Source organism: Delphinus delphis, chromosome 10, assembly GCF_949987515.2.
Source record: "Delphinus delphis chromosome 10, mDelDel1.2, whole genome shotgun sequence".
NCBI lineage: Eukaryota > Metazoa > Chordata > Mammalia > Artiodactyla > Delphinidae > Delphinus > Delphinus delphis.
In genome coordinates, this window is record NC_082692.2 from 39,798,612 (window position 1) to 39,933,632 (window position 135,021).

At 49.3% G+C, this 135,021-nt stretch overlaps 3 protein-coding genes and 1 non-coding gene across 7 annotated transcripts; 3 read left to right on the forward strand and 1 right to left on the reverse strand.

The window, feature by feature from the left end:
- Positions 1–4,261: 4,261 nt before the first annotated feature.
- Positions 4,262–11,254, forward strand: SPDEF (SAM pointed domain containing ETS transcription factor). 2 transcript variants are annotated; one of them, XM_060021318.1, is made up of 5 exons: positions 4,262–4,718; positions 6,834–7,031; positions 8,429–8,476; positions 8,589–8,735; positions 10,668–11,254. In XM_060021318.1, exons 1-5 carry the CDS (start codon positions 4,277–4,279, stop codon positions 10,844–10,846), a joined length of 1,014 nt encoding a protein of 337 aa, XP_059877301.1. In that variant the 5' UTR covers positions 4,262–4,276; the 3' UTR covers positions 10,847–11,254. The 2 variants fall into 2 exon arrangements, with proteins under 2 accessions (XP_059877301.1, XP_059877302.1); XM_060021319.1 differs by lacking the exon at positions 8,429–8,476 and having other exon boundaries at positions 4,277–4,718.
- A 4,915-nt stretch (positions 11,255–16,169) lies between these two features.
- PACSIN1 (protein kinase C and casein kinase substrate in neurons 1) lies at positions 16,170–79,043 on the reverse strand. Of its 3 annotated transcripts, none has more exons than XM_060021987.1 (10): positions 78,562–79,043; positions 22,167–22,291; positions 21,092–21,248; positions 19,878–20,113; positions 19,323–19,478; positions 19,043–19,218; positions 18,549–18,669; positions 18,323–18,450; positions 17,156–17,343; positions 16,170–16,663 (listed from the first exon to the last, which is right to left on the reverse strand). In XM_060021987.1, the coding sequence occupies exons 2-10, from the start codon at positions 22,227–22,229 to the stop codon at positions 16,554–16,556; spliced, it is 1,335 nt and encodes a 444-aa protein (XP_059877970.1). In that variant the 5' UTR covers positions 22,230–22,291; positions 78,562–79,043; the 3' UTR covers positions 16,170–16,553. The 3 variants fall into 3 exon arrangements, with proteins under 3 accessions (XP_059877970.1, XP_059877972.1, XP_059877971.1); XM_060021989.1 differs by lacking the exon at positions 78,562–79,043 and adding an exon at positions 40,315–40,381; XM_060021988.1 differs by lacking the exon at positions 78,562–79,043 and adding an exon at positions 40,035–40,223.
- A 25,699-nt stretch (positions 79,044–104,742) lies between these two features.
- TRNAG-GCC (transfer RNA glycine (anticodon GCC)) lies at positions 104,743–104,815 on the forward strand. Its single transcript has one exon. It is a non-coding gene; the product is annotated as a tRNA-Gly (tRNA).
- A 9,938-nt stretch (positions 104,816–114,753) lies between these two features.
- RPS10 (ribosomal protein S10) lies at positions 114,754–120,592 on the forward strand. The gene is made up of 6 exons (XM_060021991.1): positions 114,754–114,882; positions 115,718–115,867; positions 116,099–116,270; positions 117,760–117,837; positions 119,820–119,875; positions 120,502–120,592. Exons 2-6 carry the CDS (start codon positions 115,718–115,720, stop codon positions 120,541–120,543), a joined length of 498 nt encoding a protein of 165 aa, XP_059877974.1. The 5' UTR covers positions 114,754–114,882; the 3' UTR covers positions 120,544–120,592.
- Positions 120,593–135,021: the final 14,429 nt, after the last annotated feature.

Sequence of the window (135,021 nt, forward strand, 5' to 3'; positions counted from 1 at the left end):
ACACGTGGCTTAATCCAGAAAAGACCAGCTCGAGGTTTGGAAGCTGGAGCCATCGCTCAGGAGACGGGCAGCCCCTCGGGGCCAGAGGCTGTCAGGAGGGACCTGGACCTGGCAAAGCCTGGGCTTGTCCCAGGACCCTAGGCCTATGGTGCAGTGGTCCTGGCTCTGCTGTGTGACTGTGGACACATCCCTGCCACTCTCTGAGCCTTATTTTCCCAGGGCACACGTGTCCCCATGGGTAGACAATCACCCATGAATGTAATCACAGCTGAGTTGCATGGCACAGGTGGGGAGAGCTGGAGAGTCAGAGGAGAAAGCTGCTGGGGACGGCTCCCTGGGGGAGGAGGGTTTTGGGCTAAACTGTGATGAGAAGGAAGGGGCATCTTGGGCAGGGGGACGACAAAACAAGAGAAAATAGCCATGTCATGCCCACAGCACAGGGACCAAGGGAGAAGCACCGTTCTCATCAGAGCCTGGATATGTGGTCACCATGTTGGTCTCTGGTTCTGGTCCAGACCCTGCCCTTAACCACTGAATACATCTGTTTCCCGCTCTGGCCTTCATTGTTCCCATCTATAGGGATCATGTAGTCCACGGTCCCTTCCAGCTCTGATTATCTGGCTCAGAGGTAGGCGCCAGCCACTGGGCCAGGCAGGGCAGGCAGTGGGGAACCATGGGAGGTTCCAGAGCCCAGGGGTGCCTGATGAAAGGGTTTTGGAGGGAAATGAACTTGACAGTGCAGTGGAGTGAGCAGCTAGGAGGCGGGCATGAACTTTGGAGGACCAAGCTGCCTGATCAGGAGGTGGGCAGGACCCTGGGAAGATGGGACCGTCCGGAGCCTCAGAGGGAACGTGGTACAATGAGCAGAGCCCGCACATGGCCGGCTGTGGACCTCGGGCAATAGCTGCACAACCTCTCTGAGCCTCACAGTCCACGTCTATAAAACAGGGCTCTCGAGTCCCCTGTGGGTAGTAAAAGGGTAACATGTACCAACGCTCTGGGCCCAGAAGTTGCTCCCCGTGTGTTCTCTTCCCTCCCAAGTCCAGTCCTAGAGCCTGGAGGAGGTGCCAGGGATGCAGGCTGGGCACACCAGCCCCTGGCTCCCTGATCAGTAAACCCAGGTCCCCCACGCTTGGCTGCCGGGGTCCGAGCCTTCTGCACCACCTCCCCACCTGCGGACAATCGGCTCTTGCCTCCTGCCGCATGGTTAATCATTAACTTTTTTTTCACCAGGTAGGTGTTGGAGCTGGGACCAAGCCTTGGTTGAGAGCAGGTTCCTTGGTGTTTAGGAGCAAGGTGACGGGGAGCTGGAATGTGGGGTGTGGAGGAGGAGGTGGGAGTTCTCTGCTGGTGAAGGAGCCCCGGGCCAGGAGCCGGAAGTCGTTTAGTTCTCTGCACCATAACTTCCCCACCACAGCGTAGGAATGAGCCTAAGGCCTGAACTGCCGCTCTCCCGGGAGGGAACGGAGGCGAGGGCTTCAAAGCTCACTTGACAAATGTGTCAGGGATGTGTCATCACGTCCCCACCTGGCAAATGCTGCCACCTGTCCTGCCCTTTCATCCTCACTGACCCCTCACACCACTGTGCCCCGAAACACAGCAGCTGCCTCCCATCCTACCTGTGGCTGAGGCCAAGCAAACAGGAGGGCCACGAGGGAAGCAAGTTCCCCTGCTTCTTAGGAAAGGTTCTGTCTCCCTGGCACCCGGCCCAAGGTGTTGGCAGGGACTGTCCTAACGTGGCAGGCCGGGGAGTTCTGGGGACGTGGATGGGGCGGGAAGCAGGAAGGGGGTGATGAGGGAAGGGTGGGGTTGAGAGGGGCTCTCGGGGGGGGGGCCACCCAGGGGGTAGGGTGTGGACACAGGCTGGGGCGGGGACCCAGGGATAGAGCGGGCTGTTGGCTCTGCTTGGGTAAATAATGTGGACCCACAGCACACACGTGTGTTTGCACAGAAGGGCTTGAAATGATTCCAGGCCTGCCCTCTGTCCCCCGCAAGCCCGGCTCCCTGATCCCTGCCCACCCCACCCCACCCTGACCTCTCCTTCCTTGTCACTTAAAGGAGTCCTTGAAAGGGAGATGCAAAATGAAAGTGAACAAACACTCTTCTCTCTTTCTTGCGTTCTCTCCGCCACAGAAAAGCAGGGCCGCCGTGTACAGTTGGGAAGGTTGGGCACTGCACAAGATGGGGGACAAGGGTGAGCTGAAGTTCCACTTGGGCTCCATTCACCAAGCCACGCCACCCAGAGAGAAAAGGGCATCATTTTCTGAGTTGTACGCAGTTGCACTAGCTGCAGCCCTAGAGAAGCTAGAGCCTTCCAGACGGGGTTCTCTCTCTGCCTCACTTGCACGTTGAGGCTGAGCAAGTCAGTCTCATGAGGTGACTGGAGAAGGGCCAGGGAGCCCCCGCTCCATGGTCCTGGTACAGCGCAGCAAATCCCACCGTTAGAGAGTCTACCACTCCTTCCAGTAAAGCCTACCCCTCTTACTGGCCAGATGCCTTCAAAGCAGCAATTTGCAAACTTGAACACTCATCAGAATCACCCAACGGACCTGTAGAAACGCATTGCTAGGAATTCCCTGGCGTTACAGTGGTTAGGACTCTGCTCCCATGGCAGGGGGCCCAGGTTCAATGATCAGGGAACGAAGTTCCCACAAGCAGTGCGGCGCGGCCAAAAAAAAAAGAAAGCAATGCATTGCTGGAAAAAAAAAAAAGAAACGCATTGCTCGGCCTCCCCCGCCCTACTTTCCCCACCCCCACCCCCCCACCCCCGAGCTTCTGATTCAGTTGCTCTGATGAGGGCCTAAGAATTCAAGTTCCTCAAAAGTTCCTAGGTGGTGCTGATGCGGCTGGTCCCGGCACCACATTTTGAGAACACTGTTTAAAATGTAAATACCCCCAAGAAAGGACACACATTAACTTGCCCTTAGCAGGTTTACCTGCTCCTTTCCTCCTTTCGGAATGATCCCCTGTGTTATGGGGAACATACCTTGTTGGTAATCTTCCACCTCTGTCCTGATTTATTCTTGAGTTTTGAGTCCACAAATCATGGAAATATCCCAGGGACCCCAGTTCTTTGGTGTATGTACATCTCGCAAGTTCCCTGCCTCACCCAAACCACGGACTCCAATATGGGGCTCAGAGAAAAGGGTCCAGGGGAAGCAGAGCCTGGGGACCCGGGGGGAGGGACACTGTAGTTCCTCGCGTTGAGGCCAAATGGTGCCCCTCGGGAGGCATTGGGGCGGCAGGTAGGAGAGGAGTGGGGTCTGACTTGCTGAGGGACTCATTTGTCCCCCAGGGCCTGGGCCTTCTGACCAGCCCCTGCAGCTGTGGGGAAAGTGGGCCTGTAGGTCTGCACCTGGCACCTCCCACCTTGGGAACTGTGAGTTCTTCTGGGCGTGAGGGGAGAGAAGAGGGCCTGGGAGCTGGGAGGGGCTGGGGAAGCACCTTTCAGGAAAGGACAAGGAGGGTGGGTACCAGGAACCCAGCCCTGAGTAGGGGCGGGGCCAAGCACACCTGTACGTTGTTGTTCAGTGACCACCTCAGCAGCGTTAGGCCGGGAATTTATTCGCACCCGCCAAGTGGCCCTGTGGGGGAGGAAGGGGACCCGCCTCCCCAACCTGGGAGGAGATTCTACCCTGCCACACCCCTCACTTGCTCCTTTCATTCTTCACCCGGTTGGTGGAGATGATGGTGACCTTCTCCCTTCCCTACCCCCTCCAAGGGCAGAGTAAAAGAAAACAAGCTTTGCCACAGCAGAAAAGATTAGGTTAGCCCTTAGAAGGAGCTTCCTCAACAGGACAGGGGACTGGGATCTGGGTGGGGGCCGGCCCAGGGACAGAGGGCTGGATATTAAAGACTTCTTGTCCAGGCCTCAGTTTGCTCATCTGCCAAATGGGACTAATTGTGCCTTCCATCGTGAGGACTGAAAGAGGTCAAGAACCTCAGAAGATTGTTTTAAACAGGCTACACGTGTAAAGATTTGCTGCTCGTAGCCAACCTGGCTTCCCTGGGGAGTAAGGGAGCTGTCTGTTTACCGTCCTGCCCCCACTCCCATCCCACTGGCTTTCCAGCCACAAGACCTGTCTGCCCAGCCCTGTCCTAGCTGCCCAGTGACCCAGAAGCCCCAACTCTCTCCCAGGCCCAGCCACTGCCCGCTGGGCTCCTCATCTCTGTAACCAGCTTAGCAGCCCCCATGGGGATGGGGAAGCAGCTAGGACCTGACTCTCCTTCCTTTTTTATTTCTGTAGACGCAGCCGCCAGCCCGAGCAGCAGCGGCATGGGCAGCGCCAGCCCGGGCCTGAGTGGCGTCCCCCCAAGCCGCCTCCTGCTGCCCCCCGACACTGTGCTACGGACTGGCCTGGAGAAGGTGGCAGTGGGAGCAGGGGCAATGGGGCCCGAGAGACAGGACTGGAGCCCCAGCCCACCTGCCACACCTGAGCAGGGCCTGTCCACCTTCTACCTCTCCTACTTCGACATGCTGTTCTCCGAGGACAGCAGCTGGGTGGCCAAGGGCCCCGGGGCCAGCACTCGGGAGGAGCCGCCCGACGAGCCCGAGCAGTGCCCCGTCATCGACAGCCAAGCCCCGGGGGGCAGCCTGGACCTGGCGCCGGGTGGGCTGACCCTGGAGGAGCATTCACTGGAGCAGGTGCAGTCCATGGTGGTGGGCGAGGTGCTCAAGGACATCGAGACGGCCTGCAAGCTGCTCAACATCACGGCAGGTGAGCCCCTCCTCACGCCCCCCTCCGCCAGGGGGACACAGGCCAGCGGAGGTCACAGGGAGGTGTGGGGGCACCGCCTGGTGCACTGTGGTCACCCCCAGAGATGCTGGTGCTTCTACACATACACTCAGCCCCTAACACACAGCAGCTGCGAGCCTGGGATCCAAGGTTCCCACTCTCTCTGTGCCCCAGCTGCACCAGCCCAGTGTCCCCACTTGGTAGGTACCGGGTGAAGCAAATACGAGCTCTACACCATCTGGCCCACCTCCTCCTCTCACACTTAAATCCACTCTCCCCTTATTCACTCTGCTCCAGCCACTCCTGCCTCTTTGCTCTTACCGCAACACACACACCTCAGGACCTTTGCACTTGCTGGTCCCTCAACCCAGAGCACTCTTCCCCTACATACCTACCTGGCTCACCCCTCACCTCCTTCAGGTCTTGATTCAAATGGCACCATCTCGATGAGGCCTTTCCTGACCCCTCTATTGAAATTGCTGCCCATACCCCCACGTCTTATTCCTCCAACCTGCTTTATTTCTCTCATGTTTCCTACCGTCTGATATGCTGCATATTTATCTTGTTTACTGTTTCCCCTACTGGAATGTACATGCCCCAAGGGCAGGGATTTTCATTTGTTTTGTTCACTGCTACATCCCCAGTTCCTAGGATGTTACCTTGTACATAATAGATGCTCAATAAACAATAACTTAATATACCAGGCCCTGTTCTAGCACTGGGGAATTCAGTGTGAACATAGCACAAAGGCTCCTTCGTTCACTAAGCTAATGTTACAGTGACAAAACAGGTCATAAATAAATAGGATAATGTATCACTGGTCCAGTGGGGATGAGGGCTCTGATGAGGGGGGCACATCAGGAGGCCAGGCACGTGTCTGCGAGGGCCTGGAAGGTGTGGTTACGGAGCTTATGCTACTGATTGAGGGGCTGCTGGGTCTCCAGTCCCCTGTCCCTCCATCATCTCTCCAGCTTTGGGCAAGCCTGACCCATCTCCTTGGCCTTTGGGCCCTGGCATCTGAGGCTCGCACACAGGAAGGGTCTTCAGGCATCGCTTAGGCCTGGCTCCTCCTCCTCAGTCACCCAGGCCCAGCCCCTGCCACCTAGTAGTCCCAGCTGAGGTCCCGCCTTGAGGCAGCTCCTGCCCAGGCCCCATCCTCCAGTGGCCCAATGCCAGCCCTCAACCCGGGAGCTTTTCCCACGGTGCCTCCGCTCCCACACCAAGTTGGGGAGGGCCCTGCCCGCTAAACAATAGGGACAGAAACAAATTGCTTTGACCCTGAGGAAGAAAATAGGTTTATTAAGTGAGGGCAGGCCAGTCTGCAGGTCACTGAGCTTAGACCACAGCGTTCACTTGGAGGCCCCATTGTGTCTGTGCCTGCAGCTTGGCCACCACCCACGTGCCCTGCTGGGCTCACCCCAGGGCAGCTCCCCAGGGAGACTTATAGGACCAAGCCAGCCACTCGCCTCCGGGCCTTGGCCCCATGGCCACCCTGTACCCTGCCACCGCTCCCCCACATTTGGTGCACGTGCACTGAGCAGCTCTCCAGCACCCAGCCCTTTGTTAGGTGTTGGACGAGGGAATGGAACTCTCTCTGTGCCTCAGTTTCCTCATCTGTAAAATACAGTGCGGGTAGAGAGGGGTTTGTAGAGCTAATTCTTGGTTGGGTTTTTCTCTGGTTCTTTGAAGGGTTTGGGGAAGGCAAGAGGCATCTGGGAAAGAAAGAAGCTTGGGTGTTTCTGGTTTAATGTCACTGTCCCCTCCAGGGCTGTGGCTCCCCAAAAGGCCCTTTGGAGGGGCTGGAGGGGTCTGGGAGGACCTGAGGTCCAGGTGAGATGGGGGTGCAGAGGCCCCAGGCTGCCCTGCCCTGAGCCATGTTTGCTTCAAGGGCCCCGGTTCCTTCCTGTCACTGCCCCCTTCTTCGGTACCCCCTCCACGGAGCCCCTCAAGGCCCCATGTGGCCTGGCCTGGCCCCATCTCAGGAGTGCATGGTCCCAGGCCACCAGTTCCCATGGAGGCCCCATCAGAGCAGAGGGGCCACCTTGGTGGTGGTGCCCTCAAGCAGCCTCCAGGGCTGAAGGAGTGTCTCTTGCCCAGACCCCGTGGACTGGAGCCCTGGCAACGTGCAGAAGTGGCTCCTGTGGACAGAGCACCAGTACCGGCTGCCCTCCGTGGGCAAGGCCTTCCAGGAGCTGGGGGGTAAGGAGCTGTGTGCCATGTCGGAGGAGCAGTTCCGCCAGCGCTCGCCCCTGGGCGGGGACGTGCTGCACGCCCACCTGGACATCTGGAAATCAGGTGGGACAGGCGTGGGTAGAATGCCCCACCCCCCGCCCCCCACTGCGGGCTCCAAGCCAGGGACACCAAGGGGAACAGTTAGGTCAGCATGCCTGTCCGGAGGCTACACTCCACTGGGTAGGCAGCCCCTTGTCCCAATCTGGGCTCTGTTCTGAATCCCAACCCCAATGACAGCTGCCTCCCCGGGTCCTGGGTGAACTCTCCAGCCCCGACCCACTGCCTACCCTGGTCAAGGCCACAGAACTTAGGACAGAGCACATGGGAAGTTAAAAATAGAAGTTAGACTGTGAGGACACAGGACATCAGATACTCTAAGTCCTTCTTCTTTGTCCTTTTTAAAATTTTGTGTTTGTTTTGTGTTGTTTTCATTAAAGAAGAAACGAGGTAATAAATGTGCAGGAATTTTTAAAAGACCATCGTGAGCGACAGCACACCATGAAGAACAATCCTCCCTCCCACCCACCCCGGCCCTCCAATCCCCCTCCCTAGAGGCAACCACTGTTGCCAGTTTTGTGAGTACCTTGCCAAGGAAAGTCTATGCATATACAAGCAAGAGTAAGTGTGACGTCTACCCCTTTCTAACATGAACAGTACGAGTATCAGGCTGTTCTGTACTGAGCAGCGTATCCTGGATCTTGTTTCCCATCACTGTCTATACAGCTGCCCCGGTTTTGATGGCTGCATGCCAACCCCTAAATGTGTACTTGGTCTCAATCTTATCGGGCGCCCAGTGTGCCCTGCACAGAGCCGTGCACTTCAGAGGGGTCAGTCCTCGCTCCACGAGTCAAGGCCCCTGCCCCTCAGGGCCCAGGGTGAATAAGAGGACAGGTCCCACTCTCATGGCTCAGAAACCAGTGTCCTGCCCTAGCCCAGGCCCCTTGCCGGGGTCTGGCAAGAGCAGTGGACAGTGCCAGGCTATAAGCCGGGTGGTGGTGTGGACAGAAGCTGGCGGCCTCCGTGTCCCACTGCTTGTCTGGGGAGGGGGTCAGGTGGAGAGCAGGAGGGGATGGTGGTGCTCGGGGAACTTGGCAGCTGGAGGGCAGGGAGTGTTTTTATTATGCTGGGCACCGTGCAGGCTTCGCCACCCTGCATCCTTGCAAGACCTGTGAGGGGGTGTCCCAGCCCCATTTCACAGGTGACAGAAGGGAGGCAAAGCAAGGCTTGACTTCCAGTCCTCTCTGAACAAGGGGCTGCCTGCAGGGCCTCTAAGGCCCCTCCCAGCTCCGAAATCCTGCATTTTCTTCCCAGAGGAGGCTTTGTAAACAGCTGGTCTTCACAGGCTGGCAGGAGGGCGGGAGCCACGGGGGGGCTTCTCTGGCCCCACAGTTCCACCCAAATGCCCTCCTCCTCCCTTGGGGGGTCTCTCTGGTCCCCAACTTCCTCTCCTTGTCCCGCAGCGGCCTGGATGAAAGAGAGGACGTCCCTGGGGGCGATTCACTACTGTGGTGAGTCAGGCAGGGCAGGGAGGCGGCTGGGGCTCTGGGGTCTGGGGGTAGGCTGGGGCAGCCATTGAAGAAGGGGGCTCCCCACTCACCGCCACCCTCCCTGGCTGCCCAGCGTCGACCAGCGAAGAGAGCTGGACGGACAGCGAGGTGGACTCATCCTGTTCCGGGCAGCCCATCCACCTGTGGCAGTTTCTCAAGGAACTGCTGCTGAAGCCACACAGCTATGGCCGCTTCATCCGGTGGCTCAACAAGGAGAAGGGTGAGCAGTGCCAGGGGCAGGAGGGTAGGGGGCTGCTGGGAGCCTGTGGTCCTGCCAGGCGCTGGGCAGGGAGGGCTGGGGGCAGGGCAGAGGGCTGGAGCTGCCCCCACCTTTGCTCTGAATGCCACACACGCACTCTTACTGGACCGGCCCAGGGTCTGTGTGCCGTCTGTGTCCACGCGTGTTCCCCGGCTGGGCTCTGCCTGTTGAGGGTCCCCAGGGACACACAGTGCCTGGGACATAGCAGGGCCTTAAAACTCTGCTGAGAACCGGACACGGTCTTTACCCTCAAAACATCAGAGCTTGACGGAGGAGACTGATGGTATCCAATGAAAAATACAGTGCGGGCAACAGAGGTAATATTAGATTTTCAAGTAGCCACAATTAAACATTGTTTTAAACAGGTGAATTTAATTTTAATAATACATCTGTTTAATCCAATGGTATAAATTCATATAATTTCAACATATAATCGATATAGAAATTATTAATAAGATACTTCCTAAGTCTTTGAAATCTGGTATACATTTTATGCTTACGGCATACTTACGGCATACTTACGGCTTACTTCAGACCAGCCACATTTCAAGGGCTAAGAGCCACATGTGGCTAGTGGGGACCACATTGGACAGCAACAAGGCTGGATGGCGTGCGGGTGTGTGTTTTAGAAAAGGCTCGGAGCCAAGAAACCTGGGTTCTAGGCCCCCTCCTGCCATTAGTAGCCGTGGGCGCCTGGACCCCAGTCTTCATGTTTGTGAAATGGACTAGATTCGTTCATCCAGCAAACCTTCCCTGAGCACCTCCTCTGGTTCCATACTTGCTCAGCTGACATTTATGGAGGGTTACAGTGTCCTGAGGGTGTGGGGAGAATTCAGCGGTACCCCATCCTCCAGGGACCTACAGTCTTGTAGGAGAACCAGCAGTGAAATGAGCTGGTGTGCAGAATGTGTTGGGCTGTGATGGGGTCAGCTGTGCCTGGGTCCAGGAGGGCTTCACAGAGGAGTGACTTTGGGGCTGAGTGTGGAGCACGGGAAGGGGTTAGGAGGGGTGGAAAAGTTCCTGCACAAGGTGTGGTGATCCCGTGTGTATATTTGAGACTGAGAGTGAGCCGGTACTCCAGGGAGACTGTCCCATGAGGGCAGGGAGATCAGGGAGGGTGGGGTGGTCTGGGGAGCCTGCCTGGAGAGGCTGTGCTGACCTGTGCTTTGCCAGGTGGTTTAGAATGAGAACTGGGGGTATTAATGAGTAATAGTTCATCCTAAGGGGTACTTCCTTCAGGCTCTGCTCTAAGCGCTTTCCGTACCCACTCAACAACATGACGATCACTACAACCCCCTCTTACTGACAGGAAAACGGAGTCTCAGACAACTTCTAAAGGTAGAAAATGGCAGAGCCAGGATTCCAACCCAGGTCAGCCTGGCTCCAGATCCACTCTTTCCACCATCTCCTACCAATTAATCCTGCCAGAAAGGGCTGTGTGGGCTTGAAGTGTCTGAGAATCGCAAAGCGGTCTTTCAGGCTCGGGAACTGCACGGGCAACCTTGCCAAATGAGCCGTGTCTGCAGCCCGGAGCCCCGCAGGGCTTCTGCGTAGGGTGTGCACACCCCACGCTTAGGAGCAGAGGCTGGCAAGGATCAGGCCCTCAGGGCCCCAAGTCGCCAACCAACGTACGCAGGTTCACCCTGCACCAGGAGGTCTGTGAGTCCGTGGTAGGATTTACCACTTCCTGGGCCCTGTGGAACACCCTTCCCACATGTTCCTCTAACCCTCACCACAACCATGGGAGAAGGTATCGTGGCCCAGCGCCTGGCCCTACCCCGGGCGACTCTAGCCCTCCTGGCTGTGAGAGACTGACCTGCTGGTCTTGGTCTTTCTCCTTCCTGCCACCCCGCCTGCACTGCTGGCTCTCTCTGGGCCCTCCTGCTGCCCCAGGCATCTTCAAAATCGAGGACTCCGCGCAGGTGGCCCGGCTGTGGGGCATCCGCAAGAACCGCCCCGCCATGAACTACGACAAGCTGAGCCGCTCCATCCGCCAGTATTACAAGAAGGGCATCATCCGCAAGCCAGACATCTCCCAGCGCCTGGTCTACCAGTTCGTGCACCCCATCTGAGTGCTGCAGCCAGGCCCTGGGCCCGAACCTTGCCCTCGCCAGACCTCCCTCCTGCCTGCCCTGCCTCAGCCAGACCCTGAGCTGGGGGACAGGGCAGTCTGCTGGCATCCCGAGTTCAAGGTCAGGGAGGGGATGGCCCCTCGCTCCACGGCTGTCAGTGAGCTCTCTGGGGCCCAAGGGACCCCGGCATGGGCGTGCTTTCTCTTTGGGCCTGACTGCTCCTGCGCCCAGTCCACTGGAGGACGGCGGAAGCCAGGGCTGTTCTCAGTGTTCATGGCACCCCAGGGAAGGCCCTCCCTCCACCCAGCCTCTGACCCCAGAAGTGCCAGAGCAGAGCCGACAGAACGGCAGTGACTTGGCCAAGGCCACTCGCAGTCCAGTGCCCTCTGCCACCCATTCTGTACCGTGCCTGGCATGGTGCGGGGACATCTACACCCCCAAGTTGGGAAGCCAGGGGTGCCCTGGGGATGGATAATAAAGATACTAGAGAATTGACGTGGCCCCAGTGTCCTACATACGTTGAGGGAGTGGCACAGCCTGGAGGCCATCAATGCTCAAAAGGCTGTGGTCACAGGGGCCTGGGGTGGTCAAGGGAGGCTTCCTGGGGGAGGTGGCATTGAGCTGAGCCTAAAAGGAAAGGGGCAGTTGATTGGTAGAAGCAGTGGGAGAGAGGCAGTGAGTCCTCAAGGCCAACGAGGGGCTGGACTGGCCCACATCTCCCCTGACCTGGTATCAGCTGGAAGGAGGGCGTGGGCCGGGGCTGAAAAGGGTCTACTGCAGGACTGGAGAGATGGTGGTGTCCTTCCCATCCTCCTGCTCTGCTGTCGATCAGGACTTTCCCCTGGGGTGGGCCGAGGGCTGCCCCTCTTGTGAGGGGGTCCATAGCCCTTGCCTCTGCTTGGCCAACTGCAGGGCCTCTGGGCTGGGCAGCAGGGCTGTGGGAGAGGATGGAGCCTTCAGTCTTCCTCATGGGACACTGGCTCTGCAGCAAACGAGAGTGGAAGAGAGCCTGGCTTGCTGGCAATTCCTCTCTTGAGAGAAGCCACAGACCTCCTCAGGGGCCCGGAAGCTGTGAGCCCTGCAAGCTAGGTGTGAGGGGCCAGGGCCCCTGACGGGAAAAAGCGGTGGGTCTGAGTGTTCATCTGTGTGCTGAGGGAGATGGAACCCACCGCCTTCTTTCCTGGGCAAAGCAACTCGGCTTCCTCATGCTCCCCTCACGTTTGTTCATCCAGCTAAGTTGACCCGAGGGCCGACTAGGCAGCCAGGTGCTTCCACTGCTTTTTGTCATTAACCTTCCCAACAAAACTGTGAGGTAAGGGTCACCCCCCCAAAACACGCTACTTTGCAGCTGATGAAACTGAGGCTCAGAGCAGTCAAGTGCTCGCTCACAGTCACACAGCCAATCAGCGGCAGAACCAAGAACTGAACCCACAAGGACAGGGCTCCCCCTGTCCCTCCATGCCTCCTGCTCTGTCAGCGCCCTTAGCCTCTGTAACGCTTAGCTTCTGATGACAGGCTTCCAGGAGACAGCCCAGCGCCACCCAGACCACTGAGGGTTAAATGCTGCCCTGTACTGCACCTTCTGCCCTCAGCAATTTTATTGTCTCCAGAAGAAAGTTTACTCCTGGCAGTGAGCAAACAGCACCTTGGCATCTGTCAGCTGGGATTGCACTGGGAGGAGGAGGAGGCCCTGCCCCAGGCCAGTGCCTCGCTGGGCCCCTGCTGTCTGCCCACCCCCGGGGAGGGGGCAGACTGGGCCCTGGCCAGAACCCAGCTCGGCTCTGCTGAACTGCTGAACTGGTTTTGTCTCCGGCCTGCCCACCCTGCCCCCAAGTCCCTGGAGCCACCTGCTTGCACGTCCCCAGCTGGGCCTGGGCCTGGAGAGGCCTCGGATCTTGGGCTGGGGCTGGGAGGGAGGGAGGAGGATTAGGGGCGAGGAGTGGGGAGCTGGAGGCGCTCCAGAACGCGGAGCTGCGGGGGGCTTGGGTGGGGCAGCTCCCTGCTGTGTGGGTCTGCACGAGGCACAGAGGCACACACGCACCCAGTGACACCTCGCGTGCTGGCAGCAAACTCCAGAATCCTTTTTCTCCTTCACACACCTGCCTGTCAGAACTCCATCTAGCCTAGGTACTCCCTGACCTTCTGCAGGGGAGCCTGCCTCCAGGGCTCCCCATAACTGCATGGAACAGCCTGTCCAAATAAGGCAAACGTTTATCTTTACTTGAAGAGTCCTCTGGCTAAAACCAGGGGTTTGGCCCTGGAGGTGGATCTGGGGGATGAAGAATACGGGGGACAGAACAGATCCAATCCCCAAATGGACCTTTTCTCCTTGCCCTGAGCATGCCCCGAGGCTGGGGGAAAACAGTAGGGGTGAGGGGACTATAGTATATTTACCTTGAACGAGGGTTTGTGTCAGGACCCTGTCAGGCTGTCAAGGCCAGAAGGGCCTCAGAGAGACATCTAACCAGACGGGGGAGGCTGAGACCCGGGGTGGGGACACACTGACCTGATGGCAGGACTGGGACAGGGACTCCTGCCCTGCCCCAGAGGGGATCTGGCTGGAGTGGGGAAGCTGGAGCAGGGGCTGGGACTGGAGCTGAAGCTGGGCTGGGGGCTGAGCCCCGGGCATAACAGAGTTAGGAGCCCAGAGCCCCTGTCCTGCCCCACAAGGGGCCCCACACAGAAGTGCTGTCAGAGGTCAGGCAGGACACAGGAAAGTGTGGCATGGCCTGATGTCACACCACAGGGAGCCGGGACTGTGAACACCAGAAGCCACAGGCCTCAGCGGCCACTTTTAGAATTTTGCTTTAAAAATGGAAACCTATTTAGGGGTCAAATTCATCCTTGAACCATGAGTTTGGGAGCCCGGATGCCCCAGGTCTCCTGGTCAGTGCCCATCACCAGGCACCCGGGCTTCTAAAGGCCACAGCCTTGGAGCCTTGGAGAGCATCAGGTGTGACCTTCCCTGTACAGACAGGACCCGGGGCCCTGGAAGGTGAAGGGACCAGCCCTCAGGCCCCCAGCCCGTGGTGGTCACCAGGACAGGACCCAGCGTGCTCCCCAACAGACGTCCAACCGCAGGCAACTCTCAGAGCGCTCCCAAGACACACAAGACTCAGGATGACAACGTCCAGCCAGGTTGACACAGTTCTGGATTTTATCGACAGTCATACAGTCACAACTTATATATATATATATTTGTATTTATATACCTTTAAATTACACAATCATGTACAAAACGGGTGCATTGCTGAGACCACAGCACTTCTCGGAGTTTCACAGGTGTTGGACTAATGGAGTCAGGAAGCCTAGGGTGGCAGGCGGCGGGGCAGCCCCGGCTCCTCGCAGAGCCAGGCCGCAGAAAGGGCGCTTAACTGGGGACAAAACACGGTACACGCCGAGCCCCGCAGAGCACCCTGCGCAGCATCCAGGGGGCGGACGGGGGCTGCAGGAGGCGGTGGGCGTTGAGTGACTGACACCAGCACTGACAGGTGGGGCTCAGGGGGACTTCCGGGTGGGAGACCCTCCTGCCCTGGGGTCCCGAGGAGCCTGGGGACTGAGAGGGAGTGGTCCCCAACAGGGCCGTGGAGGTGATTGCTCAGAAGGGATGGGTTTTGAGTCCCTGCCCCGGCGTGGGCTGCTGGAGTGCTGAGGGGGACAGGCCTGGGGTCCAGCCAGGGCCACAGCCCCTCCCCAGGTACCAGGAAGCCACGGGCACAGAGAGGGGGAGCCCAGACCCAAGGTGCAGATGTGCTCGCTTCCCGCCTTCCAAGGCGCAGAGGCCTCCAACCCCAACTCCTGCCCTTGGGGAGAGGCCGAAGAGGCTTTTGTTCTGGAGTCCGGAGGCCTGAGGCTTCCGAAATCTTAGTTCAGGCTCTGAGGGGCCTAGGGCACATCTCAGGCTGCAGCAGAGGCCCAGAAGGCAGACAGTAACAAGAACAGGGGTGCTGAGAGGGGAGTCTGCCCGACCCTGGGGGTGCCATGGTCCCCAAACCCCCAACTCCCCTGGCCCCAAAGGAGGCCTGCACCAGCTCAGGCCCCTGTGACTCTGCCCAGGTCCTCACATGACCAGGCTCAGGGCCCTGAGGCTGGGGTCTGTGACCTCCTGAGTGGGCTGCTGGGAGAAGAAGCACGGAGCAAAAGAGGACGGAGGCTGATGGAGGGGCTGGGGTATCACACTGTCTTTACCTGGAGGCCCGGGGTCCAGGAGCTGCTGGAGCTGAGCGGGTAGGGTGTCTGCAGGCCCGAAGCTCAGAAGTGGCGTCAGCTGTGAGCAGTAACCTCACCTGGTGCTGCCGGAAGCCTCAAGGCCTCACCCCGGAGGTTCCCGAGACTCCTCTTCCCATCATTCCCCTACCTCGTTGGGTCTTGTCCTGCCCTGGTCGGCTTCTCAAGCACCCTCGCCCCACTCCTATGGGCAAGGCTGGTTGGTACCTGGTACGAATACCTGGTAATCCAGCACCACTTCCTTTCACCAACCACAGGAAACACTCCTGCTCTTGCAGGAGGCCCTTTGCCTCCTCCCACCCACAAAAGTCCTTTAACTGAGACCCAGGCTTGGAGAGATGGAGGGGCTGCCAGCAGGAGGGGCTGCCAGGGGCTGGGGTTGGGCGAGAGGGGACAAGGAAGAAAGACCTGGCGGCTGTCCTGCTCCTGAGGCCGGGGCTCCTCCCTCCTGCAAACCCATGCCTCTCCCATTGGCCACAGGCACCGGGTCCCCAGTGCCTCCCCAGGCAGGCCAGAGCAGGGGAGAGAGGCATGGGAGGCCAGCTTAGCCCAGTGGTTCTACAGTTTTAGATGGACATGGAGGGAGGGAGGGAGGCAGGGAGGGCAAGAGGCCCTCCTCCCCAGGAGGCTGCTACTGTTGTTGGCTTTGCGCTGGGCTTTGGGGCCCCTCCCCACGGCCTGAGGCCTTACAAGAGCGGGGCGGGGTCTGAGGAAGAGCCTGTGCCGGAAGTACTGACAGCTGCAAAGAAGGGCCCCAGCAGGGTCCTGGTCCTTCTGCTGAGCCTGCTCCCCGTTCACTCACCCTCCTACACCCCAGTCACACTGTCACCAACCCCAACTCACCCCTCTTCATGTCCTGGGGAGTCTAGGGACCCCTGGAAAGCTCTATGGGAGAAGAGGGTGACCATCCCTCCTCCAGCCCCACCAGTCCTGAGGCGCAAGGCTAGGAGAAGGGTACTCCCCAGGCAGAGTGGAAGACTAAAGAGGAGGCCCCCTTCTTGGGGGGCTGCAGGGGAGGTCTTTCACAATAGGGAGGGGGTGGGAGGGGAGCAGGGTGGGGCTGGAGGCAGAGGTCATAAAACCAGGCCCAGAAGATGGGGGCAGGTGCTGGCAGCCTGGGGTGGGGAGGGGAAGGCTGGGGGGACTGAGGCAGGATGAAAGGGTCCAGGAGACACCCCTCTGGGCTCAGGAGACTCTCTGGTGGGATCTGAAGAGCAGGTGTTGTGATGTCGCTGTTGGGCTAAATCCTAAGACCCTCACCTACCCTGGGGCCATCACCCCAAGTCCCACCACCCTGGCCTCCAGGCAAATGCTCTGTCTCTTAGTATTTTTTTGTTTTGTTCTGTTTTGACTTTTAAAAAAATAAAAGCTTGATTGGAAAATATGTCTGGAACTCTATGGCGAGGGGAGGAGGACAAGAGTGGGCAGGGAGGGGAGGCGGTGGGTGAGGAGTGGGGGTGATGTGGAGGGAGCAGGGTAGCTAGATGGCCTCCACGTAGTTGGCGGGATAGAGGCCCAGCTGCCCGCTGTCCAGCCGCCCGCGGCACCAGCCCTGCTCGTCCTCCTCGCCAAGCTTGGTGAGCTCATCTCCTAGGGAGGGGACACAGAGGAGCTGCTTGACAGGAACTCAGGGAGGACTGACCCCCACCCCCACCTGCCGGGTAAGCCCTCTGATTACACTGGGCTGACCCCAGTGCCCCTCCCATTACTGCCCGGATGCCAGCCCCCGCTCCACCACGAGACCAGCCCCACCCACACCTCAACACCCACGGGCGGCCCAGCCAACCACCTAATCTCGGCTCCACCCCAGAAACCCAGGCCCCGCCTTCAGCTTCACGGCCGTAGTCCTGTCCGTCCTCCTGGCAGCCCTGCCCTCAGGCTCCGCCCCCAATCCTTGTTCTGGCCCTACCCCCACCCTATTCTCAGGTCCAGATTCTGCCCCTGGCACCCAGTTGCCAGTCTCAGGCCCTGCCCTTGCTCTCCAGTTGAAGTCTTGCCCCCGAAGCACAGGTCGCCCTCCAGGTCTTGGCCACGCCCATGCGCCAGGCCCCGCCCCAGATTCGACCGGTCCCGCCCCCTTACCAGCCTTGAAGCTGAGCTCGTCCTGCTCCTGGCCGTCGTAGTCGTAGAGCGCCCGCACACGCACTCCCTTGGCGTCTTCATCGAAGGGGTTGGAGCCCCCGTTGGCTTCATTTCCCCCAAATGGATTCCCGCTCTCGTCGTCCGACCACTCAGTGGCGTAAGTCTGGCCCCTGTCGTAGCTGCTAACACTGAGAGGTAGAGAGAGGACCCAGCATGAGTGGCCTCTCACCCTGTCCTTAGGGCTGCCCCCTCCTCCCAGCCAGAGCCCTGACCCTAAAGTCCACCAAGGCTGGAGCAAGGACGGGCCTTGTAAGACGGGGTCCGGAGCCAGTGACCTTCACTGACAGCTCTTTAACCAGATGGGAGGCAGGACTATTAGCATTACTCAGCCCTTGAGTGAGGAGGTGCTGAAGGAGACCCCAGAGAACATCTGACCCCTCATCTGAAAGGGGTATTACAACCCAGTGGCTAAGAGTGAGGATTACTAGTACTAGGGATGTAATGTACAACATGATAAAGATAATTAACACTGCTGTATGTTATCTATGAAAGTTACAACAGTAAATCCTAAAAGTTCTCACCACTAGGAAAACAATTCTTTTCTAATTCTTTAACTTTGTATCTATATGAGATGACGGATGCTCACTAAACTTATTGTGATAATCATTTCATGACGTATGTGAGTCAGACCATTATGCTGTACACCTTAACCTTATACAGTGCTGTGTATCAATTATATCTCAATAAAACTGGAAGAAAAAAAACAAAACAAGAAAAGAAAGAAAGAAGGCCAAGGCAAATATATGAGTGAGGATTCTGGAGCCAGACCTCTTGGGCATCATATCTTGGGTCTGAGGCTTACTAACCAGCTGTGTGACCTTGGGCAAGTCACTTAACCTCTCTGGGTGTTGATTTCTCCATCTGTAAAATGGGAATATTTACACACTCCTCAGAGTGTTGAGAGACATTAAGGAGCTAATTTATGGAAAACGCTTAGAACAGTACCTGGCACACAGTAGGTGCTCTCATGGGGTTATCTATCACTACCTTTGAGAGGAGCCCAAGCTTGCCATGATTGAGACCATTTCTTGTCTCCTGAGGTAAAACTCAGCTGTCCCAGTATGTGGACCCCCCTGGCCCCCAGGAAGCTCCGTAGGAGGCACTTACCTGCCACGGTCCCCAGCCTGGGATGTGGACTCCACCATCCCAGCAGCATTGGTCAGCACTACCCCCTCTGCCTTCTTGGGCTGTTTCTCCTTCTTGGTGGTGGTGTGCGGGAGGTCTGGGTTCCACTCCTGGGGGGTGTCAGGGGAGCAGTCAGGCTGGGGGACTGCCCCCCAAGGCTCCTTCCAGCTGTTTCAGATTCCCCTTCCCCATCCCCGCACATCCTCACCTCAAACTGGGGCCAATTCATGGGCATGCCAGGGCCGCTGGTGCTGCGGAACCATCTGAGGTCGTCCTGGGCGTCGGCCCCCCGGATGGCCTGCTCCAGCTCCCGGTACACTTGAACATAGCTGTGCACGGGGGAGATGGAGAGGTGCAGGGCAAGATGCACCATGGCCCCATCTCAGCCTCAGTGAGGGCCAGAGCCTGTTCAGGAGACCAGGGTGCTGGCGTGCCCCCCAGCTGGGAATCAGGCTGCTTCCCAAGGAGCAATCTCTGAGTGGGCAGCTCCAGGTATGCCCAGTGGGCACCTTTCTCCATCCCCACCTTAGCCACTCACCCAGCCATCCAAGCATGTTTCTTGAGTATCTGGTGTGCGTCAGCTTACACCCAGGCAGCTACTGGCCCCTGCAGCTCCGCCCTCCCCTTCCTGTCACTATAACATAGGGCCCAGGATGCCCTGCTGCCTCTGCCTGTGCCCACCGTGCCGCCACGCCCAGCTACCTGCTATTCTCAGCTAGGTTGAGGTGACGTTTGATGTCTAGCAGCACCTCCTTGAGGAAGACCAGCCTCCTTTCCTCAAATTGCTGGCACTGTTCAAACACCTGCTCCATGCCCTCCATGTACTGGGGTGTGGTCTTGCCCACGTCATCCAGCACCTTCTCATACTTCTCCTGTGTCTATAGGAACCAGAGCAAAGTGGGGGGTGGTGGTGAGACCCAGGCCTGCAGCTCCCAGCTGCCACCCACTCCAGGGGGCCCTGAGACCCCAGCCCGACCAGCACCTTCTGCACATCCTGCTTGCACTTGTCCACTTTGTCCTGCAGCTTCTTCTGCTGCTCAGGTGTCACCGACTGCTCCGTCTTGCTATTCATCTCCCGGGTCATGGCCAGCTTCTCCTCTTTGCAGGCCAGATGGTAGGCCTTCTTGGCTGCCTCTAGCTGTGGGGAGGGGGGAGAGGGGGCAGGGTGTAAGCAGAAGCAAACGTGTTCACTTTCAACCCCTCCCACCTGCCCACTCCACCGGGAGCTGTGAGCACACATTCTTAAAAGGCGGAAGGGATGCAGGCCCCAGCTTCAGGTATTCAGGAGCAGTGCCCACCCATCTGTGCATTTCCCTGCACCGCCTGCCCCTATGGACACCCTCCCCTCGGGCACTGCAGTGCCTGCCCCATCTGTGGGTGTTTCTCTCTGGCAGGCAGTGCTGCTCTCCTGTGGGCCCAATACCAGCGGGCAGTGTACTGCCTGCCACATCTGTAGAGACCCTCCCTCTGATCAGTCTGCCCCTCTGAGCCCAGCTGCCCAGCCTCGCCCCTTCCGTGGCAGCCGCCCACCAGGCACCTCCTTCATCTTCTTGGCCCAGGGCTTCTGGGCCTTGCGGAAGCCGTCTTCAGCCTCCTTGGTCTCCTTGAAGCCGCCCATGATCTGCTTGTGATAGGCATCCTTCTGCCAGTTCTTGACCTTCTCCAGGTCCTCGTTCAGCAGGCTGTTCTTCACCTCCTGGTGCAGTTCGCTCACCTTGTCCGCCTCCGTCATCATGGCACCCCAGGCCCGTTCCAGGCTGCCATACTGTGGGCCTGAGGAAATGGCCATGTGGTCACCGGGTCCTCATTACCCCTGGCCCAGAGGCTCGCCTCACACCTCCTTTCTCTAAGGCTTTCCCCATACTTCCCATGGCAGCAGAAATGCCCTCCTCTGCTCTCCCTACAGTTTTATCCATCTTCCAGGGCCCAAGAACAGCCACCTGCTTCAGGAAGCCTTTTCTGAGTACTCTATCCTCACACACCTCGGCCTCCAGCCCTCATGAATTCTTCTTAACAGCGTCCATCTCTGGGCCTACTCCCTGTCTCCCCCATCAGCTTGTGAGCCCCACGGGCGGCAGCCTGGACCCCCATGAGCTCTCACAAGCCAGCACACAGCACCAGACACACAGTCGGTGCTCCAGGAATGTTGACTGAAGGTAAAACTGAAGAACCAACTGGTGACAGATAACGGGAAGCCACCGGGACCACACATCCCACAGGATCTGGACCAGCAAGAACAATTGCTATAATAAAATTTGCATATGGGCCACATTAAACGCCCTGAATTTGATAGCTGAACTATGGTTATGTAAACAAATGTTCTTATTCTTCGGTGATCCATGAAGAATTTAGGGTGAAGGGGCATGTCTCTAACTTGAATGGTTCAGAAAAGCTACGCCTATAAATAGAGAGAGAGTGAGAAAACAAACGTGCTAAAATGTGAGCTGGTGAGTCTAGGTGAAAGGTATGTAATTCTCTGTACTATTCTAGCAACTGTTCTCTAAGCTTAAATTATTTCAAAATAAAAAGTTGTTTGTTTTTAATCCAACCTAAAATTGCAGAAAGTAGAGTTGACCGGGGACAGGGAGGCCTGCGTGGTTTGGGAGGGGAAGTGTGCAGGGCAGGGCCCGGCGACTGGGGGGTGCAAGTGCATCCAGAGGCAGGGCGCTCCCGGAACCCAGACAGTGGGGGCCCGGTTAGCGCCTGGGGTGTGCGCAAGGGCTGGGCATGGGGCAGGAGGGGGAGGGGCACCTTTCTCGATGAGCTGGCGCCAGCGCTTGGCCCAGTCGGTGAGCTGCTGCGCATACGCCTTCTCGATCTTGGCGCGCTCCTGCACGCAGTTCATCAGGTCGTTGCACAGCCGGTGCCCGTCATCGATGCGCTTCACCGTCCGCTTGTAGTTCCCCACCTGGCGGCCGAGCAGCGAGCACGACTCCCGCGGGCTCCCCGCCTCGCCCGCCCGGCCGCCCTGGCCACCCTGTCCTGCAGGGGGCGCCCGGCGGGCCACCCCGCGCTCACACCCTGGGGGCTCTGGACCCTCGCACTGATGGAGACTTGGACACCCCCCTCACACCCCACCGTCTATACACTCCCTCATCCCACTTTAAACAGAATTTCCTCACTGCCACCAAGTGCAGAAGGATATTTATAATTTGGACTTAGACTCAAATGAATTATTCATTTTGTACTTGCTGTGCTAGATCTATTATATTTATATAGAGTCATATAAGCGTTGAGCTGAGCTGCAGCTTCTTGACATAATATTATGTTTTGTAGACATCTCATTAAACACTTATTAATTTAGGTTTGGCAGTTTTTACTTTGGGTTTTGGAAGCCGATGGAAAATTTCTTTCTGGGTCTCCAATATTTTGGAAGGCTCCTGCAATGCTGACTCCACGTCTTTGTCGCTGCGGGGCTCCCTGAACTTGTAACACTTCTCTGTGACCAGTGCTCCGCCCCCTGCCCACTGCATAGGGTAGGAGGCGGGGCACAGCTGTGAAAGGCCACGTAAGCTGTAAAGTGCTGCACCTGCCTGCGTGAAGCACAAGGAGTCTGAGCCGGGGCCCCCAGAGCAGAGGGTCAGCCCTGTTCCACATCATAAATTCCACAGGATCTCTCCAGGGGCAGCTGGGAGGCAGAGGGGCTCTGGGCTCAATGGTCTGTAGGAACCACTTGGTGGCAACAACTGCCCGCTGGACATGGAGGGCTTTGGAGGGGTCCGTGGGGCTGGGGAGCAAGATCTGAGGTCACGGGTGGGTGGGAGCCTGGGCCTCCACGCAGCCAGGCTGCCTGGTCCCCAGGACCTGGGGAGCATCTAAGCCTCACCTCCCAGAAGCTGTCGGTGGTCTCCTCTGGAGCGAGCGAGGCCTCATCGTAGGAGCCAGACATGGTGTGGCCGTTGCGGGGTGGACAGGTGTGGAGTGGCGGTCAGCAGGCTGGCTGCTCATGTGCTGGGAGGGCAGGAGAGAGATCCTGGAGATGAGGGCAGCTCCCCGCATGCCCCATTCCAGGCCTGGGGCCCCAACTTGCTGTGGGGGCTCTACAGGCATGAGCTCGCATTGGATGGGGGCTTCCTGCCCAGAGACTGGCTCCCCATCCCTAGGGTAACCCCAAGAGCCACCCTGTAGCACCCCTCGTGCCCACCACCCGGTCTCTCCACCATAAGCCCTTCACTCCACATCCTGTCCTTCCCCTCTCCCCTAAGTCCGTCATCCAGCTCAAGTGTGGGCACCTCTTCTCAGAAGCCTGCTGCAACCACCAGAACCATGGTGCCTGCAACTGTTTTTGTGCTCCTGGACTCTTAGAGCTAAAACCTAGGGCCACGTAATTACATATTTGCTTTATATAAATCCGCAGTTTGCTTCACAGACACACACAACTCCTCAAAGCCAGCAATCAGACTTATCTCTGTGCGTGTCCTGCACTCCCTCCCCAGGACCTGGCACCCTGGGGCTCAATGATGAACCCTAGAAGGCTTCTCAATCGGCCCACCTCAGTACTGCCCACCCTGACATAGCTGAATCCTTGCACCTGGTGCAAAAGACCCACCTCAGCTCCCCCCCAATCCCCAATTGATGCAGAACCCCTGGTCTCAGCCCCTAGAACCTTCCTGAACCCCCCACCACCACCTGAAGCCTGGACCCAAGCCCCTTGGAAAGCTGGCAGCAGGGCCCCTCCTACCTCCCACCCAGGCTCAGTGCCGCCTCAGTTCTCTGAGCTACTGGGCTCCTGTAAATGCCCTTCCGGCTGCCCTGGTGCCCAGCCTCAAAGCCTCCATTAGCCGCTTATGTATCTCCCGAGTCCCAGACATGTGGCTTCCCGGCCCACAGGTCAGAGCACCGCCATCTGCGTGAACGTCAGGGTGGCTGTGTGTGCCACGGATCTGTCAGCAGGCATCACGGCTGTTCAATCTAGGCCATGTGCTGCCCCCGGGCCGGGGCAGGCACTGCCCTACTCCCATCCCCCAGTCCTCACTGCCACCCTGGACGAGAACGGCTCAGTAGTTAGGAGACAGGACTCAGAGAGCTAGTGGCCTGGTCTTCAAAGGGGCAGCGTGTACAGGCTGGGCCTGACCCTGAAATGGAGCAGGACCCCGTGATCCTTGCTGCCCATGTCCTCAGCCTGCCTTTTGTCTGTGGAAAAACTTTAGCCAAACAGTAAAGTTTAATCAGATAAGTGAGAAAATGCAGAAACAAGACTAAAAATCTGAGTCTAAACAAGTCCAACAAGAGAAAATAGTAATAGTTTCGTCATTAAGCATAGTCAAGGACCTTTAGTTCTTCTTCAAGGGCTCTAGATAATATTCTGAGCCGTATCCTGTGAGCTGTCTTACAGATACTAAAACCCCCACCAGGTGGAAGAAGTTAACTACATGATGACCAGGCTGTAGCCATGACGTAAGCTGCCACAATTCCAAGAGCTGGCCTCAAAGAAACAGGAACAAACCGACCCTGGAACTGAAGACTAACTGTACACAAACAATCAAGATGACGCTGGTCAGACCACCGCATGACCCATTTCAAGATGACTGTCACAGCTGACTGCTGTTTCTGCAAGTAGCCCCTTCCCTTCACCTATAGAAGCTCTTGCCCACTGATTGTCAGTGGGGGAGAATTGGCCTTTGGACGGGAATCCGCCCTCCCCCCAGGTTGCTGGCCTCCAAAATAAAGCAAACTTTCCTTTCCACCAAACTTGCCTCTTAATTGGCTTTACAGCAGCGAGCAGCCGGATCCCCAATTTCGGTAACAGTTTTTGGCACCCGACGTAGGGCTGCTGCACTCTCACAGCACCTGGCTCCCTGGGGTTTTCCCCCCCGAGCAGACCCGCCCACCATGACCGTGTGCTGGGATGGCTGCGAGGAGCCCGCTGCTCGTGGCTAGCTGGTCCTGAGAGAGGGATTTGGGGGGGCGTTCCTAGCAGCAGCCGAAACCATTTGTTTCAGGAACCCTCCCTGTTTCTCCCCTGCTCAGCTCTGGCTGCCAATGTACGTTTTTCCTTGGTAGCACGGAAACATGCATCTAGACGAGCTGACAAGCTCCGAGACAGAGTAAGTCCACTGGTGCGTACCCAGGCAAACTTCTATTTTGAGCACAAACTGCTATCTGGGCATTTTGCCAATTGGTTCTGACATGTGTCTGACACTGAGGACCATTTGTGTTGGGGAAATATTTGTTTGGGGATCTGTACCAGTCATCCTCTTGGAGGATTTGTGACAGTTCTGTCTTCTGGTGTGTGAGTGTATATATATTCCATTTGTGTGATTGGAAAAATTTTAGCTATGAGATTATGGCTAAAGAAAAAAGACAATTTTTTTTGGGCCACACTGCTTGACATACAGGATCCTAGTTCCCTGAACAGGGATCGAACCTGTGTCCGCTGCAGTGGAAGCACAGAGTCTCAAGAACTGGACCACCAGGGAAGTCCCAAAGATACTTTTTTTTACCAATATAAGGCAAAAGTATTCTTTAGACTCTGGAGAAAATTGGTTAAGATGAAACGCTTTTGAAATTCCAAGAGTTTTGAAATTCTTCTGGTTCTTTCTGCATCTGCAGTTTGAGAAAGCTAGCTTGATAAAATACTCTTTTCAGAATTCTGACCCTCAGAGAACAAAAATATGCCTAGGAGAAAACTTGAAGTTAACTCTTATCATGTCCTTGAAATACAAACACAGCCCACTTTGCCTGAGACTTCAGCCTTGGGTTAATTAGTAGAACTTCAAAAGATGTTTGGGTTTATTAAACATGCATCTTGTACCACAATAAAGAGAAACTATGCTATGCGAAAAAATGTGAGTTTTTAGAGGTTATGGAATATGTTCTTTTTAAAATTAATTATTTTATTTTTGGCTGCGTTGGGTCTTCATTGCTGCGTGCGGGCTTTCTGTAGTTGCGGCGAGTGAGGGCTACTCTTCGTTGCAGTGGACGGGCTTCTCATTGTGGTGGCTTCTTTTGTTGCGGACCGTGGGATCTAGTTGCACAGGCTTCAGTAGTTGTGGCAGGCGGGCTCAGTAGTTGTGGCTCGCATGCTCTAGAGCACAGGCTCAGTAGTTATGGCACATGGGCTTAGCTGCTCCACGGCATGTGGGAGCTTCCTGGACCAGGGATTGAACCCGTGTCCCCTGCATTGGCAGGTGGATTCTCAACCACTGTGCCACCAGGGAAGTCCCAGAATATGTTGTTAAGTTTGCCAATCAGTAAATGCTGGTATAACAGTTCAATTACTTATTTCTTGGTTTTGTTAAGGCTTTTAAGTGTTAAAAACTGAAATATGTAATTAAAGCTACTAAAAATGATAAGGGAAGCATTTCAGTGTGTAAAGCAAGTAGGATATGCATGGTCGGCAGAGAAGGTATAAAGAATGGAGATATTTTTGTTGAGGAAAAATGATGGTAATAATCTTGTCCTAGAGTTGGTTATTTCTGGATGGGGAAATCATATGGATACAAAAGTGATAAAAGGTTTGCAAAAAAAGGGAACCTTGAGAAAAGAATTTTGTACACTGTCAGGAGTGATTAAGATTAGATTGGATTTAATTAGGTAAACATCTATAGTAAGCTGGTAAAGACTGGAATTTGGCTTCTTTCTCCCTGTTAAGAGAACAAATTTTCCTGGAATACTGAGCTGCTTTTAATAACAGATTGTAAGTTTCTTTCTTTTTTTTTTAAATAACACCAATATTTTTTAAATTAATTAATTAATTAATTTATTTATTTTTTGGCTGCATTGGGTCTTCATTGCAGTGCATGGGCTTTCTCTAGTAGCAGGGGCTACTCTTCTTTGCAGTTTGCAGGCTGCTCATTGCGGTGGCTTCTCTTGTTGTAGAGCACGGGATCTAGGCACGCCGGCTTCAGTAGTTGTGGCACACAGGCTCTAGAGCACAGGCTCAGTAGTTGTGGTGCACGGGCTCAGTTGCTCCACAGCATGTGGGATCTTCCCGGACCAGGGCTCGAACCTGTGTCCCCTGCATTGGCAGGCGGATTCTTAACCACTGTGCCACCAGGGAAGCCCATAAGTTTCTTTCTCTAGCCAACTTTGAGTATTCCAAAAGGCCCCTAGGCATCTCAGAAGAAATACTAAAGCAACTAGGATTTCGTAAGTTAAATTATATGGACAACATTTGATAACTTTCAGATCATACTGCTGAACTGGGTAAGAAATTTAAAGAATTCTAATGAAAAGCTATTGTTTTGCTTCAAACCATATGTATATATGTATTTGGCTGTGCCGTGCAGCATGCAGGATCTTAGTTCCCTGACCAGGGATTGAACCTGTGTCCCCTGCATTAGGAGCGCAGAGTCTTAACCACTGGACTGCCAAGGAAGTCCCTAAAACCATATTTTTGACCCCAATGCTCAGGATGGAAAAAATTGGCTAGTTATCACAGAGTATAATTACTTATGATGTGTATCACTGCTGGCTTTAAGTTTACTACTAAAAGCACATGTACAGGGACTTCCCTGGTGACACAGAGGTTAAGACTCTATGCTCATAATGCAGGGGGCCCAGGTTTGACCCCTGGTCTGGGAACTAGATCCTACATGCATGCCTCAACTAAGAGTTTGCATGCCACAACTAAGGAGCCCACAAACCGCAACTAAGGAGCTGGCGAGCCACAACCAAGGGGCCCTCGAGCCGCAACTAAGGAGCCCACCTACCGCAACTAAGACACAATGCAACCAAATAAATATTTTTTAAAAATAAAAGAATATGGGGCTTCCCTGGTGGCACAGTGGTTGAGAATCTGCCTGCTAATGCAGGGGACACGGGTTCGAGCCCTGGTCTGGGAAGATCCCACATGCCGCGGAGCAATTAGGCCCGTGAGCCACAACTGCTGAGCCTGCACGTCTGGAGCCTATGCTCCGCAACAAGAGAGGCCACGACAGTGAGAGGCCCGCACACCGCGATGAAGAGTGGCCCCACTTGCCACAACTAGAGAAAGCCCTTGCACAGAAACGAAGACCCAACACAGCCAAAAATAAAAATAAATAAATTAAATGAAGGCTCAACATTAAAAAAATATATATATATATTTGAAAAAAATAAAAAAAATAAAAATAAAAAATAAAAGCACATGTACAGTGCTTGTGTGACAATTGGGTATTAGTGCTAACATGTGTAGCCTATAAAATGTTTCCCCATCAGCATATACCCCTGTATTAGTTTGTCATGTCTGATTAGTTTTCCCCCATCATGGATAACTAGGCCAATATATAACCAAAAAGTAGGTCTAGCACTGAGGGACACAAATGAACCCAGAGCAGCAGTGCTGGAAAAATATATTGATTATCAATGCTTTCTATGCAAACATTTGCAGTTAAAGTGGGGGGGAAATGATGGAAGAAATTTTCACATATTGAGGTATGGGGAAGTCATTCTGGCTTACACATGATTTAATATGAACTTTAGACTAACCAAAACAGCCTGTTTGTGGCCTAGTCAACATACATTGTATATCTGCTTTAACCATTAAGGGAAAAAAAAAACCACATTCAGAGAATAATACAAAGATGCATTTTTACTGTTATCCTCATTGTAATAGGTCTACTAATTTTCAAATGTTTGTCCAGGTACTATGACAAGTAATCAAAGAGAGAGTTAATGTTTTCATAGTATAAAACGTTGGGGACTTCCCCAGTGGCGCAGTGGTTAAGAATCTACCTGCTTGGGCTTCCCTGGTGGCGCAGTGGTTGGGAGTCTGCCTGCTGATGCAGGGGACACGGGTTCGTGCCCCGGTCTGAGAAGATCCCACATGCCGCGGAGCGGCTGGGCCCGTGAGCCATGGCCGCTGGGCCTGTGCGTCCGGAGCCTGTGCTCCGCAACGGGAGAGGCTACGACAGTGAGATGCCCGCGTACCGCAAAAAAAAAAAGAATCTACCTGCCAATGCAGGGGACATGGATTCGATCCCTGGTCCGGGAAGATCCCACATGCTGCAGAGCAACTAAGCCCGTGCGAGACAACTACTGAGCCTGTGCTCTAGAGCCCGCGAGCCACAACTACTGAGCCCGCGTGCCACAACTACTGAAGCCTGCGCACCTAGGGTCCATGCTCTGCAACGAGAAACCACCACAATGAGAAGACCACACACTGCAACAAAGAGTAGCCCCCACTCGTCACAACTAGAGAAAGCCCGTGCGCAGCAACAAACACCCAACGCAGCCAATAAATAAATTAAAAAAAAATGTTGATGCTAAGCATGCAACTTGAGATTATTTCCAACTCTGTGTCCATTCCCAAAATGAGGCAGGACTATGCCCCACTTCAGCAGGAAGTAGCGAGAGCAGTTGTTGCCCCATTCACTCAAAGATTTGGGGGAAACTGGAACAGAAATGGAACTAAAACAGAATTCCTCTACCAAGTCTACAATTAACCTCTCTATCCAAAACTTTATTCCCTTTCTTGTTTTGTACCTGTCCCTCCTCAAGACTAAGGAGTATCAAAGAAAACAGGGTATTGAAATGGAGCAGGACCCTATGGTCCTTGCCCCACATGTCCTCAGCCTGCCTTTTGAGTGTGGAAAAACTTTAGCCAAAGAGTAAGTTTAATCAGAGAAGTGAGAAAATGAAGAAACAAAGGAAAACAGTCCAATAAGACTAAATAATAATAGATTAGTCATTAAGCATAGTCAAGGACCATTAGTTCCTCCTCAAGGGCTATAGATAATACTCTGAGCCATATCCTATGAGCTGTCTTATAGATACTAAAACCCCACCAGGTGGAAGAAGTTAACTACATGATGACCAGGCTCTAGCCATGACATAAGCTGAGAACTGGCCTCAATTCTGAGAGATGGCCTCAAAGAAATGGGAATAAACCAACCCTGGAACTGAAGATTAACTGTACTTAAAATAATCAAGATGCTCTATGTCAAAAAAAACAAACAAGCCAATCAGAAAATGGGCAGAAGATCTAAATAGACATTTCTCCAAAGAAGACACAGAGATGGCCAAAAAGCACATGAAAAGATGCTCAATATCACTAATTATCAGAGAAATGCAAATCAAAACTACTATGAGGTATCACCTCACACTGGTCAGAATGGCCATATCAAAAAGTCTACAAACAATAAATGCTGGAGAGGGTGTGGAGAAAAGGGGACCCTCCTACACTATTGGTGGGAATGTAAATTGGTATAGTCACTATGGAAAATTGTATGGAGGTTCCTTAAAAAAACAAAAATAGAGCTACCATATGGTCCAGCAATCGCACTCCTGGGCATATACCCGAAGAAAACCATACTTCAAAAAGACATGTGGGCTTCCCTGGTGACGCAGTGGTTAAGAGTCTGCCTGCCAATGCTGGGGACACGGGTTCAAGCCCTGGTCCGGGAAGATCCCACATGCTGCGGAGCAACTAGGCCATGCACCACAGCTGCTAAGCCTGCACTCTGGAGCCGGCGAGCCACAATTGCTGAGCCCATGTGCCACGACTACTGAAGCCTGTGCACCTGGAGCCCGTGCTCCACAACAAGAGAGGCCACTGCAATGAGAAGCCTGCGCACCGCAACGAGGAGTGGCCCCTGCTCACCACAATTAGAGAAAGCCCATGCACAGCAACAAAGACCCAATGCTGCCAAAAATAAATAAAGTAAATATATATATAAAAAGACACATGCACCCCAATATTCATTGCAGCACTATCTACAATAGCCAAGACATGGAAGCAACCTAAATGTCCATCCACAGAGGAAAGGATAAAGAAAATGTAGTACATATATAGAGTAGAATATTACTCAGCCACGAAAAAGAATGAAATAATGCCATTTGCAGCAATATGGATGGACCTAGAGATTATCATACTAAGTGAAGTTAAGTCAGACAGAGAAAGACAAACATCATATGATATCACTCATATGTGGAATCTAATTTTTTTAAATGATACAAATGAACTTATTTATAAAACTGAAACAGACTCACAGATTTCTAAAACAAACTTATGGTTACCAAAGGGGAAACATGGTGGTGGGTGGGGGGAGGATAAATTAGGAGTTTACGATTAACATACACACACTACTATATATAAAATAGATAACCAACAAGGACCTACAGCACAGGGAACTCTACTCAATATTCTGTAATAACCTATATGGGTAAAAAATTGGAAAAAGAACAAATATACTATATGTATAACTGAATGACTTTGCTGTACACCTGAAACTAGCACAACACTGTAAATCAACTATACATCAATAGAAAATTAAAAAAAAAAAAACAAGATGATGCTGATTAAACCACTGCATGACCAATTTCAAGATGACTGTCAGAAGTGAATGCTGTTTCTGCATGTAGCCCCTTCCGTCTGTCTATAAAAGTTCTTGCCTACTGATTGTCATTGGGGGCGGGGGGTTGGCATTTGGACAGGAATCCACCCTCCCCCCACAGGTTGCCGGCCTCTGAAATAAAGCAAACTTTCCTTTCCACCAACCTTGCCTTTTAATTGGCTTTAGAGTGGCGAGTAGCTGGACTCCACTTTCAGTAACAACACTACTAGGAGCTGTGAGCCTTGAGCAGGGGACAGCTCACTACTTCTGCACCGCAGCCTTGGACACTGTGAACCCTGACCAGTGAGGATGCTGGGCGAGGGCTAGTCTCTGCAAGATTCAGCCCAACCAGGGGATCCAGGCTGGCCCTCAGGCTCTGGGCAGACATGTGGCACCAACACCTAAGGATACTTGGTCAAGGGTGTCCCTCCCCTTCTCGGGCCTCAGCTTCCCCATCTGTTCAGAGGCTGGTGCTCTTTTGCTCCTTGCTCCTCTCAGGCACTAAATATATTTTGTTCCTTTTGCCTTAGCAAAGCCTCAGACACACCTTCCCACACTCACGCACAGTGGTGGTAGGTGGGCAGGAAGGCAGCTGAATTCATCAAGGGACAAAGAAATGAGCCTCAATTTTTTTTCTTCTTCATTTGGCACTTTTCACTTAAAAAGCAGTACTTGCTTCATAAAGAACATTTTGAATTTAGGTTTGAAGAAGTAAAGGGCAGGGATATTTAATGAAAGACTTAAGTATCCCTGGGGCCAGAGACCATCTAGAACCCTAGGAGTCACAGAGCTCTGCTCTTTGGGATCTCCAGCACATACAGCTGTTAGCAGCTGGCGATGGGGGTGGGGGGGGGGTGTAGGGACATTTGGTTATGGGAGCAACGACGACACGGTTGAACCCACCCCTGGTAGTGGGGAAGTGACTCCACACACCTTGACAGAGGGCAACTTGGTGCTCTCTCCCACCCTTAGAGGCACACACCCTTCACCCAGCAGCACCACCCCTAGGAATTTACCTGGAAGGTAATGCCACCCAATTTTATCTACTGCAGCACTGCTTGTAAAAACCAAAGGCTGGAAACAACCCAAATGCGCGGCCGCAGGGGACCAGTTAAGTAATTTACCATGCAGGCCTGCAACACAATGCTCCGGTCTCGAATGGAAGGAACCCTCCAAGCCCTGTCACTAAAGCAGGACGAGCCAGGTTCAGCACAGTGTGGCTGGATCTTCCATTTTTATGGGGGGAAACATACGAGCAGAGAATATTTTTGGAAAGCTGAGTAATGGTAGTTGCCTTCAGGGAACTAGGTGGCTGGGGAACGGGAACAGGGAGGGATTTTTCACCATGGGTCCTTTTGTGTCCTTTAGATTTTGCCTTGCATACATTATATATTTTTTAAAAAGCCTCCAGCCAGTGCTGGAGAAGAGCTGAGGGAGCTGGGAGCCATGGAGGGAGGGGACAGAGCAGTGCAGATCTGGCAAGTCAGGCTAGAAGGGAATGCAAGAAGGCAGAGGCCACTCTCCACCTTGTCCAGATCCAGGGAGGGTGGGACTGGCTGCGGCCCCACCCTGGGTGTAGGCAGGGTTTCCCAGCCTCCCGGCGAGGTAGCACATCTAGTAGAAATAGCTCTACCCTTGGGGTCCCTGCTCTGCCACCCAACTGCTGTGTGACGCTGGGTGACTCACATGGCCTTGCTGTGAAATGTGGGTGATGCAACCAGACTTAAGGATTAGATGAGCCGGCGGTGAGGGTCCAGCCCACACCCTGGGAAAGACCCACACAGAGGTGGCCCAGGAAGCCAGGCAGGCAGCGTCAGGGAAGGGACGTGGGAGGGGGCATGGGAGCACCCCATCACCCCGTGGCCAGACATGCCACCCCGCCCCGCCCCTGCCTCCTCCAAATCGGCCGCACACCGGCACCCGGGGGCTTAACTCAGGCAAATGCCGGGTCCTTCCTGAATGGCGGTCAAGGGCTGCCATCACTGAGAGTGCGGCATCTCTCAGGTCAGGAAGCTGGCGTGGCCGCAATCTGCTGCTCCCGGTGGACAAGCCCCATCCGCACTCAGCTGTCCTCAGCCCATCAGACAGGCACAACGTCTATCACTTTTCTCATCGTGGTTGTAAAGCTGCTGTGGCCCTGGAAGCCCTGCATCGTTAATAATAACAGCTGGCATTATGGAGCACGGACTTGGTGCCAGGGCCTGTCGGCACGTCTCAGTGCCTCTAATCCCCACTGCAGCCCTGTAAGGCGGGAGCCGTTCTCACTCCCACATTGTGGATGAGCGCCCAGAGGCTGAGACCCGACTGAAAGAGCCTGTCAGCCCTCACTTCTGATTTGTCACCTCTGTTGCTGGAATAGGGGTGAGAGTCCCATTTCAGGATGGGCCCTCTCTGTCTGTGGAGCCAGGGAAGGTGCCGGGCCTTTCTCACCCCCAAGGATGCTGTAGCCCTTGGCACACATGTGGCACGGGTGGTATTGGGCTCTGGCCCCAGCTTGACCTCTTTTACCAGTGAGATCTCGGCCGGGTTGCGTCACGGGAGTCTCAGTTTTCTAACTCGTATGATGAGAAAACAATACTTGAGTCTTCAAAGAGCAAATGATAAAAGGGTGGTAAGTTCTTTTTGAAAAACACAGACCACTATGGAAATGTGAAGTTTTAATGCAGGCCTTGAACTTGCCTTTAAGGAGAAAAGAACCTGAAGGTGAAAGGTGTTCCCCCTCAGGCCCCAGGCCCACTGCCAGCTGCCTCTAAAAGACCTTGGGGGGCAGAGGCCTTGGTCATGTTCCCTTGACCCCTGGCTTGGAGAGGGGATAGAGGAATTAAAAGCATGAGCCCAGGGAGGGCAGGAGGGTGTGGACGCCACCGTGTAGATTCCTAGGCACTAGCCACTAACAACCCCAGGCCTCGGAGTCACCCAGCTCCTCTCTCTTCTCGCACCCCACACCCAACCCATCAGCAGATCCTGAGCAGTGCCTGGCACGCAGTAAGTACATGATCCTTATTTGCAGAATGATGAATAAATGCTAAGGACCTTCTGGAACATTCCTTCATTAAATAGCAGAAACACTGAACTCTGTACCCTAGAGCCAAACATAGTCACCTGCACACAGTCGGTGTTCAATCCATGTTGATAACGATGGTGACACAACCAAGAGCCGAATCCCAGAGGAGCGGGTCCCAGATCCCTCCTGTCCTCTGCTTCCGAGCCCCTCCTCTCCTCTTGGTCAACCCTCAGGGTCCAGTTCCAGGGTCTCTTCCTCCTTGATCCCCCGTGATGATTCTGCCCTCAGGATGCTGCCCTCCATCCCTAGGGATCCCGCAGCACAGACAGAGTAGGTAGCAATCGGGCTGTCACGTCACCCTCTCTTCACTCTCTCTTCATATTAACCACAACCATTTTTGAATACCTACTATGTGCCAACCTCTTGATGCCCTTTATTTCTAATTCTCTTAACAACCCATTGAGATGAGTGATGACTCCCCTGCCTTCTCTGAGACTCAGAGAGGTTAAATAACATGTCCAAGGTCACACAGCAGGGAGGAGGCAGAGTCAGACCCAGACCCAAGGGTGAGTCCTTCCCCTGCCCCTCCGTCCCAGAGCCCATACTCCATGGGTGTCACCCCAGCCCTCCTGGCCTAAGGGACTGGCTCAGCTCAAACCTCGGCAGGGCCATGAGAAGCCAGAGCTGCCTCCCCCTCACCCAGGGTGGGTCTCAGATCTCACAAACATTCCCAGCAGCTCCCCCGCCCCTCACCTCACCCAGAGATGGACGGGCTCACTGTGCCTGACGTGGGGCCACCCAAGGACCCTTACCAGCCTCTGCTGGGGCTTCAGATGCAGCGAGAAGGATCCAGGTCAGCTGGAATACGCTGTCCTTCCACCCCTCCCTGTGACACACACCCCAAGCTCATTCCGGGCTCTGCTCCTTTGCTCACGCCTTCTCTCCTGCCTGGGGCGCATGCTATCCTCCCTCCCATGGATCACCTCTCCCCAGAACAACCCTGCTTCCCTTCAAGGGACAGTTCAGTCCCCCGCCAGAAGCCTACCTCAGCCCCACACCCGGGTGCGGTTCCTCATCACACCCCGCTGTCAACCACGTCCTGCTGGCTTCAGGATGCAGCCTGCTCTCCCAACATGCACAGCACCTCCCACCAGATCAGCACTACGAGCAAATTAGTTAAGGGCCCTGCCTTGGGGCCAGACAGAGCGACTGGGTTCAAATCCCGGCTCTGCCACTTTACTGGCTGTGTGACTTTGGCAAATTGCTTAAACTCTCTGTGCCTCAGTTTCCTCATCTGCAAAATGGAGGTGACGATACCACCAACCCCATGGGGTTGGCGTGAGGGTGAAATGAGTAGCCACGGGAAGCACCACGTTAACTGTTATTATTACTGTGGGTATTATTACCCGCTCTTGCCACAGCTGCAGAGCTTTCAAAACAGGAGACTGTCTGGATGATCTCTCTGGATGACCTCACGTCTCCTTCTCCCCTCTTTGGACTAACACCCCCATAGACCTTTGCTAAGGACTGACTTGTGTTCCCCTCCAATTTATATTTTGATACTCTACCTCCGCAAAGTGACTGTATTTGGAGATAGGGCTTTTAGGAGGTAATTACGGTTAAATGAGTTCATAAGGGTGAGGTCCTAATCCAATAGGATTGGCGTCCTTATAAGAAGAGGAAGAGCTCGCCCCCTCTCCCCGGGCTCAAGCAGAGGGAAGGCCGTGTGGGGACACAGCGGGAAGGCTGCATCTACAAGCCCGGAAGAGAGGTCTCACCAGGGCCCTGATAGGCTGGCATCTTGATATTGGACTTCCAGCCTCCAGACTGTGAGAAATAAGCGTCTGCTGTTTAAGCTGCCGAGACTGGTGTTTTGTTACAGCAGCCTGAGCTAAGACCACCTTCCATGACGGCTGGGTCTCGTCTGGAACCCCAGGTCTCCAGGTCCCCTGTGAAGAGAAGATCCCAGGCCTGGCTTTCTCTTGCCTTCTCTTCAGGTCTAAAAATCAGGCTCCACAACCTCCATCTCCTGTGAGGTAGGTCCCCAGGGCAGCCCCCAAAGCGCCCTGCCTTCAGAAATGATAAACCCCAAGGCGGGGAGGCGGGAAGAGGATGGAGGCAAAGGGGGAGACTGAGGGAGGCAGAGCCTGGGTCTCACTTGAGGCTGGAGGGCCCCAGAGGGACGCAGAGCTGAGGGAACGGGTGGGCCGTGGGGTTCGTCCCTGCAGGAAAGGGTTGAAGGCACTGCACCCCAGCCGCCCCTAGCTGGCCTCCCCTCCCCTCCCCTCCCCTCCTCCCGGCCACTCCCCCGACTCCAACCTTCACCCCTCACCACCCCTATCCTAACCCCTCTCCCTCCAGCCCCATCAGGCCCCAGGCCCTCTCACTCCTCCAGAAAATCACCCCCAAAGGCAGCCCCCGCGCTCCCCTGCTCCCAGGCCGCAGATGAGGCCACGTCTCATTAGGCCCACCCGTCTCTAGGGAGCCTCTAGGACCATTCTAGGTGCTGCAGGCTCAGCAGGGAAGGAGAACAGGCCTTCCCCCCATGGAGCCTACACCCCAGTGCAGACAGGAAGCCAAGCAGTGGATAAACATCACCACATTAGGTGATTAACATTAACAACAGTTGAAAAAACCAGGCAGGGAAGAGGGTGGTCAGGGGCAGTCTCAAGTAATGACCGGTGGAACAGGTGTACACACACCCCAGCTCCCCACCTTCCTGGCTACACTGACTCTCAGAGGTGCCCAGTGGGATCGAGCCCCAGCTGCCCACAGTGGGAACTGGCTCACTCAAGCTCCCTTCATGCCTCATCTCCACACTCTCTGTGTTTCCAGGGACCATCTCCCAATGAACCACTCTAATCGTAGCCTTGTCTCAGCCTCCACAGATGGGGAGGCAGGAGTGGGAGCTGGTGGGAAGACAGGCCCCCATCCTCCCTGCTCTGGACGTGTCTCCTCGAGACCAGTCATCCCACACATGGGCCCTCTGTCCTCACAGGGTGTGTCCTGTCCTGAGCCCTCTGCACCTGTGGTCTCCTGGAGGGCAGGAACCAGGTCTGCCCGCCCTGTGGATGATGCTCCTGGTGGGTGCACAGCAGGCTTTCCCGAGGCACAGAACTCTGACCAGGAAGAAGGGGCCCTCCGTCTTGAGCAGCACTGGGGGTGGGATGCATGCAGCCCACTCTTCTCCCCTTCCTGGCCGGGTAGAGCTGTCCTGGCCATGGTTGGGTCAGAAAAAGGCAAGAAGTGTGCACCCAGTCCATGCAGGACATCCTGTCCAACTCGATGCCCTGGGGCAACTGCCCAGCCAGGGGGGCATTGCATCCCTTCCCCTGTGAGGGCTGAAACCATTACAGCACGGATGCAGGGGGCCAGCCATTGAGGCAGAGACTCCTGGCTTTAATTGCAGCCCTGATCCTCATAGTGCAGCTCTGGGCTACAGCATGAGCAAACCAGAAACCTGCCTGCCTCATGGAGCTGACATTCTAGAGGGCTAGACAGACAAGAAACCAGATGAAAAAGTAAATGATCAAGTGTGGTAGAAGGTGACAAAAGCTCTGGAGAAGAATAAGGCAGTGAAGGGGTCTGGGAGGGATGGTGGGGACTTAGGAGCGATGCTGTTTTACACAGGCTGGTCAGAGAAGGCCGTTCTCAGAAAGTGGCATTTGAGCAAAGACCTGAAGGAGGTGAGGGAGGGCACCATGCAGATATCTGGGGGAAGAGCATCCAGGCTGAGGGAACAGCCAGTGCAAAGGCCCTGAGGCACAAGCATGGCTGCCACGGTTGAGGAACAAGGGGGCCATGTGGCTGAAACAGAGGGAGTGAGGAGAGGGGAAGGTTGAGGTCAGAGAGGTTGGTGGGGAAGGCGGGGAGAGAATGCAGACACGTGATGCCTTGTAGGTCAGAGCGAGGCCTGTGACTTTTCCCCCATCGAGTGAGATGGGAGCTAGTGCAGGGCGTGAGAAGAGGTGGGATGCGATCTGGCTTAGAGTTTTTGTTGTTGTTTTTAATATTTATTCGTTTATTTATTTGGCTGCACCAGGTCTTAGTTGCCGTGTGTGGGATCTTTCAGTTGCGGCACGTGGGATCAGGGATCGAACCCAGGCCCTCTGCCTTGGCAGCGTGGCGTCTTAGCCACTGGACCACCAGTAAAGTCCCTGGCTTACGTCTTAAAGGATCCCTGGCTGCTGGGGGCATAGGAATAGGGGACTACAGGGGGCAAGAAGTACAGGGCACCTGCTGGCAGGTGGCTGTAGCCCTCCCATCAGGGAAGATGGGGGCTCAGACCAAGGTAGTAATGCCAGAAGCAGTGAGGGGCGGGTGGGGTGGGAAGTACTCTGACGTGGGGCCAACAGAATTTGCTGATGGTTTGGCTGTGAGTGCGAGAGGGAGGAGGAGTCAAGCGTGGCATCAGGGTTTGGGCCTGAGCAGCCGGCAGGTGGGGTGCTGTTTCCTGAGCTGGAGAGCACCGCGGGAGGAACAATTTAAGGGAGATGGGAGCTCAGTTTTGGCGCCCTGAGAGCCAAGTGGAGATGTTCCTTCTTCTCCCCAGAGCTCCTGCACTGGGGGCACGTGGGGAGGGGCCCCCCCTGGGCCAAATTCTTCCTCTAGTCCTGGGGTCCCGGCCTCTGAGTGATCCTGGGGCTTCCCTTCAGCTCCCTCTGATGCTGGGAAGGCTGCTGGAGGTGGGGGGCATGTGCTCTGGGCTGTGAGCCCGCTGGGGGTGATGGGTGGGGCTGGGAAATGGGCCCCAGGAGGCCATTCTGCTGGCTAACTGCCCCAGAGCCTGGGGGCAAAAAGGGTAGGAGAGAGACAGAGCAAGCAAAGACAGACCCCAGGGGGACATGGGACAGAAAAAAATTGAAGAGAAGGGGAATGTGGCCTAGAGAAGGCCAAACAGGAGTGGGGGGGCGGTGGTTAGGGCCAGGCCTGAAGGGCCTGGGGAAGGGACAGATCCTTCCAGCTCTTGATCTCCAGGCCTCACGGGCCCTTGTTGTGGCCGGGATGGAGGCTGGCCCAGCTGTAGGAGGTGAAGCAGGATAGACGCCAGTGCCAGCCCCAGGCCCTGACCTGTGCCGGGGCTCAGAGAAGCAGGGGGCAGATGGTAACGGTGCACACGGGTTACTGGACTGACAGCTTCTGGGCAGATCTGCAGCCCTCACCCAAGCTCCTGCCATCTGAGACCCTCCCTCTCACCTGCTGGGCCCTTAACCCTGAAGTGGGAGGCCCTTGTGCCTATACTCAGCAGGTGCAACTAAGGTTTGCAGAAATGAATGGAGCCACGTCAGCCTCTCAGCACGTATTCCCCGGCCCCATCACACTGGGCCCTGTGCCCAAGTGCCCGGGAAGGGGAAGCGCCACAGAGTGGTACCAGGACCCAGCCAAGCTCTCAGGGGGTGCTGGGGATGGAAGGCAGGCAGGAGAAGGGGGCAGACCCTCCAAGGCCCAGGCACCCTAGGCACGCCTGAGATTGCACACACCAACCCCTGCCCCCTCAGGCTGGGATTTCCTCCCCACGCTGGCCGAGGCCCTTTAGCTGTGGCCCAGGGCCCGCCAGGACCAGGTGCACTCCACCCACTGCGCTGCTGCAGGCCCTCCTGCCCCCTCCGTGCCCAGAGCCAGGCAGTGCGGCCCAGCTCCTCCCCAGGCCCGGCCCCACCCCTTCCTGGGCAGCAGGCAGCAGCTCCTCTGCAGTGCCCCGAGCTCCCCCAGCAGCAGTGGAGTCATCCCCAGAAGCAATGCAGCAGAGGCACAGAGAGAGGGGGAGGGAGGGCCACAGGCACCCCCCACCCAATCAGGGCCCGCTCTCCTATACCCCAGCATGGAGCCCCTGGGCTTGCTGGGGCGGTGGGACAGGGGTCCTGGGGGAACTGGGTCTGCAGGGGAACAAGGAGGGGTAAGGGCCTCAGCTTGGGGGAGAAGAGAGATGCCTCTCTCCTGACTGGGGCTCTAAGCCCAGGGCCTGAGAGCAACGGGGCCAGCAGGGAGGCTGCTGATAGTGGAGGCGGGGGTCTGCTGGTTCCAAATGACCAGGGCCCAGCAGTGCCCTGAGCAGGGGCGGGGGGTATCCTCACCCACACACCCCCCAGCCTCAGACTGGGGAGCAAGCACTTTGGGTTCCTGGGAGTTCCAGCCCCCTTGGCCTGCTCTGCCTGGGAAGAGGCATTTCTCCAGTCGGGACCTGTGGCAGCGGTGGAGAGAGGGACAGAAGTGCAGAGGAGGAGAGGTAGCAGGGGCACAGTCCTCCTGATGGAGAGGACCCAGGTTCTGAAGAGGGCCTCTCAGGATGCAGGCTGCTCCCCACCAGTTCTACTGGCCCTGGCCCCTTCGACCCCTGTGCTTGCCACCAGGTACTGCCGGTAGGAGGGCACGGCAGCCCTGGGGCCCCACTCTCCGTGCAGCCTCTTCTGGCTGTCCCCACCGGAATGCCTACCTGGGCCCGTCTGGGCACCTAGCCAGGGGCACGTAGGAGTGCACTGTCCCCACTGGGCCAGGCCAGGGCCGGAGGGGCCGGCTGTCCTCCTCCTTCTCCGTGGTGGCGGGCAGGGAGGGGGCCTGGCGCCCGGGCTGGGAGCTCTGTCCTCTTGGGTTCCCTCCACCGCTCGCTGCTCGGGAAGGCAGCAGCGCCCGAACTGCAGAAGCCAGCTCCCCGCCCCCACGGCCGCCTCCTCCCCCTCCCGCCTCCCGACCCGCCTCCTTCTCCCGCCACCCACCTCCTTCTCGTTTCTATGGCAACCGGGCAATGCTCGCTCAGCCAGCCTCCTTCCCGCGTACACCCGGGGACGCCCGCCTACGTTGCGGCTCCTGCATCCCCGGGCTGTTGGGCACGCGCACACTTCACCTTCCCAGGCTCTTGCAACCACGCCCCACGGGATGGGGGGGGGGTCCCTGCTCCAGCCCCGTCTTCTCTTTCTGCCTGAGACCCTGCTCCCCCAGCATCCCTTCAAGGCACTGTAAGCTGCACCTTTCCACAGGCTTCCCTCAGGTCCTTAAAATCTTACCGCATGCCTCTCTGTAAAACATTTCTACTTGCTTAATCATTTATTCTCATTCAGTCATTCCTCAATTCCAAACTTTTATTCTGAGATTTTTCTGTGTCAGGCCGAGTGTGAGATGCTTGTCTACAATCTCATTCCATGAGATTCCATACCCATTTTACAGATTGGAAACTGAGGCCCGCAGTAGTGAAACAATTCCTCTGGGCATCCAAGGCTCCTGGGCTTGCTATTGGCAGCAAGGCTTTGTGATCTGAATTCTGGTGCTGCTCCCACAGGCCACAGCTGTCATACACCCCTTAGAGCAAACATCTAGGCTTGTACCACACACGTATGACTCATTAGCACCAACACGTGTACATGCACATGTGCACCCCAACGACACATATATACAAACACACATTATGTGTATTTGCACACGTGCATTTCCACAAATCTGTGGATCTACCTATACACGCACAGGTAACACACACACATACTTACACATAACTCTAACACTAATATCAGTGTACACACATCTACACGGATCCAGAACATGTATCACACAAACCCGTCCTACATAAAATCACAGCTATACACGCAAGCCCCCAACCCTAGCCTTATGGGACGGATCGGTGACACCAGTAAGTGTCCCAACCAGGAGAGGATCTGTCTGCTCTTCTAGATACTAATCTGCCCACCGCGTCTTAGCTTGGCTGCTGGAGGGACTGGGGTTGGGAGGAGACGGGGTTCACCCTCCCCCACTCCCTCTCCCTCATTCTGAAAGTCCTCTGCCTGGTCCAGACTAGATCCTACCTAGAGCCCCCTCAGCCTAGGAGGCTCACAGATATTCCCCCCACCCTCCTAGCTGCTGTCCAGTCCTGGTACTTGGAATTATGACAGGATTGAGTAAAATGGGACCCTCCTCCCCAGAGGGAGTTCCAGGCTCAGACAGCCCTGCCACCCGCTCCTCCCCAGGAGGGATAGCATGCAGTGGGCGCCAGAGCAGGGTCTGTAGATCGAGTGGAGAAAGGGGCCCGGGGCACACAGTGTTCCCCACAGGATGTGCTGACCCCAGCCCAGCACTGCCTCAGGAAGACCTCAGGCAGGATCACTGCAGCCCCTGTGCCCTAGGGTGATTCTCAGGGACCCCACACAGCCTAGAGAGGGCACACACAATCAGAAAGAACCAGAAGCCCACCAAAAATTAAGCCAAAAAGTGCCTGTTAATAATGACAGCCTCTTCCATAGTTCATCCCATCTAAGACCCGTCTCAATCATAAGACTGCTGCCAGTTAAACCAAGACATGCTCTAAATTGTATGAAGCATCCTAATATCAGTGATGTCAAATGTGAGGGGGAAATCGTCTTAGAATAGATGAAAATAGGGCATTTCATTCATTCAACCGATATTTACTAGGCACGCACCATGTGCCACGAACTGTTCTAGGTGCTGGGACACAGGCCGTGGGCAAAACAAAGTCCCTGCCCTTAGGAGTGATGAGCTAGTGGATTTACTGATTCCAGTTCTCCTGTAGCGTCTCCGTCTCCGGCTGTCACGGCAGCCCTGCAGATGAGGTCACAGGACTGATTAGGAAACAAAGGCTCTGAGAGATTGAGCAATTTTCCCAAGGGGACAAAGCCAGAAAATGCCTGGGCTGGGATTTGAACCCTATGCCTGCCAAGCTTTTCCCGATGCTCTATGTTGGTTCCATTAGGAAAGATCCGATTAGGAAACACAGTGACAGCCACCCATTTTCTAGGAGTTTCACAGCCAGGGTGCTTCTCATCCTTAGGTCAAAGGCAGGACAGGGTCATAAGTGCTTGAAGTGCTAGGGACATAGTGGGTGTGAGTGAGGGCCCCTCCCCCAAACAACCGCAGAGGTGACTTCCAGCCTGGCCTACTTGGGCCAGAAGCCTGACGCTGGGTGTCCCCAGGACTGGAGGTGCTCAGTAGTCAGTGAGGTCGACACCCAGGCCAAGAGGGTGGGGATGCCTGGTGCCTGAGAGCAGATTCCCGGGAGAGCTAGGGGGTGGGGAGGGATTGAGTTCCCAGGCCCTGTAAACAGAGCCCCCTGCCCACCTGCCAGCCCCCGGCCCCGGATCATCTTTCTCCTAAAGAGCCGGTTCCATCCAGGGATACCAAAGATAGCTGCCCCCGACCCACCTCCATCAGCCTGATCCAGCCCCATCTGCTGCCTGGCAGACCCCTGAGTTCTGCCCTCCCACACTCAGGCAGGTTCTGTGCTTCTGAGAAGCTGACCCCTTCTGTCGCCCCCCACCTTCCCCAGGCCAGAGAGCATCCACCCCACCCCACCCTACTATCAGCCTGCTCAGCCCCATGTGCTATTGGGAGGGCCCCCAAGACAGGTATCATGGGGGTAGAAGACAACAAGATTGGGATATCCTTAGTTTTTGTCAAAGTTGACATCGATAAGAGGCCCCCCCAAAACCAGCAAAAATACGGGTAATAGGTTACGCCATGTCAGCCTGTGCCCTTTGAAACTACTCCGTCTTTAACTACCTCCTACCTCCCTCGTCTCCTTCCTCCCAAGTGAACCCCATTCAGGGGAAAATTGTCCTCTGCCACAGTTTTGTTGAAACTTTCCTCTGCATGTTAATTGGGCTAGAAAAATATCAAGGAGTCGCCATCTGCAGCCTCCACTCCCCTACTTTTAGGCCCTGGACAGGCCCAGGGACACCCCCCATGACCCCCCCCCCCAACATACACACCATGCCCGACCTCAGCCCCTTACTCCTGGACCTTAATCGTGTTCCAGTCCCACAGGTGGGATCAGTCTACAAATGAGGAGGGGGCCTCACCCAGGCCACAGGGCAGCTGCTCTCGTGCCCCCCAGGAGCAGCCAACCTGTTCTGTCACCACCTCCTTGTTCAACCCAAAGAGTATAATTGCCCCCCTCCCCAGCCCAGCAGTTATCCTCCGTGTTCCCCAGTGCTGGGCAAATGCAATCAGGGTTCATTAACTGCTGCTTTGTATCTCATTTGCATAATGCCCGCATGACTGTCAAAATGCCAGAATCCTCCCAAAACCTCTGCCCACGACAGGAGAATGGAGCAGATTGCTGGCCAGCAATGGAGAAATAAACTGGACAAGGCTCTGCTGAGGGTCTGTGTAGAGGACTAAACACATGGGGATGGAAAGAATCAGAGGGAGAAAACCAACAACTACTTTGAGTTTCAGACCCTGAAAGGTCCCCAGAGGAGGGGCAGTTGAAACTTACTGAGTGTGTGCTAAGGCCAGACACCATGCGCAGTGCTTTACACACTTCACCCACTTGTTTTCAACAATGAGCCATTTTACAGGTGTGGAAACCGAGGCTCAGAGCAGTTACGGCCTCACTATTCAAAGCCTGGGTCCCAGGTCCCACAGCTTGGGCATCACCTGGGAGTTGGTAGGAAAGGCGGAATCTCGGGTCCCACCCCAGACCTCCTGATCAGAATCTGCATTGTCACAAGATCACAGGAGATTACAATCTAAGGGACTTGGCCCGTGATCTAGCTTGAAGATGATGCTGGTGTCAGAACTGAGGCATCTGACCAAATCCCATGTCAGTGTCTTTAATACATTTAACAAACGTTTCCTGAGCACCTACTACATGCAGCGCTGCTCTAGGCAGCGAGACACAGCACATAACCATGAGATAACCCCATGGATGTTTCATGCCAAAGTGGGAGACACTCAACAGATAAAGAGTAAAAAGTTCAAGTGATGATGGGAACCATCAAGAAAAATAATGTGGGTAAAGGGATAGAGAGGGTAAGTGGGGGCCATTTTAGAATCCCTCTTTGAAGAGATAACATTTGAACAAAGACTTATATAAAGGGGAAAAGGAAGTATGTGATAATCCGGGGGGAGACTGTTTCTGGCAGAGGGGACAGCAAGGGCACATGTCCTGAAGTGGGAGTGAGCTCGGCACACTGAAGGCACCCAAAACTGAATGGGTGGGTGGACAGGTGGGTGGGTAGGTGAAGGGACAGCAGAGAGGGGAGTAAACAAGGTAGGAACAAAGAACAGGCAGGGGCTAGATCCTGTAGGGCCCTGTGGACCATGGTGAGGATCTGGTTTTATTCTAAGCAAGAAAGGAAGGCACTGGTATTTTTGAGCAAGGGTGGAGAAGAGGTCCAGTTAATGTTTTTGAAAGATCACTGTGGCTTTGATATGGAAAAGTTACTAGAAGGAGGCAACAGGCTATAACAAAGAGACCAGTTAAGAGGCTTTTGCAATATTTATTCCCAACAGAAACGAGTGTTTGTGGTCACTGAAACCCATGACCAAGAGCACTTCTAGCAGCTTTACTCATAGCAGCTCCAAACTGGAAGCAACCCAAATGCCCATCCACAGAAGGACTGATCAAAAAATCGTGTGGGGGCTTCCCTGGTGGCACAGTGGTTGAGAGTCCGCCTGCCGATGCAGGGGACACGGGTTCGTGCCCCGGTCCAGGAGGATCCCACACACCGTGGAGTGGCTGGGCCCATGAGCCATGGCTGCTGGGCCTGCGCGTCGGAGCCTGTGCTCCTCAACGGGAGAGGCCGTGGTGGTGAGAGGCCCGCGTACCGCAAAAAAAAAAAAAAAAAAAAAAAAAAAAAAAAAAAAAAGTCGTGTAGTTATTGCATGCAGTTGAGGTAGTTTGCTTTTTCACTGCTGTCTAGGGCTCCACTGTGCAAATGCTACCGTGTGGTTTGCTTACATAGTTGAATACTATACAGCAATGAAAAGCATCCAACTACACACAACCACATGGAAAAAAGCCTCAAAACATCATGATGAGCAAGAGAAGCACAAACTGAGAAGAACATACATAGTGGATTCTATTTTTTTTTTTTTTTTTCGGTACGTGGGCCTCTCACTGTTGTGGCCCCTCCCACTGCGAAGCACAGGCTCAGCGGCCATGGCTCACGGGCCCAGCCGCTCCGCGGCATGTGGGATCCTCCGGGACCGGGGCACGAACCCGTGTCCCCTGCATCGGCAGGCGGACTCTCAACCACTGCACCACCAGGGAAGCCTGTGGATTCTATTTTTTTGTTGTTGTTGACAGATTTTTTTATTTGTTGACTTCAGGGTCGAGTTTGGCCTTTCTTGTGGATTCTATTTACATGATGCTCAAGAACAGGCAAATCTGGATTTCTGGTTCCTGGGCAAAAGATGGAGTAAATGTACTTGTCCCTTTTCCTTCTGCAAAGTCCAGCTAAAAACCCTGGGCATTACATATAAAACAAACGTAAGAAGACTCTAAAGGGGGAGAGAAGAAGGCAGACGGACTAGGGACCTCAGGACCCAAGGAACGACAGTGCAGTGAGTTCTCTGGGTTTTCTTTTTCCCTGCTATATCCCAGATGTGTCGCTGGAGAAGTCAGCAACCCAGAAAGACCAATAAACGTGGACAAAAACAGCCCCAAGACAAGCCTCCTCTCTTTAGCCAGAGGACTAGGAAAGGTGCAGTTTTGCAAGACAAAAACTTTTAAAACAATAAATGCCCTACTCTAGCCAAACACCATGGAAAAAACTGCAGCCAGTCCCACCCCATCCCCCTGAGCAGGGGTCAAGTGGGGAGCCTTGCCTGGCAGTAACCAGTGCCCCATCCCCTACCACCAGGGTGTGGGGTGGTGGGTTCGCTGGGTGGTGCTTTCCCACATGGCCTCAGCTGGGGCTAAAACGTCCAAGACAGCTTCTGCATTCACACAACTGACCCTGTCCCTCCCCCTCCCCCCTTCCCTCTCTGCCTTCCCTCCCACGTGCTCTCTCCAACGGGGTACCTGGCCCTACTTAACATGATAGCTCAGGGCTCCAAGAGCACACATTCCAAAAGGACAAGTTCTAATGTGTGGCCACTTACTTACCTATCAAGCAAGCCTCTGCTTCTATCACGCTGGCCACTATCTCACTGGCCAAAGCAAGTCAACATGGCCAAGCCCAGCGTCCATGTGGCAGGTGGACAGGGGTGGGGAAGTGGGGGGAATTGGGGGGTGAGGCTTACCTAGGGTGTGAATAGCAGGAGCTGGGGTTCACAGGTGGGGTTAGGGAGCACCAGTGTACCCAACCACCACAGTAGGTCTATAATAGGGCCCAAGAATTGGCATTTTTTATGACCTTCTTTCCACGTAGCTCCCCACTGTGATACAGGCAGCCCAGTGAGCACACCTGCAGCACTGCTCCTATCCTGTAACACCTACTCCACGACACCGTCATGGAAGAGGCTTTACACCTCCCCACCTGTCTGGGCACCGATCAAAAGGAATGCCACAATCACTGTCCTGGGGGGCAGACAGCCCAGGACAGACACACACACACTGTGACACAAGAAGCCTTTTCAGACACTGGCCTCTCCCACAAGCCTAGGGCTCTGGCTTTTAGTCCTGACTCAGCCCCATCCCAGCCCAAAGCCCTGGCATGGGTCTCCCCTCTCTGCCGGTATCAGATCCCTCCCTCAAGGTGAGGGGGTTGGACTAGATTATCAATTTCCAACTTCTGCACCACTCAGGGACACTTTGCATATTTTTTGACCCAAGGAACCCCACGTTTTGAAAGATTTTTGTCTACCAAACAAACCGCACATGCTAAGTAATTTTTTCAGCTGGAAAACAAATTGACTTTTTTTTTTTTTTGCCGCACCACGCACCACGCACCACGCAGGATCTTAGTTCCCCCAACCAGGGATCGAACCCACACCCCCTGCAGTGGAACACACAGAGTCTTTTTTTTTATTATTATTAAATTTATTTATTTTATTTATTTATTTTTGGCTGCGTTGGGTCTTCTTTGCTGCACGCTGGCTTTCTCTAGTTGCGGCGAGAGGGGGCTACTCTTCATTGCAGTGCCAGGGCTTCTCATTGAGGTGGCTTCTCTTGTGGCAGAGCACAGGCTGTAGGCATGCAGGCTTCAGTAGTTGTGGCACAAGGGCTCAGCAGTTGTGGCATGCAGGCTCAGTATTTGTGGCTTGCGGTCTCTAGAGCACAGGATCAGTAGTTGTGGCGCACGGGCTTAGTTGCTCCGCGTCATGTGGGATCTTCCCGGACCAGGGATCGAACCTGTGTCCCCTGCATTGAAAGGCGGATTCTTAACCACTGGACTGCCAGGGAAGTGCCTTGACTTTTTACTCAATTAATTACCAGGTAGAGTTCTTGACCGGTATGGTATAATCAACATTTCTACACTGAACTGAGAAAAATTCTCACCAAAAGCAAAGAGCTCTGAAATATTGGGTGGACTGAGCTGCCTCAGCTGGGAAATGCTCAATGTTGGGGCAGCTTTTCACAACATTCAAAACAACCAAGCCTCAGGAATTCCCTAGCAGTCCAGTGGTTAGGACTCGGCGCTTTCACTGCCAAGGGCTCAGGTTCAATCCCTGGTCGGGGAACTAAGATCCCACAGGGCACATGGCGTGGCCAAAAAAATATATATATATATACAAAATACAAAATAACCGAGCCTCTCTCTGGAATCTGGGGCCGGTGGGCAGGGGATGCCAGCTGAGATCGGCTGAACATGGAATCCTCTGAGTATGAACCCATCCAGCTCTAAGTAGCCTGTATGCTGAGTGCTTCTCGGGGCCCACCACGAGCCAGCACACTGTGGAGAACCATGGGGACAACTCAGGGCATCTAAGGTGACACGGTCCATTACAGTTGCCAGTTGCCACTGTCCATTCAGTTAAATAGATTTAAATAAATTTGAAAATTCAATTCCAAAAAAAAAAATCAATTCCTCAGCTGCACTAGCCATATTTCATGTGTTCAACAGCCACATGTGGCTAGTGGCTACCATCTTAGTGCAGAAATAGAACATTTCTGGGCTTCCCTGGTGGCGCAGTGGTTATGAATCTGCCTGCCAATGCAGGGGACACGGGTTCAAGCCCTGGTCCGGGAAGATCCCACATGCCACAGAGCAACTAAGCCTATGCTCCACAACGACTGAGCCTGCACTCTGGAGCCCGCAAGCCACAACTACTGAGCCCACGTGCCACAACACTGAGGCCCATGCGCCCTGGAGCCCATGCTCCGCAACAAAGAGTAGCCCCTGTTCACCGCAACTAAAGAAAGCCCGAGTGCAGCAACAAAGACCCAACGCAGCCAAAAAAACAAAAAGAGTCCATGCGCCACAACTACTGAGCCTATGCTCTAGAGCCCGCGAGCCACAACTACTGAAGCATGCGCACCTAGAGCCCATGCTCCGCAATAAGAGAAGCCACCGCAATGAGAAGCCCACGCACTGCAACAAAGAGTAGCCCCCACTCACCGCAACTAGAGAAAGCCCACGCGCAGCAACGAAGACCCAATGCAGCCAAAATTCAATTAATTAATTAATTATTTTTAAAAAAGAAATAGAACATTTCCATCACTGCAGAAAATTCAAAGAGACAGTGCTAGAAGGTGGTCCATACAAATGCAGGCATGTCCAGTGTCACACACTTGATGGGGCCCAAAAGACGAGTTCCCTGCATATTACATTCTAGTTGTTCCCCTGCTCATATGACACGATGGGGCTGCATTTCTTAGACCAAAAAAAAAAAAAAAAGAAAATGGTTCCAAAACACTGCAAAAGTCACATTTAGGGATATAGCCAACCTTTAAAATCATGTGTTATGTTTAGAGAGAGATGATTAATCTCCTGACAAAACTGCATGACCAATAATATTTGGAGCAAGCCACCAAGTATGACCCCTGTCAACACCCCCCTTCCCCTGGCCAGGATCCCCACCACCACCACCAAAAAAAAGGAGAGAGCCAGGGGCTGTGTGTTTGCTCCTCCTGACAAACAGAAACCTCTTTGACCCTGCCAACCCCATTCTTTGTATTTCTCTATTTCTCATTCTATAGTATTTCTCTATTTCTAAAGAAAGGGCTTCGCCACAAGGGGGCAGGGTGGGAAAGATGGTGGGGATGTCTGTTTTATTGTGAAAGTAATTTCCAGGAGCAGACACGGTTGGTTCTGTAACCAACAGTCATTCCTCTTTGACTCTTGCTGACCAGAGTCCTGACTACATAACAAGTGACTCAGAAGAAATGCTGACTGGCCTAAGACAGGGTCTCTCAACTTCAGCACTACGGACACTTGGTGCTGGATAATTCTTTGTTGGGGGGTTGTCCTATGCATTGTAGGATGTTGGGCCTCTACCCACTAGATTTCAGTAGCACCTACCCCCCAGTTATAACAGACAAAAACTTCTGCAGATGCTGAATGTCCCCTGGGGGGGCGAAATCAACCCAGATTGAGAACCACTGGTCCAAGATACAAACTCTAAGCCAGTGGTTCTCAAACTTGAACATTCATCAGAATCACCCGAAAGACTTGTTAAAACAGATTGCTGGGCCTCACCCCCAAAGTTTCTGATTCAATAGGTCTGTGGTGGGGCTCAAGAATTTGCCTTCCTATTGAGTGCTCAGGTGATCTGATGATCCTGATCCTGATGCGGGGACCCACTTTAAGAACCACTGCTCTCTAAGTGATTTGTGGCACACCTGTTCCCCTGGCCTGTGAGACCAGAGAGAAAGACTTTCCAGGAAAGGATTCCTTGTTGATGATAAGAGACATTTAGGAAGAAATAGTCTCATCTTCTTAGACATTGTGGAGTCTGCATGTGATGTCTGGAGCTGTGGCAGCCTACGAGGAGCTAGGAGGAGGGCCAGAAAGAAGTGGCTTCTGGAGGTGATTGAATCACAGAACTAACCAATGCTGGAGCTGTCCTCGGGAGATCCTGGTAACCAAGACAATGAGTCTCCCTTTTTGTTTAAGTAAGTAGTTCCCAAACTTTGCTGCCCATTAGAATAACTGGGAAGCTTTAAAAACTCACCTCATACGAATTAAGTCAGAATCTCTGAGTGAAGGACCCAACAATCAGCATTTTTAAAACCTCCCCCAGGTATTTCAGCCAAGTTTAAGAACCCTTGCTACTGAAAGTGTGGTTGGTAGACCATCAGCATTAGTATTACCCGACAGCTTATTAGAAATGGAGACTCTCAGGCCCCACCCGACACTCTGAGACCTACTGACTCAGAGTTTGCATTTTAACAGGTAATATGTGATCTATTTACACAATAAAATTTGAGTCACAATGATTTAAACCATTTTGAGTTGTTTTTTCTGTTACTGGCATCCCAACTGTTACCATCTGCAAGGCTCACACGTCTGAACACAGGGTTCACATATTTTAAAATGTCATGTTGAAATAATCCTTTCAAGAGACCCCAGTAGTTTCCCCAACACTGGAGAGCACTGTGATGGTGGGCACACATCACAATGGTGGGTCATAAAGTTGACCATGCCCATCCCAGCAACTTAGGATTCTACTTCTTGGCATACATTCTTGAGAAAATCTTATGTCCTCAAGAAAACAAACACAAAAATGTCCTGTGCAATTTTGTTAAATCAGAAAAGGAAGAAAACCTAAATGTCCATAGTTGGCGAAATTGATAAATTATGGTATATTCATTACCATAATATTACCCAACATTTACTGAGCAGGCACTGTCCTAAACGCTTTACATGGATGGCCTTGTTTAACTTCATAGCTTCCCTATAAGGCCAGCATTATTATTATTCCCATTTTATAGATGAGGAAACTAAGGTACAGAGCAGTAACTTGCCTAAGTTACTGCACAGAACTCACTGAGCTAGGCAGGATTTGAGACCAAGAAGTCTGGCTCTAGAACTGACTGAATCATTACAGTAGCCTGCCTCATGAGGAAAAAAGTCTTCCCTGACCCTCTGACCTTTCTACACAGATATGCCCATCCTTTCCACATACACACTCATGTCTATCCCAGCACCTGTAGTACTTAACTGCAACTATTATTTTCATACTGGTCTGCTGGCCCTTCTTAGAGTGCTCTCAACCCAGAGGCACATGAGAATCACCTGGAACACTTTTTTTTTTTAAACTGTGGTGCGGAAATTCCCTGGTGGTCCAATGGTTAGGACTCCGCGCTCTCACTGGCAGGGGCTAGGGTTCCTCCCTGGTCGGGGAACTAAGATTCCGCAAGCCACGTGGCGTGGCCAAAAAAAAAAACCTGTGGCGAAATATATATAACATAAAATTTACCACTTTAACCATTTTTTTTTTTTTTTGGTACGCGGGCCTCTCACTGTCGTGGCCTCTCCTGTTGCGGAGCACAGGCTCCGGACGCGCAGGCTCAGCGGCCATGGCTCACGGGCCCAGCCGCTCCGCGGCATGTGAGATCTTCCCGGACCGGGGCACGAACCCGTGTCCCCTGCGTTGGCAGGCAGACTCTCAACCACTGCGCCACCAGGGAAGCCCTTTAACCATTTTTAATCGTACAATTAGGTGTATTCACATTGTTATACAACCATTACCACAATCTATCTCTAGAGCTTTGCATCACCCCAAACTGAAAGTCTGTACCTATTAGAAACTCCCCATTCCCTGCCTTCCCTCCAGCCCCTGGCAACCACCATTCTACCTTCTGTGTCTATGAATTTGCCTAGTCTAGGAACCTCATATTAGTGGAATCACACAATACTCGTCCTTTTGTGTCTGGCTTCTTTCACTTAGCATAATGTTTTCGGTGTTCATCCTCGTTGCAGCATGTATCAGAATTTCATTCCTGTTTCAGGGTGAATCATCTTTCATTGTATGGATTTACCAGATTTTGTTTATCATTCATCCACCAATGGACATTTGGGCTGTTTTCACCTTTTGGCTATTGTTAATAACGCTACTATGAACAATGGTGTTTCAGTATCTGTTTGAGTCCCTGCTTTCGATTCTTTTGGGTAGATACCTAGAAGTGGGATTTTGGATCATATTCTATGTCTAACTTTTTGATGAACCATCAAACTGTTTTCCACAGCAGCTGTACCCGTTTACATTCCCATCAGCAATGCAGAAGAGTTCCAATTTCTCCACATCCTCACTAACACTTGTTATTTTCTGCTTTTTTTGATAATGGCCATCCTAATGGGCGTGAAGTGGTATCTCATTGTAGTTTTGATTTGCATTTCCCTAATGATTAGTGATATTGAACATCTTTTCATGTGCTTATTAGCCATCTGTATATCTTCTTTGTAGAAATGTCTATTCAAGTCCTTTGCTTATTTTTTAAACCGGTTGTTTGGTTCTTTGCTGTTGAGTTGTAGGAGTTGTTTATACATTCTGAATATTAATCCCTAACCAGATATATCATTTGCAAATATTTTCTCTCATTCTGTATGTTGTCTTTTCACTCTCTTGGTAGAGTTTTAAATTTTGATGAAGTCCAATTTATTTATTTATTTTTTCTTTTGCTGCCTGTGCTTTTCGTGTCATAGCCAAGAGATCATTGCCAAATCCCCCTTCATTTTCTTCTAAGAGTTTTATCACTTTAGTTCTTACGTTTAGGTCTTTGATCCATTTTTGTATATGGTGTCAGGTAAGGGTCCAACTTTATTCTTTTGCATGTGGATGTCCAATTTTCTTACCCACGACTCTTCATTTTTTTTTTTAATATCCTCAAGGGTTTTTTTTTTTTTTTCTTATTTTTGGCTACGTTGGGTCTTCGTTGCTGTGCGTGGGCTTTTCTCTAGTTGCAGCGAGTGGGGGCTACTCTTCCTTGCGGTGCGCGGGCTTCTCATTGCGGTGGCTTCTCTTGTTCCGGAGCACAGGCTCTAGGCACGTGGGCTTCAGTAGTTGTGGCTTGCAGGCTCAGTAGTTGTGGCTTGCAGGCTCTAGAGTGCAGGCTCAGTACTTGTGGCGCACGGGTTTTGTTGCTCCGCGGCATGTGGGATCTTCCCAGACCAGGGCTCGAACCCATTTCCCCTGCATTGGCAGGCGGATTCTTAACCACTACACCACCATGGAAGTCCCTTACCCATGACTCTTTTAAAACTCCTCAAGTCCATGCTGCACCCCAGACTCTCTGTGGTGGGGTCCAGGCATCAGCAATTCCAAGGTCCTCAGGTGCTTCCCAAGAGCATCCCAGGCTGAGAGCCACTGTCCTACTGCACTGAAGCCTTCTTAGTCCCAGGCCATCTCGTGTTGGTCTCTGTATTCCCACTTTCTAGCACAAGCCACGGTCCATGAGACATTTAATGGGGTTTATGCTGGGCTTGGGGTGATCATGGGAGACTCTAGCCCTGGAACTTCTCAAACACATGTCCAGGCACAGGGCTGTGACAGGTGCATCCAAGGAGATGAAGCAGGATCAGCCAGAGGCTCAGCCCCAGGGGAGCACGGGCGGCCTCGGGAGAAATCACAGAGTCCAATGGAAACAGACTACTGGACGGTGGGGGACAGGCTGGAATCAGATAGGTCTGGCTGCTGGGGAGGGCTGCCAGGGGCAGGGCTGGGGTTCAGGCTTGGAGGGGCAGGGAGGAAGGGGAGCTCAGGGCAGGAGGAGCTTGAGCGGAGGTGTAGAGGTGAGCTCATATGGAGCAAACAGGGGAGCCTCCCGAGGAGCACAGAAGGAGTAATCTTAGCAGCAGCCGACATCTACTGGAAACCTGTCTGCTTTCCACCATTATGTTTCCTCATCTTAAAATGGGGGTAATGGCAGCACTGACCTCACAGGGCAGTTGGGGGGGACAGGAAAAGCCCCAGAACCGTGCCTGACGCAGAGGAAGCACTCAATTATGCCGGCTACAGACTCCATTGTTATTATCCCCTTTAATCTCAAAAACAACACTAAGAGATGTCTACCATTATCTTTATTTTTTTTTTTTTGCGGTACGCGGGCCTCTCACTGTTGTGGCCTCTGCTGCTGCGGAGCACAGGCTCCGGACGCGCAGGCTCAGCGGCCATGGCTCACGGGCCCAGCTGCTCCGCGGCATGTGGGATCTTCCCAGACCGGGGCACGAACCCGTGTCCTCTGCATCGGCAGGCGGACTCTCAACCACTGCGCCACCAGGGAAACCCCTATCTTTATTTTTTTAAAGAGGAAACTGGGGGTCAGGGAGGTGAAGTCAGCAGCCCAATGTCACACAGCAGGAATGAGCCATGATTCAAACTCTATTCTGACTCCAAAGCCCATGCACGAATCTTCCACAAAACTGGGGCACCAAAGGCTGGATTCCTGGGATCCAGATCTGGAAGGGCCACTGTGTCTGGACCAACTCTTTCGTTTTGTAGAGAAAGACAACCAGAGAAGGGAGGTGAGCACAAGGCCCCAAAGCATGTCAAGCTAGGGGGATCTGGGGCTGAAGCTTCTAGAAAGACCGATGAGCAGAACCAGTCACTGCCCCCGCCAGTGGTCACCGCTCACCGGGTCAGCGAGCACCACCTGCCCTGCTTCCAGCCAGCTCAGCCCGGAGAGTGCTGGGGAGCTGGAGCGTCACCCAGGGGGAGGAGGCTGCCTCTGCGCTGAGAGCTCACCACCTGCCTCCCCAGTCAGGCTGGCAGAGATCACCCCAGCCGGTTCCCAGCTCCCAACCCCCTCAGTCGGGGCCGGCAGCCCAGAAACTCCCTGACAGGCCCCCACTGCAGCCCTGTACTCGCCACAGGGAGGAAGCAGGGCAATTATAGATGACCTTTGCAGGGAGCAGAATGTAAACTGGAATCCGTTTGCCTGTACAATCTTCATCGTTACCACAGCAATTATCTGCAATGAGCCATTGTGACCAAGGCTTCAGTGCAGGTGCTGGGCCCCCAACATGCTTTAGCCCCTGCCTTCCCCCTCACAGGCTGTCCTTTGTCCCACGGCATAATCTCCTGCATCTGCACAACCTGCTGCCTCTCCACTCTCCAGCTACAACGGCAGGGTGGGCTGGGGGGCTCAATCATCAACCTAGGTTTGGGAAATGTTAGGGGGCACAGGAAGGGATTCCTGAATATTTCCTATTCTTTCCCTCACTGTCAACTTTTCCAACAACTGAAAGCTCCTTTTTGTCCCACATCTAAATAACTACTGGAAGAGTTAAGGGACAAGATGTGAGTCATTCACACTCTAGTATAATAAGTTTACACAGCCAGCTTTCTGCCTGATGCCTAGCTGACATCCTGCCCATTTGGGGACGGGGGTGGAAATTAGGAGTGTTGACAGAAGAGGAAAGAGAAGAGAGCAGGAAGTGGGAGAGGAAAGAGGTGCTCCTGAGAGAGGTGTCAAGAGTAAGGGACTTTGAACTGAGCCAAATGACTTGAATGGTACATCCCATAAGGGGAACTGGAGACAGGCTTGAACTTGTAGTAACTAACACTCATGCCAGAATCCAGACAGTAACTAACCAGTGTTTGCCCACGTTCCAGGAGGCATTCCAAGCACAGCATAAAGACCTGCCTATAAAGCCCTTGGCTGGGAAGTGGTGTGAATCCTCACCACCCGAAGTGTGGTCCATGGACCAGCAGCACTGACATCACATGAGAGTTCATGAGAAATGCAGAATCTTGGGCCCACAAGACCTCCTAACTCAAGATCTTCGAGCAAGGTCCCCAGGAGACTGCTGAGAACATCAAGGTTGGAGAAGTTAGGCCCAGAGAGCCCTTGGAATTACCTGCTTCTAAGAGGACCTTGATGGTCAACAGGCAGGGGTACACCATGAAACAAGGAAGGGGGTTGCTGTGGGGCTGGCCCTGAGTTGCTTTCTAAAGGAAGGGGGGAGCCAAAGGCCAATAAAACTAAGAAGGAAATCTGGGGCCCTGGACCTGGAATCCACTGCTGGGTTCATGGTCACTTTGCCACTAACTTGCTGCATGACTGTACACGTGATTAGCCTCAGTTTCCCCTTCTGTCCTACGGGGCTGATACTACATTCTCTTGCTGCCTTTGGGGGCTGCTGTGAAGCCCAAAGGAGCTCGGATGAGAAAGCATTTTGGAAACCATGAAACACTGGACAGGGTGCGTCACCGCGGATGCTTCTGGCTGCCCTCATGAGATCCACAGAAGCGTGGCCTCACAGGCAGCAAAACTGACCTGCTTCCTTCCACAACCCTTCAGAGCTGGAATCTCAGGCTGAAAGGAGATGGCCAAACCAAGTTACCTGAGGGTGTTATTATCTGATAACATTTTAATGTATCTGCCAGGATTTGGTTTTGAAGAAGACACTTGGAAATTAATATCAGGTACAGTCAAGTGGGGGTGGTCCTGGAATTCCCTGGCGGTCCAGTGGGTAGGACTCGTGCTTTCACTGCCAAGGGCCTGGGTTCGATTCCTGATCAAGGAAATAAGATTCCACAAGCTGCATGGCACAGCCAAAAAAAAAAAGTGGGGGTGGTCCCAGGGCTCCCCAAATCTCACACCCACCCACCTGCCAGGGAGCAGTGGTTTCCCACCCTGACTGCACATAAGAATCACTGATGTCTGGACCACCAGAATGGCTAAAATAAAAGGGCAGACAATACCAAGTGTTGGTGAGGATGCAGAGCAACCAGAATTCTGGAACACTGCTGGTGAGAATATAAAATGGTGCAGCGGGCTTCCCTGGTGGCACAGTGGTTGAGGGTCTGCCTGCTGATGCAGGGGACACGGGTTCGTGCCCCTGTCCGGGAGGATCCCACATGCCGCGGAGCAGCTGGGCCTGTGAGCCATGGCCACTGAGCCTGCACGACCGGAGCCTGTGCTCCGCAACGGGAGAGGCCACAACAGTGAGAGGCCCGCGTACTGCAAAAAAAAAAAAAAAAAAAATGGTGCAGCCACTTTGGAAAACTATTCAGCAGGGATTTCCCTGGTGGTGCAGTGGTTAAGACTCCGTGCTCCCAATGCAGGGGGCCTGGGTTCAATCCCTGGTCAGGGAACTAGATCCCACATGCATGCCACAACTAAGAGTTCGCATGCCGCAACTAAGGAGCCAGTGAGCCGCAACTAAGGAACCCGTGAGTCACAACTAAGGAGCTCGCCTGCCACAGCTAAGACCCCATGCAACCAAATTTAAAAAATAAGAAAGAAAAAGAAAACTATTTGGCAATATCTACTAAAGTTCACCAACCCTGCCACTCTCGAGTAGACACCCAACAGTAACGAGTACACACAGCCACCGAAAGACACGTACACGAGGGACATCCTTGGCGGTCCAGTGATTAAGATTCCACACTTCTACTGCAGGGGGTGTGGGTTTGTTGGACCATGGTCAGAGAACTAAGATCCCACATACCGTGGGGCGTGGCCAAAAAAAAAAAAAGGGCAGGTACACAAATGCGCACAGCAGTAGGATTCACGCTAGCCCCCAAACAACCCAAATGTCCACCAATACATGAAAAACTAAATATTGATAAATTGTGTGCTGGGCTGTGTGCTGCGCCGCCCAGAAGCCCTGCTTCAGGACAAAAGTATCCCCCAGCTGGGGGGAATATTTACTGCTGACAAGTCTCAGTCCCTCCCCAAGGACTGCCCTCCACCTTACAGCCCTGTCGCAGGGGAAGCTCGCATCCAATAACGGGTTGACACGGGCCTGGATCCCTGGATCCTTAATTCAGGACAACTCTGAAGCACCATCCCAGCCTCAGCGCTCCCCAGGCGATCAAGGGAGGCCGGTGTTAAAAGTGCACCGTCGGTCCAACCCCTCCCTCTCTCTGGCCTGTCCTGCTTCCCTGCCCTCTTACAACCAGACCAAGATCCCATGACCCTCCCTCGCACAAGTCATTTCAGAGTCTGTTTGCCCGGAACCCAACCTAGCCAGTAGCTCTAGGAAGCAGCCCCTGAACAGTGGGATGGAGCTGGGTCACCCACAGATGGCGGGCAGTGAGGACCACAGCTGGGGCAGAACTGGCAGCCTGCAAGTAGCAGCAATGAAGCTGCGAACACCTTTCCAGGTTGCACGCGAAGGGAGCGCGCTGAGGGGGCGGGGAACTTCTCTGGAGTTTGAGAGGCTAGGGGAGTCATAATTAATTATAAAGCCCAAGGAATGGGCCGGCTCTTGCTGGGGCTCTTATGCACTGGAGAAAGACAATTCTAAAAGGCTGAGAGTGATTAATCACTAATTTAAGGCCAAGTGTGGAAGCGAAGGACCTCCTTAGCTGCATATAAATTCTCCTCTCCTGCAGGTGGAGGGGAGGGAAAAGCTGAGGGGCAGGCGCGGGGCTTAATTATAAGCAGAGCAGAATGTCAGAGAAGGTTGAAGTCTCAGCCAACGACGAGTCTGCAGCACCAAGGTCAGGCCCTGCTCCGGAAACAGTGGGACTTGGAAGTGACCCCTCAGAGCACAGGACACGCCCTGCTTGAGGACGATGCTGAGGAACCTCCCTTAGAATTGCCCCCTCCTCTCCTGGCCACCAGAGCAATAGCTAAGGTAAGTCACACCTCAGCCACGGCTTGAAGGAGCCCTGCATTGGCAGAACCAGGAGAGCACAGGGGATGCGATCTAAGGGGCTGGATCAAGGTTGGGGGTGGGGATGTAGAGCCGGATAAGAGAGAGTTAATACCATAAACAAGCACTGACACCCTGACAAGGACCCCGAACGATGGTGTTAGCACATTGCTTGGAGAAAGTGGTATCCCAGGGAGTTCCCTGGAGGTCTGTGGTTAGGACTCCACGCTTCCACGGCCAAAGGCACGGGTTCGATCTCTGGTTGGGGAACTAAGATCCCGCATGCTGCGCAGCGGGGCCAGAAACAAAGTGGTATCACAGCACAAGAAGTAGAAATGCCAGGGATGCCAGGTCAGATGGTGGAAGAGGGGTCAAAAGGCTCAGAGAAGTGAGAGTGTCAGGTGAATATGGCGTGTCAGGCTGGAAAACCCACCAGATGTCCATCTTCTGCAGGATAGTCTGACCGACTCTCCATTTGCCAAAGCCATAGGAAAGTGCCGGTTGTGGGGCGGGGGGTGGGTGCCAGCAGCCTGACAAGCTCAGGGATGAGTGTCCTCTGAGGACCTGAGACTAGGAGCCGCTGTTACGGAGCTGGGCACCCTGACAGCAATGGAGAGGACAGGATGCCCAAATAAGAAGCCAGGTGGCAACACTTACTGATCAGAAGCAAGGTGAGTGCAGTTATCACAACTTTTGGCGAGGTCAGAGGGCAGTTGGGAGGGCCTGACATGCACAGCTTTGGAAATGGTTACTAGAACCGGCATCCCTAGAGGCAAGCCAGATGGGCAGCCAACCAGGACACTGCCCGCTCTCTGTAGTCAAAAGAAACCAAGGCCTGGGAATTCCCTGGCGGCCCAGTGGTTAGGACTCAGCGCTTTCACTGCAGAGGGCGCAGGTTCAATCCCTAGTGTGGGAACTAAGATCCTGCAAGCCTTGCATTGTGGCCAAAAAAAAACTAAAAGAAAGAAAGAAAGAAACCAAGGCCTGATGATCTGGATCTGAGAGCTGCACCCCAATAAAAAGTCCTGATCCTTTGCCCAGTTTCCACACCTGAGCAAGGTTTCAGGTCCAACAGACTGAAGGAGAGCGAGGGCCCTGCGACCCCAGAACAAGTATATATGGTAATGATTCCACCAGGCCCTCCCCAGAGGGACTCACACAGCCATTCATTAGGGAAACCACCAGCGGAGAAAGAGGATACCCAAATACCCAGGCAATTCAAGGACTATTAGACACAGGGTCCAAACGGACCTAGGTACCAGGGGCCCTGAAAGTCATCATGGGCCCTCGTTAGGATGGGAGCATATGGGGACCAGGTGATAAATGGATTTCTGGCCCAGGTCTAGCTCCCAGGGAGTCCACTGGGTCTACCCTGTGTCCCTCTGTATTATGTGGGGGCAGTCACCTCGCTGTCTGGGTCTGATGTCCGCCCTGCAGGTGAAGGGCTGCCCTAGGCGGAGAGGCTGGAAGAGTGGGATGTGGATTCACATCCTGAGATCCACGCTCCCCTGTGAACACCCAGAGGAGTGTCCTCGGAACCCACCAGCCCCTGTTCAAAATCCCAGTCCTGCCCCTTCCTGGCAAGTGACCCTTGATTTCCTCATCTGCAAAGCGGGGTGAGGGCCCCTGCTCCACACAGAGGCCGTGAGAACCATGGTGAAGACCAGCGTTTCACACCACCTCCTCCTCCCGAGCTCTCAGCTGAGGCTGTGATGATGATGCTGAGAAAACAGGAGCCTAAAGAGAACGGCCCACACTGGCTCCCCCGCCACTGCTCCCCACCCCCAGGCTCCGCCTCCCTCCCACTGGGCACCAGCGCCCCTCAGCTCCCCAATTGCATCGCCCCAACAATTCTCTCCCCTCTTCCACAGGATTAGTTTTTCCCTCACGTAGGGAAACTTACCCATCAAGGGAGAAACGGTGGTTTTTCTATCACTAAAAAAAAAAAAAGTCTCTCCGCAGACTGCAAGCTGCCCTCAGCCCCTGCCCGGTGGGACTGCTCCTTGGCTCCTAGAGGACACCCCTGGGAAGGCCGTCCACCCACCCTGTCTCCACCCCTTCCCAAAGCCCCTCCAGTAGGGCTCTGGCCCCCACCGTGCCAAAGCACCCCGTCCCCGTCTAATCCTCCTCCTGCCGTGCTCAGCGGCCACCCCATCGTTGGCCCTGAAACACGTGGCCCCTCAGCTTCTCTGCCACCACGCCGCCATCTGGGTCACTCCTTGGTCTCTCCAACCTCTAAGCCTGCGCACCCAGCCCGGGCCTGGGGCCCCTCGTCTTCCCCACCTACACCTGCTCTCAACGGGAGCTCATCCGGCCTGTGGCTTTAACACCTCACTCATATTTCCAGCCCCAACTCTGCCGCTGAATTCCAGCCTGTAAACCCAACCCCCTCCTTAATGCCCCCTTTGGATGTTGAACAGGTAGACACGTCCCAACGGAACTCTCTATTGCTCTAGTCTTCGCCATCTCAGAAAAGGACACCACTGTTCACCCACATGCTCAAACCAAAGACCTAGGTTCCTCTCCTTCCCTCACCGCCATAGCCCCCACTGACTCTCCCTTCACCAGACCCAGAATCCAGCCACCCCGCAGCCCCCTGCCATGGACGGTGGGTCCGCACCACCATCGTCTCTCCCCTGGAGGATGTGTAGTTTCCTAAAAGGGTCTCCCTACTTCCACCCTTGCCCCTTCTGTCTGTCTGCATGACAGTCATCTTCTTAAAATATAAGTATAATTTTGACGTGTCACACCCCTGCTGAAACCCCCCAGTGACTCACCATTTCACTGAGAACAAGTTGCTCAGGCTTGCCAGGCCTACAGGCCAATGTGGAACATCCGGAGCTGTTTGTTTGTCTTCACCTCCGACCTCTCCCCACACCCCCTCACTCCCCTCCTGGCAGTTTGTCCTTACTGTGTCCCTGACACAAATCAGGCTCTGCCCTGCCTCCGGGCCTTCGCATTTGCTGCTCCCTGTGCTGGGCTGCCCTTCCCCTGATATCCACAGGCTTATTCCCTGCCCTGTTTAGGTCTCTGATCAATGTCCCTGACCCCCCACCTCATCTAAAACAGCCAGCCCACCCCCATGGCTCCCTAGCCCCTTTCCCCTGTTCTATTTTTCCATTGTAACACTTATCACTCCCTGATGTTACTTTTTTAAATTAACAGACTTTATTTTTCAGAGCAGTTTCAGGTTCACAGCAGAATTGATCAGAAAACAGAATTCCCACATAGCCCCCCCGCCCCCGCCAACACACACACACATATACTCCCCTGCCCTCAACACCCCTCATCAGTGTGGTTCATTTGGTACAATCCACGAACCAACACTGACACATTATTATCAACCAAAGTCCATCCTGTACATTAGGGTTCACTCTTGATGCTGTACAGTCTATGGATTTTGGCAAATGTATAATGGCGTGTATCCACCACTGTAGTATCATACAGAATGGTTTCATTGCCCTAAAAATCCCCTGTGCTCCACTTATTCCTCCCTCTCTCCAAAACCCGGGCAACCACGGCCTTTTTATTGTCTCTGAAGTTTTGCCTTTTCCAGAATGTCATATAATTGGAATCATACCGTAGGTAGCCTTTGCAGATTGGCTTCTTTCATTTAGTAATACGTCTTTTAAGGTTCCTCCATGTCTTTCACGGCTTGACAGCTCATTTCTTTTTATCATGGAATAGCACTCCATTGTCTGGGTGTACCACAGTTTATTTATCCATTCACCTATTGCAGGACATCCTGGTTGCTTCTAAGTTTTGGCAATTAAATTCGTTAATGTTCACAATACACAATAGCAAGCTAAAGGCACTGATGAGTCCTGCAGTAAAGAAAATTCTTTACCTTGGTTGAATTTGCTTTTTCCCAAATTTGACCACTGACAATGTGTCCAAGTGCAGCTTCCCACCTCCTGGAGCTCATCCTAGGAGGGCCCTTCTGGGCTAGGGCAGCCAAAGTAGGGTTTTCCTTGAAGGAGAGGAGCTGAGAGCAACAAAGCAGAGTGGGAGGCACCCAGGGAAAGGAAATGGTTGAGTTTGGGGGTTTGGAGGATGTGGGTTGGGCTGGAGTGAGGACCCCAAGAGAAGCTATGGGCACTAAACTGGGGACCTGACTCTGGTGCCCTGCAGCCACATAGCAGCTGGGTGCCCCTGGGCAGGCCACCTCCCTCCTCTGTGCCTCAGTGTCACTGTAAGATGAGGCCCTACTGCCCAGAACTGCTGAGGCTATAAGTGAGTCCTTAGGTTGGTTTCTAGAATTCAAAAAGCCTAATGCCTCCAACACCCAGACTGAGTCTCAAAGACCATTCCCCGTTAAATGGATCCACAAGGAAAAGACAACCCACGGAAATGGGGAAAAGAAATTGCAAATCATCTATCTGATAAGGGGCTAGTATCTAGAATACATAAAGAACTCTAACAAGTCGACAATAAAAAGACAAATTACCCTATTTAAAAATGGGCAGGGCTTCCCTGGTGGCGCAGTGGTTGAGAGTCCGCCTGCCGATGCAGGGGACGCGGGTTCATGCCCCGGTCCGGGAAGATCCCACATGCCGCGGAGCGGCTGGGCCCGTGAGCCATGGCCGCTGAGCCTGAGCGTCCGGAGCCTGTGCTCCGCAACGGGAGAGGCCACAACAGTGAGAGACCCACGTACCGCAAAAAAAAAAAAAAAATGGGCAAAGTATATGAAAAGACATTTCTCCAGAGAAGATACAAAAGGCCAATAAGCACAGGAAAAGATGCTCAATATTATTAGTCCTTAGAGAAATACAAATCAGACCCACAATAAGGGGGAATGTAAATGGTACAGTCTAGAGAACAGTCTGGCAGTTCCTCAAAAGAGTAAACATAGAGTTATGAAATGATCCAACAATTCCACTCCTAGATATATATCCAAGAGAAATGAAGACATGTCTACACAAAAACGTGTACACTAGTGCTCACAGAAGCATTATTAATAATAACCAAAAAGTGAAAACAACTCAAATGTCCATCAACGAATGGATAAACAAAATGTATATACATACAATGCAATATTATTTAGTCATAAAAAGGAATGAAGTACTGTTATATGCTACCGCATGGAAGACCCTTATAAACATTATGCTAAGTTAAAGGAGCCGGACACGAAAGATATGATTCCACTTATATGAAATATCCAGAACAGGCAAATTGACAGAGACAGAAAGTAGACTGGTGGTTGAGGAAGGGGGAACTGAGCAGTAACTGCTGATGGCCATGGGGTTTCTTTCTGGAGAAATGGAAATGTTCTGGAATTAGATAGTGGTGATGGGTGCACAACTTTGTGCATGTGCTAAAGGCCACTGAATTATACATTGTGAAAATTATGGTATATGAATTACACCTCAATTTAAAACAACAAATATATATATATATACACACACACACACACACACACACATATATATATATATATATATATCCAGCTCTTTGGAGAAATGGTTGATTGCAGCTCAGATGAGCCAGGAACATCTTCATTCCAGAAAGCAAGGACACTTCCAAAGTTGTGTGAATGGATGCCAGAGTCAACTTCAAGAGACTCCCACTGGCCAAAGATGGGAAAATTTGAGCATCACTGAGAATAATGAGTCCAAGGACTGAAACCCATAAGATTTATAAAAATCCATAATGATAATCAAAATCTAAAAAAAAAACCAAAAAAGTCTGCTAATAACCAAATATCTGCAAGAATGTGAGCACTGGGGACTTCCCTGGTGGCACAGTGGTTGGGAATCCGCCTGCCAATGCAGGGGACACAGGTTTGAGCCCTGGTCCGGGAAGATCCCACGTGCTGTGGAGCAACTAAGCCCGTGTACCACAACTACTGAGACTGTGAGCCACAACTACTAAAGCCCACGTGCCTAGAGCCCTGGCTCTGCAACAAGAGAAGCCACCACAATGAGAAGACCGCACACTGCAACAAAGAGCAGCCCCTGCTCACAGCAACTAGAGAAAGCCTGCACGCAGCAACGAAGACCCAATGCAGCCAAAAATAAATAAGTAAATAAAGTTTTAAAAAAAAAAAAGAATGTGGAGCACTGGGATCCTGCACACACTGCTTGTGAGCTGGTACAACCACTTTGGAAAACAGTTTAGCATTATCTAGTAAATTTGAAAATACACATTCCCCATGACCCAGCAATTCCACTCCTAGGAATACACCGTGCAGAACTGCACGCGTGTATTTACCCAGAGTCGTGCAAAAGAATGTTCTGAGTAGCATTTTTCACAAAAGCCACAGTCAGAAAACAATCCTGATGTCTGTAAACAGTAAACTGGATAAGTAAATCATGATACATTTACATATCAGAACACTATGCAATGATAAAAAACGAAAGGGGGCTTCCCTGGCGGCGCAGTGGTTGAGAGTCCGCCTGCCGATGCAGGGGACGCAGGTTCGTGCCCCGGTCCGGGGGGATCCCACATGCCGCGGAGCGGCTGGGCCTGTGAGCCATGGCCGCTGGGCCTGCGCGTCCGGAGCCTGTGCTCCGCAGCGGGAGAGGCCACAGCGGTGAGAGGCCCGCGTACCGCAAGAAAAGAAAAAAACAAAAAAAAACAAAAAAAACGAAAGGACTGGGACTTCCCTGGTGGTCCAGAGGTTCCTGTGCTCCCAATGCAGGGGGCCCAGGTTCAATCCCTGATCGGGGAACTAGATCCCATTTTCATGCCGCAACTAACAGCCTGCATGCAGCAACTAAAAATATGCTGCAGTGAAGATCCCGCAGGCCGCAACTAAGACCCGGTGCAGCCTAAATAAATAAATAATAAAAAAACAAAAAAACAAAAGGACTACCGCTACAAAGAACGATGTAGATGCATGGTAAAAAGAAAATGTTGATTGAAAACAACAACAAAAAAAGACATAAAAGAATACATAATTCCATTAATTAAAATTCAAAGAGACAGAGGGCTTCCCTGGTGGCGCAGCGGTTGGGGGTCCGCCTGCCGATGCAGTGGACACGGGTTCGTGCCCCGGTCTGGGAAGATCCCACATGCTGCGGAGCGGCTGGGCCCGTGAGCCATGGCCACTGAGCCCGTGAGCCATGGCCACTGAGCCTGCGCGTCCAGAGTCTGTGCTCCACAACGGGAGAGGCCACAGCGGCGAGAGGCCCGCGTACTGCAAAAAAGCAAAAAACAAACAAAAAGAGACAGAAAGAACTATTCGGTTTTAGATGCAGACTTACGTGGTAGAACCAAAAACAAAGCAGATAATAACCCCAACTATTTAGAATGGTGGGTCCTTCCAGGGAGAGAGAGGGGCTTGTGGTGGGGAAGGGTCCCTGGGGGTCTTTTGAAGCAGCAGCAATTCTCTATTTTTGACCTAAATGGTGGGGACATGGGTGTTGGCTTTATATTAATTTGTTAAAATGTATAACCTATTTTATATACTTTTGTATTTTAAAACTAGGACTATTACTCACTGGTCACCTTTGGAGGTTGCTAAAGCACCAACTCATTTCTCTAAAAAATGATGAAGGGAAAGAATCAAGCCTTTGTCATACTGTATATGCCATATTTCAGAATAACAAAATCGGTAAAGAGGGAAATTTCTTTATAGAAGTCCAGCAAACGAAATGATCAAATTAGAAAACTCACCATCTGGTGGGAAGAAAAATGTGCTGGAAATCTGACGTTAACTTGCAGCGAAGGTGGGAGGGCCACGGCTCTCAGGGCTACTCCCGTCTTCCAGCCCCTGCATCCCCACTGCTGACCGCAGCCACGGCGCCCAGGCTGTGAGCAGACTAACCGCTCCAATGGCCATGCCAACAGGGAGATGGGCTTCTCTGCATGCGCCTTCTATGCTATTTTGTTTCCAAAGTTTGCACAAATGTTCTCAGAATTCTGCCAAAGGGGGCGGGCGGGGGGGGGGGAGGCACCTCCTTAGCATGGCCCCTGGAGGAAGCCTCCAGGCCTGAAGTAAACGACAGAGGCCCAGCCATCACGGCCCAGCACAGCTGAGCAATGGTTCAGAGCAGCCTGGTGGTGGGGCAGTCAGGGGGTCCTAGGAGGAGCAGGGAACTGATGCAAGCTGGGGTGCCCACCCCCACTCTACTGCTTCATACATCCCCATCACCAAGGCAGCCTGAGGGGCCCTCCCCACACCTCAACCCCTCAGGTGGAAATGTCGTGACTTGATTTCTCCCTGCTGGGCTTGTCTTGGCCCTGCCTGGGGAGTGGTGAGAAGGGAAGGAAGCCCCACTGTGATTTGCCACCCCGCCCCTGTGGCCCTGTCCAGGGGCACCTGAGCCAGCTTTGCAGCTTACCAGGCCAGCTGGTGTGAGGGGGGAGGGGCCCCCAATGCCCGGGCCCAGCTGGGGCTGGCTGAAGGGCCACCCAGTCAGTCGGGGCCAGTGACAAAGGTGCTGGGAACGGGGGCAGAGGCAGGGATCCTGGGCCCTGTATGGTGGGGAGGCCTCCCATCAGAAGTGCCCCAGCTGGGGCAGGGCCAAGTGGGGCAGGTGAGATGGCAGCTGGTCACCTTACACTCGGAGAGCAGGCGGCGGTGGCAGCCTGGTGTCCGATGGAGCTGCTGATAGAGGTGACACCAGATATCCCGCTGTAGGTGGGGCCGTGGGAGGGGAGGCAGGAGTGGAAAGAGCAGTGTTCAGAGGGCTCTATAACACACTCATGGAGGGACCTGGACTAGGAGCCTTAGGCCCCTCTGCAGCCTCAACTTACCCATCTGAAAATGGGGTGCTGGGGAGGTGAAGCGAGCTCATCAACACAAAGAGCCTTACACAGTGCCCAGCACATAGTAAGTGCTCAACAAACATCACATGCTGTCATTATGGAAACTGGGGCTGCTGAGGGCTCAACAGGGGTTAAGCAGGGGGCCGGAGGGGCGGTCAGCTAAATGCTGGCAGATCCAGAGTGAAAGCTCCAGGGGGCAAGGACAAGGTGGGTTTCATTCACCACTGAATGGCCGGTGCCCAGTTCAGCCTGGGCACACAGCACTCAATACATATTTGCTGAATGAATGCATGAGAGTAAAACAATGATCCAGTAGCCACTAAGACAATTTATCAACTAATCAGGGGATCCCAAGTAAGAATGAATCGAATCCCAGGTCTGCCCTGCTCCTGACTGTCCAACCCCAGGCAAGTCATCCCTGCTCCCAACGTCAGCTTCCTCATCTATCAAATAGGAATAATGATAATTAATAAATACCTTCCTCATAGGCTAATGGCAGGGCTCAAAGACGAAAATGGATGTGAAGGTGGAGGAGGTACTGTCAGCACCCCTTTATCCTATGGGGTACCATCCCCAAACTGCTGCAGGTGGCTCACAGATGCCCCCTTCTCCTAAGAGATGTTATTTTTTAATTGAAGTATAGTTGATTTACAATATTAGTTTCAGGTGTACAGCATAGTGATTCAGTATTTGTATAGTTTATACCCCATTAAAAGACATTATAAGATAATGGCTGTAATTCTGTGTTATATAATATATCCTTGTTGCTTATCTATTTTAAACATAGTAGTTTGTATCTCTTAATCCGATGCCCTTATCTTGCCTCTCCCCCTTTCCTCTCCCCACTGGTAACCACTAGTTTGTTTTCTATATCTGTGAGTCTGTTTCTGTATACATTTGTTTGTATTATTTTTTTGATTCCACACCTGAGTGATATTATACAATATTTGTCTTTCTTTCTGACTTTATTTCACAAAGCATAATATTCTCTAGGCTCATCCATGTGGCTGCAAATGGCAGAATTTCATTCTTTTTTATGGCTAATATTCCATTGTGTGTGTGTGTGTGTCAGTGTGTGTGTGTATACACCACATCTTCTTTACCCATTTGTCTGTTGATAGGCACCTTGGTTGCTTCCATATCTTGGCTATGGTAAATTATGCTTCTATGATCACTGGGGTGCATGTATCTTTTCAAATTAGTGTTTTGACGGCGGCTTATAGGTGAGCAGCCTCACCTAGAAGTGCCTGGGAGGTTATGCCCTCCCCTAGGCCTGATAAAGAGGGTACAAAGGCCTGGCCCCTTGCCTCAAGGAAGCCCAACCCTGCACTTGCTGCTCCCACTCCAGAGCTCCCTGTGGGATCACAGCTAGACTTAGCTGAAAGCATATCTTTCTCCAGCTCCTTCCTGGCCCCATCAGGCACCCTCTCTCCAGTCCGTGTGCATGCCTGAAGGAAACCAGTGACCCAGGAATCTCTGTCCTAGGTATGGCTTCCAAGGAATCTGACCTAAGATAGGAAGTATTTTGTAAACCATGAAGTGCCACGCGCAAGTATGGGGTTGTTTTATTTTCCAGGAAATGCTGGAAGGAGAGGAGCTGACAGGGAGGGATGTAAGTGGCAGAGGAGGTCTGCTCTGTGGGCAGAGTCGAGCCGCCCTGCCCTCATGGGACTCACAGGCAGGTAGGAGAGACAGACCAGAAACTAACGAGACTCTAACACGAGGGATGCATAAGTGCTATGATGGAAAAGAGAGCAGGGTCAGGGGATGGAGAATAACAGGGGCTGTTTTAGATGAGGTGCTCTGGGAAGGCCTCTCTGAGGAGATGACATGTGCAGGGATGTGCCACGTGGACCTCTGAGGCCAGGCACAGGGAGGAGCAGTGCAAAGGCCCTGAGGCAGGAGGATATTTGATATGCCCAAAAAATGGCTAGGAGCCCAGTGAAGAGGGAATGACATGACATGAGGTCAGAGGTACTGGACAGCCAGATCACATAGGGCCTTGTAGGACCTGTTATAGGACTTTAGGTTTTATTCCAAATAAGAGGGAGTCATTGAAGTTTTGAGCAGAGGAGGGATATGATCACATTTAGGTTTTATAAGGATCTCTTTGGCTGCTGGGGCAAGGGGGGTGCACGGAGACCAGTTAGAGGCTGCTGCAATGATCCAGGAGAGAAATGGTCGGGGCTTAGAGGGAGGGCAGCAGTGTAGGTGGTGAGAAGTGGTGGGATTCTGGGTGTCTTGAAGATAGAGCTGGAGGATTTATGGGTGACTGCACAAGGAGGGGTCAGAAGAGGGATGAACCCAACTACCAATTTACAGAGGGGACAGAGGAACATGTTAAACTGCACCGTGGGGATGCAATCCACAAAATCCAGACTGTGGGAAATCCTATGAGACAAACCGTCTGGCTTCTCCAACAGGTAAATTGCCAAGGACAAAGAAAAGGATGGAGGGGGGAAAGTATGGATTAATAGAGACTAAGACTTATCAACCAATCACACTGTGTGTGGACCTGATTTGGATCTTGAGTCAAACTAGATGTAAAAAAAAGACATGTCTGTGACAGCTGGGAATGTGAAGGCATATTTGATGATATAAAGAAATGGTTTCTTCTTAGGTGTGATGATGGGATTGTGATGATGTTAGGAAAAGTCCTCATCTTTTAGAGATATATCTTGATATACTTATGATGAAATGGTGCCTGGGATTTGAATTATTCCAGGGCGGGGGGCACAACAGACTGGCCATGAGTTGACAGCATTTGAAGCTGAGTGGTAGGTACACGATGGTTTATTACACTATTCCCTCTGCTTTTGTAAATGCTTATATTTTTCCATGATAAAAAGTTTAAAAATAAAAGAGGAGGAAACCAAGTCCAAGGGTGGGGGGTGTTGAATGTCCCAAGGCCCCTCCGTATGTCAGTGTCAGGTACAGGACCTCACCCTGGGCCTCCGGACACCCAGCCCTGGCTCCTGCCCCACCTCAGCTGTCTCTCCTCTCGGGAGGCCAGTCAAGGCTGGACACAGGCAGGCCAGGGACAGGGTGTGTGGCCCCAGAGAAGGCCCACGTGGGGCAGAGTGGGCCTAGGGGTGCTGGGCCTCTGCCAGGCCCTGCAAGGAGCAGGGAGAGCCCTGGGCCACCTGCCCCAGCCAGGCCAATGAGGCCAATCACCTAAACTATCCAGCACCTGCCCCACCAGCCCCACCTCCCACTTCTTCCTTTGGGTTCCTGTGCTGATTCCTCCCCTGCCCCAGTGTCCACCGCTCTGGGTCTACCATCTTTTCCCTCCAGGTCTACTCCTGCCAAAGACCTGCCATGATCAATCACCCCCAGCCTTAGGGAGCAGGGCCTGCCAAGGACTCTCTTCTCTGAGCGTGGTCATCTCCACCCCCTAACGAGAAGGGCTGTGGCCTCCAGGTTAAGAGCACAGCCTCCGGATCCAGACTGCATGGGTGTGAATCCTACCTCAGCCACTTACTTGCCAGCCAGTGTGACCTCAGCCAAGTCACTTAACCTCAGTTTCCACATCTGTAAAATGGGATAACCTCATAAAGTTACTGAGATGACTAAATGAGTTAATAAACATGAATAAATAGAACAGTGCCTGGCACAGGTCAGAGGATCTCGGCCCCCTCAGGCCCCCTGGCACTGCTGTCCAGGGCCTGCCTCCCTTCTCTGTGCCCTCCTGATACCCACATTTAACTCCTTTCCCATCCCACCAGTTTTCATCCACCCCAGGATTGGGAGGAGGAAGGAGAGGAGAAACAAGCCCATGAGGAAACCAGTGAGAAACCAGCCACAAATAAAAACTCTTCAAACCCAAGTGGCAGCATCCAACTCAAATGGCATCAAATTTGCATTTGAGGGGAGTGCAATTCAAACGCTCACTTTTTTTAGATTTCCAAGAAAAATCCCAGGTATTATGAAGTAGAGTTTTAATGACGTTTTGTAGGAGCAATGATGTTTGTTGTATAAAACGCAAACAGGGACTTCCCTGGTGGCTCAGTGGTTGGGAATCCGCCTGCCTGTGCAGGAGACACGGGTTCGAGCCCTGGTCCGGGAGGATCCCACATGCCGCGGAGCAGCTGGGCCCGTGAGCCACAGCTACTGAGCCTGTGCTCTAGAGCCCGAGAGCCACAACTACTGAGCCCTCATGCCACAACTACTGAAGCCCGTGCGCCTAGAGCCCGTGCTCTGCAATAAGAGAAGCCGCAGCAGTGGGAGGCCCACGCATCGCAACAAAGAGTAGCCCCCACTGTCCGCAACTAGAGAAAGCCCGCGCACAGCAGCAAAGACCCAACACCATCAAAAATAAATAAATAAATAAATTTATTAAAAAAAAGAAAAAAACGCAAACAACACAGGGCACTAAAATAAAGAGGAAATATTCCCCCTCTTGCCTGGCATTTGACCTCCCAATACCTGCCCCAGAGATAAGCTCTAATAACCATCAGGTGTGCAGCCTTCTCGACATTTTTACGCAAATGTGAACACAACATACATATGTATATTTCGTTAAGTGGGATCATACTATACACATTGTTCTACAAAGCTACTTGCTTTGACTTGCCAATACGTTCTGACCATCTTTCCACCCTGATATTAAGCTCTGCCCATTCTTTTCTCTGGGTCCCCAGCACACAGAAAACATTCAGTCCACATTCACTGACCAAATGAAAGAATGAACAGCTGCCAAAGTCACAGCATCTCGCGAGGTCCTAACATGTCACCAGCCCTCCTGACGGACGTTTAGTTTTGCCACACAGACCATTCCACCCAGCTCTCTGTATCCTACTAAGGGGGTGCCTGTAGGAGAAATCCTGGGACGTGGAACTGCCGGGTTAAAACTTTGGTGGCTACTGCCAAAGAGGTAGTGCCGACCTATCCTCCAGCTGATGGGAGAGTTCCAGTTTCCCACACCCTCTGCCACCTAAGAGCTTTATTACGATGATGACTTTCATTTCCACAATGGATTAGTCTTATTTAGTGACTCCACCCTTGATCATCAAATCTCCTTTGTCCCTCCTGAATAAATAATGGGATGGATCGGTTTATTATTTCTGAGCAGCACTGGGGAGCCAAAATCCACAAATGGGGAGTTACTCTCTGGACACTGAACAGAAACAAATGCAAAATTTTACAGGTGCAGGGACTTCCCTGGTGGCACAGTGGTTAAGAATCTGCCTGCCAATGCAGGGGACACGGGTTCAAACCCCGATCCGGGAAGATCCCACATGCCATGGAGCAACTAAGCCCATGGGCCACAACTACTGAGCCTGCGCTCTACAGCCCATGCACCTCAACTACTGAGCCCACGTGCTGCAAATACTGAAGCCCGCCCGCCTACAGCCCATGCTTCGCAACAAGAGAAGCCACCGCAATGAGAAGCCCATGCACCGCAACAAAGCCCATGGGCCACAACTACTGAGCCTGCGCTCTACAGCCCATGCACCTCAACTACTGAGCCCGCTTGCTGCAACTAGAGAAAGCCCGCATGCAGCAACGAAGACCCAACGCAGCCAAAATTTAATTAATTAAAAAAGATTTTACAGGTCCAAACATTTACAGATGTAAAATTTTAAAAATCTCATTCATTTCTAATAATGGACATGTTAATTTTTTTAAACTGTCAACTTCAAACAAGTATCCATTGACCTTTCCCCCAAAACTAAAGAAGAGAAAATTAGGACCCCTAGGCTCCCTCCCTCTCTCTCTCCCCCTCCCCCCAGCCCCCCAGCCCCCCAGCCCAGTCTAGGGTAGCCAGATTTAACAAATGAAAATATAGGACACTCAGTTAAATCTGACTTTCAGATAAACAACATGGTTGGGACTCTGCTCTCCCAATAAATAAATATTAAAAAAAAATTTTAGTACAACTATGTCCCATGCACTATTTGGGATATACTTATACTAAAAAAAAAATTTCAGATAACCACCAAATTTGTTGGTTATCTGAAAGTCAAATTTAACTGAGTTTATCTGGCAAGCCGACCACAGCCCCCACCCAGTATTTAAATATCAAGTAATTTTTAATTTTTTTCATAAATTTATTTATATTTTATTTATTTTTGGCTGCGTTGGGTCTTTGTTGCTGCGCACGGGCTTTCTCTAGTTGCAGCAAGCAGGGGCTACTCTTCATTGCGGTACGTGGGCTTCTCATTGCGGTGGCTTCTCTTGTTGCGGAGCACAGGCTCTAGGCGAGCGGGCTTCAGTAGCTGTGGCACACGGGCTCAGTAGTTGTGGCTCGTGGGCTCTAGAGTGCAGGCTCAGTAGTTATGGCACACGGGCTTAGTTGCTCCGCAGCATGTGGGATCTTCCCAGACCAGGGATCGAACCTGTGTCCCCTGCATTGGAAGGCCGATTCTTAATCACCACGCCACCAGGAGTGTCCCAATATCAAGTAATTTTTATTTTTTTGGCCACGCCACATGCCTTGTGGGATCTTAGTTCCCCGACCAGGGATCGAACCTAAGCCCCCTGCATTGGGAGCATGGAGTCTTAACCACCAGACGGCCAGAGAAGTCTCAAGTAATTTTAGAATAGGAGCCAAGGGACTTCCCTTGTGGCGCAGTGGTTAAGACTCCGTGCTCCCAATGCAGGGGGCCCAGGTTCCATCCCTGGTCAGGGAACTAGATCCCACATGCATGCTGCAACTAAGAGTTTGCATGCCACAAGTAAGGAGCCAGCATGCCACAACTGAGGAGCTGGCGAGCCGCAACTAAGCAGCACACGTACTGCAACTAAGACTGGGGGCAAACAAACAAACGAATATTAAATGCAAAAAAAAAACCCCACATAATTCTCAATTTTAAATAAATAAATAGGAGCTGAGGCCCCCTCTGCCCTCCCAGTCTTTAGGCATCCTGCTACCCCCACACCCAAGCTCGAGGTCTCCACAGGCATCCCCCAACTCCCACTGACAGGCTCCCCACCCAGAGATGCCCCACCAACTTCCTTGGCATAAGAGTTCCTGTCTCCCCAGAGCTATCTGGGGCCAGCTTCCTGCTGGTCTTCTCCATTCGGCCCATCTCCCGCCTTCCTACCCATCCTTTCTGTTGGGGGTGCAGTCAGCACATGACCCTCAGCTGGCAGCCCCTTCAGGGATGGCAGCTGCTGCAGAGCCACCTGCCTAAGGGCACACTGTGGGCCACACCCAGTGCTGAAAGGATGCTGAGGTCCTAAGGCCCAACCATTCCAAAGCGACTGGGAAGGGCCCCTCCAGCTCCAGAGCGCCCTGGGGTTCCCTTTTGAGCCTGCATCAGAGCTCCACTTTTTAAAAATCTATCTATCTATCTATCTATTTAGTTAGTTAGTTAGTTAGTTAGTTTGGCCACGCTGCATGGCATGCAGGATCTTAGTTCCCCAACCAGGGACTGAACCCATGCCCCCTGCAGTGGAAGCGTGGAGTCCTAACCACTGGGCCACCAGGGAATTCCCAGAACTCCACTTCTCTTTCCACCCGTTCTGCTTCCTTCCTCTGCTATGCACAGGTCCAAGGACCACTCCCCTGCCCGCATAAGTCCCAGTCCTGGGACCCTCACCTGCCCCACCAGACCCCAGTCCCCACCTCCCCCTTCCGGTCCACGGGTCCCTGGCTAGAAACCAGCCACAAAGTGCCCACAAGTGGGTAGGTCTGGTGCTAGCTAATAGTTTTTTCTAATTTGGCTTTCCAGTACATTCTAGATTTTCCACACAGGCACATGTTACTTTGGTAATTAAAAAAAACCCAATAACCATTGTAAAGCAATTATACTCTAATAAAGATGTAAAAAATAATAATAATAAAAGCCTTTTTTTTCTTTAAGAAAAATGTAAAACCAAACCAAGCAGCCCTCCTCCTATCTGACTCGCCCACTCCTCCCCCCTCCCTCCTACCTGCTTCCCCAGGGAGGACTTCCCCCAGATCGGCCAACTCCCACCCCAATGCCTCCCCTGTCCTGCCAGGCCCACAAGCAGTTTCACTTCTCCACCACCAGCCCATCCTTGCTGGGGGTGTTATAGGCAAATTCTGAAGGGGTCCTTAGCTCCTCTTGGGAGGAGAATGCTAAAAAGTCCTGAAATTGGTGAGGAGAGAAAGTGTATGAGGGGGACCAATATTTGCTAACTCATCCCACAAGTAGGAGCTAGGCTACTGTGTGCTAGGCACTGGGGACTCTGGGAACAGGACACAGACCCTGCCCCCAAAGACTCCACAGCTGGGGGTGGGTGCGAGGAATGAAAAGCCAGAGAGGATATTGTGTGAGGTGAGGTGAGCTAAGTGTGGGGAGGAGGAATTCATGGAAGCTTCTGGAAGGAAGAAAAGTTTCAGCAGACTCCTGAGGGTGAGGAGGAATGGGTAGGGAGGAGGGGGGAGGGAGCGTGTTTTAGGCAGGCGATCAGCCTGTGCAAAGGCCTGCAGGTGAGAGAAGTGTGATTTATTTGAGGAACTGAAAGTTCAGAGCAGCTGAGGGCAGAGGTGGGGTGAGAAGGGAGAGGAAACCCAGGCTTGCGGAGGGCAGCGGGGCCACAGGAGGGAGACTGCACTTTGTGCTCAGGGCAATGGGGAGCCAATGAAGGATGCAGGGCAGGGGAGTGACAGACTCAGATGTGCATCTTATAAAGATTTCTGCCTGCCACACAGTAGGTGCCCAAAGAGCCCCACTACTATGGGTGTTATTATTCTGGGCATCCGAAACCATCACAGTCACAATCATGCACACGCTACCTAACATGTGGGGACTTTAGCCACAGAGTACCTGAAACCTGTGTCTCCACAGAGATGAGCCATTCAGCAGTAAGGTCCACAGCCCTCTTGCTCTTGCATTAGGGAATGTATTAGGGAATGAAGGACTCTGGAGCCTAGGCTCAAATCCTAGCTCCTCCAATTTCAAACCGTGTGACCTTGGATAGATGACCTCTCTGTGCCTCAGTCTCCTCATTTGTAAAATGGGGGTAACAGTACCTACCTCATTGGGCTAATGTGAAGACTGAATGACTCCATTCACGAAAAATAGTTTCCTTCTGACACGTGGCAGATGCTGTGCACTGTTAGTTTCTACTGTTTTTACTGTATCCCTCCCCGAAAGGCCACCAGGGCCAACCACTTGCAGGCACTAACCTAACCATCCTCCACCTCCCCCCGCTAGCCCTGAAGCAACACGCCCTTACTCTCCATTACTAGGGGCCAGGACAGAGCCAGACGGGACTGAGGACAACTAGACACTCTGACCTGGGTCTGGGGCCTCAACCCAGCTCCCTCGAGCCCAGTGGAGAGAACACTGAACTTGGGGCCAGGAGCTGAGTGCTGGCCCTGGCTCTGCTGCTGACCCTCTCTGGGCCTCAGTCTGCCCCTCTGTGAGATAAGAATAAGAACATCTTGCAGATATTTTATCAGCATGGCTGTCAAAGGAGCAACAAGGGCTGGGGAAGCTCTGAGGAGGTCCCTGTCACAGACAGAGCCTTGTGGCTGGGCCAGAACCCTTGCTGGCAGCCTCCTCTTCTGGCCTGGGTCGGCTCCTCCACACAATCTTAAGGTCTATTCAGAGCTCGCTATGAGGACCTCAGAGGCTGAAGATGATCTGGCTTGGGTCTCACAGATGCCCTGATGCTGACCGGGACCCTCCCAAGGGCTGGGACAGAGACAGAGACCCTGGAGTGAGCTTAGCACCCCAGGAGAAAAGTGCCAACCCAGGGGCCCGAGGAAAGCCAGACCTTCACCAGGGCCTTCCACCAAGCCTGGACCAGCCAGGGACTCATACCAGGGGCCCAAAAAGACCCTTTGGAGCCCTCAGGACTGCAATGTTTATCTCTGAATGCCATAGATGCGCATCACTTCTAGGCCCAGGAAGGGCCTGAATGGGAGTGTCTGTTTTGGGTAGCTCTTCGGTCCTGGGGGATGGGAGGAAAGCTCACGATAGGCTCACCCTCCTCCTTCACGTTGCCAGCTATTTCTCAGAGTTCAGGTTGATTCATTCACTCATCCCACATTTACGTGGTGCCAGACCCTGGTCAGGTACAGGGGTGATGACAGATAAATGAGACACATTCCTACCCTAAAGCACTTCCAGTGCAGTGGGCGACAGACAAGGCATAAGTAACCAAGCCACAGGCAGGCTAGGCTGGAGAATGCAGGGCAGGAGGCAAGGATCTCACCTGGGGTATTAGGAAGCTGCCTGGAGGGGGGGGCTTGTGAGTGGCTTATGGACCTGTTATGGGAAGGCCAGCTGGGTGAGGGATAGAACCTCCAAAATCACTGACAGTTCTGTTTGCACACCCGCCATGCCAGAGCGGGGACAACGTGAGTTATTTATGGTTGTGCCCAGAGAAAAGCATCCATGTGTGTCACTGCACGTGGGGTGCAGAGCTGGGCAGTGGAGTGTGGGGGGCAGCTGGCGCTTGAAATTTGGTCTGGCCAAGCTCTGTGGTTTGTCTCTGTGTCTCTCACGCCCTGATGACCTTTTAATCTCTTCATGGCCTCCCCTAAAGCAAAAATAAGGAGGGGAGAGAGTTCTAACAGGCAGCAAGTGGCCCGGGGGTGGGGAGGAGGGCAGTGCCAGACAGACCCTGGCTTCTGCTGCATCTGCGGGCCATTCATCGTCACCTCCTGTTCCTCTTCCCCCCTCCCATCCAACTGTGGGGGAAGGGGTAGACGGACAGAAGAAAATACCTTTAATTGTAAACCGGACAGGACATAGGGCACGCATCAGCTGCTGTGTTTCTCCCCAGCCCACTCTGGTCCACAAATAGCCTACGCACCAAGCTGGCATCAGCCGACCCACCCTGCTGGTACCGGAACAAGCCAGGCCAGAGACTCGGACAGGACCCGGGGCGTGCGTCCCACCTTCCCAAGGAACCTATTTCCTGCGTTTTCCCCCAGGTAAAGGTCTCCGCCAGGTCCGTCTCCCAGGGGGCCCAGCTTAGGGATACCCTGATACTACCCAAGTGATGCCCGCGAACCCCGGCGTTTGCAAAGCACCCCCGGCCGCGCGCTCACCTCTCTTCAGGTAACTGTCCAATTCTCCCCTGTCAGTCTCTGCGCCCACCGCACACACGCACCCCCTGACTGGAGCCCTCCCTCCCCACCCTATAGCCAAGGGCCAGACCTCCTACCTGGGGGCAGGCGCGCCCGGCACCATCCGCGGCGCCGCGGGGCCAAACGGGGCGTCGGGGACCCGGCCTCAAGCCCGGACGACTTCCCGGGGGAAGAGAGGCTGCGCCGCCGTCGCCGCCACCGCGTCCCTCCAGATCTCGCAGGGGCTGCGCTAAGGAGGAAGGTCAGAGCCGAGGAGGAGGAGGAGGAGGCGGAGGGAGGAGGCGCGCACAGATGGGCGCAGATTAGCGAGGCATTTTTAGCGAGCCAATGGCGGCGCGGCGCAGGGCTGCGCAGGTGAAAGCGCTGCGGCTGCTGAGGCGGCTGCAACCTGCTTAGGAGGTGCGGGGGCGGGTCGGGGGAGACACGCAGCGCCCCCCCCAGCTCGCAGGCCGGCGCCCTCCTCCGAGAGGGTGCTCGGTGGTGCGGAGGCAGAAGAGCTTTGCGGCGGGCGGGTGCAGAGAGCACCTCCCTTGCACCCTCCTTCCCAGCCCTCCAGCGGGAGCACCGTAGACTCCGGGGTGTCTCTCCCCTCCCCCTCTTTGCCCTTTCCCTACTTTTTAGGACATTCTTCCGGCCCCATCTGTTTCTGCCCTCTCTTAATCCTGCGTCTTCTGGTACATGCGGGGGCGTGTATGGTGGGTACGTCTGGCGCTAGTGTGTGTGTTTGGCGGGGGGGGGGGTGCTCTGGAGTGAGTGCCCCTCCTCCACCACCATCCCACCCATAACCCCCCCCCACCCCACATCAGCTTCGCCCAGAAATGCCCCATTGACCCCAGGGTAGTCACTAACCCTCCTGCCCTGCTTCTAGCTGGCCCTGCTGTCACCAAGACAGACCAGGCCACCTCCTGAGGGCTCTTTGCGGGGCTCGTTCTTTGTGACCCCCAAAGCCTTCACCCTTCCTGCCTTGAACCCTGAATGCTTCCGGAAGCCTGGACACTGCAGCGGGCCCTGGGGCAGCTCTGTTCACTGCAGACTTGCAAAGAACTGTCTTGGATTTATAAATAGGATTTATTCAACACCTATCTATTGTGCAGGGCACTAATGAGAGGCTGGACTGTACCAGAGTGCAAAGCAGACAAAATGGGGGCGGGGGGGCGGGTAAATTGGGAGATTGGGATTGACATGTACACATTACTATCTAAAATAGGTAACTAATAAGAACCTACCGTAGAGCACAGGGAACTCTACTCAATACTCCGTAATGACCCATATGGGAAAAGAACCTTAAAAAAAAGTGGATATATCTATATGTATAACTGATTCACTTTGTTGTACAGCAGAAACTAACACAACATTGTAGATCAACTATACTCCAATAAAAATTACTCGAAAATACTTTATTGCTAAAAATGCTAACCATCAGGGGAAAAAAAAAAGCAAAATCTCTGCCCTTAGGCACTTCACATTGTGAGGGGAGACGTGTTAAATATAATAAGTAGTATGTAGTGTATGATTTAAAGCGATATGCACAGAGTAGGAAAATAAAGCTAGAGAAAGGGAAAGGAAGTGAGGGTGGTCAGGGCGAGAATAGGTCCCAGCCATCTGCGGGGAGTGGGTGCACCTGAATGTGATGGTAAGCCCCTCGGGAGCATGCAGGCTCTAGTTTGCCACAGAGCTCACCACTCCCTCATCACTGCACCTGGGTTTGTCATGCATTTGTATTTCCTACCCTCCCTCTCCATCACCCCTCACCAGAGGCACTGAAATTCATGACCCCAGTGACCCAGGGGAGTCCCCGGTGCAGCATGTATTCCTTCAAAAAGAATTCTCTGAGCACGGATCATGTGTTAGGCGTTAGAGTCTAAAGGAACTCAGTACCTGGTGGGGGAGGCCAGATGGCAGTACCTACCCCCAGGATGAACAGGACAGCCAAGTGAGTGGACAATGTTCCGGAGAAGTTCAGATGGCTCTGGGTTAAAGCCATCCAGGAGGCTTCCTGGAGGAGGCAGCATTCCAATGGGGTGCTGAACAATAGCTGTGATTCTAATGAGCCAGATGGGCAGGAGGCAGGGAAGGATTACTGGGAGAGGCCAGCAAACCCAGGGACTTTCGGCAGGTGGCTGGAGTTGGGGTCCTGGAGCATTTCTGGACACCCTCTGTGTCAGGGGTATGCTGATGTCTGGAGCTGACGAAGTCCCACCCCTATCTCCACCCCAGCAGTTCTTGGTCCCAGCTGCCCTCACCTCAACCTGGCATTTTCCATTGCCCCAGGAGGAGGCATGGTGAGCATGTAGTGGGGAAAACATAGACTTTTCTCCGTTGCTTGTTTGCTGGGTAAAGATGGGCATGTTACTTAACCTCTCTGAGGTTCAGACCCCCTATTTTATTTTATTTTATTTTTCAGACCCCTTATTTTAATAGCTGTGTGACAACTTACTTAGCTGATCTATGTCTTGGTTCCCTCGTTTGGAAGATGGAGCAGCAATAGCACCTACCTCACAGGTTATGTATTATACAAGACAATCCAGGTGAACTGCTTAGCATGTAAGTACTCGGTTAATTTTGTTGTCTTTATTATGATGATAATTACACTTGTCTCATAGGGTTGTTGGAATTAGATAAAGAATGTAATGCACCTAGCATAGTGCCTGGAACCTAACAGTTGTGCAGTTATTGGTGTCGATTATATTATCACTAACTACATGTTAGTGATAATAAATCTCTCCCTTTTGGTCTCCTCCAGTGCTACGAAATTCCCGTTAGACAGAACTTTTTTTTTTTTTTTGGCTGTACAGTGTAGCATGCGGGATCTTAGCTCCCTGAACCTGTGCCCCTTGCGTTGGGAGTGCGGAGTCTTAACCACTGGACCACCAGGGAAGTCCCAGACAGAACATTCTTTCTGTGAGAGGCTAATTCCCCAAGAGTGTCTTAAAGTGCAATCTAGGATGGAAAGACTAGAATATCTGCCCCTCCCCTACTATACATGTGTCATCCGGGGCTTTGGTGTAGATGGAATGGAGCCCAGGAGGGGTAAGTTTTGAAAAGGCAGTGAAGTCCAAAACACGGGACACTCAATGTCCCTTGGCAGCCGGGCATTTGGTGGAGGATGGCAAGAGCAGGAAGGGCGCAGGTATTCACAGGTGATGGGGTCATAATTCAAAGTGCGCAGAGAGGCTGGAGACTGGAGGTTCACAGAAGCTGGACCGGTTTGGGGCCGTCGTGGGGTGGGTCTTGGAGGGGGAGACCTGATTAGGCAGATGATAGAGAGAGGGGGTAGGTGGTGGGGAGAGGGGGTGATGGAGCAGAAGAGCTGGGCTTATTCCATTTGAAGTTGAGATATGCCTAGCATTGAATTAAGGCCTTAGCAGCCCCAAGCCCTGAAAAAAATGAGAGTGGAAAGCACACACACACACACATGCACACACATCCCTTGCCCATGTGTAATCCAAAATAAAATGTTATTTTGGAAACTGACACAGAACTTCCATGCTTCCTAAAATTAAACTAGCTTCCTTCTAGATTTTCAGACTGCAAAACTTAGCATTCATCAAAGCTAAACTAACCCCCCTCCCCATCTCCCTCTCTTATTGTTTTGTGCCCTTGTCCAGAGACTAAGACTTTCTCCCATTTTCATAGTTCTTTTCACTTTCACTTTTTTTTTTCTTTTACTTTTTCTTTCTTTTTTTTTTTTTGGCTGCACTGCACAGCTTGCAGGATCTTAGTTCCCTGACCAGGGATTGAACCCCAGCCCTCGGCAGTGAGAGCCCGGAGTCCTAACCACTGGACCACCAGGGAATCCCCTCTTTTCACTTTTCAAAGTGCTTTTCCTGTCTCTGATCTCCCCCAAAACTTACTTTTCTCAGTCTCATAAAGTTCTTTTTTTTTGTTTTTTGTTTTTATAAATTTACTTGTTTATTTATTTATTTTTGGCTGTGTTGGGTCTTTGTTGCTGTGTGCCAGCTTTCTCTAGTTGTGGTGAGCAGGGGCTACTCTTTGTTGCGGTGTGCTGGCTTCTCATTGTCGTGGCTTCTCTTGTTGCAGAGCACGGGCTCTAGGCATGCAGGCTTCAGTAGTTGTGGCACGTGGGCTCAGTAGTTGTGGTTTGCAGGCTCTAGAGTTCAGGCTCAGTAGTTGTGGCACACGGGCTTAGTTGCTCCGTGGCATGTGGGATCTTCCTGGGCCAGGGCTCAAACCTGTGTCCCTTGCATTGGCAGGCAGATTCTTAAGCACTGCACCACCAGGGAAGCCCTCATTAAGTTCTGATCCATCTGGGATTCCATGGGACCTTCGTTTCTCACCTGGAGCCCCGAGCCATCCCTCAGTCAGAGGCCTCCCCTGCTAGATTCTCCATGCCATTCAGAGCAAGGAGGCAGGCACAGCCCACTTCAGAGGAGTTTTGCAGACAAGACAGAAAGGACGTGTAGACAGGAGGGCAGACCAGCACTGAACATGCATGTGGAATCAATCAATCAACGAGCGAATTGGTGGTTAATATTGCATGTTTCGCCTGGGAGAGATGGAAGGAGGTGGGGAGGATTTCAATTCCCTTTAATTCTGTCTGATATGGAAGGCTTCAAGGAGGAGGTGACATTTTGAGGAGTTCCTCTATTCTCACCGTATCTCTGGTTGGAAAGAAAGGGCAGGGAGTGTGTCCCAATTTTGGCAGAGCAGGACTGAAGCCCAGAGAGGAAAAGTGACTCTTTCAAGGTCACACAGCACATCCGTAACAGAGCTGGGCTAAAAACAGATCTGACTTCCGGTCAGGTGCTGTCGCCACCAGATTCCTCTACCTCCCCCGCAAATCTGCATGGAGGTGGGGCCCGACCCAGCGGGAAAGTGATAGGCCCAGTAGCCCCAGCAGTAGGCACAGAGGTGAGCAGCACACCCCCAAGGAACAAAAGTACTTTAAAAAGAGCCTCACAGGGCTTCCCTGGTGGCACAGTGGTTGAGAATCCGCCTGCCAATGCAGGGGACATGGCATCGAGCCCTGGTCCGGGAGGATCCCACGTGCCGCAGAGCAACTGGGCCCGTGCGCCACAACTGCTGAGCCTGCGCTCTGGAGCCCGCGAGCCACAACTGCTGAGGACCGTGTGCCTGGAGCCTGTGCTCCGCAACGCGGGGAGGCCACCGCAATGAGAAGCTCACGCACCGCAAGGAGTGGCCCCCACTCCTCGCAGCTGGAGGGGCCCTGCGTGCAGCGATGGAGACCCAACGCAGCCAAGAAATTATTTATTTATTTATTTGTTTATTTATTTTTAAAAAGAGCCTCACAGCCCCTTCGGCCCCCTCCTTACCTTCCCACCAGCTGGCTTCACACTTGCAAGTTGGTTTCTATCACCTGCCTGGCGGACAGAGGCTGTTGCCAGCTGTACCTTGAATCCGGAGACCCGGATGTTAGGAATCTTGGAATTGTGGCTTTCTCTGTCCATGACTGATGCCAGGGGTGTTAAAAAGCCCTGAAGACATATGATCTTGACAAGGCACTGAATCTTAGGAGGTGCCCAGGGTTAGGATCCAGACTATGCTTGAGAGAGGGTTCACCCCAGCACATACATAGACAATGGCAAACTCAAAGCACTTTTCTTGGACCAGGCACTTGTAAGCACCTTACACATATAAACTACGATTACTAGCTCCATTTACCAACAAGGAAACTAAGGCCCAGAGAGGCTAGGTAATTTGCCTAAGGTCACACAGCTGCTAAGTAGTGGAGCTGGGATTCAAACCCAGGCATTCTGGTTCCAAAAACCAGGGTCATAATCACTCAGCTAGGAAAGAAGCAGACATTTACTGAGTATCTTACTATGCACAGGAGGATTTTACATGATCTTAGTACTATTATCCCCATTTAACAGATGAGGAAACTGAGGCTCAGCGGGTCCTTTGGTGAAGCTGCTCAAAGTATAAAAAGGAAGGACATTTCAGATGATCCTTAGGAAATCCGCTCTGGACTAGACTTCAGGACCTGCACACTATCGCCACCTAGTGGCATTATACCTTAAATGCAGGCAGAATACCTAAGGAGATGCTGGGTGTCGAGTTCAACATAGATTTTTTTATTTGTGTTTGCTTTGGTTTTTATTTTCTGTGTCCTGAACAACAAAGAGGTGTGGTTTGCTCATAATAATCTTTTATAATGAAGACGTGGTTGTGAGCAGAGTTCAACATTTGTAATATCAGCTTCAGAATTAATACCTGGAGGAAAGGGAATCTGTATGATGTGTTGATTTTTAGTTTTTCCAAGGGCTTCCATATACATTGTCCCACTGGACTCTTACCGCACCCAGCATTACTTTGACTCCTACTTTTTTTGATGAGGAAATGAGACTTGTCAAGGAAGCTCGATTGTGTTGGCATTGGAACCTACCCCTGGTGCCTCCAGAACCTGGATCTTGTGACAGGAAAGGCCCATTGGGTCCAAGCCCCCACTTCCAGGCCCAGAGAGTCTGGGTGACTAGATCCCGTGAGTCAGTGGCTGTCCTGGGTCTCGCTCCTGGGCCTCCTCAATTGTAGGACTGAGCTCCTCTCCAATCCTGGGCAGTGTTTCAGCTTCTACTTCCTCCAAAGCAAACCTCACCTGAAGGAGAAAATGAGGTCACTCAAAAGCACTGCCATGAGGCTCACTTCTGCAAAGCACTACTCCAGCCCATGGTCTCTGCTTTGCTTCTTTTCAGTCTGAGCCTGGGGTCTTCCTTCCTCCCGTTTCTCCTTCCTCATGCAGCCAAGTGTTAGACCAAGGAGAAGAAAACAACAGCTCTGGTACATTTGCCTACTCAACACCCTCACCCTCTGGCCCCCATCCCTTTTCATGCCAGCCCCTCCCTGTCCCAGAACCAGGAGGCCCAAACCCAGATGAGATGGGAATACATCATGGGGTGTAGGGCTGGGCACTGCCATCTGATCCTGGTTCTGCCACAAACTCACCACATGGCCTGGGGTGGGACACTTTGCCGCTCAGATCTCAGTTTCCTCACCAACACAATGGGGATGCATCATGGCATAGTGTGCTAGAATGAAGACTGCAAACCACCTGAGTCCCCCCATGGCCGGTTTCTTAGACACATTATGGTGCAGCCATGCAGTGGAATATTATGCAGCTGATAAAAAGAATGAGGACTTCCCTGGTGGCACAGTGGTTAAGAATCCGCCTACCAATGCAGGGGACACAAGTTCGAACCCTGGTCCGGGCGGATTCCACATGCCGTGGAGCAACTAAGCCCGTACGCCACAACTACTGAAGCCCGTGTGCCTAGATCCTATGCTCTGCAACAAGAGAAGCCACCGCAATGAGAGGCCCATGCACTGCGGCGGGGAGTGACCCCACTTGGCACAGCTAGAGAAAAGCTCGCGAGTAGCAATGAGGACACAATGCAGCCAAAAATAAATTAATTAATTTTTTAAAAAAAAGACTGGGGCAAAAAAGTGATGCAGAAAAGGCTTCTTACAAAATTCAACATCCAGTTATGATAAAAACTCTCCAGAAAGTGGGCATAGAGGGAACCTACCTCAAAATAATAAAAGCCATATATGACAAACCCACAGCAAACATCGTTCTCAATGGTGAAAAACTGAAAGCATTTCCTCTAAGATCAGGAACAAGACAAGGATGTCCACTCTTGCCACTATTATTCAACAGAGTTTTGGAAGTCCTACCCATGGCAATCAGAGAAGAAAAAGAAATAAAAGGAATACAAATTGGAAAAGAAGAAGTAAAACAGTCACTGTTTGCAGATGACGTGATACTATACATAGAGAATCCTAAAGATGCTACCAGAAAACTACTAGAGCTAATCAATGAATTTGGTAAAGTAGCAGGATACAAAATTAATGCACAGAAATCTCTTGCATTCCTATACACTAATGATGAAAAATCTGAAAGAGAAGTTAAGGAAACACTCCCATTTACCATTGCAACAAAAAGAATAAAATATCTAGGAATAAACCTACCTAAGGAGACAAAAAAACCTGTATGCAGAAAACTATAAGACACTGATGAAAGAAATTAAAGATGATACAAACAGATGGAGAAATATACCATGTTCTTGGATTGGAAGAATCAATATTGTGAAAATGACTATACTACCCAAAGCAATCTACAGAGTCATTGCAATCCCTATCAAATTACCAATGGCATTTTTTACAGAACTGGAACAAAAGAATCTTAAAATTTGTATGGAGGCACAAAAGACCCCGAATAGCCAAAGCAGTTGTGAGGGAAAAAAACGGAGCTGGAGAAATCAAACTCCCTGACTTCAGACTATACTACAAAGCTACAGTAATCAAGACAATATGGTACCAGCACAAAAACAGAAATATAGCTCAACAGAACCAGATAGAAAGCCCAGAAATAAACCCATGCATCTATGGTCAACTAATCTATGACAAAGGAGGCAAGCATATACAATGGATAAAAGACAGTCTCTTCAATAAGTGGTGCTGGGAAAACTGGACAGCTACATGTAAAAGAATGAAATTAGAACACTCCCTAACACCATACACAAAAATAAACTCAAAATGGATTAGAGACCTAAATGTAAGACTGGACACTATAAAACTCTTAGAGGAAAACATAGGAAGAACACTCTGACATAAATCACAGCAAGATGTTTTTTTGTTTTGTTTTGTTGGGTTTTTTTTTTTTTTGCAGTACACGGGCTGCTCACTGTTGTGGCCTCTCCCATTGCAGAGCACAGGCTCCGGACGGGCAGGCTCAGTGGCCATGGTTCACGGGCCCAGCCGCTCCGCGGCATGTGGGATCTTCCCGGACCGGGTCACAAACCCGTGTCCCCTGCATTGGCAGGCGGACTCTCAACCACTGCGCCACCAGGGAAGCCCAGCAAGATCTTCTTTGATCCACCTCCTAGAGTAATGGAAACAAAATCAAAAATAAACAAATGGGGGGTCCAGTGGTTGAGAATCCGCCTTCCAATGCAGGGGACGCGGGTTTGAGCCCTGGTCAGGGAACTTAGGATCCCACATGCCGCAGAGCAACTAAGCCTGCACGACGCAACTAAGACCCGATGCAGCCAAATAAACAAATAAATTTTAAAAAAATAAAAAATAAACAAATGGGACCTAATGAAACTTAAAAGCTTCTGCACAGCAAAGGAAACTATAAACAAGACGAAAAGACAACCCTCAGAATGGGAGAAATTATTTGCAAATGAATCAACGGACAAAGGATTAATCTCCAAAATATATAAACAGCTCATGCAGCTCAATATTAAAAAGACAAACAACCCAATCCAAAAATGGGCAGAAGACCTAAATAGACATTTCTCCAAAGAAGACATACAGATGGCCAAGAAGCACATGAAAAGCTGCTTGACATCACTAATCATTAGAGAAATGCAAATCAAAACTACAATGAGGTATCACCTCACACCAGTTAGAATGAGCATCATCAGAAAATCTACAAACAGCAAATGCCTGAGAGGGTGTGGAGAAAAGGGAACCCTCTTGCACTGTTGGTGGCGATGTAAATTGATACAGCCACTATGGAGAACAGTATGGAGGTTCCTTAAAAAACTAAAAATAGAATTACCATATGATGCAGCAATCCCACTACTGGGCATATACCCAGAGAAAACCATAATTCAAAGAGACACATGCACCCCAATGGTCATTGCAGCACTATTTACAATAGCCAGGACATGGAAGCAACCTAAATGCCCATCGACAGACGAATGGATAAAGAAGATGTGGTACATATATACAATATTACTCAGCCATAAAAGGAATGAAACTGGGTTATTTGTAGAGATGTGGATGGATCTAGAGACTGTCATACAGAGTGAAGTAAGTCATAGAGAGAAAAACAAATATCGTATGTTAACGCATAGATGTGCAACCTGGAAAAATGGTACAGATGAACTGGCTTGCAGGGCAGAAATAGAGACACAGATGTAGAGAACAAACGTATGGACACCAAGGGGGGAAAGTGGCGGGGGTGGGGTGGGGGTGTGTGATGTATTGGGAGATTGAGATTGACATACATACACTAATATGTATAAAATGGATAACTAATAAGAACCTGCTGTATTAAAAAATAAATAAAATAAAATTCAAAAAAGAACTACAAATAGCTAGAAAATATCATGTTAGATAGTGATTAAAAAAAAAAAAGAATGAGGCAGTCCTTAACATTCTGGTATGAAACAGTCACCAAATATCTGCTTCAAGGGGAAAAAGCAAGGTGCAAAGCTGTGAGTATAGTCACTACATGCCTATATATATGTTCAAAGTGATGGTGGAAGAATATATATCCATATTCGCTTGTAAATGCAGAGGGTGTTCCTGGCAGGACACAAGGACCTGGAAAGACTGGACACCTCCCCAGAAGAGAACTGGGTGGCTAGATGCAGGGCAGGGAGACTCCGCTCTGTGGAGCCTCGTATTCCTTTTTGATGTTTGAACCGTTTGAATGTATCACCTATTCAAAAAAATTCAATTGTACATTTAAAGATGAAAATGAATACAAGGGGAGAGTAATGATAAGCACCGTTCACATGGTCTTGCTCTATCCTCGATCCTATTCCAAGTGCGCTACAGCCAATATCTCACTTAGTTCTCACAACAAAGCTATGAGGAACTCGTTGTTATTATCCTCCCATTTTACAGGTGAGGAAACTGGGGCACAGAGAGGTGGAATAGCCTGCCCAGGTCATGCAGGAAGGAAGCAGTGGTGCTTGGTCTGGCCTCACACTGCTGTACTGTCTCACATTCACAGCCAGTCCACGCCCCTCACGGGTATGTGATGAGTGGGCACGAAAGCCCTTTGAAGAGTCGAGTGGCCTGCAAAGTGGGAAATCTTTATTTACCTTGGCTGTGACTGAGTGTATTTTCCCAAGCTGTCCCCAACAACAGCTCCCATCCGCGTGCTCAGCCAGGTGGTGGGGTCTGTTTCTCCACCTGCCTTCATTCTGGGTGCCCAGTGACTACTTGAGATGGCAGCCCAAGTGTTGTCCGAGCTCTACCCCCTTGTCTCTCCTTTTGCCCCCATAGTCTGGTGGCACCATCACACCATCTCCGGTCTTGCTGACCATGTGCCCTGCTGCCCCTAAGCCATAAGTCACCACTTTATCGCATCAGTAAGTCAACCAGTGGAGCGGAGGCTGCTCTGTTGGTTATCTGTCTCCCTGGGAATACTGGAAGCTCCTTGGGACTTGGCCTATCCTCAGTGAGGAGTGGGATGGTTTGGCCCCATCATGTGGGCCCTGGACCCTTCTCCATCCTGCATCATTTCTCTCTCTGTCTAATAAAGTTCCTTGTGATTTTACTCGTAGACTAACTAAGACACAAATACAGATTGGTAGCGTTCTATCCAAGCCATACTTCATTTTTTCCTTGATTCCATCTATCGAGGGCCTACTGTGACCCACGAACTGTTCTGGGTGCTGGGAACACAGTCATGAATAAGACAGTTAAAATTCCCACCTTCGCGGAACTCACAGTCTGGTAGGAAGATAGATGATAAGCATATACACAAATAAATATAAAATAATGTCAGGTGGTGATAGTGCTAGGAAGAATAGCAGGGATTCAAGAGTTCGAGACGGCATATTCTTTGTAAGGGAGGTCAGTGAATGTTCTGAGAAATCATCAGTACATCAAAACTTGACAAAACTCACATCTGCAAAATTTGATCGGGGAAATTACACTTAGTTGAAATACAGCCACAAAGAAAACTCACAATTGCAAGACCTCTAAACAGTGGAACTTAATATGTACTCTCCCCCAGGGAAAAAAAAAAGGCAATACATCATATGGAATTTTTTAAATGATTAGAAAAGAATGGAGCCCAATGACAATAATCTCAGCGTGGTAAAAATCAAAATGGAAAATTTTTTACTGCATGCTATAGAAAATTGCTCGAAAAATGATCTTGTGTTAATACCACTTACTCTGGAAAATATTTTCTCAGTGAAAATTGACAATGGAAATAAATCTGTTTAAAATTTTATATTAAAAAAATAAGGTCAGTTGACAAATTCATAGAGACAGAAAGTAGATCAGTGGTTGCCAGGGGATGAGAAGAGGGGTGAAGAGGGAATAACTGCTAAAGGGTATGGGATTTCTTTTTGGGGTGATGGAAATGTTCTGGAATTCGGCAGTAGTGATGGTTGCACAACATTCTGAATATGCTAAATGCTACTGAATTATATGCTTTAAAATGGTGCATTTTATGTTATGTGAATTATCTCATATAATTTATTATGTTAAGTGAATTATATCAGTTAAAAATGGCAAAAACCAGTCAGATTTTTCCCCTACTCTTTTTTAATTAAAAAATGTTTAAAAATTTTTTATTGAAGTATATTTCTTGTACAGTAATATTACATGTTACAGGTATAAAATATAATGATTCACAATTTTTAAAGGTTATACTCCATTTATAGTTATTATAAAATATTGGCTATATTCCCCATGTTGTACGTATATCCCTGTAGCTTATTTTACACCTAATAGTTTGTACCTCTTAATCCCCTCCCCGAATATTGCCCCTCCCTCCCTACTCTCTTGATAGTGTCCTTTGATGCACAAAAGTTTTTAATTTTTTTTTTTTTTTGGCTGCACCGCGTGGCTTGTGGGATCTCAGTTCCCTGACCAGGAATTGAACCCGGGCTCCAAGCAGTGGAAGTGCCAAGTCTTAACCACTGGGCCACCAGGGAATTCCCAAAAGTTTTTAATTTTGATGAAGTCCAATTTATCTATTTTTTCTTCTGTTGTCTGTGCTTCTGGTGTCATATCCAAGAAATTATTGCCAAATCCAATGTCGTGAAGATTTTCCCCTACGTTTTCTTCTAAGAATTTTCTAGTTTTAGCTCTTATGTTTAGGTCTTTGATGCATTTTGAGTTAATTTTTGTACATGGTGTTAGGTAGGGGTCCACCTTCATTCCTTGGTTTGTGGATATCCAGTTTTCCCAATGCCATTTGTTAAAGAAACTGTCCTTTCCCTATTGCATAGTCTTGGTACCCTTGTCGGAAATCATTTGGCCATATCCACAAGTGTTTATTTCTGGGCTCTCTATTCTGTTCCATTTGTCTCTATGTCTGTCTTTATACCAGTACCGTACCATCTTGATTACTGTTACTGCATAGTATGTTTTGAAATCAGGAAGTGTGAGATCTCCAACTCTGACCTTTTTCAATGTTGTTTTGTCTATTTGGAGTCACTTGAGATTCTATATGAATTTTATGATGAGTTTTTCTATTTCTATAAAAAACACTATTGGGCTCTTAACAGCAATTGCACTGAATCTGTTTATCATGAAGCCCCTTTTCTTACCTCTTTGAGGCCCCCTGGCCTGTCCAGGAGAAGCCTGCACAGCCTTGGGCCCAGGTGGTCCTAAGCCCTCACCCTGGCCCTGCCACATGCTGGCAGTGTGAGAGTGAGCCTGGGCCCAGGCTGATCCCCCAGGGCTCAGCTTTCCCATCTGAAAAATGGAGCCAACAGCTCAGTTCACTTTGCTGTGTTGTCAGAAGGACTAGCAATACTGTGAGGGCAGAGTCGATGCTCCATAAAATTGCTCTGCTATTCGAGCAGGCACTCCACCTCCTGAAGGGAAGGATTTTTCTCCTGGAAACTTGCGATCTGTACTGGGAAGGAGAGTGTGGCACTTGCTGCAGAAAAGAGTCCCTCTCCCTTCTTTCACTCGTCTCTGCCTCTGGGTTCCTGTCCCAGAGAGCTGAATCTGCAGTAGCCCTAAGGGGAGGGAGGCTGGGCAGGACATAGAGGTGTTGAGCCCCATCAGTTCCCCTCACCCCGCTTTGTCCCCTTCACCCTACCTGCAATGCATCAAGTCAAGGAAGGAGCTGCAGACTCCGGGTCCCTGGGCCTGGACCCCAGGGACTGAGGCACATGTGACTGTGGCCTGGGAGCCGTGTCCTCCTCCTGGCTCTGGTGCCGGATTGGGGGGTGGGCTTAGACCAGGCATCTCCCCACTCTGGGCCTCAGTTCCCTTTGGGCAAAAGGAGGCACTCGATTTTTGATAATCATGATATATGCATGGATCAAATGCTTTGTGATTATTAACTAATTTAATCCTTACAGCACTCCTATCTGTGAGTCCCATTATGCAGATGAGAAAACTAAGGCACAGAGAGGACAAGTCGTTTTTCTAGGGTTGTTTTACTTGCCCAACAGTTTGATTTCAGGGTCTGTTTTCTTTTCTTTTTTTAAAAAAATTAATTATTTTTGGCTGCGTTGGGTCTTAGTTGCTGTGCGCAGGCTTTCTCTAGTTGCGGCGAGCAGGGGCTACTCTTTTTTTTTTAATTTTATTTATTTATTTATTTTTGGCTGTGTTGGGTCTTCGTTTCTGTGCGTGGGCTTTCTCTAGTTGCGGGAAGCGAGGGCCACTCTTCATCGCGGTGCGCGGGCCTCTCACTGTCGCGGCCTCTCTTGTTGCGGAGCACAACCTCCAGATGCGCAGGCTCAGTAGTTGTGGCTCACGGGCCTAGTTGCTCCGCGGCATGTGGGATCTTTCCAGACCAGGGCTCGAACCCGTGTCCACTGCATTGGCAGGCAGATTCTCAACCACTGCACCACCAGGGAAGCCCCGGGGCTACTCTTTGTTGCGGTGTGCTGGCTTATTACTGTGGTGGCTTCCCCTATTGCAGAGCATGGGATCTAGGTGCGCGGGCTCAGTAGCTGTGGCTCGCAGCCTCCAGAGCGCAGGCTCAGTAGTTGTGGCTCACGCACTTAGTTGCTCCTCGGCGTATGGGATCTTCCTGGACCAGGGCTTGAACCGGTGTCCCCTGCATTAGCAAGCGGATTCTTAAGCACTGCACCACGAGGGAAGCCCTAGGGCCTGTTTTCTTAAGCACGGCATCTAAGACAAGAAATATTACTGGGCTTAAGAATTACTTGAGGACTTGTTTAAAAAGCAGCTTCCTGAACCTCTTCTGTAGGGATTATGGTTCTAGAGGTCTGGCAAAGCCCAGGAATTTGCCTTTTTTTTTTAAATGTTTGCATTTCCAAATGTAAATGAGTTCCCTTTTTCAAAAAACTTGTGGTAAACACACACACACTCACACACAACGTTAAATTTACCATCTTAACTAGTTTTTAGTGTACAGTTCAGTCATATTAAGTATATTTACATTGTTGTGCAATAGATCTTGAGAACTTTTTCATCTTGCAAAACTGAAACTCTTAAAAAAAAAAAACTGAAACTCTATACCCATTAAACGCTAATTCCCCTTCTCCTCTCCCCCAGCTCTTAGCAACCACCATTCTATTTTCCGTTCCTATAATTTTGACTTCAGGTACTTCATATGAGTGGAATCATACAGTATTTGTCCTTTTGTGACTGGTTTATTTTGTTTAGCGTAATGTCCTCGAGGTTCATCTATGTTGTACCACGTGACAGAATTTCCTTTTTAAGGCATGATACTCCATCACATACATACATACATACATACCACTTTCTCTTTATCCTTTCATCCACTGATGGACATGTGGGTTGCTTCCACCTCTTGGCTATTGTGAATAGCTGCAATGAACATGGGTGTACAAACGTCTCTTTGAGACTCTGCTTTCAATTCTTTCTGGTATATACCCAGAAGTGGGATTGCTGGATTATAGGGTAATTCTATTTTTAATATTTTGAGGGGGCTTCCCTGGTGGCGCAGTGGTTAAGAATCTGCCTGCCAATGCAGGGGACACGTGTTCGATCCCTGGTCCAGGAAGATCCCACATGCCGCAGAGCAACTAAGCCAGTGTGCCACAACTATTGAGCCTGCGTGCCGCAACTACTGAAGCCCGCACACCTAGAGTCGGTGCTCCACAAGGAGAGAAGCCACCGCAATGAGAAGCCCTGGCACTGCAACGAAGAGTAGCCCCCCGCTCGCCGCAACTAGAGAAAGCCCGCGCGCAGCAACGAACACCCAACACAGCCAAAAATAAATAAATAAAATTTATTTAAAAAAAATTTTTTTTGAGGAACCTCCATACTGTTTTCCATAGTGGCTGCCCCATTTTACATCACCACCAATAGTGCACCAGGGTTCCCATTTCTCCACACCCTCACCCACACTCTGTTTTCTGTTGTTGTTTTAAATAGTAACCATCCTAACCGGTGTCAAGTGGTATCTCATGGTGGTTTTGATTTGGAAGCTGACATTTTGTAAAGCTCCCCACGTGATTCCTTGATAGCACCTGGGCTAGCGAGAATCAGAGCTGTAAGGTGTTTCCCAGTTCAAAACAACTCAATGACACCGAGTTTGGGGGGAACAAGCCCCACAAAGGGAGGAGGGAGCACGGAGCTCCCACAGTTCAGGGTGCTCATCCGCGCTCATCTTTGCCCCCTCTGATCCTCCTGACAACAAGAGCCTGCCGGCAAAGATATCTGGGGAGTTCTGGCAGGAGGAACTCCCTGTTTCTGCTTCTTAAGGACGAAAGGCATAGCCTGTGGAATCTGCCCGGAGGCAGAAAGTCAAATCTTCACCTTGAAGGCACAGAAAGACAGCTGGAACGGCTCTCCAATCTGCTAAAATCCACTTCTCTTGCTGAGGACGTGGAACTGCCATATGGCCTCAGCCTTGCCGGCGCTCCGAGCCAGCCGCAGAAAAACGCTGAGGCATCAGAGAGGAAAATGCCCTGCCTTTCGTCCATCACAATGTCAGGGCTCCAGGCGGACTTGTCTCCACACTCAGTCAGTAGGCTCAGCCCCACGCGCGGAGGAGCAGCGAGGTAGGAACAGAATAGTGACTGCTGGAGTGGCCCTTACACGTCGTCAAATCATCTTCCTTCCCTTTCAGCAGCCCCGGCCCTGCAGACCACAAGGAGCTAGTCTGCCTGGCGGCGTGGTCGAGGGAGGGAGCCCAGCCTGGACACTCCAAGGCCGGTGAACCGGGACCGCAGAGCTGCCACGCCGCCCGGGAGCGTTAGCCACGGGGTTGTTCTGCGCCTGCCTCCTGCTTCATCTGGCTCTCCCTGGCCGGCCTCCCGGCTTGATTTACCACCGGCAGGGCCATATGTCCTGCCAGCCCTCGAGGGCCTGTAAGTGACAGGGGTTGAGAGGAAAGGTGAAAGCTAATTCCTTTCCTTTGCACAGCGCTGGCCCCGCGGGAGGAGGGCCCCACCCATCCCCCTGTGCCCCAGAGCCCCAGGTGGAAACTCCATACCGGGTGAAGTTGAACACTGGAATTTCCTCCTGGGGCTGGCGGCCACCCATCCCTCCCTCCCCGCCCCACCCCTTAGTGGCTGGTGCAGGCCTCCGTTGGTCCCAATCTCCTAAGGGCATCAGCTTGGGCTCCGGTTCAGACCAGCCGGCACCTGCTGCTCCTCCCATGAGGGGTGGGGTCTGTCTCCTTCCCTGGAATCTGGGCGGGTCTTGTGACTTGCTTTGATCAACCGAATGGAATGAGAGTGACCTTTCTCCGACACCTAGCGGCTTCTGCTTCTGCACTCTCTCCCTGGGAAGCCACCACCATGCTTTAAAGAAGCTTACATGACTGAACGCCCAGCCTCCACGTGGGGAAGGAAGGCCACGTGGAGGAAATGCCAGGTGAGGCCTGCTGGACCTTCCAGCCTAGCCCCAGACACCAGCCGAGGGAGTGACCCTAGCTGTGACCAAAAACCACAAACAAGGTTCACAACACAATGGGTGACAAGCTGTCTCCATGAAGCTTAAAATACAGGGGTGAGGACAAAGCAGGGACAGCTACAAGACTTGCATCTGTGGGGGAAGAAGCAGAAGGAAGCAAGGGGGTATGGTGCAGCATCTGGTGACCTGGAAACAGGAGAACCCCAAAATAAGCAACAGATATTCCTGGTAAAGCACCGTGGCCAGTTTGAGAAGAACAGCTGACACCGGAGTGTGGCTCAGAGCAAGGGGCTTGAAGGGGCTGAGCGGTTGAGGTGCTATAAATTTCTGAAACAGCCCCAAGCCTCCCTGCCCTGTGAGGACAGAACCCCACACTGGAGAGAAACTGCTGCTTGTGGAATAAGATTGAGCTACAGAATAGGGACAACAGAAATGAAAGAAAGAGAAGAGCCAGAAAAAAGTGGATGTGCCAGTGATGAATATATTGCCTCTCAGCTCCAACACCCCTTTTCTTCCTCATAGCGGAGGAGCTCACAAGGAACTGTATACATTTCCTAGTTCTGTCCGCCAGAAAGCTAGACACAGTGATCGACCCAACAGCAATGAGCATCACTAGAGCCCAAAATGTAGTCTTGAAATACCATTTCCTATGAAAAGGAGTCAGGAGAAAAAAAAAAAGAGAGAGAGAGAGAGAAAAGAAAGGAAAGAAAGAAAAAAAGAAATTACAAAATAAAAAAAGAAGACAGGGCTTCTTAGAGAAATGCCTTTTTCAAGTCTGGAGCGGGAAGGTACAAAATACAAGATTAGGCTGGACCACCTTGATGTAGCAGCTAGCAGGAAACTCTCGAAGGCTAATAGGATGTCAAAAGGACTCAGAAGCCAGTTTGAAGAGACTCCCACTGGCCCATGTGAGCTTTAATATGGATAAGAATTGCAATGGATTCAAATCAATCAAATATGTTTAAATCTGTGGTTCATAATGCTATTAAAAATTATTTGGTCATCTTGATAAGGAGACAATTTATTATCTTGGAAACAGGTAAATAAAAGAAAAGAAATGAATCAGGACTTCCCTGGTGGCTCAGCGGTTAAGAATCTGCCTGCCAATGCAGGGGACACGGGTTCGAGCCCTGGTCCGGGAAGATTCTGCCTGCCGCGGAGCAACTAAGGCTGTGCACCACAACTACTGAGCCTGTGCTCTAGAGCCCGCAAGCCATAACTACTGAGCCTGCATGTCACAACTACTGAAGCCCATGTGCCAAGAGCCCGTGCTCCGCAACAAGAGAAGCCACCGCAATGAGAAGCCCATGCACCACAACAAAGAGTAGCCCCCACTCACCACAACTAGAGACAAGCTTGCATGCAGCAACAAAGACCCAATACAGCCAAAAATAAATAAATGAATAAATTAATTTTAAAAACAAAAGAAATGAATCAAGCATTTATCCTGCCTTCCCAATATGACTTATGCCACTGGGTAACCAAATAACAGATAAGGGGAAGCATCTCTTTATAAAAGTATTGCAACCAGTAAATGAAATAATAGAATTAGGACATCATCATTTTGTTACCCTCTGTGAATTAACTGGTGTAGACATTGAACATCAATGGCTGCTAACATCACAAAAAGAGAGACAGCCAGACACCATGTGCCTCCCAAGGGAAGACCACGTCACCACCTGAAATGTTGCCAAAAGGATCCAACCTGAGTCTGATCAGTCCTCGGGGTCCAGCTGCCCGTTTGCCAGAAATGCAGGTGACAGAGGAACATGCTGAACTGCACTGTGTGTGCAATCAGCAAAATCTAGACCAAGGGAAACTCTACAGGTCAAACAACCCAGATACGCCAACAAATTAATTGTAAAGGAAAAAAAGGGCGGGGGGCGGGGCATGGAGAGTATGGCCAACATACCCTAACTGACCCCCCCAATGAGTTGTGCCCTTGTATAATCTCTTCCTCTTGAGTGTGGGTACGACCTGCAACTTGCCCTTAACCAATAGACTATGGCAAAGGTGAGAGGATGGCACCCCCATAAGCATGTTTTGTTATATGACTCCATCTTAGCAGACTGGAAGGGGAGACTCCCCTGTTTGTTTGTTTTTTTTCTTTTTTTTTTGACGATACCACGCAGCATGCGGAACTTCCCTGACTAGGGATCAAACCCATGCGTCCCCTGCAGTGGAAGCACGGAGTCTCAACCACTGGACCACCAGCGAAGTCCTCCCCTATTAATCTTAAATAAGAAAACATCCAGGCTATGAACAGCCTACAGAGAGGGCCACATGACAAGAAATTTGGGGCAGCTTCTAGAACTTAAGGGCCGTCTCCAGCAATCACTGGGAAGCATCTGGAGCCCACGGTCTTGCAGTTGCAAGGAAATGAGTGCTGCCCACAGCCAGAATGAGCTTAGAAGTGGATTCTTCCCTAGTTGAGTCTCCAGATGAGAAGGCAGCCTGACCAACACCTTAACTGCAGCCTGTGAGCCCCTGAGAGGAGGATCCAGCTCAGTGGTGCCCAGGCTTTTGACCCATGGAAGCTGAGAGATAATATATGTGTGGGGTTTTTTGTTTCTTTCTCTTTTTTTTTGGCTGTGCCTCACAGCTTGCGGGATCTTAGTTCCCTGACCAGGGATTGAACCCGGGCCCTCAGCAGTGAAAGCAAGGAGTCTTAACCACTGGACCGTCAGGGAATTCCCTATGTGTGTGTTGTTTTAACCCACTAAATTTGTGATAATTTGTTACACAGCATAGAAAAACGAATACAGAGGGAGAACCTATAGATTAAAAGAGACTTAAAAGACATCAACTTTTTTCTTCTATCTCACTCTTTTTATTTGTGCCCTTTTTTGTGTGTGGATAAACCTTGAGGACATTATGCTAAGTGAAAATAAACCAACCACAGGAGACAAACACGTATGATTCCATTTATATGAGGTACTTAGAGTAGTCAAAAACACAGAAAGTAGACGGTAGTTTTCAGTGGCTGGTTGGAGGGGCAAATGGGAAGTTATTGTTTAATGGGTATAGAGTTTCAGTTTTGTAAGATGAAAAGAGTTCTGGATGGTGGTAATGGTTGCACAACAATATGAATATACTTAATACCATCGAACTATACACTTAAAAATGGTTGAGCTAGTAAATTTTGTGTTGTGTGTATTTTACCACAATTTTTTAAATTAAGGGGAAAATAGATGCAAAAAAACAACATCAAGTGTTTTTCTTATCTCATTCTTTTTCATGTGCACCTTTTTTTCTCTTTTTTCGTTTTTAAGTAGACCTTGTTTTGTGGAGCAGTTTTAGGTGGATAGCAAAATTGAGCAGAAAGTACAGAGAGTTCTCATGTACCCCCTGCCCCTCTCCTCTCAGCTTCCCCCACTATCAAATCCAGTACCATAGTGGTATATTTGTTACAATCAATATTTGTACAATTTAAAATTTTTTTTATTTTGAACTAATTTTAGACTTAGAGAAAAGTTACAAGAATAAAGAGTTTTCTGATATCTTCACCTTGCTTCCCTTAATATTAATATCTATATAATCGAGAATAGGAAGTTAACATTGGTATAATATTATTTATTAAACTACAGACCTTACTTTTATATGAATTTCCCACTAATGTCCCGTTTTGCTTCCAGGATCTGATCCATGATCCCACATTGCATTTAATTGTTATTTCTGCTTGGTCTACTTCAATCTGTAAGCTTTCCTCATCTTTTTTTTTTTTTTTTTTTTTTTTGCCACACTGAACGGCTTGTGGGATCTCATTTCCCTAACCAGGAATTGGACCTGGGCCCTTGGCAGTGAAAACACAGAATCCTTACCACTTGACTGCCAGAGAATTCCTTGGAATTTTTTTTTTAATTGAAGTATAGTTGATTTACAATATCATGTTAGTTTCAGGTGTACAGCACAGTGATTCAGATATATCTATCTATCTCTCTCTATATATATATCTTTTCCAGATTCTTTTCCCTCTTTTCCCTTATAGGTTATTATAAAATATTGAGCATAGTTCCCTGTGCTATACAGTAGGTCTTTGTTGGTTATCTATTTTTCCTCATCTTTTATGACACAGATCAAAATATTCTTTTAATGAGCAAGCCAAAACAATTTTCTTTTAAAGGATGAATGAAGTTGGAAGACTTATGCTACCTGATTTCAAGTCTATCTATAAAGCAACAGTACCAAGAAAGTGTGCTGTTGGTGTAAGGATAACACTACAGATCAGTGGAAGAGAAAAAAGAGCCCAGAAGTAGAGCCACTGATGTGTGATCTATTAATTTTCAACAAAGTTAATTCAATGCGGAAAGAGTAGTCTTTTCAACAAATGATGCTGGAAGAACTAGATATTCATTTGAAACAAAAAGAATCTCAATCCTTATACCACACACAAAATTTAATTTGAAGTTGATCATAGACATAAGTGTAAAAGTTAAAACTAAAAAAATTCACAACGTTCATTGCAGCTCTATTTACAATAGCCAGGACATGGAAGCAACCTAACTGTCCATCGACAGATGACTGGATAAAGAAGATGTGGCACATATATACAATGGAATATTACTCAGCCATAAAAAGAAACAAAATTGAGTTATTTGTAATGAGGTGGATGGACCTAGGGTCTGTCATACAGAGTGAAGTAAGTCAGAAAGAGAAAAACAAATATCCTATGTTAACACATATATATGGAATCTAAAAAAAAAAGGTCATGAAGAACCTAGGGGCAGGACCGGAATAAAGACGCAGACATAGAGAATGGACTTGAGGATACGGGGAGGGTGAGGGGTAAGCTGGGACGAAGTGAGAGAGTGGCATGGACATACATACACTACCAAATGTAAAATAGATAGCTAGTGGGAAGCAGCCACATAGCACAGGGAGATCAGCTCTGTGCTTTGTGTCCACCTAGAGGGGTGGGATAGGGAGGGTGGGAGGGAGATGCAAGAGGGAAGAGATATGGGGATATATGTATATGTAGAGCTGATTCACTTTGTTATACAGCAAAAACTAACACACCATTGTAAAGCAACTATACTCCAATAAAGATGTTAAAAAAACCCAAAAAACTAGAAAAATGGGAATCCCCTGGTGGTCCAGTGGTTAGGACTCTGCGCTTCCACTGCAGGCGGCATGGGTTCTAACTCTGGCCCAGGAACTAAGATCCCACAAGCCATGCCGGGGCTGGAGGGTGGGTACTAAAAAATCTTCTAAAGGAAAACGTAAGAGGATATTCTCGTAAGCTTGGGCTAAGCAAAGATTTCTTAGGACACAAAAAGCACAGGTCATTTAAAAACTTAACAAATTAGTCTATTAATAAATTAACTAATTAAAAACTTCTGGGGATAGCAGCCATCTTGCCTTCCATCAAAGGAGCCCCATCGTGCCCGGGGAAGGAAGACAGAAAATGAAAGAAACATGTGAAACAGTGTCAGGGACCCAGAAACCCTCTTAACCTCTTCCTGTATTGTGCTTTCCCTAGAGCGCAGGGAATGTTATTCCATCTGTCTTTGCATTGTTTTGTGATACGAGGCTAAAGAGGAGTTGGGTAGTTGTTTGCCGTGTGTATTAGTATCTCTGGAGTGGTATTCAGAGACATTTGTGCCACTTTTATAAACGTAAAAAGTAACCTGATTAAAATAGCTTGATGCTTGTCAATATTAGATGTTCAGATTGAAATTCAATTTAAACAGGCAGAAAAAAGCCCTACATGTTGAACAGTATTCATATTCTTGCATGAATAAAATTATATCTTTGTGTTTAAAAAGAAAGAGAACTTCTGGGAGATGGGGATTGAGATACACACTCCTACATATAAAATAGATAACTAATAAGGACCTACTGTAGAGCACAGGGAACTCTACTCAATACTCTGTAATGACCTATATGGGAAAAGAATCTAAAAAGAGTGGATAGGGAATTCCCTTGTGGTCCAGTGGTTAGGACTCTGAAGTCTCACTACCAAGGGCCTGGGTTCGATCCCTGGTTGGGGAACTAAAACCCCATGAGCCTCATGGTGCAGCCAAAATAAATAAATTAATTAATTAATTTAAAAAAAAGAGTGGGTATACGTATATGTATAACTGATTCACTTTGCTGTATACCTGAAACTAACACAACATTGTAAATCAACTAGACTCCAATAAAATTTATTTTAAAAAAAAGAAAGAAAGAAAGTTTCTGGTCTTCAAAAGTCATTGTTAAGAAAATAAAAAGATAAGCCACAGACTAGGAGAAAATATTCATAATATTTACATATATCTGAAAAAAGGACTGGTATCCAGATTATATAAATAACTCCTACAACTCAATATTAAGAAGTAAAATGATCCAGTTTTTAAAACAGGCAAAAGACTGAACTGTATACTTAAATATGGTTAAGATTGTAAATTTTATGGTGTGTATATTTTACCACAACTGAAAAAAAAAATTTAAATGGGCAGAAGATTTGAAAAAATCTTTCAGAAAAGAGGATATCAAAACATCAGGCCTTAGACCTTAAGTATATACAATGTTTATTTGTCAATCATACCTCATTAAAGCTGGGGGAAAGTTTTTTTTTATTTAAAGTAATATTAATAACTGACTTTCTTGAGCACCTGCCACATGCAAGGCACAGCTCCAAACGCATCATTTATACAAACTCTTTGAATCCTTCCCACAACTCCACCAGGTTGGTACTGTTATTTCCAGCAAAGAAATAAAGAAAGCAAGGCACAGAGAGGCTAAGAGGCCCCACAGCTACAAAGTGGCAGAGGTTTGCCAGGCAGTGTAGCTCTCGATTCTGTGCTCTCAATTGCAGAGGCAAAGAGGCTCCAATGGGCAATGGGAGAGGAAACCCTCCCAAGGGAAGTGTGGCTGCCTTGCTTGTCCTGGCGGACTGTGCTGAGGAAGGAGGCCCAGCAGGAAGAGGAAATCGAGATAGACGTTTCAAAACCAAAATGCATCACAAGCTTCATTAATTTCCTAAAGAAATATTTACTGAGGCTCTCCTGTGTGCCAGGCAGGCACTGTCCCAAGCTGCTGAGGGTCCAGCCATCAGCACCACAGGCACAAATCCGTGCCCTTGTGGAGCTGAGATTCCAAACCTTCCCATGCCTCAGTTTTTCCAGCTGTAAAATGGGTACTCAAAAATGTATTGGGTTGGCCAAAAAGTTCATTTGGTTTAAATAAAAATAAAAGACACATTTTTCATTTTCACCAAGAATTTTATGGACTAATGTATTCACTAACTGAACAAACTTTTTGGCCAACCCAATAGTTAGGCAGTGAAAAAGAAAACAAGGGAGTATGAGAAATGCTCAGAGAGTTACAGGTGACAATGGATGAACCAGACCTTGACAGCAACATGGATCACCTCTGCAGGCAACAGATCCAACAGGCTGTCAACAGGTGGCATTCCCTGAACTCTGTCTGCAGTTTTTGCCTCCACATTGCTTATTATCAAATAATTCAGGAAAATAATCACGGCAGCCTCAGGCAAGTGAGGTCAGAGGAGCTGCCCCAAACAATGACAGGTAAAGAGGTGGTAGTCGATTAGGGAGAGGTCGTCTGCGGTGTGGTTTGCTCATGTGGAGGGGAGGGTCAGGCTCCATTTAGAGAATAAATCACACCCTCAGCCCCATGGCAACAGATGTGGGTGACGTGTGTGTGTGTGTGTGTGTGTGTGTGTGTGTGTGTGTGTCCGGGAATGTGTCAGCAGCCATCTACCTACAGATCACAAACTCGTATATGCCTTGGGAGCTATAAATGAAAATTCACAGCAGAGATGGCTCTTTCGAGGAGCTTCCCTCTGGAGTGGGAGGAGGTGTCATGCTACAGCATTAGGAAGCTATTCTAGATAGTGTCTATTGAGGACATCTGGTTTACTGTGGCCACAGCCAGGGCCTCACTGTACCTGGGCCCTAAGAGGGTGCCCTCCACTCTGTTCCCTGAGTCACAGAAATAGAGGCCACCATGCTGACCACAGAGGGCACTGCTCCCCAGGACTCCTTCCCTTTCCTCTGTGACCAGGGAGATTTTATTCAAGGCTCTGGAACCTCAAAAGAAAAGGAACTGCAACTAGAAAATCTCTACAAGGTAGTTTATTCATTTCCAATCTGGGGGGACTCCAGGGGGTCTCTGGGGACCTAGACCCTGACTTCCATTCTTCCATCTTTCCAGCGGCCCGCAGGATTTTATAGCTTCGCAAAGTCGGTGGTTCTCAATGTTGGTGGCTTTAAAACTGCTGCTGCCCATACCCATGTTCACCAGAAAACATGTCGAAGTACATCCTTAGCAGTTTTATTTGTAAATTCTGGAAACCGCTTAGGTGGTGGTCCATCAACTGGTAAATGGATGAACAAATTGTGCTGTAGCTGTACAATGAAATGCCACGCTGCAACTAAAAGGAACAAAATACTGATGCCTGTGACGGGGATTCTCACAGACCTGATGATGAAGAGGGGCGGGTAGCCAGACACAAACCAGTACGTACTGTGGTGACATCAGAATAGTGTGTATCTGGGAATGAGGGTGGGGCACTGACCAGAAAGGGAGACTTCTGGAGTACTGGTCATATCCTCTCTCTTGATCTGAATGGTAGTTAACATGGATTTACACACACACACACACACATAAAAATACATTGAGTTGTAACCTTAACATTTGTGCACTGTACTGTAAGTATACTACATATCAAGCAAAATTAAAAAGCAAAATACTGGGGGAATTCCCTGGTGGTCCAGTGGTTAGGACTCTGCGCTGCCACTGAAGGGGACCCAGGTTCCATCCCTGGTCAGGGAACTAAGATCCCACAAGTCTCGTGGTGCAGCCAAAAAAAAAAAAAAAAAAAAAAGGCAAAATACTGATGCCTTGGCCCCACCCCCTGTGTCTGACTTAACTCAGTCTGGGGTGTGGCCTGGGTAAATGGATTTTTAAAAGCTTCCCAAAGGGTTCTACTGAGCAGCAGGCATGAGACCAAACCCTGCAAGAGCCAGAGCCCTTCCTCTCACTTTTCTGAACCCTGGGCTCTGGCTCCCTGCCCCTGACCTTGGCCCCAGGAGGAACACCCCATTGCAGAGGGGCAGCCCGAGGTAGCAGGAAAGGCTCCGGGCTCTGCAGACAGAGTCCAGTTCCATCAATTCTTACTTCTGCGACCTTGACCAAGAAGCATCTGTTTCTCTAAGCCTGTTTTTTGTTCATTTGTTTTTTGTTTTTTGGGTTTGTGTGTGTGTGTGTGTCTTTAACACGGGGCAGGTGATAGACCTATATCTCACGCACAATACAGCGCAGGAGTGGTAAAAATGGTGTTGGTCTTGATAACGGTAATCTCTTTAAAATATACATCTGATCCTGTCACGACTGCCTGAAACCTTTCCGTGGCTCTTCATTGCACTTTGAATAAAATCCTACCTCTTCCTGAGGCCACCATGCCTGTCCAGGTTCTCCATGCTCACCATGTCCTGGCCGCTGGCTTGCCTCTCAGTTCAAGCCCTTCTTTGCAGCAGGGCCTTGCACTGGAATTGTTCCTCCTGGTTTTTCTCAACCCAAGCTCTAGGTCACCACGCCCTGATCCTTTTCTTCATAGCTCCCAGTACATAATAGAGGTATTTGTTGCCGGGTGTGGGATCCGAGTGTGTTCTTGCCTCCACTTTTACCCCATCACCTGGCCCAGGGCCAGGTGCCTTGTGCCTCACTGCTGAATGGAATTCAGTGAACTCAAGGGTGCGCTGTCATTTGAGAAGTCTTTTCTAAATTTCAGAGGGTATTATTATTCGTCCTCCTTCCTGACTCAGTAACCTCTAATATCCTCTGCTCACCATGAGTTTGCTGTTTACTCCTGAAACATTTAGTATCCCAATCATGTGTGAGACATCATGCTAACTGCTGGAGAGGACAAAGAGAGGAGCAAGTCATGGCCCCTGCCCACGAGAAGGCTCCATCCAGGGCTGGAGACACCACAGGAACCTCATCTGAGGATGAGCTGGGAAGTGCTGCAGTGTCCCTCCACATCCTCTTCTCACTCCACATCGTCTCCAGGTGATTTCAGAGCCTCACAGGGTCTTAGGTGATTCCCTGACCTAATGTAACGCAGCTCTCTCCCACAGGACAAATTCTGAGCTCTTTATCTAAAATCAGCCTGGGGAGCTCTACCCACCACCAGTTCCTCCCATCAGGAAGTTTGCACAAGCCTCTTAGATAGCCTCATCCACCAGAGGACAGACAGCAGAAGCAAGTAGAACTACAATTCTGCAGCCTGTGGAAGGAAAACTACATTCACAGAAAGATAGACAAAATGAAAAGGCAGAGGACTTTGGACCAGATGAAAGAACAAGATAAAACCCCAGAAAAACAACTAAATGAAGTGGTGATAGGCAACCTTCCAGAAAAAGAATTCAGAATAACGATAGTGAAGATGATCCAGGACCTCGGAAAAAGAATGGAGGCAAAGATCGAGAATGCAAGAAATGTTTAACAAAGACCTAGAAGAATTAAAGGAAAAACAAACAGAGATGAATAATATAATAACTGAAATGAAAAATACACTAGAAGGAATCAATAGCAGAATAACTGAGGCAGAAGAATGGATAAGTGACCTGGAAGACAGAATGGTGGAATTCACTGTCACGGAACAGAATAAAGAAAAAAGAATGAAAAGAGGTTAAGACAGCCTAAGAGACCTCTGGGACAACATTAAATGCAACAACGTTCACATTATATGGGTCCCAGAAGGAGAAGAGAGAGAGAAAGGACCCGAGAAAATATTTGAAGAGATTATAGTCAAAAACTTCCCTAACATGGGAAAGGAAATAGCCACCCAAGTCCAGGAAGCACAGAGAGTCCCAGGCAGGATAAACCCAAGGAGAAACACGCTGAGGCACATAGTAATCAAATTGGCAAAAATTAAAGACAAAGAAAAAATTATTGAAAGCAACAAGGGAAAAACGACAAATAGCATACAAGGGAACTCCCATAAGGTTAACAGCTGATTTCTCAGCAGAAAATCTACAAGCCAGAAGGGAGTGGCAGGACATATTTAAAGTGATGAAAGGGAAGAACCTACAACCAAGATTACTCGACCTGGCAAGGATCTCATTCAGATTCCACGGAGAAATCAAAAGCTTAATAGGCAAGCAAAAGCTAAGAGAATTCAGCACCACCAAACCCGCTCTACAACAAATGCTAAAGGAACTTCTCTAAGTGGGAAACACAAGAGAAGAAAAGGACCTACAAAAACAAACCCACAACAATTAAGAAAATGGTAATAAGAACATACATATCAGTAATTACCTTAAACATGAATGGATTAAATGCTCCAACCAAAAGACACAGGCTCACTGAATGGATTCAAAAGCAAGACCCATACATATGCTGTCTACAAGAGACCCACTTCAGACCTAGGGACACATACAGACTGAAAGTGAGGGGATGGAAAAAGATATTCCATGCAAATGGAAATCAAAAGAAAGCTGAAGTAGCAATACTCATAGCAAATAAAATAGACTTTAAAATAAAGAAAGTTACAAGAGACAAGGAAGGACACTACATAATGATCAAGGGATCAATCCAAGAAGATATAATGATTATAAATATATATGCACCCAACATAGGAGCACCTCAATACATAAGGCAACTGCTAACAGCTATAAAAGAGGAAATCAACAGTAACACAATCATACTAGGGGAGTTTAACACCCCACTTTCACCAATGGACAGATCATCCAAAATGAAAATTAATAAGGAAACACAAGCTTTAAATGACACAATAGACCAGATAGATTTAATTGATATTTACAGGACATTCCATCCAAAAACAGGAGATTACACTTTCTTCTCAAGTGCACATGGAACATTCTCCAGGATAGATCACACCTTGGGTCACAAATCAAGCCTTGGTAAATTTAAGAAAATTGAAATCATGTCAAGCATCTTTTCTGACCACAATGCTATGAGATTAGAAATCAATTACAGGGAAAAAAAATGAAAAAAACACAAACACATGGAGGCTAAACAATACATTACTGAATAACCAAGAGATCACTGAAGAAATCAAAGAGGAAATCAAAAAATACCTAGAGACAAATTACAGTGAAAACACGACGATCCAAAACCTATGGGATACAGCAAAAGCAGTTTTAACAGGGAAGTTTATAGCAATACAATCCTACCTCAAGAAACAAGAAACATCTCAAGTAAACAATCTAACCTTACACCTAAAGGACCTAGAGAAAGAAGAACAAACAAAACCCCAAGTTAGTAGAAGGAAAGAAATCATAAATATCAGAGCAGAAGTAAGTGAAATAAAAACAAAGAAAACAATAGCAAAGATCAATAAAACTATAAGCTTGTTCTTTGAGAAGATAAACAAAATTGATAAACCATTAGCCAGACACACCAAGAAAAAGAGGGAGAGGACTCAAATCAATAAAATTAGAAATGAAAACGGAGAAGTTACAACAGACACCGCAGAAATACAAAGTATCCTAGGAGACTACTACAAGCAACTCTATGCCAATAAAACGGACAACCTGGAAGAAATGGACAATTCTTAGAAAGGCATAACCTTCCAAGACTGAACCAGGAAGAAACAGAAAATATGAACAGACCAATTACAAGTAATGAAATTGAAACTGTGATTAAAAGTCTTCCAACAAACAAAAGTCCAGGACCAGATGGCTTCACAGGTGAATTCTATCAAACATTTAGAGAAGAGCTAACACCCATCCTTCCCAAATGCTTCCAAAAATTGCAGAGGAAGGAAAACTCCCAAACTCATTCTATGAGGCCACCATCACCCTGATACCAAAGCAGACAAACATACTACAAAAAAAGAAAATTACAGACCAATATCACTGATGAATATAGATGCAAAAATCCTCAAATAAAATACAAGCAAACAGAATCCAACAAAACATTAAAGGATCATGGGCTTCCCTGGTGGCGCAGTGATTGAGAGTCTGCCTGCCGATGCAGGGGACACAGGTTCGTGCCCCGGACCGGGAAGATCGCACGTGCCGCGGAGCGGCTGGGCCCGTGAGCCATGGCCGCTGAGCCTGCGTGTCCGGAGCCTGTGCTCCTCAACGGGAGAGGCTGCAGCGGTGAGAGGCCCGCGTACCGCAAAAAAAAAAAAAAAAAAAAAAAAATTAAAGGATCATACACCATAATCAAGTGGGGTTTATCCAAGGGATGCAAGGTTCCTTCAGTATATGCAAATCAATCAATGCGATACACCATATTAACAAATTGAAGAAGAAAAACCATATGATCATCTCAATAGATGCAGAAAAAGCTCTTGAAAAAATTCAACACACATTCATGATAAAAACTCTCCAGAAAGTGGGCATAGAGGGAACCTACCTCAACATAATAAAGGCCATATACGACAAACCCACAGAAAACATCATTCTCAATGGTGAAAAACTGAAACCATTTTCTCTAAAATCAGGATGTCCACTCTTGCCACTATTATTCAACATAGTTTTGGAAGTCCTAGCCACAGAAATCAGAGAAGAAAAAGAAATAAAAGGAATATAAATTGGAAAGAGGAAGTAAAACTGTCACTATTTGCAGATGACATAGTACCATACATAAAGAATCCTAAAGATGCCACTAGAAAACTACTAGAGCTAATCAATGAATTTGGTAAGGTTGCAGGATACAAAATTAATGCACAGAAATATCTTGCATTCCTATACACTAACAATGAAAGATCAGAATGAGAAATTAAGGAAACAATCCCATTCACCACCGCAACAAAAAGAATAAAATACCTAGGAATAAACCTACCTAGGGAGACAAAAAACCTGTACTCAGAAAACTATAAGACACTGATGAAAGAAATCAAAGACGACACAAACAGATGGAGAGATATACCATGTTCTTGGATTGGAAGAATCAACACTATGAAAATGACTACACTACCCAAAGCAATCTACAGATTCAATGCAATCCTTATCAAATTACCAGTGGCATTTTTTACAGAACTAGAACAAAAAATCTTAAAATTTTGTATAGAGACACAAAAGACCCCGAATAGCCAAAGCAGTCTTGAGGGAAAAAAATGGAGCTGGAGAAATCAGACTCCCTGACTTCAGACTATACTACAAAGCTACAGTAATCAGGACAATATGGTACCAGCACAAAAACAGAAATATAGATCAATGGAACAGGAGAGAAAGCCCAGAGATAAACCCACGCATCTATGGTCAACTAATCTATGACAAAGGAGGCAAGGATATACAATGGAGAAAAGGCAATCTCTTCAATAAGTGGTGCTGGGAAAACTGGACAGCTACATGTAAAAGAATGAAATTAGAACACTCCCTAACACCATACACAAAAATAAACTCAAAATGGATTAGAGACCTAAATGTAAGACTGGACACTATAAAACTCTTAGAGGAAAACATAGGAAGAACACTCTTTGACATAAATCACAGCAAGATCTTTTTTGATCCACCTCCTAGAGAAATGGAAATAAAACAAAAATAAACAAATGGGACCTAATGAAACTTAAAAGCTTTTGCACAGCAAAGGAAACCATAAGCAAGGCGAAAAGACAACCCTCTGAATGGGAGAAAATATTTGTAAACGAAACAACTGACAAAGGGTTAATCTTCAAAATATACAAGCAGCTCATGCAGCTCAATATCAGAAACAACAAACAACCCAATCCAAAAATGGGCAGAAGAACTGAATAGACATTTCTCCAGAGAATATATACAGATTGCCAACAAACACATGAAAGGATGCTCAACATCACTAATTAGAGAAATGCAAATCAAAACTACAATGAGGTATCACTTCACAGTGGTCAGAATGGCCATCACCAAAAAGTCTACAAGGAATAAATGCTGGAGAGGGTGTGGAGATACGGGAACCCTCTTGCACTGTTGGTGGGAATGTAAATTGATACAGCCACTATGGAGAACAGTATGGAGGTTTCTTAAAAAACTAAAAACAGAACTACCATATGACCCAGCAATCCCACTACTGGACATATACCCTGAGAAAACCATAATTCAGAAAGAGACATGTACCCCAATGTTCATTGCAACACTATTTACAATATCCAGGACATGGAAGCAATCTAAGTGTCCATCCATAGGTGAATGGATAAAGAAGATGTGGCATATATATACAATGGAATATTAGTCAGCCATAAAAAGAAACAAAATTGAGTTATTTGTAGTGAGGTGGGTGGACCTAGAGTTTGTCATACAGAGTGAAGTAAGTCAGAAAGAGGAAAACAAATACCATGTGCTAACACATATATATGGAATCTAAAAAAATAAATAAAAAGGTTCTGATGAACCTAGGGGCAGGACAGGAATAAAGATGCAGAAGTAGAGAACGGACTTGAGGACATGGGGAGGGGGAAGGGTAAGCTGAGATGAAGTGAGAGTAGCATTGACATATATACACTACCAAATGTAAAATAGATAGCTAGTAGGAAGCAGCTGCATAGTACAGGGAGATATAAAAAGAAAAAAAAAATCATCCTGGGTTTTTTCACCAGTGTGTCTCACAGGCACAAATGCAACAAAATCTAAAACTGAATCCATCTCTCCTAAACAATTCAGTGATATTTCAGATAAAAGCATAGCTTATTGAGGTAATGTTGCTGAGAAACCATCTTACCGTTTGGAGGGAAAATTTTTACACCAGAAGACATTCCAGGAGGATAAAAGATTTATTTTTTAATTAATTAATTAATCAATCTTATTTTTGGCTGCATTGGGTCTTCGTTGCTGTTCACAGGCTGTTCTCTAGTTGCGGCGAGCAGGGGCTACTCTTCGTTGCAGTGCGCGGGCTTCTCATTGCAGTGGCTTCTCTTGCTGCGGAGCCCGGGCTCTAGGTGCATGGGCTCAGTAGTTGTGGCTCTTGGGCTCTAGAGCACAGGCTCAGTAGTTGTGGCACATGGGCTTAGCTGCCCCTCCGCAGGTGGGATCTTCCCAGGCCAGGGCTTGAACCCGTGTCCCCTGCATTTGCAGGCAGATTCTTAACCACTGCACCACCAGGGAAGTCCCTAAAAGATTTAAGCATAAACAATTTAGTCATGTAAAGACTTTGAATATTTTTGTAAGTGAACTGGGGAGTCCTTGGAGGATTTTAAACAGAGGAGTGACATGGTCTGATGTTGTAGCAGGATCACTCTAGCCACAGTAAGGGAAGAGACCTGCGAGACTGTATTTCAGTAAACTGCATCCCAGAGCTGCTGCTGGGAAGTGAGCCATCACCCCTGTGTCTTCCTGCTGGCTGCTTTCAAGGTCTTCTCTTTGTCTCTGATGCCCTGCAAATTCATTATGATATGTTTAGGCATGGATCTGTTTTTATTTATCCAACTTGAGATTTGATGATCTCAGTGACTCTGAAGTGTGTTGTCTTCCAAGAATTCTTGAGGATACTGACAGTGTCTCTTTCCCATATTCTCTATCATTTTCTTATGTGACTTCACATAGACATGTATTAGACTTTCTCTCTCTATCCTTCACACCTCAAATCCTTTCTTTCAACTATCCCATCTCTTTTTTTTCCAGTTATATATATTTTTATTAAAAATTTTTTTTACTGAAATATAGTTGATTTACAATATTGTGTAAGTTTCAGATGTACAGCACAGTGATTCAGTTATACATATATACATATATTCTTTTTCAGATTCTTTTCCCTTATAGGTTATTATGTAATATTGAGTAGAGTTCCCTGTGCTATACAGTAGGCCCTTGTTGGCTATCTATTTTATACATAGTAGTGTGTATTTGTTAATTCCAGCCTCCTAATTTATTCCTGCCCACACCCACTTATTCCATCTCTTTTAATCTCTGGACTACATTGTGAATGTTCTGTTTTTTCACATCTATCTTCCCTTTCATGATTTTTCTCTTCAAGTGTGTCAGATCTATTGTTTATTCTTTTTTTAAATTGTTTTAAATTTCAATCATTTTAGTTTTCATTACTAGGAATTTTATTGTATTCTTTTCCAAATCTGCTTTACCAGTCCTTAGATTATGTTTTTCCTTCTTCCTTGTTTCTTGTTGTCCAAGATTTTTAAAAAAATTTTCTGTAAACATGTTATGAATACTTATTTTTTAACTTGTGACAAAATACACATAAAATTTACCATCTTAACCATTTTAAGTGTACATTTCCGTAGCGTTAAGTAATTCACATTGTTGTGCACCCAATCTCCAGAATTCTTTCCATCCTGCAAAACTGCCAAATACTTATTTTTAAACAGTGAAACCACAAAAATACTTGAAGAAACTATAGGTGAATATTTTTAAAATTAATTAATTTATTTATTTTTGGTTGCATTGGGTCTTCATTGGCCCCCGTTGCTGCGCGCGGGCTTTCTCTAGTTGGGACAAGCTGGGGCTATTCTTTGTTGCGGTGCACGGGCTTTTCATTGCGGTGGCTTCTCTTGTTGCAGAGCACAGGCTCTAGAGCGCAGGCTCAGTAGTTGTGGCGCATGGGCTTAGTTGCCCCGCGGCATGTGGAATCTTCCCGGACCAGGGCTCAACCCCACCAGGGCTCAACCCCGTGTCCCCTGCATTGGCAGGCATCGATTGTTAACCGCTGCACCACCTGGGAAGTCCCTAGGTGAATATTTATATGATATTCAGATGTGGAGTGACTTTTTAAGCATTGTACCAAAGTCTGAAACCATAAAGATTTGACTACAAAGAAATGTGGAAAAAAAGTGAAACTTCTTCGAAATACTATTTAAATTGAACAAATGAAAAAAAAACTGGGAGAAATTCTTGAAAAATATGTGACAAAGGGTTAATAGCTTTAATACATAGAGTAATTTCAAATCAATAAGAAAAAACTTAATAGGACAACAGGTAATGGAAGTGAATTTATAAAAGAAGGAACACAAACGCCTAAAAAGAAAAACTATTTAACCACAGAAGTAATCAAGAAAAGCAAATCAAAAGAGCAATGAGATTAATATTTCTTATCTATCAGACTGAGAAAAATGAATATCCAATGTCGGCAGGGTTAATAATGAGGAAGCGAGCCTTGTTGATAACAGCTGACCAGAATGTAATTGATAACGCCTTCCAGAAGTCAATGTGGCATGTGTCAAAAACCTAAAAATGTGTACTTTGTTACTCAACAATTACACTGACAGGACTTCGTCCTAAGGAAAATATTTGAGAAGTGTGCAGGTGTGTGGCATCGTTAGTTATAATAGTGAAAAAATTCTAAAATATATATCCAGTCATAGAGTGTTGATTAAACCATCAGCGGACTACTACGTAGTCATTACAATTGAAGGTATTAATTAACAAGAAGAGATTCATGATGTATTAGTAAATGAAAAAAACAGGTTTCCAAACATCATACCATAACGTACATACAAAACATCCCATTTTTGTTAAAAAATACACTTCCTTTGAGTTTGTAAGAATATATACCAAAATGTTAATAGCGATCCTTCGGTTGATGGGATTCTATTTTTATTCTTTTATTATTATTGTTATTGCAGTTATTATTATTTCGTCTGGTTTCTCTTTCCCCCCCTCAAAGAGCATATATTATTTACATAATAATAAGTTACCGACGGGAAACAAAAGAAACACGTAGCGACTTTCTAAACGGCCTGCCCACGCAATAAAAGTGACCATTTATTGATAAAGCACGCAGTGTCAGAAGCCCCCAGCGGCGGTTTCCACGTGCGTTCGTCCTCAAGGAAGCCAGGGTTCGCGGTCGCCCGGAGACGCCAGTCCCTCAGGCACCGCCGAGGCCACCTCAGGCAGCGCGCGGGTCCTGACAGGGGGCGGGGCACGGCAGCCCGGAAGAGACGCCGCGCCGCACATACTCCTTCCTTTCCAGCTCCGGCCCCGGACCCAGCAGCCGTCGCGGTTAGTTCCTCGGGAGTTCGGGTTCCATCGGTCTCCATCCTGGCCTTCTCGCCGCCGTAGTCGTTGCTCTTCCCCGGGGTTGTGGCGGAGGCTGCTCGCTCCCGCTCCCCTCCCGTCCATTTTTGAGCAATGAGAGGAGCCAGGGGCGCACTTCGCTGGGTAGTGGGGCCCTGGCAGGCGAAGATTGGCGTCCCGATAGTGGAAGGCGGAGGGGAGAGGAAGATGAAGCTTTTGCGTGGCGGGGAAGATCCGGGCGAGGCTAGGGAGACTGTGCTCCTCTTGCACGCTGTTTTTCGGGGCAGAACCCCGCACCCTGAGTTGCCTCTTTGCCTGGTCATGGAAGTTTAGTTTGGGAGAAGAGTGGTAGGCTGTGGAGGTTTCAGCCCTTTGGTTTGGGGTCAGCGGCCTGTCATGAATCGAGGGCTTTCCTCTGGGTCATTCCCGCGCACCTGAAGGTACCGCCGCGCCCATTCCGCATTAGGTACTGTTGCTGATGGTCCCCAAATAGTCCGAGCGTACAGGGTCTGCTTCCTGTTTTATACCTTTGTTGTGAGTGTGAAAGTCTTGCAGCGAGTATGTACCTCCATCGTTTTATTTTAACGTCCTGGCAATTTCTCACCTGAATCGTGTTTTCGAGGGTGGGGGAGGGAACTAGTCACTGTTGGATTTAAGTTAGCGGAGTTTGAATTCTTGTTTTTCATGGTGTGTTTGAGATTTCAGTCCATTGGACAGCGATTTGTGTGTGTGTGTGTGGTCTTTGGGGGTGATGAACTGGGTTACTGGCCCGTGGCCACACTGCTCAAAAATGCTCTTGATAATCGCTTCCTTCTTGCAGATGTTGATGCCTAAGAAGAACCGGATTGCCATTTATGAACTCCTTTTTAAGGAGGGAGTGATGGTGGCCAAGAAGGACGTCCACATGCCTAAGCACCCCGAGCTGGCAGACAAGAATGTGCCCAATCTTCATGTCATGAAGGCCATGCAGGTAGCGGGGGTGGGGGGGTGGCTGCTGGAGTGGGGTGCAGATGGAGGGATTTTCCGCTGGTGTTCAAGGCAAATTCCAAGGAGAAGTCAGGACAGCCAGAGCTGCTTGCTGCCTTGAAGGGCTGTGAGGTAGATACACCGTGAAAATTTGTCTACTGTGAAGTTGAGCTTCCCATTTGCACTGCTTTTCTAGCCTCTAGTTATGTCTTAACCGTGGTTTTCTGTCTTACAGTCTCTCAAATCACGAGGCTACGTGAAGGAACAGTTTGCCTGGAGACATTTCTACTGGTACCTAACCAACGAGGGTATCCAGTATCTCCGGGATTACCTTCACCTGCCCCCTGAAATCGTGCCTGCCACCCTGCGCCGCAGTCGTCCTGAGACTGGCAGGCCGCGGCCCAAAGGTATAGTGCCCACATAATGCCTCTGAAGGCATTCTCTGAAGTTGCTCTTTCTGGGGAGAGAGGTGAAACAGTGGTTTTTTTGTGTGTGGGGCATGGAGGTGGTCTTAGTAATATAACATTGGAATCAGCTCTTGAGGGACTCTGACACGCACGACCTAGGTCAAGTCCTAGAACCTTTAATGGAACTGGACTCAGGTCTTTAGGCAATCCCTAGAAATGGCATTAAACACAGGATATTAGTCTGTGGCAAGATAAATGTGATAGAGTATTACTGAAATTTTCTCCTGAAATTTTTCCAGTAGAGCGAGGTGCTTATCCCCCCCAAGAAGTCCAAAGCAAAGCTGTTTACCATGTGAAATAAATGAAGAGTTGTCTAGAGTTTCTTGGCAGTGGGAGCAGAAATAATCACGACAGATAGGGGAGAATGGATGTAGAGAGTGCGTGTGTGTATATTAGCAGTGTGCAAGGGGTCTGTGTGTGGGGAATTACCTTCTGACTCGAGGTCATTGTTGGCTTACAGTTGGCATTTTTCAGGGCTATGGTTCCTTTTCCTTAGGTTTTGAAAAAATTTGTCACTGGAACTTTGTAGAAAGAGCAGTTTGTGAGTTTGATGAGGTAAGATGCAGAGATTTCTAAAAACAGATGATAATCAGACTGTCAGGTTCCCTGGAATAGCACTTCGTGGAGCTCAGGAATCTGCATTTTTTATGAAAGCTCCCTAGGTGGTTAGGCAGGATTACATATCTTTAGAGCAAAGGTTCTTCACTGCATCTTGGAATCTTTGGGGGCATGGGAGTGTTGCCAATGCCATTGTTTGTTCCCACACAGATTCCAGTTTGCCATAGGTGGGGCCTGGCGTTTATTTACTTTGACCACTTACTACAGATTCAATCTAAAAAAGTCCATTTTCAAATCATGAACTCTATAGGTAATTTTCCAGCATAACAAGGTAGAGAGAATACTAAATTAACCTTTCAGTGTTCATGAGAATGTTATCCCACAGCCTAGTGAGACGCGAGGAGGAGCTAGAGGATTCTCAGTGGCTTCTATATTTATATACTTATATTGGAGGTGGGGCTTGCAGCTTATGGTGTCTCCTTTCCTGTTTGCACAGGAAGTTTTCCATTTCAGAGATGGGTCAGGTTCAAAATTTTGGCTATTCAAATGTTTGTAGAAATGGGTGGATTTCTTAATTTGCCAAGGAATTGGAAAATGTGTGTTTATGCTGAGAAATACAGAAGAAAGCAAACTTTTTGCAGGTGTACGACATTTTAATTAAGATGTGCGTTTTCCTAGGTCTTAGAGGAGCCAAAACGTCAGCGATGGCAGGTTTCTACCTGACTGTTGTGGGTGTAGGAGTTCCTGTCCCCATTAACCCATCATAACTAAGTGTTGCCCAGTGAGAATGGAGAGCAGTTCGTTCTTTTGGCCTGAAGGGAACAGAGTTCCCACGTTGCCCTGTGTTCATACTGTGGTTTAATTTGTGTAGGTCTGGAAGGAGAGCGACCTGCAAGACTCACAAGAGGGGAAGCCGACAGAGACACCTACAGACGAAGCGCTGTGCCCTGTGAGTAGCATCATCTGTATCTGGGTATTGAGGTAGAATCTTGGGATTCTACTCTGGCTGGGGCTCGGCCCTTGTAGATGCCAAGGTAACCAGTAAAGATCCTCCGTTTCATCTCAGATCATCTCCAGCTGGAGTCCTTTGTACTTCTTGTCTTATGCAGGGATGGGGATTAGAAGGAAAGCCCTTTGAGCTGGGGACACCGAAGACTTTAGTTGAAGACCTTTAGAGCAAAACTGAAGACTTTTAGGAAAGCAACATGCTTTCTTTGTTTTGTAGTTGTGCTTGAGGGCAGGGCCCACTCACATCACCTTTGTTGCTTTTTTATTGCAAAAATAGTACAAAATCTTATTTTTAAATAGCACATGTTTGCCCTGATGGGAACAACAGACGTCTGTTCATTCAACAGATATATACTGAGTGCCTGTGGTATGCCAGACACGATTCTAGGAACTGGGGGGCTAGTAGTGTACATGAGAGACAAAAGGCCCTTCTCTTGTTGAACTTGCATTTTAGTAGTAGGGGGTGGATAAACAAAAATAAGTATATATCATGTCCATCGTGGGTGCAATGGGGGCGGGGGGTGTGCAGCTTCCAATTGGATTTTTAGGGAAAGTTCTGTCGAAGTGAGATTGAAGCAAACATTTGCAGGAGGTGAGGCTACCTGGGGGAAGAGCATTACAGGCAAAGGTCCTATGGGGAAGGCACCTGACTTGTCAGCAGAAGATAGTGGGAGAGTCAGATAAGGATGTAGGTCTCATAGTTCTGTGGGCCATGGTATGACTTGGGATTTTACTCCGGAATAAGGTGGGGAGCCATTCAATTTGTTTTAAAGAGACTCTGTCCTTGCTGCAGAAGCAGTTAATTGTGATATAAAAGAAAGGTGTAAAGGGAATTTTTACTAACTTCTACTGCTCTTGCCTCCTACTTGTGGTGCCTGATTCTTCAGGTGTGAGAAGTGAGCGATTAACCTAAATAGCTTATAGGATAGTAGTAAGAAAGATTTCCTCCAGCAAACAGGCTCTCAGTTCAGAGAAAGTTCGTCATCGCTTTTATTAGAAGTCAAACCACACAAGGAGTCAGCCAGAGGATGTGACAGTTGGTCCCCAAGTTGAGGGTGGGGGAGTGAGCATTTCAGGGAGAGATCGGCATGGACAAAGGTACAGAGTTGGGGAGGATACTGTGGCTCTGGTCAAAGGGCCAGGAGGTGAGCAGACAGGAGCCTGTGGTGGGTGTGGTCAGAAATGGGCCAAAGGTGGGCTCCGATTTGAATAAGATTTACTGAAACCGCACTGACTATTAGCCCTGCCCCTCAAATGTGAATTGTAAAATTTCCTAGTGGTCACATTTAAAGCAAATAGAAATGGTTTATGTGTATATTAATTTTTTTAATCCCAGGTATTTTGAAATGTTATTTTAATATGTAACCTGTATAAACATTAATGAGATATTTTGCATTCTCTTAAGTCTTGAAATCTGATGGGTAGTTTGCACACATCTCAATTTGGGCTAGTGGGTGACATAATAGGACGGAGCAGCACTAGATCTTTCATCTTGTTTGCCACTTTCCCTTAGTCATAATAAAGTTGCTTTTTGCTTCTGTGGGCCCTTCACCTCTTAGTTCCCCCTTCATTGAGCTCCCTCTGAGCTAGGTGCTGGTCTGAAGCATGGAAGTAACTCAGTGATGGGAAGTGCTGTATAGGAAGTGCACATAATCCAGACTTCATGGTCAAGGCAGCCTCCCTGGAGGATGCAATAGTTTGGGCTGTGAGTTTTGTAAGGTGACTTAAGGAAGGCTGCCCCAGGAGAGGGATGGGGCAGAGGTGGCTCAGAAGATGTCTCCCCACTGCAGGTTGTAATTTACTTGTACTTCATGGTACCTTTGCTGACATGGCTTTTCTTGCAAGATTGGGCTGGGTGACTTGTCCTTGTTCTGTAGTGGATCAGATCATATGATGAATCTAAATCGGTGTTTCTCATTCCAGCTGGTGCCGACAAGAAAGCCGAGGCCGGGGCTGGGTCAGCAACCGAATTCCAGTTTGTAAGTATCCCCTTTTTGCTCTTCATGAGCAGTCACTATTCTGGTCTCAGCCCTTTGGATCTGCATATTCAGAGATGCAGTATAGTGTGGTGGGTCCCACCCCTCTTCCCTTCCAGATAGGTTTTTATATTAAGGCACAGTATGCAAACATCTGTGAATATATAAATTACTGAAACACGTCTCACAGATCAATACTACATGAGGCATAGTGGTATTTTCTAGTTCATTAATGGCCATCATAGGCTCCCTGGATTAGTTTCATGAACCAAAACAGGGTTGAAACCTGAACACTGGGGATTGAGCAGGCTCTAGACTCCAGATGGTGTGATCTTCGGCAGGTGCCCCTCTGTGCCTGTTACCTCATCTATAAAGTAGTAGCTGTCTCAAGGTAGTTGTGAGACTAGTTAATCCAAGTAAAGGATTAACCCCGGGGATGGTGTATCACTGTTGGGACAGCAGCTGTCCTGGGCAGCAGGAAATGGGCCTAGGAGGTGAACGTGGCCCCAGAGCCTGTAAGAGGCAGGGCTGGGTTCTCTGAGCCCTTACATATGGGGACCTCTCCAGTGATGATGAGGCCTGCTGCCCGGCATACCACTTATGCTGATGTCATGTGCTTTCTCTTGCAGAGAGGCGGATTTGGTCGTGGACGTGGTCAGCCACCTCAGTAAAGTTTGGAAGAGATTGTTTTGTGTTGAATAAACGTGTAGCCAGAAAAAATTAATCTTGTGTGCCCTGTTTTGTGCGTTATGTAGCCTGAACAGGACTGGTTTAAGGATCAGAGTGTTAAGTGGGGTAAGAGCGGATTGGTTTTGGGTGTTGTCCTTATCCAGGGTGACATCACTTGTTGCTGTTAGAGCTGCAGTACTTGGCTTTGACCTGGGCCCTCTTTGCTCCAGCATAAGCCTCCCTGTGGGGTCCTGTCCAGTGTGGTTAACCGTTCTGGGAGGTGGTTGGAAAGCTGGGCGTCTTTACCACACCAGCCATGCTGGCTCAGTTGCTATTCTGGACCTGGAATTATTAATCTTCAAAGCTCAGGGTTTTCAAGAATCAGGGAGAAAACATTGCACAAAAACACCCTAAAGGGACTGCCCAGCCTCCCGCCAGGAATACTAGACAACTGGAGGTCTTGCTATACCAGGGCTCCTTGAAAATAGGAAATCCACTGTCCCATTTTCCTGGGGTTTGTCAGTGATGAGCTGGCATACGACATGAGTACATGAGCAAGAACAGTGTGTTAGTTTTTCTCTTGGTGGGGCCAAGTGTCATGTAAGTATCCAGAGGGGTTTGATGGGACCATTTCTGTGGGCCTGCACTGGAAACACCACCTGCCTGGTGCAGTGCCAGTAAGTGAGCCTTGAAGGTGCAGCCCAGTAAGAGTCCAGGGGCACAAGCCTGCAGGCAAGTTTGCTGGCTGAGATACCAACTTTGACTTGCAGGTCAAACCTGGGCTGCTGATGGTTGCAGTAAATCTGCACTTCCTGCTCAGAGGTCAAAGCTTTTGAGGCAGCAACTCTGGGTCAACCAGCAGGCCCACCAAGGTAAGGAAAGCCAGCAAGATGGATAACTAATAGAAGTGGCTCTTCTTAAGGGGTATGGGGACTTGGGAATAATTTGTGGGGTACTATGGGCCAAGCATTGTATGGAGAAGGCAGATAATTAACCAGGTGAAACTGATAACTGATAAAAATCCTAAACTGCACAGGTGGTTTTGCACTGGTAACCACCTATTTCAGTCCTGACCGGCAGTTGTAATTTAGACCACAAGGTGGCAGCGGACAGCAGCCCTAACTGTGCACTTACACTTAGTCCTGGGAGGTGAGCTTTGTATTCTGAACTGCCAATGAGTAGAAGCTTGCTTTGGCAGAAGGAGGTGGTGTTGGGGGAAGCTGTTTCAGAGCAGCCTTGGCTGCCTTGCCAAAGATTGCTTTATATCCAATTTTTCTGCTGGCTCAAGTGATGTCAAGTGGTTTGCCTGTGTTCACATGCCTTGTGATTGTTTAACCTGGATTCTACTGTGAAATGTTAGCTCTCAGCTTTACTGTTTCCCACCGAGGCCAGCAAGTGAGCAGATGGGTTTCCTCTATAGCCTTGGTGATTTTCTAGCCCTAAAATGTCACTTTTTCAGCTACGGCTCTTTGCCAGACTTTTCCCTCGTGATTTAAATTAGTTGCAGAATGTGTTCTCCAAGATTGACCATGGACTCTGGGAAAACCCAAGGAATCTACAAAGTAGAGTCAGAGCCTACGGATAAAAATACACAGATGGAGGTGGTTCTTGCTGCCTGTCAGCCCCCCTCCCTCGCCCTACCTTGGTAAATTGAATGGCCCCTGCCAATCAATAATCATTGACTAGCTCCTTGGGGATCAATGCTGATAAATGCTCTGGGAAACAGAAGGCTTGAAATTTGCCTTTAAGGACCTAACTGTCCAGTTAGGAAAGCAAAACCAAAGCTCTACAATTGGCAAATTCTTAGTCTAGAGTGAAAGGAAATGCAGGGCAGGGGCAGTGAATGAAGGCTGAAGTGACCCAGAGGTGGGGATGTAGAGCAGGGGAGGGGTGAGACCAGTCAGTGTCTTGAAGAGGTTTGATTGGAAAAATAAAACTGTCAGGTGGTGTCTGTGAGGTTATGAAGCAGATGTCAAAAATTAAGGCTTTTTTTTTTTAATGAGTTTGGGAAAAACAAATGTTTGCTATTATGAATGCCTAAGAAAGTCACTTGGGGTGGGTGGAGTCCGAGGGGCAGAGAGAGGTCCCCCTGACCACCTGCATGGGCACATCCATCACCGGGCGAAAGCTTTGGAGAAGTTTCGGCCTCTTTTCCAGGGTTGGTTTCGAGGCCCATGAAAGCCTGGCATCTGCGCACCAGCCCCATATATGGCTCACCAGCTAATCCCCACCACCACTACCACCAAAAAACAGGCTCCAAAGGATTTTTAAGGGATTTTGGAAGCTGACAGCTGAAGGTACATTTTACTAATACAAACTTCCCTATATGGACGCAAATCCCCTTTCCCTGAAAAATACGGTCCCCTTACAGGGAGTGCCAATAACAGCTTTAAGTCTCTTGGTGGGGCCAAGTGCCATTTCACAAGTGCCCTGGTTCTTTAGAAGTCCAGATTTTGGTTTGGTTAATTTAATAGACCTTTGAGAAGCAGCTACCATATGCCTACGTTAGGTGCTGGGAGACAAAGATGTTTTTGAGAAGGATACATCCTCTAGCCCTGAAGACGTGAGGGCCCACTTGGACCCTCCCTCCACGAGGGCCTGACCAGGCCTCCAGCAGCGCAGTGTGGGTCCTGGGAATTCCCCATCCCTACCCTTGTCTCCAGAAGCCAGGCCTGTTCAGTGAGAACTAAAAGACAAGAGGCATGCCTGTGCCCAGACTGTTCTCCAAGCTTTGGGAATGCAGCCTGTAGTAGCCGCACAGCAATGCAGGGTCATGGGCTCCCACCACATCTGCTTTGATGCTGAGCCTCAAAATGGATTTATCAGTTCTTAGACCTGGGAGAAATGAGATGGGAGAAAGGAATCTTGCTGATAGCGCTAACTAGGGCAATTGTTTCAAAGCCCACAGATGAAGCAGACCTGGTTTAACCTGTCCTGGGACCAGGTTTGCCCAAGTTTTCAATGAATGTAAAGCACTCTTGGCTCTCAGAGGATGGATCAGTGACTGAGGTGAGAGATGGCCTTTTGAAAGGTTGGGCTTTCAGGACAAAGTCTCAGCATGTTATGGAGGGAAGCGGGGGTCTGCTGGCAGGTAGGTGACTAGGCTGGGTGTCGGGGCAGGAGTGTAAGACATCCTCCTGACCTGGTCCTCTGTCCTCCACCTTGCCTCGTGCCACCATGAACTTCCCCATAGCCAGTCCAGTGCCCTCCTAAGAGGTCCCCTGCCTCTAGCTTTGCCTTGATTTCAACTACTGTCCCCACCTCAGCCACAGTTATTTTTCAGAAACAGATGTGAACAAGCTACTCCTCATCTTAAAATCCTTCCAAAGTTCCATGTTGCCTTCTAGAGTCTTCTAGAATCTAGACAAATGCCAGGCTCCATGCATGGCCTAACAGTTTCATCTGCCTACCAAAATAAGGCTCCAAGTTCCAGAATCCAGCTACACTGACGCCCTTTCTCAACTTCAGGTTTTTTTGCATGTGGTGTTACACATGTGGGGAAACTCTCCCACCCCCACCGACTCGGGGCTCTTGTTCATTCTTCAGATTAAATATCTCCTCTGAGAAGCCTTTCCTGACGGAACCCACCTGACTGCAAAGCCTGGCTAGGGGTTCCTCCCGTGCGTGCCCGTGGCGTCTCAGCTCTCGCAGGCTGGGTGGGAACTGTTTGGACACTGGTCCATTTTCTCTCTAACACTGAGCCTCGCTCCAGTGGCCTAGCTCAGAGTCTCATAGGTAGTAGCTCCTTTTTTTTTTTTTAATATTTATTTATTTATTTATTTTGGCTGTACAGGTCTTAGTTGCGGCACAGGGGATCTTTAGTTGCGGCATGCGAACTCTTAGTTGCACCATGCATGTGGGATCTATTTCCCTGACCAGGGATTGAACCCAGGCCCCCTGCATTGGGAGCGTGGAGTCTTACCCACTGGACCACCAGGGAAGTCCCTAGTCTTCTTTTTTTTAACTTTTTATTATTTTATATTGGAGTATAGTCGATTAACAATGTTGTGACAGTTTCAGGTGTACAACAAAGTGATCCAGTTATACAATTTCCCATTTAGGTTGTTACATAATATTGAGCAGAGTTCCCTGTGCTATACAGTAGGTCCTTGTTGGTTATCCAGTAGCTCCTTTGTAATTGTTCACTGCATGAATGATGTCCTGGAGGGAGTTATCTCTGAGAAGCCTCCCCCTTCTGTAGAAAGAACATTGGTGGGGAAAACAAAAATCTCTGCAGGAGCCTGAATTGGGAATGCAAAACTGACTGTGACACATCCTGACCGTGGAGGTTCTGCCAGAGTTGGGGAGACAGACCTAGAAACATACACCAAGTGGTAAGTGGTCCAGTGCCTATGGTTGGAATTTAACTGGTGACTTCTGGGGATGAGGGAAGCAAACATTATCAGGAGGAAGTCCTCCCATAGTGGCCACTATGACCTTCTGAGCTGAATCTTACAGTTTGGACTAAAGTAGCATGAGGCAGGCCCAGGTGATGTCTCACAGAGTAACTGGAGAAGCAACCTGGGGCTCCCTTCCCCAAGTCTAGGAGTTTGTATTATTTTTATTCTTTTACTTACTTTCTTTCAGCTCTGTTGAGGTATAATTGACATGTAATAAAATACATATACAGACATACTTCAGAGATATTGCAGATTCAGTTCCAGACCACTGCAATAAAGTAAATATTGCAATAAAATGAGTCACACGAATTTTTTGGTTTTGCAGTGTATATGAAAGTTATGATATGCTATTAAGTGTGCAATAGCATTGTGTCTAAAAAACAATATACATATCTTAATTTAAAAATGCTTGGGACTTCCCTCGTGGAGCAGTGTTTAAGAATCCTCCTGCCAATGCAGGGCACACAGGTTTGAGCCCTGGTCCGGGAAGATCCCACATGCCGCGGAGCAACTAAGCCCGTGCACCACAACTACTGAGCCTGTGCTCTAGAGCCCGCGAGCCACAACTACCGAGCCCGTGTGCCACAACTCCTGAAGCCCGCATGCCTACAGCCCGTGCTTCATGACAAGAGAAGCCACTGCAATGAGAAGCCCGTGCACCACAACGCAGAGTAGCCCCTGCTCGCTGCAACTAGAGAAAGCCCATGCGCAGCAACGAAGACCCAACGCAGCCAAAAAAATTTGTTTTTTAATTTACAAAATTTAAAAAAGCTTTATTGCTAAGAAATGCTAACCATCATCTGAGCCTTTAGTGAGTCATAGTAGTAATATCAAAGATCACTGATCACAGAGCACCATAATAAATAATAATAAGAAAGTTTGAAATGTTGCAAGAATTGACAAAATGTGACAAAGACATGAAGTGAGCAAATGCTGTTTGGAAAAATGGCGCTGATAGATTTGCTTGACGCAGTGTTGCCACAAACCTTCAATTTGTAAAAAACGCAGTATCTGTGAAACGCTGTAAAACGAGATATGCCTGTATTTAGAGTGTACAGTCTGATAAATTTTGACATGTATAAGCCCATGAAATCAAGACAATGATTGGTAATCCCTCACCCCATCCCCAGGCTTTCTGCCTGATCTGCTTTCTGTCAGTATAGGTTAGTTTGCGTTTTCTAGAGTTTTATAAAAATGGAATTATACAGTATGCACCCTTTTATAGACTGGCTTCTTAGCAACATCGTTTTAAGATTCATCAGAGTCATTGCGTGTATCAGGTTCCTTTTTGTTGCTAAGTAGTATTCCATTGTATGGATATAGCACAATTTTCAATCCATTTACCTCTTAGTGAGCATTTGGGTTGCTTCCTGTTTTGGGCTATTGTGACTAATGCTACTATGAACATTCACGTTCATTTGTGTGGACATGTATTTTCACTTCTCTTGGGTATATACTTAGGAATGGAGTTCCTAAGTATATATTACTATATGGGTCATATAGTAATTCTGTAACATTTTGAGGAATGGCCAAACTTTTCCAAAGTGGAAAGTTTTCCAAAGTGATCTTCCTTGCGGCATGCAGACGCTTAGTTGCGGCATGCAGACGTCTCAGTTGTGGCATGTGGACTTCTCAGTTACAGCACACATGTGAGATCTAGTTCCCTGACCAGGTATCGAACCTGGGCCTCCTGCATCGGGAGTACAGAGTCTTACATTTTACATTTTCTGCCAATAGCATGAGTTTCAATTGCTTTCATCTTCATGGGTACTTGGTCTGTTAAGTCTTATTATTTTAGCCAGTCTAATAGGTGTGAGAGTTGGGATTTTATCCTGTAGATTGATAGTAAGCCAATTAACAATATAAAGGTGAGGACTGATGTAGCCAGGAGTGCTGGATGCTTGGCAAACACTTGAATCCCCACTGCAGGAAATTGTAGACTGAATCTGGGTCTGTGCAGTGACCACACTGGGGCACTGAGTGGTCATGGGTAAACCACTCAGTCAATAGTGACCACAATACACATTCAGCCTGCTAACGGGAATAGGGAGGGGGGGAAGTCCATCATTTGATTGCTCAGTTTTAGAAAGGGAAACTAGGACAGAATGAGGGCATTAAGGGGAGAGAAATGAAAGGAATTGTTTAAAAAGTTACAGCCCATAGAAAGCCTGGAGCCCATTTCTATTAAAAGTGCTTTATTGGAAGCCCGTGATAAATGCATGGCACAAATCCAAAAGAACAGCCACTTGAAAAATAAGCCCTGCATGGTTTACTGACATATCAAAGAGGCCATTGTGAGGAGAAAGGCATCTTTAAAAATAAATATTAAATGGGAGAGGATACCCAAGCTGAGGGAATAAAGAGACCTCAAAATGGGGCAAAACTTGTAAAAGCCACAAATCAAATGACATTTAAAAATTCTGAAAAGTACCAGCAAGAAATGTCAAAGTAAATTGTTCTAGTTTATTTAAGTGCATGAGAAGCAGGAGGTCAGTTTGAGAATATAGGGTCATCAGTTCATTAATGTGCAAAGAGTGTACGAGGGAGGGGAGGGAGGGATGAACAGTCAAATGACTCTGACATCTTGGCCTCCATCGCAGAGATTTTCCCTTCTGTTAAAAAAATATATATTATGGAAAATTTCAAGAATATATAAGGTAAACATAAGAGTGTAATAAACCACCATATATCCACCACCGGGCTTCAACAGTCATCAACATTCTGCCACTCTTGTTACATCAATCCCTATACCCACTGCCCTCTTACCCCTAACTTGATTGTTTTTTTGTTTTTTTTGTTTTTTGCGGTACGCGGGCCTGTCACCGTTGTGGCCTCTCCCGTTGTGGAGCACAGGCCCTGGACGCACAGACTCAGCGGCCATGGCTCACGGGCCCAGCCGCTCCGCGGCATGTGGGATCTTCCCGGACTGGGACACGAACCCGTGTCCCCTGTATCGGCAGGCGGACTCTCAACCACTGTGCCACCAGCAAAGCCCAGTTCTCAGTTTTGATAAACATATAGGCGTGTAACCACTGCCACAGCAAAGCTATGGGACTTTTCCATCACCCTAAAAAAGGTCCCCTATGTTGCCCCTGTGTGGTCAGCACTCTGACAATCAGTGTTCTTAGTCTCCATAATTTTGCCTTTTCCAGAATATCAGAAAACTGGAACCATACAGTATGTCCTTTTTCCCCCCCTATTTCTTTACTTATTTATTTTGGCTGTGCCAGGTCTTAGTTGCGACAGGCAATATCTTCCTGCGGCATGCGGGCTCTTAGTTGTGGCATGCGAACTCTTAGTTGCAGCATGCATGCAGGATCTAGTTCCCTGACCAGGGATCGAACCCAGGCCTCCTGCACTGGAAGTGTGGAGTCTTACCCACTGGACCACCAGGGAAGTTCCAGTATGTCCGCTTTTGTGTCTGACTTCTTTTGCTCAGCATATGGTTTTTTGTTTTTAATTAATTAATTAATTTATTTATTATTATTGTTTAGCTGCGTTGGGTCTTCATTGCTGTGCGCAGACTTTCCCTAGTTGCAGCGAGTGGGGGCTCTTCGTTGTAGTGCATGCTTCTTACTGCAGAGGCTGCTCTTGTTGCGGAGCACGGGCTCTAGTTGTGCAGGCTTCAGTAGTTGTAGCTAGCGGGCTCTAAGCACAGGCTCAGTAGTTGTGGCTCACGGACTTAGTTGCTCCGCGGCATGTGGGATCTTCCTGGACCAGGGATCGAACCCGTGTCCCCTGCATTGGCAGGTGGATTCTTAACCACTGCACCACCAGGGAAGTCCCAGCATATGGTTTTGAGATTGATCCATGATGCTGCCTGACTAGTTTTTTCCTTTCTGTTGCTGAGTAGTATTCCACTATGTGGATGTACTACAGTTTGTCTACCCACCTCATTACGAATTACTCAATTTCATTTCTTTTTATGGCTGAGTAATATTCCACTGTATATATGTGGCACATCTTCTTTATCCATTCATCTGTCGATGGACACTTAGGTTGCTTCCATGTCCTGGCTATTGTAAATAGTGCTTCAATGAACATTGTGGTACATGACTCTTTTTGAATTATGGTTTTCTCAGGGTATATGCCCAGTAGTGGGATTGCTGTGTTGTATGGTAGTTCTATTTTTAGTTTTTTAAGGAACCTCCATAGTGGCTGTATCAATTTACATTCCCACCAACAGTGCAAGAGGGTTCCCGTATCTCCACACCCTCTTCAGCATTTATTCCTTGTAGATTTTTTGATGATGGCCATTGTGACCGTTGTGAAATGATACTTCATTGTAGTTTTGATTTGCATTTCTCTAATGATTAGTGATGTTGAGCATCCCTTCATGTGTTTGTTCGCAATCTGTATATCTTCTTTGGAGAAATGTCTATTTAGGTCTTCTGCCCATTTTTGGATTGGGTTTTTTGTTCTTTTGATATTGAGCTGCATGAGCTGCTTGTATATTTTGGAGATTAACCCTTTGTCGGTTGCTTCATTTTCAAATATTTTCTTCCATTCTGAGGGTTGTCTTTTCACCTTGCTTATGGTTTCCTTTGCTGTGCAAAAGCTTTTAAGTTTCATTAGGTCCCATTTGTTTATTTTTGTTTTCATTTCCATTACTCTAGGAGGTGGATCAAAAAGGATCTTGCTGTCAAAGAGTGTTCTGCCTATGTTTTCCTCTAAGAGTTTTATAGTGTCTGGCCTTACATTTAGGTCTTTAATCCATTTTGAGTTTATTTTTGTGTATGGTGTTAGGGAGTGTTCTAATTTCATTCTTTTACATGTAGCTGTCCACTTATTGTAGCACCACTTATTGAAGAGGCTGTCTTTTCTCCATTGTATATCCTTGCCTCCTTTGTCATAGATTAGTTGACCATATGTGCGTGGGTTTATCTCTGGGCTTTCTATCCTGTTCCATTGATCTATATTTCTGTTTTTGTGCCAGTACCATACTGTCTTGATTACTGTAGCTTTGTAGTATAGTCTGAAGTCAGGGAGCCTGATTCCTCCAGCTGCATTTTTTTTTCTCAAGATTGCTTTGGCTATTCGGGGTCTTTTGCATTTCCTTACAAATTGTGAAATTTTTTGTTCTAGTTCTGTGAAAAATGCCATTGGTAGTTTGATAGGGATTGCATTGAATCTGTAGATTGTTTTGGGTAGTATAGTCATTTTCACAATGTTGGTTCTTCCAATCCAAGAACATGGTATATCTCTCCATCTGTTTGTATCGTCTTTCATTTCTTTTATCAGTGTCTTATAATTTTCTGCATACAGTTCTTTTGTCTCCTTAGGTAGGTTTATTCCTAGGTATTTTATTCTTTTTGTTGCAGTGGTAAATGGGAGTGTTTCTTTAATTTCTCTTTCAGATTTTTCATCATTAGTGTATAGGAATGCAAGAGATTTCTGTGCGTTAATTTTGTATCCTGCTACTTTGCCAAATTCATTGATTAGCTCTAGTAGTTTTCTGGTAGCATCTTTAGGTTTCTCTATGTATAGTATCATGTCATCTGCAAACAATGACAGTTTTACTTCTTTTCTGATTTGGATTCCTTTTATTTCTTTTTCTTCTCTGATTCCTGTGGCTAAAACTTCCAAAACTATGTTGAATAATAATGGTGAGAGTGGGCAACCTTGTCTTGTTCCTGATCTTAGTGGAAATGGTTTCAGTTTTTCACCATTGAGAACGATGTTGACTGTGGGTTTGTCATATATGGCCTTTATTATGTTGAGGTTAGTTCCCTCTCTGCCTACTTTCTGGAGGGTTTTTATCATAAATGGGTGTTGGAGTTTGTCAAAAGCTTTTTCTGCATCTATTGAGATTATCATATGGTTTTTATCCTTCAGTTTGTTAATATGGTGTATCACATTGATTGTTTTGCGTATATTGAAGAGTCTGATTTTCTTTATGCAGGCATTCGGGGTTCAACTCACCTTGTAATATACAAATCCTAACTCCACCCTTTTGACAAATGGATACAACCATGTAACTCACTTTTCTGAGAAGGAGAAAAGCAGTCCCTGACATCCAGGAACTGGCCTGACCCTTGCAGCTAGGCCTTGGCATGTTAGAAGTTGGCCTGGCACTCACAGTTGAGGCCATGTCACTCTCCTGTTGGATATAAACAATGTCATCAAACATCAGCATCAGACAAGGTGACTTTGTGACTCAGAGTTAAAAAACTTTATAATCCTGTCTAAGCACAGACCAAAACAAGTTAACTGTACAAAGCACTAAAATATAAAGCATGCCCCTGTCTCAGATGATATGAGGGACTGCTTCTCTACCAGTTATGTCTTTAGTCATGTTCTCCCTTCTTCTAGGAAAGATTTTTTAAGATACCCAATCATAGAGTTACTCTGCTTCCTAACAGCATCCAATCCAGAACAAAGCCCTGTTTCCTTAAAACCTCCCCCAAATCACCTCAGGCATTTTAAAAATCACCTTTCTGAGATGCTCTATGCTTCTCCATGGTATGTGTTTTCCATCATTGTAAGGAGCAAAAATCCCAACTTGTTCAACTACAGGTATATGCTTGGTTTTGACCTGGAGGGCACTGACACCCTTATCCGGATGCAGAATATTTCACTTTCCCATAAAATTCTCTTACGTCTCTTCCCAGTTAATGCACCCCCTATCACAGATGGACTTCTATGTTGTTTGGCTGTTACGAATAAAGCAGCTGTGTACATTTTGTACAGGTCCTTTTGTGGACATGTTTTCATTTTTGCTACGTGTGTTAGTTTCCTATTGCTGCTGTAATAAATTCACACACATTTAGTGGTCTAAAACAACACAAATTTATTATCTTACTGTTCTAGGGGTCAGAAGTCCCAAATGGGTCCACAGGGCTGTGTTCCTCTTGCTGCTTTGGGGAGAATCTGTTTTCTTGCCTTCTCCAGCTTCTGGAACCTAGCAGCATTCCATGACCCCTTCCAACATCTTTTTTTCTTTTTTAGTTTATTTTTGGCTGTGTTGGGTCTTCATTGCTGCACGCAGGCTTTCTCTAGTCGTGGTAAGCAGGGCCTACTCTTCGTTGTGGTACACAGCCTTCTTATTGCGGTGGCTTCTCTTGTTGCAGAGCATGGGCTCTAGGCACACGGGCTTCAGTAGTTGCAGCATATGGGCTCAGTAGTTGTGGCACGCAGGCCCTAGAGTGCTCGGGCTTCAGTAGTTGTGGTGCGCAAGCTCAGTAGCTCCACGGCGTTTGGGATCTTCCCTGACCAGGGATCGAACCCGTGTCCCCTGCATTGGCAGGCAGATTGTTAACCACTGTGCCACCAGAGAAGTCCCCTTCCAACATCTTAAAGCCAGCATCTTTAAATCTCTCTCCCTCTGACCTCTACTTCTGTCATCACATCTTTTTGTCTGTCTCTGACTCTCCTGTCTCCCTCTTTCCCTTATAAGGACCCGTATGATTACATTGGGCCCACCCAGGTAATGCAGATTAATATCCCCATCTCAAGATCCTTAACTTAATCACATCTGCAAAGTCCCCTTTTCTGTGAAAGGTGATGTATTCATAGATTCTAAGGATTACAACGTGGGCATGACTTTGATTGGGATTGCTTTGAATATACAGATCAATTTGGGGAGAATTAACTTCTTAACGTGCTCAAGTCTTTCAATCCATTAACATGGTATATCTCTCCATTCATTTAGATTTTCTTCAATCTGTCTCAACAGTGTTTTGTAATTTTTAGTGCAAAATCTTTTGTTAAATTTATTCCGGAGTATTCTAATGGTATTTTAAATGGAATTGTTTTTTTTTTTAATTTTATTTTCTAATTGTTTTCTTCTAGGATATTAAAAATCACTGATTTTTAGCCCTTTAAATTAAAATGTAATGAATATACAATAAAAATGCACAGATTTTAGATATTCAGTTCATTGAGTTTTGACAGTTGCATACTCCTATATAATCACTGCCTAAAACAGGAGATAAAACATTTTTATCCCCCTGGGATGTTTTTTCCTGCCCTTTTCCAGCCAATTCCTTCCCCAGCATTCCTACAACCACTGTCAGATTACTATCACCACAGATTTGTTTGGTCTGTATTTAGATTTTATAGAACTGGATTTCTATAGTATACACTTTTCAAAATGACTAGCTTCTTTCACTTATAATGTTTTTGGAATTTATCCATATTGTTGCACATATCAGTAATTTATTTTTTTGTTGAGTAGTATTCCATTGCACAAATATACCATTATTTATCTATTTTCCTTTTGACATTTGGGCAACTTCCAGCTTGGGGTTATTATGAATAAGGCTGTCATAAACATTCTTTTGTTAAGTTTTTGTGAACATTTGTCTTAACTTCTGTTGGGTAAATGCCTAGGAGTGGAATTGCTGGGTCATAGGCTAGATCTGCCTAACTTAATAAGAATTTTCCAAAAGGTTCTTTGGAGTGGTGTTTCATTGTACAACCAGCACACAATCATTGTATCAGAGTTTCATTTGCTCCACAGCATAGTCAACATTTGCTGTTGTAAGTCTTTTTCATTTTATTCATTCTAATGAGTATCTCATTGTAGTTTTAATTTATAGTTACCTAATAATGATCTTAAACATTTTTCTATGTGCTTGTTGGGCATTTTTGTCTTATTTTGTGAAGCATCTGTTCAATTATATTTTCCGTTTTTTAAAATTGGGGTGTTTTTTGTTTTATTGTTGATTTCTGTAAATATAAAAATACATCTTGGATAACAGTCATTTGTTTTTTATATATGATGTCTTGTTTATTATTTTCTTAATGATGTCCTTTGACAAGCAGAAGTTTTAAATTTTGATGATGTCTATTTTTGGGGGGTTTTTTTGATGCTAATTTTTAAAAAATATTTATTTATTTATTTACTTTTGGCTGCATCGGGTCTTAGTTGCGGCATGCAGGATCTTCTGTTGCAGCATGTGGGCTCCTCTCCAGTTGTGGTGCAAGGGCTCTGTAGTTGTGGTGTGCAGGCTTAGTTGCCCTGCGGCATGAGGGATCTTACTTCCCTGACCAGGGATTGAACCCTTGCCCCCTGCAGTGGAAGGGCAGAGTCTTAACCACTGGACCACCAGGAAAGTCCCAATTGTTAGGTTTTCTTGAAATGTCTCTACCTCTGATGTTATTGCATTTCTGAAGCAGACAGGAAAAAAATCCTCGTCAGGTGAGAAGGGCTAGAACCACATAGAGGTAAATGTAGTGATGTCAAAGTAGGTGGAGGCATGGGCCAGAACTTGTGACTAGCCCCATGGAAGGGATGAGTAAGCATGTTTGATTCCCTAGCTCTATTAAACAATTTACCCTCAGGCCTAATGTGGAGCTTGAAATATATTTATTAGAGCTTTACCCTACAGGACTTTTAGAAAATTGAACATTTTTAGTAGAATGACATATTTGTTAGGATTAATTTATTTGATTTAAATCTATTAGCACCCATCATCACCTAAGGAAGGGTAGCCACTTCTCAAGAATTATCTCCTTTCCCGCTGTTAAGTATACTGTCTGGGACATATGGGCAATGAATGAATGAATTACAGGTCAGACAACTTTTTTTGTTGTTGTTGCGGTACTTGAGCCTCTCACTGTTGTGGCCTCTCCCGTTGTGCAGCACAGGCTCCGGACGCGCAGGCTCAGTGGCCATGGCTCATGGGCCCAGCCACTCTGCGGCATGTGGGATCTTCCCAGACCGGGGCACGAACCCATGTCCCCTGCATCGGCAGGCGGACTCTCAACCACTGCACCACCAGGGAAGCCCAGGCAACTTTTATTAAAGTTGTGGTAGGTAGCTTCTCATATGGCCCCCAACGATCCTTGCATCCTGCTATTCGTGTCTTTGTGTAACCCCCTCCCACATTGAGTCAGGCTGACTTAACGTGATCAGTAGAAAACTATGGAACCGATAAAGTGTGACTTTCAAGGCTAGGTCATAGAAGGCATTGCAGTTCAGTCTTGGGATATTGTACTGTTCTTTTTGGGAGGAATCCAGCCACCATGGCATGAGGATGCTCAAGCAGCCCGATGGAGAAGTCCACATAGAAAGGTGGACTTCCAACCAGAAGTGGATCCTCCTACTCCAGTCACGCCTTCAGATGACTGCAGCCC

Coding starts and splice junctions, on each gene's coding strand:
- SPDEF (XM_060021318.1), top strand. CDS start 4,277: ATGGGCAGCGCCAGCCCGGGCCTGAGTGGCGTCCCCCCAAGCCGCCTC. Junction 7,032..8,428: donor CCTGGACATCTGGAAATCAG/GTGGGACAGGCG, acceptor CTTGTCCCGCAG/CGGCCTGGATGAAAGAGAGG. Junction 8,736..10,667: donor GTGGCTCAACAAGGAGAAGG/GTGAGCAGTGCC, acceptor CTGCTGCCCCAG/GCATCTTCAAAATCGAGGAC.
- PACSIN1 (XM_060021987.1), bottom strand. CDS start 22,229: ATGTCTGGCTCCTACGATGAGGCCTCGCTCGCTCCAGAGGAGACCACC. Junction 19,479..19,877: donor GGGCCAAGAAGATGAAGGAG/GTGCCTGGTGGG, acceptor CCCTCCCCACAG/CTAGAGGCAGCCAAGAAGGC. Junction 18,670..19,042: donor AACCTAGCTGAGAATAGCAG/GTAGCTGGGCGT, acceptor CCCCGTGCACAG/CTATGTTCAAGTGTACCGGG.
- RPS10 (XM_060021991.1), top strand. CDS start 115,718: ATGTTGATGCCTAAGAAGAACCGGATTGCCATTTATGAACTCCTTTTT. Junction 115,868..116,098: donor ATGTCATGAAGGCCATGCAG/GTAGCGGGGGTG, acceptor TCTGTCTTACAG/TCTCTCAAATCACGAGGCTA. Junction 117,838..119,819: donor CAGACGAAGCGCTGTGCCCT/GTGAGTAGCATC, acceptor TTCTCATTCCAG/CTGGTGCCGACAAGAAAGCC.